This window comes from Hemitrygon akajei, chromosome 7 (assembly GCF_048418815.1).
Source record: "Hemitrygon akajei chromosome 7, sHemAka1.3, whole genome shotgun sequence".
In the NCBI taxonomy this organism is placed as follows: domain Eukaryota; kingdom Metazoa; phylum Chordata; class Chondrichthyes; order Myliobatiformes; family Dasyatidae; genus Hemitrygon; species Hemitrygon akajei.
The window spans coordinates 120,763,766-120,907,944 of NC_133130.1; the positions used below are offsets into that span (position 1 = coordinate 120,763,766).

General features: G+C 42.9%; 1 protein-coding gene across 2 annotated transcripts; it reads right to left on the bottom strand.

Moving 5' to 3' along the window:
- Positions 1-278: 278 nt before the first annotated feature.
- On the bottom strand, positions 279-95,210 carry LOC140730875 (ubiquitin-conjugating enzyme E2 L3). 2 transcript variants are annotated; one of them, XM_073051853.1, is made up of 4 exons: positions 95,083-95,210; positions 42,154-42,249; positions 12,451-12,637; positions 279-2,320 (listed from the first exon to the last, which is right to left on the bottom strand). In XM_073051853.1, exons 1-4 carry the CDS (start codon positions 95,107-95,109, stop codon positions 2,166-2,168), a joined length of 465 nt encoding a protein of 154 aa, XP_072907954.1. In that variant the 5' UTR covers positions 95,110-95,210; the 3' UTR covers positions 279-2,165. The 2 variants fall into 2 exon arrangements, with proteins under 2 accessions (XP_072907954.1, XP_072907956.1); XM_073051855.1 differs by lacking the exon at positions 42,154-42,249 and having other exon boundaries at positions 95,083-95,141.
- Positions 95,211-144,179: the final 48,969 nt, after the last annotated feature.

Below are 144,179 nucleotides of genomic sequence, written 5' to 3' on the forward strand. Positions count from 1 at the left end.
TAAATCATACCTCCCCTCATTCTCAAACGCTCTCAGGGAATAATGTCCTAAGCTATTCAACTTTTCCGTATAACTCAGGTCCTCAAGTTCCAGCATCATACTTGTAAATTTTCTCTGTACTCTTTCAATCTAAGTGATATCTTCCCTGCAGATAGGTGACCAGAACTGCACGCAGTACCCCAAATTACGCCTCACACAACTTCATCCCAATGAGTGACAGAAGGAAGTGGGATGTAGAGAGAAAGTGTGTGCTCAGATTTCCAGTAATACACTGCATGAAGAGTAATAAACCGCATGAAGTTTTATTTGAATCCCAAAGTGCCCGGAAGTTTGTCAGATCCAGTTTCATTCACAATTTTCTATACAAACCCAATTGAGACAATTAAGCTTTATCCAGACTAATTTTAATATTGACTGCTTAAAAAAAAATGATTCGGGGTACTTAAGTTGAGAGGGCGGTTGCTACCATTGTACAGACAGTACCTGCAGGTTAACAGTGTACACGAGTCAAAACAGGATACAATTTCAGAGCTTCAGTGGTTAAAATATAAGCCTAAATGACATACTTTGACTAACCTCCACTTACTTACATTTCAGCAGTGTAAATACTTTTTCCAAATATCTTTACCCTTAAGTTCCAATTTCAATTTATTTTCTATTCTTTCCCAGATTAAAACATGGAAATATGTTTGAGGAAAAAACAAAATGGATAATGAGCAACAGATCACCTGCTGTGGGCAACACTGTCTTGCCCAGTGCGAGTTTCCACCCAGTAATCAGGCTGTCTAAGACAGGACAGAAATAGGCATTTTCACCTCAAGTTACAAGATGATTGAAATTTTAAATGTGACAAAGCCCTGAAATTAAACACCCCAGACCTTTACCCGTAGAGCAACGCTGTGATGTCAAATACTTTTACCTCTCTACTGTATCAGTTGGATGCAAACACGTTTTCTGGAGCCAAAGATCAGCATGGAAGGAGCATGGAGGTTTGGCTCAAATTTCCCCAAAACTGAGCCAAGCTGGATGCAAGGTTTTTTTAAAAAAAAAGACCAATCATCTCTACAAATGCTAAGTTGAGGTAACACCATTCCTAAACTAGTGAAGCAGATTGTGCAGGATCTATTCCACAGGTGCACAGAGAGTTTCTGAATCTTGTTAAATGAGCAAAAATCAACCAAGAGGCGGAATCAAATGCCTGAATCACAGCACACAAAGATCTAAACAGTGGCCAGAAGGAGAATACGGGGGACTCTGTCTGCCCATGGAATCACTTCATGCAAATTCCTACTGCTAATTTTGAATTCTCAGTTGATTAATACAGACCACCAAACTGCAAACAGCTTGATGCTGGTTTAAAACATTACCAATTTGAGTCGCCTCACTGTACATGCAACTTGTCAGCATCTGCATGGATGCGGAAGCTCAAGGCAATGTGGACAGTGGCCAATGTTTAGGGTCATGGCCTGACAACCTACGCCAGGGACAAATCCTCTGCAAGTCAGTTAATTCAGAGGTAACCAAGGAATGGGTGTAAAAAAACACTTAAAAAAAAATTAATCCCAAAAATTCCTATTTTGTCAACTTGACTGTATAGTAACAGAGCTAAATTACATTGGAACAGACTGATTTACTCTCGCTGGCCATGTTAGCATTTCCCCTTCCCAGCTTCTAAATACATTGTAGGCCAGGTCCACTTGCAGAACATTCAAAGCTAAAAAGAAAAGTAAACACTTGCCCACCTCCTTCAGGACTTTGTCATTCTTCACTGAGAGATTGGTTTGGATAGCGTAATTTTTATTGAAAGAAAAAAGCAGAGGCAATAAAGGGAAACATGGATTTGAAGGAAAACAAAAAAGCTCAAGAATAGAACACCATCTGTTAAAAGAACTTGTGGAATTGAGAGAGAAAAGTTGTTTACTAAGCAGTGATTTTGTGTTTTTAAACTAGAAAGCAGAACTAGACTGTTTTATTTAAAGTTTTAATCCCATCTGAACAGTCATTATCTAAACCACTTCTGATTATATGAAAACTGTAGAAAGTTAGTAACAGCCACAAGTTAACACCAAAGGTGACACTTGCACGTGTTCAGAGTCCTGCTGGATGGTGTTGTTGAAATGTACTGCCCAGAATCTGATGGTCAGAAAGGCAGTTTGACAGAAGTCTTAGTCCACTGGTCGTTTTTCTGCATATTTCTTAGTAAACTCTTCAGCGTTCTTAAAGAATTTTTTACGGTCCTTAGAGTATTCTTCAGCTAGGTCAGCTCTTAGAGGATGCTCAGGCTGTGGGTCATTGACAAGTGCAATGAGTGACTGGATAACTGAAAGCAGAACAAAATAAAGAGCGTTAAAATGCAGATTTGAAAAGCACTCAAATCACAGAGAGAAAAAAAACCCAAAAGATGACAATTTTCCTGAAACGATCTTCAAAACTTCTAACATTCTTGAAATAAGAACATATTGATATAAATGGTGAGCAGGTCAGCCAATACGCAGAGAGGGAAAGATATAATGTTTCTGGTTGATAATATTTCATAATGCTGCAGGATCTCAGCAGCTCAGCATCTATGGAAATGAATAAACAGTCGATGCTTGAGACAGAGATCCTTCTTCAGCACTGGAAAGGAAGAGAGTTTCTGTGCTGTGTGTGATATATATTGTGTGGGTACACTGTGCACTGGAGGAATGTTGTTTTGTTTGGTTGTGTATATGCACAGTCAGATGACACTGAATTTGACTTGAACAAGTTTCTTGATTCCCCATCTGTAGGAAACAGACTGTGTTTATTCACCTCACGACAATTTCACACATCTCCATATTATTCCCTTATTCTATGAAGTACCAATTGCTCAACCTCTTCCCGTAACTTGGTGCCTCCAGGGCCATCATCATCCTCGTATTTCTCCTCTCAACTCCTTCCAATTTAAAGGCATCTTTAATGGCAGCTGACTAATTAGATGATCTAAAACAATATTAGGCTATATACACACTTTGGAATGTCAACTTAAGGTCCGATTTCCAGTTTGTTTATTGATTGAGATACAGTGTGGAATAGGTCCTCTAGCCCTTCGAGCCACGCTGCCCCCGATTAAACTGAGCCTAATCACTGGGGAACTTACAATGACCCTTTAACCTACCAACCTGTAGGTCTTTGGACTGTGTAAGGAAACCAGAGCACCCAGAAAAAACCAATGTGGTCACAGGGAGAACATACAAACTCCTTATGGGCAGTGATGGGAAATGAACCCAGTTCTCAGATAAGTCTGCACAGCAGAATGGGTGGTCATTAAAATTAGAGTACATTACTACTCGTGGAACGTTTACGTTTATAAAGATAGATATGGATTTTGTTTTAGTTGAAGAGTCAGTTGAGGGGAATTTTCAATTATTTTTTGTTTTGAAAGAAGAGTAAAAGATCTCAGGTAGTGAGTGGGAAATTGGTAAATGGCTACACTCGGGATTTTGTAATACAAAAAGAATTATTCAGCAATTCATTGGAACCCTTTTAGCATATGTGGGTAATGAATCACAGGTGCTCCAGTTCAAAAAGAAGATGGATCACAAACACGAGAAGTTCGCAGATGCTGGAAATCCAGAGAAACACACACAGAATGCTGGAGGAACTCAACATCTCTGGAAATTAATGAACTATCGACATTTCAGTATGAAACCTTCATCTGAGATGGAAGGGGGCAGACAGCAGAATAAAAAGGTGTGGGATGATGGGGGGGGGGTGGAGAAGGAAAGAGGCTAGCTGGAAGATGATAGGTAAAGTCAGGTGGGTGGGAAAGATAAAGGGCTGGAGAGGAAGAAATCCGATAAGAGCAGAGAGTTGACCATAGGAGAAAGGGACCAGGAGGGGACCCTGGGGGAGGTGAGATGAAGTAAGAGGCCAGAGTGGGGAACAAAAGAAGAACAGGGGAGGGAGAATTTTTCTTTTCAACTGGAAGGAGAAATTGATATTCGTGCCATAAGGCTGGAGGCTACCCAACCACTTATCAGTTGCATCTTTTGAAATAATTGTTCTTCTGTGAAGTAAAAAAGTATAAAACAGCACACAAACACCAGTCTCCTCCCACACCCAGAACTCCAGGATCTGTAGAACTTTGCATGTTTATGATGACATTTCAAAGCTGGTTTTTATAATTATTTCAAAATAATAATCAAAATTATTTCAAAATAATCAAATTTTACTGGGTTTTTAATTTTACTCTGTGCACATCTTCAAAACCAACAAAAGCTTCCTTCACCAAAAGAACATAAACGTTCACGGATTATGTATGAAACAGGAAATAGGAGGAACCTCTTGATTCTGCTCTTCTGTTCAAGATCTTCAAGAATCACTAGATTCTTGGTTCTGGAGGACTGGAAAATTGCAAATGCCACTACCACTCTTCAAGAAGCCAGGGAGGCAGAAGGTAGAAAATTATAGGCCAATTAGCCTGACCTCAATGGTTGGGAAGATATTGGAGTTGATTATTAAGGATGATGTTTCAGGCTACTTGGGGGCATATGAGAAAATAGGCCAAAGTCAGCATGGTTTCCTTAACGGGAAATTATACCTGACAAATCTGTTATAATACTGTGAAAAAAAATAACAAGCAGAATAGACAAAAGGAAAATAGGTGGATGATTTTCAGAAGTCTTTGACAAACCGCTGCATATAAGATAGCTTAACAAAATAAGAGCCCAAGGTATTAAAGGAAAGATTCTGGCTGCTTGGCAGGAGGCAAAGCTTCTTCTGGTTGGTTGTGGTGACTAGTGGTGTTCCACAGGAGTCTGTGCTGTAATTGGTTCTTTTTACATTATATACCCATTATTTTGATGACAGAATTGATGGCTTTGTGGCCAAGTTAGCGTATGATATGAAGATAGCGGATTGAATTGAAGAAGCAGGGAGGCTGCAGGACTTGGACAGATTAGGAGAATGGGCAAAGAAGTGGCAGACAGAATAAAGTGTAAGGAAGTGTATGGTGATACACTTTGAGACAAGGAATAAAGATGTGGACTATTTTTTAAATGGGTAGAAAATTCAAAACTCAGAGGTGTAGAAGGGTGGGTTAGTAAGCTTTTTGATTACACAAAGGTTGGGGGTGTTGTGGATAGTCTGGAGTATAGTCAGACATTACAGAGGGACATTGATAGATGCAGAACTGGGCTGAGAAGTGGCAGATGGACTTCAACCCAGTTAAGTGTGAAGTAGTTCATTTTGGTAGGTCTAACTTGAAGACAGAATATAAAATAAATGGTAATCAGTGAGGAAGATCTGAGAGATCTTGGGGTCCATGTTGATTGGACCATCAAAGTTGTTGTGCAGGTTGAGTGTTGATGAGAAGGCATATGGTGTTTTGGCATTCATCAACAGTGGGGCTGAGTTCAAGAGCCGTGAGGGCATGCTACAGCTATATAAAACCTTGGTCAGACCCTACTTGGAGTACTGTGTTCAGTTCTGGTCACCTCACTACAGGAACGATGTCGATACTATAGAGAGAGTACAGAGGAGACTTACAAGGATGTTGCCTCAATTGGAGGGCATACCATATGAGAATAGGTTGAATGTACTTGGTCTTTTCTCCTTGGAGTAGTGGTGACCTGATAGAGGTGTATAAAATGACGAGGGACATTGATCGGGATAGCCAGATGCTTTCCCCCAGGGCTCAAATGGCTAACACGAGGGGGCATAGTTTTATTGTGCTTGGAAATAGGTACCGAGGGGATACCAGGGGTAGGTTTTTCACACAGAGAGTGGTGGGTACATGGAATGCACTGCGGACGATGGAGGTGGAAACCGATACAATAGAGTCTTTTTAGAGCCTCTTAGATAAGTACATGGAGCTTAGAAAAATTGAGGGTTCTGGGCTGGGGAAATTCAAGGCAGTTTCCAGAGTAGGTTACATGGTTGGCACAACATTGTGGGCTGAAGGGCCTGTAATGTGCTGTAGATTTCTACGTTCTATGTTCTATACCATTTTATCCTTAAATCCATAAAACAACTCTCAACCCTTATAATTACCTTCATCTGCATTTAGATCAGCGTTGTAAATTTCTTATAAATTTCTCGTAAATTTGAAATTCTAGCATGCTATGATCACTCTGAACTAGAGGAACTTTTAGTACAGCACAGGAACAGGTCCTTCAGCCTTCATAAGGTAGGCTTATTCAGAAAGTCAAAAGGCATGGGATCCAGGGAAGTTTGGCCAGGTGGATTCAGAATTGGCTTGCCTGCAGAAGGCAGAGGGTCGTGGTGGAGGAGGTACATTCGGATTGGAAGGTTGTGACTAGTGGTGTCCACAAGGATCGGTTCTGGGTCCTCTACTTTTCGTGATTTTTATTAACGACCTGGATGTGGGGGTAGAAGGGTGGGTTGGCAAGTTTGCAGACGACACAAAGGTTGGTGGTGTTGTGGATAGTGTTGAGGATTGGCAAAGATTGCAGAGAGACATTGATAGGATGCAGAAGTGGGCTGAGAAGTGGCAGATGGAGTTCAACCCGGAGAAGTTTGAGGTGGTACACTTTGGAAGGACAAACTCCAAGGCAGAGTACAAAGTAAGTGGCAGGATACTTGGGAGTGTGGAGAAGCAGAGGGATCTGGGGGTACATGTCCACAGATCCCTGCAAGTTGCCTCACAGGTAGATAGTGTAGTTAAGAAAGCTCATGGAGTGTTAGCTTTCATAAGTCGAGGGATAGAGTTTAAGAGTCGCGGGGTAATGATGCAGCTCTATAAAACTCTGGTTAGGCCACACTTGGAGTACTGTGTCCAGTTCTGGTCGCTTCACTATAGGAAGGATGTGGAAGCATTGGAAAGGATACAGAGAAGATTTACCAGGATGCTGCTTGGTTTAGAGAGTATGCATTATGATCAGAGATTAAGGGAGCTAGGACTATACTCTCTGGAGAGGAGGAGGATGAGAGGAGACATGATAAAGGTGTACAAGATATTAAGAGGAATAGACAGAGTGGACAGCCAGTGCCTCTTCCCCAGGGCACCACTGCTCAGTACAAGAGGACATGGCTTTAAAGTAAGAGGAGGAAAGTTCAAAGGGGATATTAGAGGAAGGTTTTTTTACTCAGAGGGTGGTTGGTGCGTGGAGTGCACTGTCTGAGTCAGTGATGGAGGCAGATACACTAGTGAAATTTAAGAGACTACTAAACAGGTATATAGAGGAATTTAAGGTGGAGGGTTATATGGGAGGCAGGGTTTAAGGGTCAGCACAACATTGTGGGCTGAATGGCCTGTACTGTGCTGTATTGTTCTTTGTTTTTTGTTCATTGTGGTGAACTAGCCAAAAAGCACATCAAAAACACCCGAACACTAATTCTGCCTACCTACACTATGTCCATATCCCTGCATTTTCCTCACATCCACGTGCCTATCCAAACATCTCTTAAATGTCTCTAATGTGTTTCCCTCTACCACCATACTGGCAGCATCTTCCGGGCATCCATCACTTTCTGAGTAAAAAACTTATCCCTCACACCCCACTGAAACCGACCCCCTCTCACTTTCAATGCATGCCTTCTGGGTTTAGACATTTCCACCCTGGGAAACAGATATTCTCTGTCTATTTATGCTTCTCATAATTTTGAAAACCTCTATCAGATCTTCCTTCCCTCAGCCTCTGGCACTCCAGAAAAAACAACTGAAGTTTATCCAGCCTTTCATGATAGCACTTACCCTCTAAACCAGGCAGCATCCTGGTAAACCTCTGTTACACCCTCTCCAAAGCCTCAACATCCTTCCTACAGTGGAGCAACCCAGAACTGTATGCAATACTCCAGATGTGGCCTTACCAGAGTTTTAAAAAACTGCAACATAAACTTTACTAGATCATTAAATAATCCTGTCACATTAGATAACAGTCCACTCCCTGGTTGATTCTTCATTGAAACAATCTCAATACATGATAAACTCGTCCTCAAGGTGACTGTTGCTAATTTAACTTGACTAGTCGTTACATAGAGGGTAATTGATAGGAGATTTGTAAGCCAACAGAAGGCTGAGAGTTGGGATATGTAGGCATTTTTCTGGTTGGCAATAAATAGTAAGCATGTGCTGTAGGGGGATGGTGCTGGGCCTGCAATCATTCAAGGTGTACATTAATGACATTGAAGGAGGAATCAAGTACAGTGTATCTAAATTTGTTCAGACTGGTTAATTGAATGGGCAATAGTCTACCAGAGAGGTTGGTAATGTTGGTAAATAGCTGATCAGATTATTATTTAAATGGTGAAGGATTGTATTTAAGAGTAACAACACACACAAAATGCTGGTGGAACACAGCAGGCCAGGCAGCATCTATAAGGAAAAGCATTGTCGACGTTTCGGGCCCAGACCCTTCGTCAGGACTAACTGAAAGGAAAGATACTAAGAGATTTGAAAGTAGTGGGGGGAGGGGGAAATGCGAAATGATAGAAGGCCGGAGGAGGTGGGATGAAGCTAAGAGCTGGAAAGGTGATTGACGAAAGTGATACAGAGCTGGAGAAGGGAAAGAGAGAGAGAAAAAACAAACAACTAAATATGTCAGGGATGAGGTAAGAAGGGGAGGAGGGGCATTAATGTAAGTTAGAGAAGTCAATGTTCATGCCATCAGGTTGGAGGCTACCCAGCCGATATATAAGGTGTTGTTCCTCCAACCTGAGTGTGGCTTCATCTTGACAGTAGAGGAGGCCATGGATAGACATATCAGAATGGGAATGGGACTTGGAATTAAAATGTGTGGCCACTGGGAGATCCTGCTTTCTCTGGCAGACTGAGCGTAGGTGTTCAGATATACTTAGTTTTTGTTTTTTTCTCTCTCTCTGCCCATCACTCTGCCTGTTCTCCATCTCCCTCTGGTGCTCCCCTCCCCCACTTTCTTTCTCCTAAGGCCTCCCGTCCCATGATCCTTTCCCTTCTCCAGCTCTGTATCACTTTCGTCAATCACCTTTCCAGCTCTTAGCTTCATCCCACCCCCTCCGGTCTTCTATCATTTCGCATTTCCCCGTCCCCCCACTACTTTCAAATCTTTTAGTATCTTTCCTTTCAGTTAGTCCTGACGAAGGGTCTTGGCCCGAAACGTCAACAGTGCTTCTTCTTATAGATGCTGCCTGGCCTGCTGTGTTCCACCAGCATTTTGTGTGTGTTGTTTGAATTTCCAGCATCTGCAGATTTCCTCGTGTTTGTATTTAAGAGTAGAGAGGCTATGCTGCATCTTAAGTAAGGAGACCACAACTACTGTACATGTTCATGGATTCACTACTCACTGGGAGAAGCCAGTGTATCTTTTCTCAAGTAAGGAGATGTGATCTGTGTGCATTACCAGTACCTGGAGAACCTGAGTACCTGAGAACAGCAGAGGAGAGTAGATCACCAAGCTGATTCTGGAGGAGGGGTTAAACTATGAGGAGAAAATGAGTCTCTGGGACTATACACACTGGAATTCAGAAGAAGAAGATAGAAACATAAAATTATGAAAGATGCACAAGAGAGAGATGGGAAAGTTGTGTTCATTGGTAGGTGACACTCAAGATTCAGCGGTGTAGATTTCAGAAGCAGATGAAGAGGAACTTTTTTTTTTCCCAGAGAGTAGTAATCTGTGGAATTATCTGCCCAGAGAAACAAGAGACAGCTCCATTAAATATATTTAAGATATGGTTAGATAGACTTTTGCTTAGAAGGGGAATAAAGAGTTAAGTGGAAAAGGTATGCTGGTGGAGCTGAGTCCAGATCAACCACAATCTTAATAAATGATGGCCTACTCCTGCTCCTATTTCTTCTGTTCTGACGATTAAAATCACCCATGACCATTGCAGCATCCCTCCTTATTTTATACACTACCCTCTGTGTAGCTACTGCAGGGGAAATACCAACTACTTCCATCAAGTGATTTCTTATCCTAACTACCTACAGAAAAGATATAAATAAGTTTGAAAGAGTACCAGAGAAAATTTACAAGGATGTTGCCAGGTCTGGAGGATCTGAGTTATATGGAAAGATTGAACAGGTTAGGACTTCATTCCTTGGAATGTAGAGGACTGAGAGATTTGATAAGGTACACAAAATTATAAAGGTATAGATAGGGTAAATGTAAGCAGGCTTTTTCCACTGAGGTTGGCTGAGACTACAACCAGAAGACATGAGTTAAGTTGAAAAGTTTAAGGGGGACACTCAGTCCTCACTCAGAGAGTGTTAGTGTGGAATGAGCTGCCAATGCAAGTGGTGCATGCAATCTCGATTTCAATGTTTAAGCGAAGTTTGTATAGGCACATGGATGGCTGGGGGTATGGAGGGTTATGGTCCCAGTACAGGTCAATTACAGTAAGCAGTTTAAATGGTTCAGCACAGACTAGACAGGCCAAAGGTCCCATTTCTGTGCTGTACTTTTCTACGACTCAAGAATCAGACTTATTATCACTGACATCATCTTTATATGACATCATAGTTATGTAGCGTGTCATATGACATGGGCAATCATGGTCTTTCCATGACCATGATTGTTCTTGGCAAAATTTTCTACAGAAGTGGTTTGCCATTGCCTTCTTCTGGGCAGTGTCTTTAAAGATGGGTGACCCAAGCCATTATCAATACTCTTCAGAGCATTGAACACTGGCGTCAGTAATCGCATATCCAGGACCTGTGATATGTACCAGCTGCTCATATAACCATCCACCACCTGCTCCCATGGCTTCAAGTGATCCTGATTGGGGGAAGCTAAGAAGGCGCTATACCTTGCCCAAGAGAGTCGCATCTCCATCCTGCCACTCAACCACAGATGTGCTGCGAAATTTTTGGAGTGACAATTTTACAAATGTTATGGGACCCAGGAATTTGTAGGCTGACCTACCTAAGTTGAGAATGAACTCTGCCACTTGTAAAAAAAAATCTACTGATTATAAGATCTTAAAAGTCTGACATTTAAACTATTCTGATGAAGCATTCTGATCTGAAACATTGACTATTCATTTCCCTTCATAGATGCTGCCTGACCTCATGAGTTCCTCCAGCATTTTGTGTTACAAACAGGTCAAAGGGTAGAGGTCAGACTAGGAGTAGTCCATTGGCCCTCCAGGCTCAGGGGTTCAGCTCAGGACTAATGGCCCTAATTGGTAAAACAAAACTGTTATGGTCTCCACCCAAGACTTGTGTGACTGACAACAGAGAGGAGCTGAGAGGAAGCTACTGGCATGATGAAGGAAGCCCTGAACACCGTCAGAGATGGAGGACCTTTATTGTTGTCCTGAACACCAGCAGCACAATGGGCAGTAGGCTAGATGCTGCTTAAATTGAAGTGAATTCTTTTTGAATAAAGCCAATTAAAAGCCAGAAGAAATACTAGTATTAAAGCACAATATCAACTTACTTTCTCCTTGGTGTATTCACTACAATAACCTTCAAAAATCATTGTTACCTTGGACCTTGCTCAAACATTGCCAGCAGGGTGCAAGGTAATCATTGTTTCAAAGTAGGGCTCCTGGTTGAGGTAGAGTCACTATCCTCATCTAGCCTCTGAATGCTGCTGGAATGTGGAGGGCATCAACATCCAGATCAGGTAAGGGCAAGCATGGGGCAAACTTTGAGCAGGGTCCTGAGCAGAATAGTCAATGCCAAAATAAGAAGACTTGCCACAAGATTGAAGGGGTGATCATCCAATATAACTCTAAGCAACAACAACTAAACAAAGATCTGATGGTGGACTCCTTGTGGAGTACAACAGCAATGTGAAAATGGCCAATTCAATCCTCCTGGTCCTGTCAGTGAATGCTGGACTTCCACTGATCAAAATGCACACACAAGATCAATTGTTTCAATGACAAGATAAAACACATTCTGTATGTAAAGCTACACACTTACAAAATGCTGGAGGTACTCAGCAGGTCAGGCAACATCTATGGAAAAGAGTAAACGCTTGACATTTCGGGCCAAGACCCTTCATCAGGACTGGAAAGAATGAGGAAGCAGAATAAGAAGGTGGGGAGAAGGGAGGAAGAAGTACAAGGTGGCAGGTGACAGGAGAAACCAGGAAAGGGGATGGGTAGAAATAAAGAGCTGGGAAGTTGATTGATCATAGAACATAGAAAAACTACAGCACAATACAGGCCCTTCAGCCCACAATGCTGTGCCGAACATGTACTTACATTAGAAGTTACCTAGGGTTACTCATCGCCCTCTATTTTTCTAAGCTCCATGTACCTATCCAGGAATCTCTTAAAATACCCTATCATATCCATCTCCACCACCATTGCCACTGGTGGAAAAGGCAGAATCTGATAGGAGAGGATAGGAGATCATGGAAGAAAGAGGAAGAGGAGCAGCAGCAGCGCAGGGAGATCATGGACAGGTAAGGAGATAATGTGCAAAGCTCCCTGATTTAAACACATTGTCATATTTCCATTTCTCCATTTAGAATCAGGAAAGTTCTTGCAAACACTGTTATTTGTAACAGTAACGGAGCCCCATTAACCTTCTCTCACCTTGGTCAGTTCTGGTTGCTGGCTTCCAGTTTTCTGCACTAATGACTGGGAGACAAACTTGTCCTTTTTCATCGATGTTGGGATGATAGATCTTTGTCTTGAATGTAATTTTAGGTGGTTTGAAAGGGTATTCTGATGGAAAGCTTATTTCAATCCTGAAAGCCCCTTTGTCATATGGAGGGTTATCCTAGGAGAGAAGAGGAGCATTTTAATATGGTTGAAAAACTGCTTAGAGAATAAACATCTTAACCAAATAAGCAGAACTGAATTAAATTCCATATTCGGGCTTTCCTCTATAGAAACATCACTAACAACCCAAACCTTTTAAGATACCATGATACTTGAGGTTTAAAACCAGCCAAATTGCATACGAGAGCAACACACACAAAACACTGCAGGAAATCAGGTCAGGCAGCATCTATGGAAATGAAAAAGTAGTCGACATTTTGGGCCGACACCCTTCATCAGGACTGGAAAGGAAGGGAGAAAGAAGCCGGAATAAGTAGGTGTGTCACACCTGGCATGGCTAATACCTTATTTTAAGGTGACTGGAGGAATGTATGGGGGGATGTTATCGGCAGATTTTTTTAAAAACACAGAGTATTAGGTGCATGGACTGTGCTACCAAAGATGGTGCTACAGGTAGATACATTGGGGATATTTAAGAGTCTCTTTGATAGGCACATGGATGACAGAAAAACAGAGGGCTGTGAAGGAAGGAAAGATTAAATTGATCTTGGAGTAGGTTAGATGTTTGGCATGACACTGTGAGGTGAAGAGTCTGTACTGTTCCTTATTACAGCTTTCAGTGGTAACGTATACTAATATTTTCCAAGATATAGGAGCAGAATCAGGCCATTTGGTCCATCGAGTCATTTCATCAAGGCTGATTCATTTCCCAATCAGCCCCAATCTCCTGCTTTCTCACCGTATCCCTTCGTAAGCTGACTAATCAAGAATCTATCAACCTCAGTCTTGAATATACCCAATGACTTGGCTCCCACAGCTGCCTGTGGCAATGATTTCCACAAATTCACCACTCTCTAGCTAAACAAATTCCTTCTCATCTCCATTCTAATAGGACATCTCTCTACTCTGAGGCTCTGTCTTCTGGTCCTGGAGTCCCCCACCGTAGGAAACATCCTCTCTAGTTTCACTCTGTTGAGGCATTTCAACAGGTTTCATAGAATGTAGAAACTTACAGCACATTACAGGCCCTTTGGCCCCCAACATTGTGCCAACCACGTAACCTACTCCAAAAACTGCCTAGAATTTCCCTAGTGCATAGCACTCTATTTTTCTAAGTTCCATGCACCTAAGACGCTCTTAAAAGACCCTACTGTATTCACTTCCACCACCGTCACCAGCAGTGCATTTCACACACCCACCACTTACCCCTGATATCCCCTTGGTACCTATTGCTAAGCACCTCATGTTAGCCATTTCAGCCCTAGGAAGCAGCCTCTGCCTATCAACATGATCAATGCCTCTCATCAGGTTTCAATGAAATCCCCTCCATTCCATTCTTCTGAATTCCAGTGAGTACAGGCTCAGAGCTATCAAAACGCTCCTCACATGATAATCCTTTCGATCTTGGAATCATTTTCATGAAGCTCTTTAAATTCTCTCCAATATCAGCACATCTTTTCTTAAATACGGGGCTAATAACTGCACACAATACTCCAAGTGAGACCTCAGCAATGCCTTATAAAGCCTCAACATTACATCCTTGCTTTTATATTCTAGTCCTCTTAAAATGAATGCTAACATTGGTTTTGCCATCCTCACCACTGACTCAATCTGCAAATGAACCTTCAGGGAATCGTGAACAAGGATTCCCAAGTCCTTTTCATTGTAATACAAATAAGAATTGCTTGCAAATCCCCAGTAAGTATCTATCAAGACCAAAAAGAGTGAAGGTTTAGAAACATTGAAAGCCTACAGCACAATATTAGGCCCTTCGGCTCTCAAAGCTTACCTTACCTTAGAAATTACCTAGGGTTAGCCATAGCCCTCTATTTTTCTGAGCTCCATGTACCTGTCCAGGAGTCTCTTAAAAGACTTTATTGTATCCGCCTCCACCACCGTTGCCAGCAGCCCATTCGATGCACTCACTACTCTCTGCATAAAAATTTACCTGACATCTCCTCTGTACCTACTTTCAAGCACCTTAAAACTGTGCCCTCTTCTTGTGTTTAGCCACTTCAACCCTGGGGAAAAACCTTTATCCACACGACCAATGCCTCTCATCATCTTATACACCTCTATCAGGTCACCTCTCATCCTCCGTCGCTCCAAGGAGAAAAGGCCAGGTTCACTCAACCTGCTCTCATAATGCATGCTCCCCAATCCAGGCAACATTCTTGTAAATCTCCTCTGCACCCTTTCTATAGTTTCCACATCCTTCATGTAGTGAGGCGACCAGAACTGAACACAGTACTCCAAGTCGGGTCTGACCAGGGTCCTACATAGCTCCAAGTGGGGTCTGACCAGGGTCCTATATAGCTGCAACATTATTTCTCGGCTCCTAAACTCAATCCCACGACTGATAAAGGCCAATACAGTGTATGCCTTCTTAACCACACAGTCAACCTACGCAGTGTAGAGTGTCCTATAGACCCTCTGATCCTCCACACTGCCAAGAGTCTTACCATTATTACTACCTTATGCCATCATATTTGACCTACCAAAATGAACTTCACACTTTAGGAAATGTTTTAGATTGAAGATCTCTGTTTGACTCTGTCCAGATGTTGCCTGACTTGCTGAGTATCTGGGGTATTTTCTGCTTCTGTACCAAGTTTCCAGCATGTGTAATTTTTTTGAGCTTTTTGGGTAATATTTTTGCTGCATCCCCCCAACAGGATCCAGAAAAGAGTAGATCCTCTTCTCCACAAAAATGAGGGCTTCTGATGCAAAAGTATTTTTAACCTTTCTTGTTGCAGAACATGCTACATAGAGGTGGGGAGATTCTTAAGTGCTTTAATTTTTCATGCCATATTGTGCAGATTCAAGTAGCATTCTGGACCCTCTTCATTATGAAGGGTTAAGGCAGTCCTGGGTACTTCATGATCTTAAATATTACTGAGACAAAAAGCTGGTAGCAAAAGCAAATCCTTTTACAAGTAAAGCACTCTAGAAGTTCTGACTTCAGCCTCCAACAGCAGGTAAATGCTGTTTTACCTCAGAATAAAATTACAAACACAGTACACAAAAGCAACAAGGTTGACTGGTTCACTAGGCTTTGATAGTTTTCTCTGTTCTAAAGTAGGGTTCCCAACCTTTTGGGAATCTATGTTCTAAAAGTATTAACTGGTGCAACCTTTCAGTAAACATTTGTGAATGGACGATGAATCTATAATAGAAACATCTTTATCAGGTCACCTCTTAACCTCCAAAGCTCCAAGGAAAAAAGGCCAAGTTCACTCAACCTATTCTCATAAGACACGCTCCCCAATCCAGGCAACATCCTTGTAAATCTTCTCTGCGCCTTTTCTATAGTTTCCACACCCTTCATGTAGTGAGGCGACCAGAACTGAGCACCGTACTCCAAGTGGGGTATGACCATGGTCCTATATAGCTGCAACATTACCTCTCGGCTGTTACAGTGCACTGTATGCCTTCTGTGGTTAACCTATAATATACCTCTATTTTATTGCTCTCTTTTTGCATTACAGTTATTTTTTATATATTTCAAATAATTTTGTTTTTAAGTATATATTTCACTGTACTGCTGCCACCAAACAACATATTTTGCAACATACACCAGCGATATTGAATCTGATTCTGAACATCTGAGGTAACTCTCTTAATCAAAGCTGATGGTCAGGACCCAGGAGTTCAAAGTGACTTAATAAATTCCAACCTGGTTTACTGCTTTATCAAAGAGAAACACAATTAGAAAATATTGCTAAGAGATGTAGATACTGCTGTCTTTGATTTGAAGTCTTCATTGAAATAACATTGAAGATCAAAAATCCTCACAATTACAAAAGAAAATGTGAATCAAGGATTTCAAAGGCCAAAGCTAGTAAGGCTTTCACAGTGTTGCTAGGTTGGTGATAGTTATCTTGCTTATGGAAGATTCTTCGTGGGCCAAATGAAAAGCTTAAGATGGATATTGCAGGCAAACAATTAGTACCTGTAAAATCCATCTTAAAATTTTTCACATCCAGATTTACCAACTGCCTATTGGTAAGCCTTGCTCACGTCATTTTATTACAATCTCCATTAGTGAGTAACAACCCATTAAAATGCGTCATAATATTGGTGAGGTGTATGCCAACAGAAGATTTTCTTGTTCTCAAGGGAAATGTGCAATGGTCTAGAAGAGCAACTACTGAATTAATTAAGGCAATCTAATAAGTGTTTATTAAACTTACGACAGAACATCTCCAAACAGGTGAAGCCATATCACTAGCTCATCTCAGATTTTGCTAACGGCGTAATCCCAAAAAAACCTGGTACTGCATACAATTCTGGTCACCCCATTATGTTGAGGTTTTGGAGAGGGCGCAGAACAGGTTTATCAGGATACTGCCTGAATTAGAAAGCATGCAACATGAAGAAAGTCTGGAAAAAACTTAGGTTGTTTCCTCTGGAGTGGCGTTCGCTAAGGGGAGATCTGACAGAGTATGAGAGACACAGATAGAGAGTACTTTTTTCCTAAGGTTAAAATGTTTAAAACCATGCATTTAAGGTGAAAGGGGCAATTTTAAAGAAGATGTGAAGGCCAATTATTTTTTTTGCAGAGAGTAGTGGGTGCCCGGAACGTGCTGTCTAGGGTGGTGGTAGAGGCAGAAACATTAGGGATTTTTAAAGAGATGTTTAGATAGACACATGAATGTGAGAAAAATGAAAGGACGTGGACATTTTGTACGCAGAAGAGTACAAAATGCTAGCCTTTAAATTACTAGTTTAATTGGTTCAGCACAACATTGTGGACCAAAGGGCCTGTTCCCCTTGTGCAAAGGATCAGTGTCAGTTGTACCACAGATGGCAGCACTCTTACCAAGGGTTTGGGTTGCTTCTGCACTGGCTTTAGCTCAAAAATTTTATCCGACATGGAGTATCACAGTAACATTATACACTTGGAGATGCCTTTGCTAATAACATGATCAGAGCCACATCTGGTCTCTCAGATGGATATACAATAGACAAGGCACCATCTCAGACAGCAAAGGAAAGATGCCCAGTGTCATGGTCAGTACTAATCCTACAATCAATATTATTTAGTGAGAGGACCTGACTGGATTGAGTTAACAACATCACTGATTGCTGGGTGAGAAAGCACTGCATTTCCTTTCATTATAACCACAGCGCAAAAACATCCATATTGGTTGTTTGTGTTCCAGAGGATGAATGACTCATATTGCTTTCACCTCTCACAATAACTTGCAAAGTTTCAGAAAGTATTAAGCACGACAATTCTACAAGTTTTGACAATGACTTTTCTATTACAAATTCAAACTTCACCAATTTGTCATTTTGAAAACAGGTGTAAGTAGGCGATTGTAGAGTCACAGAGTTAGACAGCACAGAAACAGGCCCTTCTTTCCAACTGGCCCATGCCTATCATGATTCCCATCTAAGCTAACTCTTTCTGCCTTCTTTTGGCCCAAATCCCTCTAAACCTGGAGTCCGCAGACCCCCTACTTAATTGTATTAGGTCCATGGCATTAAAAAGGTCGGGAACCCTTGCTCTAAGTCTTTCCTATCCATGTAATCTGTCCAAATCCTTTTTAAATATTAAAGTACTTGCCTCAATCACTTTCTCGGGCAGCTCCTTCCATATACTGACCAAACTCTGGGTGAAAAAGATGCCCCTCAAGTTCCTATTAAATTTCTCCCCTTTCATCCTAAACCTCTGTCCTCTAGTCTAGGAGTTGGACTCTGTGCTCCGGCTCCAAACAAAGGTGAAATTTCTTGTCCTGTTCACCTTTTTTTATGAGCAAAGATTATTAAGACAGTGCTGAATATTAAGAACGCTAAGATCTGCAAGGGGAATATTGGAAGCACTGTGCAGTTACAGACTAACATGGTTCTCACTCTGCAGTCTACTACAACGAGTTGGGGAAGTGGCTGTCGGAAGCAGTGCACTCAGAGAAGCTTGGTAAAGCTAGACTTAAAGCAGATCCCTGTTGATTCTACTCGCTTACGTCCAATTGTTGGAAAATAAACTGAATTACCTGTATCTGAACCGGCAGCAGATGCCGGTTGAACACTCATCCGGACAGAAAGGTGGCTTCAAGACACTATTCCAGGACCTAGCCAGAAGCGTCACCTCAGCACTGCAGGACAGTTTCAAAACCACGGACTGGAGTGTATTCAGGGAGGTGGGTACCTATGATTGTCACATCAACATTGATGAATATGTGGGATTGGTGACTGGTTACATAGGAAAAGGCATTGAGGGTTTACCATGATTAAACACCACACTGCCAGGGCAACCAGAAACCATGGCTGACTGTGAAGGTTTGTGACTCTAAGGTCCGCACGGGTAGCACTCTCCCATCCCATTAGGAAGGCAAAGCATGAGTAAACACAGAAAATCCACACAGGCACCACAACACACAGCACATGTGGTAAGGTATACAAACCATAATAGATTACAAGTCCACCCTGAGTGTCACTGACAGCCACAGCTTCTTCCTGCCAGACCGAATGCTTTCTAATCATAACTCAGTAAATTGAATGATGTGACTTAGAGGAAAACTCCCTCTCCCCCAAGGAACAGGCACCCTCTTACCACAGCTGAGATGAGGAGGATCCTAGCCACCTGCATGGTCAGACTGCATACATCATATCTGGTCAGGCGCTGAAGGATTGTGTAGCCCAGCTATCAAAGGTCTTAATGGACATCTTTAATATCTCTCTGAAACAGTCCGCTGTCCCTGCAAGGTTCAAGGCAGCCACCATCATTCCAGTGCCTGAAGGAGTAATGGTAACTGCCCTAAATGATTACAGCTCAGCAGCACTGACTTCAACAATCATGCAGTGCTTTGAGCAGCTGGTAGTGGATCACATAAAGTCCCATCTCAAGCTCCATCATATGCTGAGATCTAGTGCCCCCAAGGCATGGTGTGCTCAGTCCGCTGACGATACTACAGTAACCATGATGAGTCGTCATACAGAGAGGGAGTACAGAGGCTTGTCAAATGGTGTGGGAATCTCAATATGGACAAGACAAAAAGAGATGATTATAGACTTTAGGAAGGCACACATCAACAACTCCCCATTGCATATCAATGGCTCTGCCATGGAGACAGTGAAGAGCACCAGAAGTTCCTAGATGTGCATATAACAGATGATCCAATCTGGAGCACATTCTGCTGCTTCTGTGTGGTGGTGGAGTAAGTGAATGATTGTGGATGGGGTGTCTATCAAGCAGCAGGCTGCTGTGCCCTACTATGTTGAATTGTTGAAGCAGCACTCATCCAGGGAAGTGGAAAGTATTGCACTGGACTCATTGTCTGAGCTCTGTAGATGGTGAACAGGCTTTGGGGTGTTAGGAGGTGAGTTATTCCTTAGCCCTGCAATGGTGACCGCCAGAATATTGGCAGCAGAGAACTCAGAGATGGTAATGCCACTGAACATCAGCAGTTAGCAGCATCAATGCCCGGTGTTTATGTGGAGTGAATGTAACCTGCCACTTATCAGCCCAGGCGAAGATATCGTCCAGGGCTTGCTACATTTGGATGTGGCCTGCTTCATTATTTACACTACACGCTGCATCCACAAAGGAAACAACATTATGGAGGACCCCACGCACCCCTCATACAATCTCTTCTCCCTCCTGCCATCTGGGAAAAGGCACCGAAACATTCAGGCTCTCACGAGCAGACCATGTAACAGTTTCTTCCTCCAAGCTATCAGACTCCTCAATACCCAGAGCCTGGACTGACACCTTACTGCCCCTTTGTCTTGTTTATTATTTATTGTAATGCCTGCACTGTTTTGTGCACTTTATGCAGTCCTGGGTGGGTCTGTAGTCTAGTGCAGCTTTTTTCTGTGTTGTTTTCTATGTAGTTCAGTCCAGTTTTTGTACTGTGTCATGTTACACCATGGTCCTGAGAAAACGTTGTCTCATTTTTACTATGTACTGTACCAGCAGTTATGGTTAAAATGACAATAAAAGTGACGACGACTTGATTATCTGATGCGACATTGAATGGTACTAAACATTGTTAACATCCTGCTTCATATCGTATGACTGAAGGAAGATCACTAGTAAAGTTGACGCTGTTTGGGTCTAGGATACTACCCTGAAGGACTCCAGTAGAGATAACTGGTACCTGACTGACTGACTTCCAACCACAACAATCATCCTTTGTGTTAGGTGGGGGGGTGGGTCTTGCACCTCTGGTGAAGGGATTTGTCATGTCCAATCTGGAGCAGCTCACTCATCTTTGATCCCCACTGGACACTCAGCTCTCACCTATGACTTCAAATAACTGTTTGCATGTGACAGAGACTACACCCCAGTACACCACTTCGACAAGCACGATAAATTAAGTGAGGGTAGCCAGCAGCCTCACATCCCAGTGAGATGGGGACATGCCTGTTCTAGCAACTGAAGTCAGCTCTGGTGGACTGGACAGATGAGATCCAACAGCCAGAAAGGCAGCTCTGGAACACTTTGCAGAGAACAAAGGACATGACGAGGCACAGAAGTAGTCATGGTCATCCACTGCAACCAAGGAAGATCCCGACTGCTCGTATCAATGGACCTGGATTTCCAAGGTTGAGAGAGTGGAAACGTCCCAATGCAATGGCTTTTCCACTTTAAGAACTCCCGCACAGGATTCCTGTCATGGTGGGATACAACAGACAACCACCACACTTGAAATCATAACATGAATGCAAGTGGTAACAGTAATATGTATTTTTAGTGCTTTATCAAAAATTCACTGGTTCTACCATTTAAAACTGTGAAGATGGTGCCAGCGGACAACATGACCAAGGGGAAGATCCCCCAGATGGTTCATGAAACTTTATGTCTCCTTTTCCTTTCAAATGTGGGTCAGCTACTGATGGAGCCTGTGATCTACATTTTGGTGGTGTGTTTTAAGCGATCGATACAGCCTTGAGGCCAAGAAGCCTGGAGCCTCCATTTCTCGCCAATCTTGTCAATTAAAGCACTAAGATTGAAGTCACTGAGGCAAGTGTGGAAGATGAGCAGGTGTTCAGTGCCGTCTACCAGCCTCTCACTAGGTGCTGTCGGAGGAAGGTGTCAGAGTGTGACGATCTCTCACTCACTGCTCCTGAAGGAAGGTCCCTATGTTGAATTGTCTCTCTCTCCCCCTCAACCCCCATTGATACTGTGGGATCTTGGGCAAGGTTAAATTGACGCAGTTTGTGGAGTGGACTCTGCAGTTCACTTTGTGACGAGTTTCTGGTCTGTCTTTTTTTTGTTGTTATTTTTGGGTGATTTTGAATCGGCGGAGCCTGCAGATAATAGCTGAATAATTAAGATGGTTTCAATTCAGTGTAGCCCTATAACTAGAATCTGTGGCATTCAAGTCTGGCGATCCAGGTCTGTACCAGAAAGAAAGGTTGAGAATGTCCTTGAATACTCCCACTAGTTGGTTGGCAAAAGTTTTCAGAGTCTTATCAGGTACTCCCATCAGGACTTTCTGCCTTGTGAGGGTTCACCCTCTTTAAAGACAAGCTAACGTCAGCCTCCAAGATAGAGATCATAGGGTCACCAGGTACAGCAGGAATCTTCACATCTGCAGTTATATTCTCACTTTCAAAGCGGGCGTAGTTCATCTGGTATTGAAGCATCATGCTTTTGGGTTTCGCTTTGTTGAAAGTAATGTCTTGCAAACCCTGCCAAAGTTGTCATGCATCCGATGTCGCCTCCAATCTCATTTGAAATTGTCTCGTCTTTGAAATAGCCCTCCACAAGTCATAGAGTTTGGACGCTTGCGTGCCTCAATGAGACCTGGAGAGCTATGCTGGCAGGAGTCAGGGTCTTGTGCTTTGATTCTTGCTAAGGTCACCCATGCCAAACAGGTCAATGGGTAGAGGCCAGACTAAAGAATGGTCCACCAATCCTCCTGGTTAAGAAGGTTCAGTTTAGGGCCAACAACCCTGACTGGTCAAAAAAAAATTGCTACAGAAAAACAATGAAGATCTTTCTATATCTGGGTGCGACAGAATTTCTGAATCTCCACCTCCACCTGGATCTTGCATGACTGACTGCAGTGAAATCCTGAACACTATCAAGAGGACCCTGAACCACACCTACAACACAATTCTAATCTGATGAAAAACAGATATGGGAGCACAGAGCAACATCTGGAAATCTCCAGGAAGGACTTCTTTGTTGCTGCTGCTGTTGCGAGGTTTGGGTCTCTGCTGAGAAGAACAGGTCCCCAGTCCTTGGGGTCTCGTTGCTGATGGCCGTTGGCGGGGGCGTTGTAGTGCACTCGGCAGAGGATGATGCTTGGAGAGGCTGTACCAGAGGGGAATGTCGAAGGCTTGGAGGTTCGACGGACTCGGAGTCCGCTGCAGTTGGGGTGTTTTCACCGTGCGCTGCGTCTGCAAGGCTGGGTTCGATGCTGTGGAAGTCCATAGCGGGGGTACTTCCTTCTGCCGCCTGCATGGGATGACGAGTCTATCGAGACCCCGCGGACTTATGGAAACTGTGTGGCGGTTTCTTTCAAACTTATAGTCTTTTAACATCTTTGGACTATTTTTACTGTGCCCATGGTCTGTTTTTTAAATCTATTATGGTATTGTCTGCACTGTTGTGACTATATGTTAATTATAACAATATGTAACTATGTGGTTTTGTGTAGGTCTTGTAGCTTTAGTTTTTGGTTTGTTGGGTGGTAGAGTTGGTCTCTTGACTTGGTGTGTCTAGGTAGTCTTGTTTTGTCTGGTGGGTTTGGGGCTCCTTTCCGGGGAATGCGCTAAGATGGTAGCGCGATATTAATACGCTGCAGCCTCTCCGGACTCTGGATTTGGGGATTACCAAACTTTATGTGGATTTTCTGGTGTAGTCTGTTTTGCCGTGTGCTTTTGTGGTATCATTCTGGAGAACGTTGTCTCATTTTTTAACTGCATTGCATTTGTGGTTTCTAAATGACGATAAACTGAAACTGAACTGAATAGAGAAGATGACCAAGGACAGAGAGAGATGGAGGCCCTTCACTGCTGCCCTACATACCAGCAGAGTAATAGGCAGTAAGCAAGCAAGCACTCTACCACAGTGTATGCAATTTCCTCTCTCAAGCAATATTGCTTCAAGATAGAAAAAAAACAAAGCCCATTAATTTCTTTTAATGCTCTTTCAGCTCTTTTAACGACTGAAATTAACCCTACCTTGAGTCAATATTTTTCCTACCACTGACATTAAGTGAATTGGTCTGCAGATTGCCCAAGCAGTAAGGCTCATTAACACCTCAACCCACTAACCCACCCCTCCACACCCCCAACCACCACAACTTTATCATTTTCTGTCTGTCATGTTATGTACAGACACTCCTGTTCCTCGTGTCACTTTATGGACATACAATCAGTCTATGTATACAAGCTATCTTATGTATTTATATTTACTGTTTTTTACTATTCTGTTCTTTATGCTATTGTTTTTTTTTGTGCTGCATTGGATCTGGAGTAACAATTATTTCATTCTGCTTTACACTTGTGTACTGGAAATTGCATTAAACCATCTTGATTCTTGAGAATGTTGGATTTGTTGGTTTCCTTCTCATTCCCACTTTTCTGGATCCAACACTGATGCTTCTAATGAGGTCATATACTGGGTTACTGAAGAAATCCCAGGGCGATTGGCTCAGCCAGGGGGCTTAATTTTAAAGATGATTGGAGGAAAGTATAAGGGGGTGTCAAAAGTAAGTTGGTTTTTTTTACACACAGGGAGTGGTGGGTGCATGGAACACGCTGCCAGGTGATAGAGGGAGATACATCAGGGGCATTTAAGAAACTTTTAGTTATGCATCTGGATGACAGAAAAATGAAGGGCTATGTTGGAGGGAAGGGTTAGATTGACCTTAGAGTAGGTTAAAAAGCTGGTCCAACATTATGGGCCAAAAGGAACTGTAGTGTACTGTCATGTTCTATGTAAATACCGTGCCTGAGCCTGACTAGAGGGCTCAGGCACAGTATTTTTAGAACAGAAATGAGGAGAAATTTCTTTAGCTGGAGGGTGGTAAATCTGTGGAATTCACTGCCACGGACAGCTGTGGAAGCCAAATCATTAGGTATATTTAAAGCAGAGGTTGATAGCATCTAGGTTAGTCAAGCAGAGAAGACGGAAGAATGGCGTTGAGAGAAATAATAAATCAGCCATGATGGAATGGCAGAGACTCAATGGGCCAAATGGCCTGATTTTATTCCAATTTCTTAAGCACACTCATGCTACAGGTTTATCTTCTGGAATTTCAAGGCTCTGCTTGTGTGGCTTCTTTTAAACAACATTACACAACATTTCTACTTCATATACATCTATCTGAACCTGTCAACCAGCATCAGCTAGGCTTCCAGAGATAGCTGAAGCCCTCTTGTCCCAGTTAAAGTTGTGGATTTGATCCTATTCCACAGAATTGAACACACAAAATTGATCAGATGTTAAAACTGGGCTCAACCCCTCATTAAACATACATGATTACATAACACTAATTTCAAGACAACCAAGGAATCATCTCTGGCAAATAAGTATCTACCACTTCATCCAATATTTCAAAAACAAAAGAAAGTAGAGTTCTTCTCATTATGGACCTACTATGTCTTGGGCACAGATTAGCTACCATGTTTCCCACATTATAATTAAGTGTAAATACTTCCTTATTTGTAAAGAGCAAACACAAGGAAATTGCAGATGCTGGAAATTCAAACAACACACTCAAAATGCTGGTGGAACACAGCAGGCCAGGCAGCATCTATAAAGAGAAGCACTGTCGACGTTTTGGGCCGAGACCCTTCGTCAGGACTAGCTGAAAGGAAAGGTACTAAAAGATTTGAAAGTAGTGGGGGGAGGGGGAAATACGAAATGATAGCAGAAGACCGGAGTGGGTGGGATGAAGCTAAGAGCTGGAAAGGTGATTGGCAAAAGTGATACAGAGCTGGAGATGGGAGGCAAGGGAGAAAGAAAGGGTGGGGAGCACCAGAGGGAGATGGAGAACAGGCAGAGTGATGGGCAGAGAGAGAGAAAAAAAACAAACAACTAAATATGTCAGGGATGGGGTAAGAAGGGGAGGAGGGGCATTAACGGAAGTTAGAGAAGTCAATGCTCATGCCATCAGGTTGGAGGCTACCCAGATGGAATATCAGGTGTTGTTCCTCCAACCTGAGAGTGGCTTCATCTTGACAGTAGAGGAGGCCATGGATAGACATATCGGAATGGGACATGGAATTAAAATGTGTGGCCACCGGGAGATCCTGCTTTCTCTGGCGGACCGAGCGCAGGTGTTCAGCGAAATGGTCTCCCAGTCTGCGTCGGGTCTCACCAATATATAAAAGACCACACCGGGAGCACTGGACACAGTATACCACACCAGCCGACTCACAGGTGAAGTGTCGCCTCACCTGGAAGGACTGTCTGGGGCCCTGAATGGTGGTGAGGGAGGAAGTGTAAGGGCAGGTGTAGCACTTGTTCCGCTTACAAGGATAAGTGGCAGGAGGGAGATCGGTGGGAAGGGATGGGGGGGATGAGTGGACAAGGGAGTCGCGTAGGGAGCGATCCCTGCGGAAAGCAGAAAGGGGGGGGGGAGGGAAAGATGTGCTGGGTAGTGGGATCCCATTGGAGGTGGCGAAAGTTATGGAGAATTATACATTGGACCTGGAGGCTAGTGGGGTGGTAGGTGAGGACAAGGGGAACCCTATCCCAAGTGGGGTGGCGGGCGGATGGGGTGAGGGCAGATGTGCGGGAAATGGGAGAGATGCATTTGAGAGCAGAGTTGATGGTGGAAGAAGGGAAGCCCCTTTGTTTAAAAAAGGAAGACATCTCCTTCATCCTGGAATGAAAAGCCCCATCCTGAGAGCAGATGCGGCGGAGTCAGAGGAATTGTGAGAAGGGGATAGCATTTTTGCAAGAGACAGGGTGGGAAGAGGAATAATCCAGGTAGCTGTGAGAGTCTGTAGGCTTATAGTAGATATCAGTAGATAAGCCGTCTCCAGAGATGGAGATAGGAAGATCAAGAAAGGGGAGGGAGGTGTCAGAAATGGACCAGGTAAATTTGAGGGCAGGGGGAGGCAAAGTTAATGAAGTCAATGAGCTCAGCATGCATGCAGGAGGCAGCGCTAACGCAGTTGTCGATGTAGCGAAGGAAAAGAGGGGGACAGATACCCGTATAGACTTGGAACCATGCGGGTGCCCATGGCTACACCCTTGGTTTGGAGGAAGTGGGAGGAGCCAAAGGAGAAATTATTGAGAGTAAGAACTAATTCCGCTAGACGGAGGAGAGTGGTGGTAGAGGGGAATTGGTTAGGTCTGGAATGCAAATAGAAGAGAAGAGCTTTGAGACCATCCTGGTGGAGGATGGAGGTATATAGGGACTGGACGTCCATGGTGAAAATAAGGCGGTGGGGGCCAGGGAACTTAAAATCACAGAAAAAATTCAAAGTGTGAGAAGTGTCACAAACATAGGTGGGAAGAGATTGAACAAGGTGGGATAAAACAGTATCCAGTATACTGTATGCAGAAATGAGTTCGGTAGGGCAGGAGCAAGCTGAGACAATAGGTCTACCTGGACAGGCAGGTTTGTGGATCTTGGGTAGGAGGTAGAAACGGAAAGTGCAGGGTGTGGGAACTATGAGGTTGGTGGCAGTGGATGGGAGATCCCCAGAGCTGATAAGATTGATGATGGTATAGGAGACAATGGCCTGGTGCTCCTTAGTGGGGTCATGATCAAGGGTAAATAAGAGGAGGTATCAGAGAGTTGTCGCTGTGCCTCAGCCAGGTAGAGGTCAGTATGCCAGACAACAACTCCCCCCTTATCAGCGGGTTTTATAGTGAGGTTGAGATTGCTGCAGAGGGAGCGGAGAGCAGAGCGTTCAGAAGGAGTGAGGTTGGAATTGGAACAGGGTGTGGTGAAGTCGAGACGGTTGATGTCCCGTCGGCAATTAGCAATAAAGAGATCCAGAGCAGGCAGAAGACCAGAGCGGGGTGTCCATGAAGAGGAGGAGGGTTGAAGACAGGAAAAGGGGTCATCGGTGGGGGTAGGAGAGTAGGAGAGTCCTTGCCAAAGAAATAAGCTCGGAGACGGAGCCGACGGAAGAAGAGTTCAGCCTCATGGCGCACGTGGAACTCGCTGAGGTGTGGGCGAAGGGGGACAAAGTTGAGGCCCTTACTGAGGACAGAGCGCTCTGCATCACAGAATTGAAGGTCGGAGGAAATGGTAAAGACTTGGCACGGATGAGAGATGGGTTCAGAGGGGGGAGGGAGGCTGGTAGTGTCAGTGGAGAGAGAAGGGTTGGGGTGAGAGGAAGATGGAGCCTCTGAGGGCCCAGGCGCTGATGATGGGGATGGCAGAGTGGTGGTGGGGGAAGGGGAGACGGGAGTCACAATCGCAGCATGTGAAGACCCGGCCTGGAGTTCAAGGCTGGAGTTGCAGTCGGTGGTTGCGCAATCGCTTTGAAGCCGACTATGGTCGTTGGAACACGCGTTAATGGTGCTGGAATCCGGGTTTTCAATATGCTCTGAGTTGCTGGGGCAGCCGAGATCGACGGCCAGGCCCAGGGCCGCGATATGAATGAAGTCCATGCTCTGGAGTCGGCAGTTGGAAGATCTTGCGATCCTTGCAGGACGAGATAAAGTCAAAGAAACGGCGATTGTACGCATAGATCTGATGGAGGATGAAATAATGGACAGGTCCATTGCAAACAGAGAAAAAGGTGCCCCGGAGGCGTGGAAGGGATTGTGATAGGGATGCCAGGTACCTTCTCATGGTGGAGAGTGTCGCCCTCAGAGCTCAACAGGAGAAACAACGGGAGGCAGAGTCAATTAAATGTGAGTACCTGGGATCCTCAGAAGGTCCAAATTGAGAAGCTCAAAAACGGATCCTGAAACCAACTGGAGTCAGTTGGCGGCGGAGACACGTTTCAAGGAAGGATATATATGGCTGTAATAGTGGGTCCTTATTTGTAAAGTGCACATACATGTGATCTTCCAGTCAAGATGGCAGCTGTACACAATGCCTAGGTCATCTGTTTTTCATCTTGTGATTCAAATGTGATTCTGGAACTGTTGGAGCCTACGATTTACAGTTCAGAGATTGATTGAGTGACCCAGCGCTTTGCTATCTCTGAGAAGATCCCGGGAGGCTGTGAGTGTGAGCCTTGAGGCAGAGAAACTACGAGACAGGAAGCAAGCTGATGCTCGACTCCATTTCATCGATTAAAGTGACAAGGAAGATTGAAAACTGAGGCGAGTGCTGGCTACCTGCTTTCTGACTGCTGATGGGATCACTCTGCTGTTGGAGAAGGAGCCTGTGTGGTCTACCGTTGTGCCCAGAGGGAAGACTCTGCCTCTGAGCTCTCTTGATGATGTTGAGGATGTTAGCAAGGTTCTGGACTATGGCCTTTATGGTTTTTATATTCCACGTTTTCACCCATTCCTTCTCGTTGTTTTGTGTATGTGTGGAGGTGGATTTGGCCATTGATGTTCTTGTTGCACTTTTGTTAGTCTTTTTGTGCAGAAAGGTCTGGGGGGGGGGGCGACGTTCATGTTGCATTTTTATTAGTTTTTTGTGTGGGGACAGGGGGATTTTGGGACCAATGTTCTTGTTACGTTTTGTGTGGGGGGAAGGGGGGTGATGATCGTGTTACCATTCTTTTTTCTGTGTGAGAGGGGTTGAGCTTGCTATTTCTCTTTGAACTGACTTCCAAGGTTTCTCTGTTTTGTGGCACTCTGGAGAAGAATCTTAAGAGTTGTATACTGCATATGTGCTCTGCTAAAAAAATGAACCTATGAACCTTTTGCTTTGAGATGTCCTGAAAAGGGTCTTCAAAAGGACTGCAGCAAATCTCCAGTAATTCACTAACCAACTATTCAGAAATCCCGATGGCTCAGGAATGACATTTCCCACTGCCCAAGCCCCAGTCCTTCACGCTTAGTAGATTTTCACTAAAAAATTTATTATCCCATGTAACATTGTAATATTAAGAAGTTAGCATCTCGTAGGCCACTTGTGACCCTGGCTATTTTTTGTAAGGGTCATAGAAGCTAAGAGCTAGAGAAAAAGAGTACAGACGCACAAATGCTTTCTCATAAGATAAGCTGAGCGGGTGACATCATCCTTGGTATGTGATCTGCGCTTAACTTCGGTTTTGCTTAGAGTAACTTGTATCACTGCTTGATTAATTGCTGTGAGAAACCTATTTTGCCTTGTATTCCTTATGGCACCTGCAAGATAAGCATAAAAAAGAGTGGCTATTTTCAAGGGCAGGAGGCTTTGGATGGTAAGCCTGTGCCTGTCAGTATCCAGACATAGTAGCAATTAAAACTGTTATACAAACAATTTATGACTGATAAAGTTAACAATACTCGTCTGTACAGAAACTAAGGGGGTGAACCCACATGTATCCGTGTACGTGACTGCATTATATAAAAAGAACTGTATTCGCTTCAGGCGAGAGAGACCCTTGAAGCAGCCTCTGAGAGAGAGTGCTTAAGGAGGGTTCGCTCGAGTAACTTGCTAATAAAGAGTTAAAGTTACTTTCACCATGTCTTTGCATTGGGTAGATCGAAAGAAGTTTACAACAATTTGGCGAGCCAGCCAGCTCAAGACGAGGTATCTCCGTAAAGACGGCGTCAGTGGTTGACTCTGTGGTAACGACCTGAGGTGGATGGGCCCACGAGGTAAGATTTACCTCGATCCCTCATTAGTTGACCACTTTGGTGACCCTTTCGTCTGATGGGTGACCCTTTGACGAGCTCCTACTTAGTTAGTACACAGTTAGTACTATGGTAACTAAGAGGGTGAGGTTCGAGTCCTCAAGATCAAGGTATAAGGTGAGGTTCAAGTCCTTAAACTTAAGGTATCTGGGGTTAGAGTCCTCAAAACTTTGCAGTATAATGCAATTTTAGAGTGAAGAAAAGGAGCACCATGCAAAAGTTTGGGCACCCCAAGAGATCTGAGCTCTCAGATAACTTTTATCAAGGTCGCAGATCTTAATTAGTATGTTAGGGCTATGGCTTGTTCACAGTTACTGTTATGAAAGGCCAGGTAATGCAAATTTCAAAGCTCTATAAATACCTTGACTCCACAAACCTTGTCCCAACAATCAGTAGCCATGGGCTCCTCGAAGCAGCTGCCTAGCACTCTGAAAATTAAAATAAATGATGCCCACAGAGCAGAAGGCTATAAGAAGATAGCAAAGTGCTTTCAGGTAGCCATTTCCTCAGTTTGTAATGTAATTAAGAAATGGCTGTTAACAGGAATGGTGGAGGTCAAGTTGAGGTCTGGAAGACCAAAAAAACTTAGAGAGAATTGCTCGTACGATTGCTAGAAAGGCAAAGCCCCCGTTGGACTGCAAAAGACCTTCAGGAAGATTCAGCAGATTCTGAAGTGGTGGTGCACTGTTCTACTGTGCAGCGACACCCTGCACAAACATGACCTTCATGGAAGAGTCATCAGAAGAAAACATTTCCTGCGTCCTCACCACAAAATTCAGTGTCAGAAGTTTGCAAAGGAACATCTAAACAAGCCTGATACATTTTGGAAACAAGTCCTGTGGGCTGATGAAGTTAAAATAGAATTTTTTGGCCACAATGAGCAAAGGTATGTTTGGAGGAAAAAAGGGTGCAGAATTTCATGAAAAGAACTGTTAAACACAGGGGTGGATCAATCATGCTTTGGGCTTGTGTTGCAGCGAGTGGCACAGGGAACATTTCACTGGTAGAGGGAAGAATAAATTCAATTAAATAGCAGCAAATTCTGGAAGCAAACATCACACTGTCTGTAAAAAAGCTGAAGGTGAAAAGAGGATGGTGTAGCGATGTGCTACACACAGCGCTGAAATAACGACACGCAGTCGGTAAGTCGTTTGGAGACTAGTTTATTCCAACTTCGCGGCGCTGGCATTTAATCCCTAGCACCCGCCCTCTCCGGGCGGAAATGACGTCAGAGGTGTATTACCAAAGTCTCCCCCCATGCGCTGGCTATTTGTGAGCCGGTTCGCCTGCGCAGAAAGTGGGTCGCCACAATGGCTTCTACAACAGAATAATAATCCTAAACACACCTCAAAATCAACAATGGACTACCTCAAGAGGTGCAAGCTGAAGGTTTTGCCACAGCCCTCACAGTCCCCCAACCTAAACATGCAAGACGGCCCAAGAATCCCACAGAACTACAAGCCTTTTACAAGGAAGAATGGGTGAAAATCCCCCAAACAAGAATAAAAAGACTCTTAGCTGGCTACAGAAAGTGTTTACAAAGGGGGTGTTATTAAGTACCGACCATGCAAGGTGCCCAAACTTTTGCTTCAGACCCTTTTCCTTTTTTGTTATTTTCAAACTGTAAAAGATGGATATAAAAAAGCAATCTTGCTTAAAATATTAAAGAAGTGTGTCATCTTTAACTTTATGCCTTTTGGAAATCAGGTCATCTTGTACTTGCTTAGCTATTCACAGTAACAGAAATTTTGACCGGGGTTCCCAAACTTTTGCACGCCTCTGTATGTGAACCTCTAGGATTATCAGTTCACTTAAACGGGAAATTAGAGTCAGGTGTTTCAATCAAAGGGATGATAATCAGGTGTGGGTGTGGGAGGCCCTGCCCTATTTAAAGAACATAAACTTTGGTCTTCACTATCAAGTTTGATCTTCACCACACAGGTTTTCGGATGTTAACCATGACTCGTCCAAAGAAGATTTCCGAGGACCACAGAAAAAAAAGTTGTTGATGGAAACCATCCATCCTTTTCCAGGCAGGAAAAGAATACAAAACCATTTCTAAAGAGCTTGGGCTCCACCAGTGCACAGTCAAGAAAATGGTGTACAAATGGAGGAAACAACACTATTGTTACTCTCCCAAGGAGTGGTCGACCAAGTGCAAGGCATGTAATATTCCAGGAGGTCACAAAGAACCCCAGGGTAACATCCAAGGAGCTACAGGCATCTCTTGCATTGGCTAATGTCAGTGTTCATGAGTTTACCATCAGGCAAACACTGAACAACAATGATGTGTACGGCAGGATTGCAAGGAGAAAGCTACTACTCTCCAAGAAGAACATTGCTGCCTGTATACTGTTTGCTAAAGACCACATGGATAAGCCAAGAGGCTATTGGAAGAATGTTCTGTGGATGGATGAATCCAAAATAGAACTTCTTGGCTTATATGAGAAACGTTTTGTTTGGCAACAAGAAAACACTGTATTCTAGCATAAGTACCTTGTCCCATCTGTGAAACACGGCAGTGGCAGTGGCAGTGTCATGGTTTGGACCTGCTTTGCTGCCTTGGGACCAGGATGGCTTGCTATCATTGATCAAACTGTGAATTCTGAATTGTACCAGCAAATTCTACAGGAAAATGTCAGGGTACCCATCCGTGAAATGAAGCTCAAGAGAAAGTGGGTCATGCAGCAAGACACATGTCAATTTACTGAAGAACGGTTAAAGCAGAAGGAATTTCACGTTTGGGAATGGCTGAGTCAAAGTACTGATCTTACTCCTATAGAAATGTTGTGGAAGGACCTGAAGCAAGCAGATCATGAAAAGAAGCCCACCAACATCCCAGAGTTGAAGCAGTTTTGTAAGGAGGAACGGCCTAAAATTTCTCGATGCCAATATGTGGGACTGATTAACAGTTTAACAGAAATGTTTGGTTGAAGTTATTACTGTACAAAGGGGTCACACCAAGTCACTGAAAAGAAAGGTTCACATATTTTTCCAACAAACACATAGTACTGGATCATTTTTTCCTCAATAAATAAATGAAAGGTTTTTTTGTGTGCTTATTTAATTGGGTTCTCTATCTAGTTTTAGGACATGTGAAGATATGATCACATTCTAGGTCACATTTATGCAGAAATAGAGAAAATTCTAAAGAATTCACAAACTTTCCAGCACCACTATATCTTAAGATTTAGAGTTATGAATATGCTAAGAGTTTATGGGTGTGGTGGGATTATTGCTTATGCTTGGTGTTGGGGGGAGATGGATTGTAGTGTGTCTGACAGTGTGGGCATGTAGATGTGTGTGAAGTTAAGGTTAGGGATGGGGTAAGGTTGGGATGAAGGTGAAAGGCTGGAGGAGACTGGGTTATCAACATTAGGGTTAGAGGTAGAATTGGAGTATGGAGGGGGGTATGGAGGTGAGGGTCTGGAGGGGAGAAGGGGGCTGGCAGGGAAAGGGGTCAAGGATAAGTACATGGAACTATGATGACTCTTGGTCGAGAGAGGGACAAGACTGGATGCTTTATGTTCCAGGCTCCCAATGCATTAGAAGAGATGGAGAAGGGGGTAAAATGGGTTGGGGGGGCTGTTGCAGCAGAACTTGTTAGGTGCATCCTGGAGTTTCTTTAATCAATTGCAGAAGTGCAACAAGAGGAGGGGCCATATTGCACCTGATGATGGACAATGTAGCTGACCAGCTGCCTGACCTATCAGAAGCAGAACAGATAGAGAACAGGAATGACAGCTCCACAGTTTTATTGATTAATTGAGAAACAGTGCAGAACAGGACCTTCCGGCCCTTCCAGCCAGCAACTCCCTCCCCCCCACCCCCAATTTAACCGTAGCCTAATCACAGGACAATTTTACAATGACCAATTAACCTACCAACCAGAGAGTCTTTGGGCTGTGGGGGGAAATCGGGGTACCCAGAGGAAACCCACACGGTTACAGGCATGGGATTGAACCCGGGCTGCTCATACTGTAAGCCACTATGCTACCGTACCCAACAGCCAGTTAGCCTACCAATCTACAGATATTATTGTGGGTGGAAGCTGGAAACACCCAAAGGAAACCCATGTAATAAAAGAGAGAACACACAAAATGCAAGATACTACTTGAGGTCAGGATTAAAGTTGGCTCTCTGGCACTGTGAAGGAGTGGCTGAACTAACTGCACAATTGCTCTGACCTATAATTTCAAGGTTATGTGGAAATATATTTGCAACCCTGAAGTCTTTAAGTAAAACATAATGTGACAAAATGGAACCTGTGAGATCCCAGAATGCTTTGCTAGTTTGGATGGATGGAGGCTTTAAGGTGTCTGCATGTTTTTTGAGCGGGGAAAGGGTGTTTAGGCAGGACTATTTTGACAACAGAAAAACAGAACACAGCTGTCATGGAGAAGAAGCCTCTAAAAAGCAAGCGGCAAGATTTTTTGTTTCGGAAGTACTTGCAGATAATGGAGGGACATTACTATGGAATGAAACAACCTAACTACTGCTCTCTTTATGTAACATGCTGTAAGGTTTATTGTTAATGTTAGTGGTTTCTCTGTAGCAGCAATGTTTGCATTATGACTAGAGATAATGGGGTTTGGAATGCTGTTGTTCTTTCTTGTGAGTTGGAAGTGAGATTTTCGCAGTTTTTTGCCGGGGAGAGAAGACGCGACTGGAAACATTTGGTAGACCACCAGACAGGATGGACTTGAAGCGAGAGTCTGAAGGGCAGCGACGATCGGAGGAGGTCGATGGTGGATGATCGACTTTTCAGTGAGCTCCAACATTGCGCAACAGACTGCTTAATAAGATTGGGCCCTTTTTTTACTTTTTTTCCTTTCTTTACTAACCATATAGTCAAAGTAAGAATTATAAAGCTTAATCGTTTAATATCACATATTCTGTACTGTTTGTGATTTCGGGGTACTGATTTGTAACAGGGGACACATCGCACAGCATCCACCTAAACGAGATTTCTTTAGTTTGGCTGGGCAGGGGGCTATCACCCCCTATATTAAGCTGCTAGCTGAAGCAAGAATTACAATTGTGGGGGCTATGTTCAGGATTGATTCCATTGGATGCTGAGTGATTACCCTGAGCAATGAACCAGTGGGACAGATATTTGTACTCCGGAAGAATTGTTAATTCCACTGTTAAGTACTGTTGAAGTTGCAGTTGTGGGCGGAGGTTTGATAAAATGGCTGGCACAGCTCTCATTTTAATGCAGACCAGCGCTGAGGTAGCTGTACCCGGGTTTTGTGGGGGGGGGGGGGGGGTGGGGGGAAAGGATAGTCGGATTTGGAATGTTTAATTAGTCCACGTTTCCCGGTGAAGAGTGAGAATTCTGAGGTAGTATCTGCCCTTCTCTGGCAAATAAATGGAAAAATCAGATTCAAAGTCCCGGCTATGGCAGACTCTGCCTATTCTCTGGAATAATGCCCACCCCTAAAGGGGAGGAGGAGTATGAGACTTGGGCGGAGCGGACGCTCAGTTGTTAGATGAGTGGCAGTGCTCTGATGATGAAAAGCGACAGAGATTGGTTTAAATTTTTTATGGGTGGGCTGCTGACGTTGTGAGAACTATCAGGTTGAAATCCCCCGTAGCGACGGCTGTCAATTTATCTGCAAGCACTGGACAATGTTTTTGGCCCAACAGGAAGCCCAATGGAACTCATCGTGGGGTTTCAGATCATGCATCAGGGGAAGGGGGAGAAGCTTACTGCTTTTATTTCTCGGCTAGAGAGGCAGCTAAATTGCTTGCAGCGCAGAGGGGTCATTCAGGCAGCTGAGATGGATCAGATAAGAATGAACCCGATAGCCAGGGACGCCCAGTCCCATGACCTGATTGCTTGGGGTCTCCGACAGTCTCATAAGATCCTCCATCTTTAGTTGAGCTGATCAGAGAGGTACAGGAAGAAGAGAATGCGGTGGAGGCACGGTAGGACTCTGTCAACAGGATACGGTCATCGGTGAAGTGACCACAGAGAATGGAGATATGTCAGCTGTTATCCTCGGGTGTGACCCCTCCATATGATGGAGCTAATGGGGGGGTGGATTCCCCAAGGGGACGAACAATGCGGAGGGCTGCTGGCAGCAGGTGTCAAGCCCGAAGGAGAGTGAGCCCCCTAGTACCTCAGCAGAGAGAGTTGTTGGGAAAATTTAGAGCAGACCCAGTGAGGGAACAGCCTGGTGTCTCTGGGGGAACACATTCTCAGCAAAGTACCAAGGAACCCCTGAAAGCAAAAGGTCCAACTCCTGAAGGCTTAGTGGGTCCAAGCTCCAGTGTGTCGCTACAAATAGAGAGTATTTATGCTAAAGCCATACTCAACACCAGGCCGCGTTGTTGTACAGTTTGTTTTACAACTAGTATCTGAAGCATTTACCATTGACACCATTCAGGGCACTGGAGATCTGGGGGCTTAGTGCTAATGATTATCCATACGACGGTTATTTGTCAGTGAAGTTGGAGTTCTTGGAGGCCGATGTGGGAGTGTCTGAGGTTCCTGATACATTGGTGCTGGTTTGTCCGGACCCTGTTAAGAAGGACGGCATTTCAATTCTGGTGGGGACCAACACCCCTCTCGTGAAGAGGCTGATAGGGGTCTGCAAGGAGAAGGCTGGTGAGAGCTTTCTGGGAACATTGTCCGTGCACCTGGGGTTTTGAGCTGCTTTTGAGGAAGTGTGTGGCAGCATTGGGCCCGACACCGAATTTAAATGAGGGACTGTGTGGTTCACACAGTCGAAGCCAATGGTGGTATGGCCCAGGGAAGTGGCAACAGTGATGGGGACCCCCAAATTTCCTGGAGGGCCTGAGGGCAAAACCCCCTTAGTGCATGCTCTGGAAGACCACAAGGGAGAGTCGGGATTTCCGGCTGGGGTACTGGTGAGGCCTGAATTGCAGAAGCCGTTGGTTGTACAGGAACGCAGGATGGCAGAGAATGTCAGGAACACTACCAAGAGGGAGGTCACCTTCAAGCCGGGCATGCCCCTGGCACATTTGTTCCGGTGACGGTAATGTCCAGTGCCCCTGGGAGACACGCCGGGTGAGAAACTATTAGAAAAGGGGGGAAAGTTGACTGCTGAGTCATTCAACTTTGGAGATTCTCCAGTTCCTGGGGGTTGGAAGAGGAGGCTGGTAGAGAAGATGTTGAAGCTGGAAGGTGTCTTTTCCACTGACGAGTTTGATGTGGGTTGTTCCAAGAGCATGCATCACACTCTCCAGGTGACTGAGGATACCCCGTTCAGAGAAATGTTGCAACGACTGGCCCCTGCAGAGGTGGAGGATGTTTGGCAGCATTTGTGTAAGTTGAAGGAAGATGGGATCATCACCGAGTCCCGAAGCCCCTATGCGTCCCCAATAGTCATGGTCCGAACGAAGAACGGGAAGGTATGGATGTGGGTGGACTATAGGACTCTGAACAGGCGAATCATCCCTGACCAGTATACTGTCCCGAGGATTGAAGACGTGCTGGTCTGCCTGACTGGTGCGAAGTGGTTCAGTGTGCTGGACTTGAGTGGATATTACCAGATCCCCATGAGTGAGGCCAACAAAGAGAAAACAGAATGTATATGTCCCCTGGGATTTTTCCAGTTCGAAAGGATGCCCCACGACATCTTGGGAGCTCCTGCAACCTTCCAGTGGGTCATGGCGAAGACGGTGGGGGATATGAATTTGCTTGAGGTATTAGTATAAACTGGATGACCTCATTGTATTTGGATCCACCTTGGAAGAATATGCAGCAAGACTGCCGAAGGTGCTGGGCTGCCTGAAAGCTGAAGGGTTAAAAATTTCCCTGGACAAGTACCAGTTCTGCCAAACATCTGTTAGCTATGTTGGGCACATAGTCGTACGGGATGGAGTAGCTATATATCCAGCTAAGATAGAGGTGGTAATCACTTGACCAAGACCTTAGACTGTGGGCACTCTGCACTCATTCCTCAGTTTCTGTGGTTACTATCGCGGGAGTATCTTAGCCCATCGGAGCCCTTTGGACTGAGGTGGAATGCAAAATGTGAGGAGCCCTTTCAGTTGCTGAAGGAGCTGCTGACCCAGGTGCTGGTGCTGGCTTTTGCGGACTCCCGATTACCGTATGTACTGCACACGGATGCCAGCCAAGGGGGTTTAGGGGGCGTCCTATATCAGGATCAGGGCTCTGGGCTGAGGCCCATTGCGTGTGTCAGCCAGAATCTGTCGCCCTCTGAGAAAAACTATCCCACACACAAGTTGGAATTTCTGGTGTTGAAATGGACACTGGTGGATAAGCTGAGTGGCTACCTCTACGGGGCCAAGTTTGAGGTGAGGACAGACAACAACACCCTAACTTATATCCCGGCCTCAGCAAAACTGGATGCCACAGTGGCTGACGGCGTTGTCTGCCTATGATTTCAGCCTGAAGTACCGGCCAGGAAGCAGGAACGTTGATCTTGATGCTTTGTCCCAACCGGTGCATGAGTGACTGGTCAGAGACGAGGAGTGAGAGAGCATTCCTGCTCTGGGGGTGAAGGCCCTGTCTCAGATTGCCATCACCATAAATGTAGAGGAAAAGGAGGGGCAGGAGTGAGTGGTGGATCAATTGGGGGCTTCTGATGACGCCATCCCCCCAAGTTTATTGTAACCTGACTGTTCTGAAGACAAATCAACTGCCAGAATTGAGTTCTGGGGAAGTGGCTGCTGCTCAGCGAGATGATCCCGGCATTGGTACCATTTGGGCAGTGGTTGAAAAGGGAGACATGGCTCAGGCACAGAGGACGAAACACACATTGGTGCCTCCATTACTACGAGAGTGGCCTCGGTTGGAGTTGAAGAACCAGATCTTATACTGGGTCACGTCAACCCCCAGACTAACCCCAGAGTTGCCAGCTGGTCCTTCCCGAGAAGTATCAGAGGATGGCGTTGAAATCACTTCATGATGATTCTGGACATTTGGGGGTGGAGGAGACCTATGGATTGCTCAGAGACCAGTTTTACTGGCCATGAATGAGTCGGAGGTCAAAGAATACTGTAAGTCATGCATTTGATGCATACGATGCATACGGCAAAAGACACTGCCTACCCTTGACCCACCTGCAGAGACCTGGTGCGTATGGATTTCCTGTCAATAGAACCTGATGCCAGCAACACGGCGAATGTCTTAGTCATCATGGACCGCTACACCATATATGCTCAAGCTTTTCCTACCAAGGACCAGAGGGCGTCTCTGGTGGCAAAGGTATTATGGCAGAAGTATTTCATTTATTATGGCCCTCCCAGGCAAATACTTGGTGATCAGGGATGGACTTTCCAGAGTAGACTCATTTGAAAGTTACTGGGCACGCTTGGAGTCAAGAAGTCGAGAACCATGCCCCATCACCCACAGGGTGATCCCCAGCCAGAGCACTTTAACCAGACCTTGCTAGACATGCTCGGGACCCTAGAGATCAGCAAGAGCAGGTGGAGTCAACATATTGGGCATCTGGCTCACAGTTATAATTGTACGCGAAATAAAGCTACTGGGTGCTTGCCATATTATCTGATGTTTGGGCACGAGGCAAGGTTGCCCATTGACCTTTGTTTTGGGACTGATGAGGGTGATTTACCACCAAAGACTTATCTGGAGTATGTGTCTGACATGAGAAGAGAGTTGAATAGCTGGGGTCGCGGCTGCCAAATAGAATCAAGGGATTAAGAGAAGGTATGATCTAAAGCTGAGGTTCTCCCAGCTCCTGCCGGGAGACAGAGTCCTCATAAGGAATTTGGGGCTACCCGGAGAGTATAAGTTGGCTGACCGCTGGGTGGCTATGCCCTATGTAGTGGAGTCAGATGCCAAACCTACTAATTTTCCAGGTGAAACCAGAGGATGGGAATGGGCCTGTCAAGATTCTCCATCAGAACCACCTTCTGCCCCGGGACAAGAGGTGCAGGTAGACCCACAGTCTGACTTGGAGCCTACACCTAGTAAGAGGGCTGTTCGGAAACGTGGGGGGACTACCAGGCCCCCAACAGGCGAGGTTAGGCCAGTCCCCACCCCTGAGAGGGATACTGATTTGGAGGATGAGAACCTGGATGTGTGGTATATGCTGCCTTTCGCTAACTCCCCAGTGATTGAGGAAGAGACTCCCTGCCCTTCTCCCACTGAGACAGGTGAAGTGGGGGAAGGGGGCAGCCTGGGTTTCAGCAGGACTGTGTAGGGGAGGAAGCAGGGTTTGATCACAAACCAGAGGGATCTGAGTTGCAGTTGGGCATGAATTATAGATCGGGAGAGGCCTCGTCAGGTATCCCCAGTAATGTCGGAACCTGAAGAGTTATATGATGGGGTGCTGAGGTCTCAGAGAATTAGGAGACCACTGGATAGGTTGGCCTACATGGCACCAAGGAAACAGAGTGTGACCCCCTACTGTGTTGGTGAGCTATGCCACTGCCTTTTACACCTGGATTGGACTTAGTGTTTTGCAGGAAGGGTTGGTGAATTATCTCAACATCATAAGGACATGACTAAATATGGTGGGGGGGGAAAGTGTAGCACGCTATGGGGTTTCACCGGTGTAACACGCCGTAAGCGAGAGTTACATGTAGAACATATAAAATTTGTTTGTTTGAGCTAAAAGATTGAAGCTTTTCTCCAATGTGTGGAGGTAGTTTCCCTTGCAAGTAAAATAATACAATGTGTCCATAATTTGATCCACTCTGAATTTGTTGTAATTTGTTGTTGTACATTAGAAGACCCAGCTGAACGGTACATGACAATTACTATGACTGAACTAGCTTTTGAGTTTAACTCCCATGGTTGCCATGGTGAGAACTGAACCTGCACTATGAAATCAATGGCGCAAAAGATAAGCTGCTAACCCAGTAACTTAATACTACTGTAACCTTCCTTAACTCATAATCAACATCATATTCCAAACTTACCTTGGCAGCCTTTTTAATTACATATAATGATATCCTCATTCAAATGTAATAATTCTCATTAATAGTGAACTATTAAAAAAAGTAGCCTGTTATATTTACTAGAAACAGAAGCCAGAAGATTACCGAAACTGATCAACAGTTTGATCACAAGCAGGTCTCAAACTGCATTTTAAAGTAATAAGAGTGAGGTAGAGGGGTATCAGAGGAAAAAAAAACGCACAGTGAAATATACGGCTGCCAATATTCAGAGTAATTTTCTTTGGGGATATTGGAGAAATCCAAATATTGTGGTGAGTTACAGGGGCAAATGATATTATTTAAATGAGAAGCCAGTGGGGATTTGAAACATGGAAATATTAGAACTGAAAATGTAATGATAATTAAACTGGAATTCTACAAATTAAAAGCTGGACAAAATTTTTAATGATAAATACAATTTACAATGACCAATTAACATACTAACTGGTATGTCTTTGGACTGTGGGAGGAGACCCAGGCACTCATAGGAAGAACATACAAACCTTACTAGAGGATGCCAAATTGAACTCTGAACATCACGAGCTGTAATAGCATCACACCAACTGCTACACTAACATGGAACAATCAAACACTGGGAGATAATGAAACATAGATGAGTTTCAACTGCACATTAGCTGAGGCAAGAAACGAACACAACTATGTTAAAAAGATGGAAAGGGGCAATTCTCTGTGATGAATGGATACCAGGCCAGGTGCTTCTACTGGGACAGAAATGACATCAGATATGTGCATTGTTCACATTGATTTCAGACAATTACCAATAATCCAGTTAAGGGACTGAGTTCACCAATAATCTTTAAAAAAAAATGAAATAAATAGTTAATTTCTGTAAGATGAGCTTTAAACTGTGAATTAACAGTGAATTGATAATTAAAGCATGATCAACTACAAAACTGTATTATGTACTGTGGTCTACTTACAGGAACAATAAGCCCTTGCCAAGACAAAATGTTCGTATCATCCACTAGGATATTACGGAAATTCTTCATTCCAGACTCACGAATATCTTTAAGCTCCTAAAAAGATTTAAAAAAAAACATTGGTAGACTACCGATAACTACTCTGTGACAGAATATTGAACACTGGACCTATTCCAATTACTGCCTATCACTAAGTTCATGTCAAGTCATTTCACTATATACACGTATATCATCAAATGAGACAACATTTCTCCAAGCCAGTGTGTAAAACACATATGATACACAGTAACTTAAGAGTAAGGATAAATCTACTGATGAATTACAGATACACAGAGTTCATAAATTAAATATTGTAAGGGACAGGACAGATTAATCAGCGACATTTTGAAAGAGATATGGCAGGGAGTTCAGAATCCTTATGGCCCAAGGGAAGAAACCCTGACCGTTCTGGTCTTTATGCATAGGATTCCCCTGCCTAATGGTAGAAAGTCAAAGAGGATGCTGAATGGATTGGTGGGATTCTTGATAACACCAAGGTCCTTGCCTACTTCGTGCTCCTAATAAATGACCCCAGTGGATGGTAGGGAGACTCCGATGATCCTCTCAGCCATTTTCACAGTCCTTTATAGGGATTTCCTATCAAATGCTTGGTTGCTCCCAAACCAAATGGAGATGTAACCTGTCAGGATACTCTCAATAATTCTTCTATAAAATGCATTTAAGATGGGGGAGGGAGGGCAGGTGAGAAGACTGATTTGCTTTGGTCTCCATAGGAATGGTGGTGCTGCTGTGCGTTCTTGTTCAGGGAGGTGGATGCAGTACAGAGAGGAACAAGCTGACCCTCTAAACCATCCCTCTCAAGGTGAATAGAGGCCTCAGGCAGTGTACCCTGGGAGTCTGTCCCATAACAACCTGAAAACCTTGTGATGATTCAGTATCCAAGCCCTTGCAGCATAAACCTGCTTAAAAAGTAAACATTTAAATATTAAAAGTTTAAAAATATATCACTCATATACATTTACACTCTATTCAGGGGGTTAAGCTATTTATCTGGCCATCACTAGCATAAGCTTGAGGAGTCAAGGTGAAGTACATACTACAGTTAGTCAGGACATCACTGATCTACCACTGGCATCAATGAGCACTGGTGAAGTAGGTGGTCAGATGAGCCGGCATAAAGACAGGCTGACCAGAATAGAGAAGAAAAACAATAGTTCTTTACAGGCCCATGAACAATGAGAAAAATTCCACTCAAAAATTTGTTAATTCTTCTCCCTTGAAAAAGCAGCTAAATGGCTCAAAGTATGTATTAAATATTTGTTAAGAAGCACCATTTAAAAAGATGTAATTGAAATCCTCTGCAGCAGAAAGCTCAATGCATCATGCGCTCAGTGGTCAAAGCAAATCAATAAATTTGACCTTGCAATGTTACCTTCAAAGTTCATCCATATAATTGCATGAATCTCCTAATCACTTGTTTTAAAATGGTGTGGTTATTAACACACAGAAATGTGGCAGCCAGCAACAAGGAACGCCCATAAAACAGAATCCCAGCTATAGTGATTAAGTACTTAATTCAATTTCAGATTATCTTATGACATCTAGATTGGTTTGACTGTTTTCACATCCTATACTGCACTCAATCACCAGTACAGTGGCTTATCAATGCAGAAACTGGAACTTCCAGTTTAAAATGGCACTGTTGAAGGCATGCAACAATGTACGTGGTTCGGAAGCAAAGAAGTTCAATTAAAAACATTACTAATAACACTTTTTTGAAGTAAATTGTGGTAAACTATCACACAAACAATGAAGAGACAAGTGAACATGCAACATAGAATATTACAGCACAGTACAGGCCCTTCAGCCATAATGTTGTGCTGACCCTTAAACCCTGCTTCCCATACATACCCCTCCTTTAAATTCCTACATATACCTGTCTTAGTAGTCTCTTAAATTTCACTAGTGTATCTGCCTCCACCACTGACCATGCACCAACCACTCTCTGAGTAAAAAACCTTCCTCTAATATCCCACTTGAACTTCCCACCCCTTACCTTAAAGCCATATCCTCTTGTATTGAGCAGTGGTGCCCTGGGGAAGAGGCACTGGCTGTCCACTCTATCTATTCCTCTTAATATCTTGTATACCTCTATCATGTCTCCTCTCATCCTCCTTCTCTCCAAAGAGTAAAGCCCTAGCTCCCTTTATCGCTGATCATAATGCATACTCTCTAAATCAGGAAGCATCCTGGTAAATCTCCTCTGTACCCTTTCCAATGCTTCCACATCCTTCCAAGAGTGAGGCGACCAGAACTGGACACAGTACTCCAAGTGTGGCCTAACCAGAGTTATATAGAGCTGCATCATTACCTTGTGCCTATTAAACTCTATCCCAACTTTTGAAAGCTAACACCCCATAAGCTTTCTTAACTACCCTATCTACCTGTGAGGCAACTTTCAGGGATCTGTGGACAAGTAACCCCAGATCCCTCTGCTCCTCCACACTACCAATTATCCTGCCATTTACTTTGTACTCTGCCTTGGAGTTTGTCCTTCCAAAGTGTGCCAACTCACACTTTTCCGGGTTGGACTCCATCTGCCACTTCTCAGCCCACTCCTGCATCCTATCAACGTCTCTCTGCAATCTTCGACAATCCTCTACACTATCCACAACACCACCAACCTTTGTGTCATCTGCAAACTTGCCAACCCACCCTTCTATCTCCGCATTAGGTCGTTAATAAAGATCACGAAAATTAGGGGTCCCAGAACCCATCCTTGTGGGCCACCACTAGTCAAAACCCGCCAATCCGAATGTACTCCCTCCACCATGAACCTCTGCTTTCTGCAGGCAAGCCAATTCTGAATCTACCTGGCCAAATATCCCTGGATCCCATGCCTTCTGACTTTCTGAATACGCCTACCATGTGGAACTTTATCAAATGCCTTACTGAAATCCATGTAGATCACATCTGCTGCACTACCCTCATCTATATGCCTGGTCACCTCCTTAAAGAACTCTAACAGGCTTGTTAGACATGATCTGCCCTTCACAAAGTCATGCTGACTGTCCCTGATCAGACCATGATTCCCTAAATGCCCATAGATCCTATCTCTAAGAATCTTTTCCAACAGCGTTCCCACCACAGACGCAAGGCTCACTGGTCTATAATTACCTGGACTACCCCTACTACCTTTTTTGAACAAGGGAACAACATTCGCCTCCCTCCAATCCACCGGTACTATTCCATCAGGTCCCGGGGACTTATCCATCCTAATGTATTTTAACAACTCCAACACCTCCTCTCCCTAAATATCAACATGCTCCAGAACTTCAAGTTCATATTGTCCTCACCGTCATCAAGTTTCCTACTATTGGTGAATACTGAAGAGAAGTATTCATTGAGGACCTCGCACACTTCCACAGCCTCCAGGCCTATCTTCCCACCTTTATCTCTAATCGGTCCTACCTTCACTCCTGTCGTTTTGTTCTTCACAATTGAAGAATGCCTTGGGGTTTTCCTTTACCCTACTTGCCAAGGCCTTCTCATGCCCCCTTCTTGCTCTTCTCAGCCGCTTCTTAAGCTCCTTTCTTGCTACCCTATATTCCTCAATAGACCCATCTGATCCTTGCTTCCTAAACCTCATGTATCCTGCCTTCTTCCACCTGACTAGATTTTCCAACTCACTTGTCACCCATGGTTCTTTCACCCTACCACTCTTTATCCTCCTCACCTGGACAAATTTATCCCTAACATCCTGCAAGAGATTCCTAAACATTGACCACATGTCCATAGTACATTTCCCTGAAAAAAAATCATCCCAATTCACACCCACAAGTTCTAACCTTATAGCCTCATAATCTGCCTTTCCCCAATCAAAAATTTTCCTGTCCTCTCTGATTCTATCCTTTTCCATGATAATGTTAAAGACGGACAGACATACTTTATTGTCTGTATAGAACATGACTATTTCCATTGCTTCCAAGGAAAATTATAAATTGAACATACAAAGAAGTTTTTTATCCCCCAGAGCATTATTGAAGTAGATGTCATTAAGTGCTCAAAAAGGGAAAGTTGAAAATATTGAAAGGGGAAGGGTGGCGAGCAAATCTTATTGATTTGATTTGATGGAACAAAACACCAATATAAACTTTAAATCAAATATACCTTTTCCAGGCCAGGTGTTATGATTAATCATAATAACGGGAATCTAAATCAATTCTTTTCATAATTGTGTGGCAGACCTAGAACTTTTCACTGGCTTAATGGGGCTCCTTTATTGAATTTCATTGCCAAAATGAGTTGGATGAAGACGCTGAAGTTCAGGTGCTAGATTTGCTGTTGACACAGCTAGACTGAAATGTGAATTATCCAGAGGACATCAGGAACCTAAAAAGGGACGTTAAGGAAGTGGGTTTAAAAAAAAGGTAAAATCCAATGAGTACAGGAAGCAGAATAAAATGACATGTTATCTAAATGAAGAAGAGATTGAAGATCTCTAAGCTGGATAGAATGAGTCACAAAAGCCTAGTATGTAGATACAGCCAGCAATTAAATAAACTGATAATTTATTACAAGGGGAATTAAAACAAAAGCTGTGCTATACTCACATTATATAACACATTGGTAATGTGTCATATCTGGAATACTATACGCATTGCTGATTTCCATATTTACTGAAGGCTATAAATGCACTAGTGGTAGTACATATGTTTATTAGAATAATAATGGAATGCAGTTTTCCTTAAAAGAAATGCTTTGTTCAAGTTCAAGCCCTCGGCCATTAGGCTCTATAATCCTCCTTTTAGACTGTGGTAACTTATTGTTTTATTTTCTACTTTTCTTCTAATATTTATATCTGTGCACTTGTAATGTTACTGTGACACTGTAATTTACTTTGGGATCATATCTATCTAATTGCCAGTCAACCGTACACATTCGGGTTTAAGATGACACTGCTGAATCTCAGTGTCTTCTGGCCAGTGGCCAATGAAACAAGGAAAACAACAAAATACTTTGTTAATCACTCTTATTTTTTGGTAAATGATCATCGCAAACAGTAGCCTGCAACTTCTTTTTGGACTTGGAGGCAACTAGATGCGGCAGAACCGAGGCGAGGCGAGATGAGTCAAGGGAGTGAGCCTGCCGCTGAGAGTGAGGAAGCGAAGTTCAATCGATTTAAGCTCTGGTTCAAATCAGAAAGGTCAGGTACAGGCCGAATCGAGGCAGTGGGGTCCAGGCTCTAGAGCGAATCGAAGTGACAGAACCCGACGATTTAGGTGCTGAGCCAGATTGAAAAGATCAGGGTACTGGGACCCAAGGCGAGGGACAGACCAGTTCAGCCTGCTGCTCAGCTCTGTGCTTAGCTAAGTGTCTATGGACAAATTCTGTCTGTGGACTTCTTTACAGAATGCTTCGTTTTTTCCCTCTCTCTCTGCACATTGGATTTCTGACAGTCCTCAATCTTTATAATGAGTTCTTTCAGGTTTCTTTGTTTCATAGCTGTCTGTTGGAGACAAATATCGAGGTTGCATAATATATAAACGCTTTGATAATAAACGTACTTTGAACATGTATACAGCTAAACAAAACAGCATTCCTCCAGGGCCAAGGTGCAAAACACACAGCACTTGTAGCTACGATAGCAGATATGCTCATAAAAAGAATTACACAAGTTCCCTTATGGCATGGCCCAAAGATTGATGGTACAAGATTGATGCCTTGGAGCCATGTTTCTGCAGGAACAAGTATGTAGCAGCTCCTCATCTTGCGTTGGGTCAGCCTCAGACAGACACAATCCAGCTTGACTTCCACAGACTGAACAGAGAGCAGCACTAACAGGAGAACCGGTCTGCAGTGGACAGCCCCCAGCTCAGCACAGATTCCAACGCACCTGCCTCCCCTGGGTGGCGGTAACAGGCAATACAGGTGGCCCCCATTTTCCAAACGTTCACTTTACGACACCTTGCTTTTACGATAGACCTACATTAGTTACCTGTTTTCGCTACCTGAAGAGTGTTTTCGCTTTTACAAAAAGAGGCCTGGAACTGCATTCTAGCCGCCATAGCTTAAACAATGAAGACATTTTTGTGAAATGTCCTTTAAATTACCTTTAAAGGTAGTCATGGGTCTTGATCAGATTTTGTGGTGATGGCAACTTCATAGCTTAAAGGTTACTGGAGAGAGTGCTTCCACCGAGAGTGCTTGTGTGAGATTTTCACTACGCTTGACAGTGCTGCAATGATTGCAGAAGAAGTATTTCTACTTTACATCGGCTGTGTAGGTTTTATGTGTTATTTGATATGATTTGGTAGGTTATTTTTTGGGTCTGGGAACGCTCACAAATTTTTCCTATATAAATTAGTGGTAATTGCTTCTTCGCTTTATGCCATTCCAGGTTACGAACCATTTCATAGGAACCCTCTACCTTCGGATAACGAGGGAAACCTGTACTGCGGCAAGAGGGCCTGGCCCACGCAACAACCGAACCATGAAGCTCCCCCATCATAGGTCTCACCAATAAACTGGATATGGCATTTTTTTATTATCAATGTCAATCAGGGTCTTGTGATCACAAGAAAAATGATTAGGACACACGGCTGTACCACTTATTAGACCTTCATTTTCAATGAAGAAACATGTCATCATCTTACCGGATAGACTACATTTATATTTGTTGGTTTTTATAAGAGTGAGGGGTAGCTTGAATGACATATCAATGATGAGGGGACTTGAGAAGGTTGGGTGTGCAGAGGATGGCTCTTTTTTTGGGAAGAATCCAGAACTATGGGTCACTACTTGAAAAGCGGGTCACATTCAAGATAGATGAGGCAACTTTTTCCATTGAGTACTGTAAATTCCGGAGCCAACCCCACATTTTCAAAGTTAAGAAGTGACTTTTTCATGTTACCTTTGTATAAGCTGACCCGTTTTGTAGAGGTTTTTGACTTAACCAGGAAAGATCACAAGATTGCCGGTACTCAGCTTTGCCGGATCCAGAACCTGGAAATTTTGTAAACCAGTACCTGCTAAGAAAACAGGTCTACACATTGTAGAGCGTTATAAGCAAATTCTTAATAAATAAATCAGGGAGGGAAATTTTGGATTTCGTAATCTTGTTAAAACATAACACGGGGTGGCTGGATCAGTACATGTACTCAGTATTGAATTTGCGACCGCCATGTACAAAAGATTAAAACAAATGCGATATGATGCTGGCTTCAAGCTGAAGGTTGTTGATTTTGCTAAAGGAACGAATAATTCTGCAGCTGCTAAGAAGTTTAGTGTAAATGAGAAACAAGTGAGAGAGTGGAGAAAGGCAGAGGACACGCTGAGGGAAATGCCAAAGACAAAATGTGCAAACCACGGGAAAACATGCCAGTGGCCAGAAGTGGAAGAATAAGTTTTAGAGTGGGTGAATCACCAGCGATCGTCCGGATACATTGTTACCAGAGAAATGATTCGAGTTCAAGCTTTGAAATGGGACGAAAAACACCGTGAAGTCAGCAAAAATTTCAAAGCTACGCGAAGTTGGTGCACCCGATTTATGAGTAGACGTGATCTTGTGTTGAGGCAAAAAACAAAGATTGCTCAGAAAATTCCCGCGGAGTGTTTACGTTCAAGAACGCTGCTCAATGGACGAAGCGGGTTGCTCAAAGTGGGTTAAAGAGGAGTGGCGTCAACGTCCTGAAGGTTTCAGGAAGGAAAAGTCGCTACTTGTCTGGGACATGCTCAAAGTGCACTTGTCAGGTGAGACAAAAGCAGCACTGAAAGCTGAAAATACAGACACTGCAGTCATCCCCGGTGGTTTGATGTCCGTGCTCCAGCCACTAGATGAGAGTTTAAAGAAACCATTCAAAGAATTCATGCGTCAACAGTGGAACGAATTTGACTCAAAAACAGCCAATAAATACGACCTGCCTTCCGTGTAGTCGTTTTTCCAAAGCTGGCACCCTCTTTATTATAAGAATTTATAAGGATTCAGTTGAGGGCTAACAACTCTGACTAACAAAAGAAAATTGTCACCAAACAGCAATTAAGGATCCTGTTTTATCTTTACGTGAAGGCATGGACAGAGATGGAGGATCTTCATCACTGCTCTAAACGCCAAGAGAATAATGGGCAGTAAGTTAAGAAAATGGCACTTCACATTCTCCTTTAGCTGCACTGACACAATCAAATTATCATATTTATTTTTATTATCTAGAGATACAGCAATCTCTATCAGCACAGGAGCACCACAGGGATATGTGCTTAGCCCCCTGCTCTAGTCGCTTTACACCTATGACTGTGTGGCTAAGTACAGCTCCAACACCATATACAAGTTTGCTGATGACACACTGTATCAAAGGGGGTGATGAATCAGCATACAGCAGGGAGATTGAAATTTGGCTGAGTGGTGTCTCTCACTCAATATCAATAAGACCAAGGGTCTGATTGTAGACTCCAGGAAGAGGGAAACTAGAGTCCATGAGGCAGTACTCATTGGAGGATCAGAGGTGGAGAGGTCAGTAACTTTAAATTCTTGGGTGTCACAATCTCAGATGACCTGTCCTGGACCCATCATATAAATATAATTGCAAAGAAAGCACGACGGTGCCTCTATTTCCTCAGGAGTCTGCAGAGATTTGGTATGTCATCAAAAACCAAGGCAAACTTCTATACATGCATGGAGGAAAGTGTATTCACAGGCTGCATTATGGCCTGGTATGGGAACAACCAATGTCTTTAAGTAGAAAAACCAACAAAAGGTAGCGGATTCGGCCCAATACATTACAGGTAAACCCTTCCCAACCATTGAACACATCTACATAAAATGCTGTTGCAGGAAAGCAGCATACATCATCAGGGAGCACCACCACCCCACCACTATCACCCAGGACACGCTCCCTTCTCACTGCTAGTCAGGAACCACACCACCAGGTTCAGGAACAGTCATTACCCCTTAACTATCAGGCTCTTGCACAGAGGGAGATAACTTCACTTGCCCCGTCATTGAAAGGTTCCCACTAAGCTATAGACTCACTTTCAAGGACTCTTCATCTCAAGTTCTGGATATTTACTGCTTATACATTTTTTTATTTGTACAGTTTGTTATCTTCTGCACATTGGTTGAACACCCTAGTTGATTCAGTTTCATTGATTATGTTATGGTTATTATGATTTATTGAGTATGCCCACAAGAAAATGAATCTCAGGGTTGTATATGCTGACATGTATGTACTTTGATAATAAAATTAACTTTAATAAGCAGTATCAAATGTTTCTTCAGTTTGTATTTTTGGAAAAAAGCTTTAAACTTTGGTAGTTGATTATTCACCATTCTTGGAAAGGTGGATAACAACTTACATGGGAGCAGTACATTACATGCTTTATCTGGTTTAATATTTGGAAGGATTCCACTTTCCTACGAGTCAAGGATCTGTCTTTCTGGTCTGCATGACACAGTGGTACCTTTATCCACTGAGGCACTTGTGACCTTCTAGAGTTCTCTGCTCAATTTTTCTGATGGAACACCAGTGACTGCCAAGCAACATGGTTCAAATCAGGTGCCACTATAGGTGTGAGAACATCCTAAGTCTGAGTGTGGAGACCAATGAAGTGATTGTGGCCTTTAGGAAGGTGCAGATGAACCATCCCTCTCTGAGCATACAGTGCCATGTAAAAGTATTCAACCTCCAATCCTTTGTTCACATAAATGAGTATCACAATCAGGGATTTTGATCAATTTAACTGAGAAGTTTCATTTATGAATCACATGCTCATTTTTTCACAGTAGAACCCAAAAAACAGGAAAATTTGTGAAGCATGAAAAACTAAAAATACAAAAACTGAAATGTCAGCAATTCAGAAGTATTCATCCCCCTTTGCTTAGTACTGAGTTGAACCACCTTGCAAATATATTACGGACAGTAGTCTTTTTTGGATGAATCTCTATTAGCTTTGCACAATGTGATGGAACAAAATTTGCCCATTCCTCCTTGCAAAATTGCTCAAACTGAGCCAGGTTATTTAGGGAGCGGCAGCAGAGAGAAATCTTGAGCTCTTGCCAATGATGCTTGATCAGGTTAAAGTCAGGACTCTGACTGAGCCACTCAAGGGCATCAATTTTCACCATTTGAAGCTACTCCATGGTTACTCTGGCAGTGTTCTTTGGGTCATTGTCCTGCTAAAAGACAAAATTCCTCCTCAGTTTAAGTTTTCTGGCAGAGGCAAACAAGTTTTTATCCAGGATCTCTGCATTCATCGCCCCATCAATCCTGACCAAATTTCTAGACCATACTACTGAAAAGCATCCCCATAGCATGATGCTACATCCACCTTACTTTACAGTAGGGATGGTGTTAGCTTATTAATGTGCAGTATTGGATTTATGCAACACGTACTACTTGTTGAGGCCAAAATGTTCCAGTTTAGTTTCACACAACCACAAGATTTTATTCCACACATTTGCAGCAAATGCTTTGCAAAGTATTTACCAGCAATGATAGGTTTTGTTTTTAGCCATTGCTTCTTCCTTGCTACTCTTCCATAAAAATATCCTTTATGTACAAGGTCTTAGAAATTGTGGAGCTATGAACTTGATTTCAAGTTGTAGTCAGTGACTTGTGCAGCTCACACAGTGACTGTTGGCATCACAGAACACTTTCTTACAACTGCCAGACTTCTGCAGCAACTAAGTTTAAAGGAGCAGTCTGATGTAGGCAGTGTGCTGTTGGTTTCATGATTTTTCCACTTCACGATGGACTGCACTGAGCTCCTTTGAGATGGTCTTGTACCATTCCCCAGGTTTATACTTCTCTATTACCATTTCCCTGCTCGTCTTGAATGCTCTTTTGTCTTCATTGTGGTTTGGTCCATTGAAAATCTACCACACTGTTGTACCTTGCAGAGAGAGGGGTATTTATTAATATGGAATTCACTGAAAATAGGTGATCCTCCAATTTTTAACATCAACAAATTGGGTGAGTTGGTATGGTAGTAGTAGGTTGCAGCTGAAAAAAGTTAGCATATTAGTTACAAAAGCAATGAATATTTTTCAGCCTCAATTGTTTTTTTAGTAAATTATTGACAGGTTTTGGAATTTTTCTTTTGATTTAACATGATGTGTAGTGTTTGGTAGATTAGCTCAAATTATCTTACTTCTGTACACCCATGACTGTGTCGCCCACAGCTCAAATCTGCTAATTAAATTTGCAGATGATACTACATTGATTGGCCTTATCTCAAATAATGAGGCAGCCTACAGTGAAGAAGTCATCACCCTGTCAAAGTGGTGTAAAGAAAACAACCTCTCCCTCAATGTCGCAAAAACAAAGGAGCTGGTTGTGGATTATGGACAGAATGGAGACAGAATTGACATTAACGGATCTCGGGTTGAGAAGGCGAAAAGCTTCAAATTCCTCAGTATACACATCACCGAGGATCTCACTTGGTCTGTACATACCGGCTGTGTGGTAAGAAACACAACAGCACCTCTTTCACCTCAGAAAACTGAAGTTTGGAATGAGTCTCCAAATCATAAGGATTTTCTACAGGGGCACAATTGAGAGCATCCTGACTGGCTGTATCACTGCCTAGTATGAGAACTGTACTTGTCTCAATCGCAGGGCTCTGCAAAGAGTGGTGCGGACAGCCCAGTGCATCTATGGAGCTGAACTTCCCACTATTCAGGACGCTTACAGCAACAGGTACATAAAAGGACCTGAAGGATCATTGCAAGTCACCCCAACCACAAACTGTTCCATCTACTACCATCTGGAAAATGGTATTGCAGCATAAAAGCCATGACCAACAGGCCTCCGGGACAGCTTCTTCCACCAGGCATCAGATTGATTAATTCACGATGACACAATTGTATTTCTAAGCTATATTGACTGTTCTTTGTGCTTCTTACTGCACGTACTATTTATTACAAATTAGTATCATTTGCACATTGCACATTCAGACGGAGACGTAACGTAAAGATTTTTACAAAGCAAACACGAGTAAATCTGCAGATGCTGGAAATCCAAGCAACACACACAAAATGCTGGTGGAACGCAGCAGGCCAGGCAGCATCTATAGGAAGCACTGTCGACGTTTTGGGCCGAGACCCTTCGTCAGGACTAACTGAAAGGAAAGATATTAAGAGATTTGAAAGTAGGAGGGGGAGGGGGAAATGCGAAATGATGGGATGGGATGCGAAATGCGAAATGACCGAAGGGATGGGGTGAAGCTGAGAGCTGGAAACATGATTGGCAAAAGGGATACAGAGCTGGAGAAGGGAAAGGATCATGGGATGGGAGGCCTAGGGAGAAAGAAAGGGGGAGGGGAGCACCAGAGAGAGATGGAGAACAGGCAGAGTGATGGACAGAAAGAGAAAAAAAGGGAGGGGGGAAACTAAATATATCAGGGATGAGGTAAGAAGGGGAGGGGGGCATTAACAGAAGTTAGAGAAGTCAATGTTCATGCCATCAGGTTGGAGGCTCTGTACGTCTATACGTCGTTCCAAAACGACAGATATAACTCTGGGCAAATTTTCTTAGTTCTGGAAAATGTTCATATAGGGTAATGTTCGCCAGAAATTAATCATGTCAGAAGCATTTGGGACTGAGGGAATCTCATCAAACTTCATGTTCAATAATGAATTTGTTTTCAAGTTCCATTTGCATCTTCATGATTTTTTGTTCACTAAGTAAAAATGGGTTTAAAAATGCAAGTATGCAGTCTTCTTCTTTAGCAAAATCACAAACTTTCAAATGACTCTTGCAATAACCTGGTCCTGACGAAGGGTCTTGGCCCGAAACATCGACAGTGCTTCTCCCTATAGATGCTGCCTGGCCTGCTGCATTCCACCAGCATTTTGTGTGTGTTGCTTGCAATAACCTGATTTTTTCAATATATTTTGTAAAATTGCCATTATCTTCAGCACATTCACTCTGCTCTTTTAAGTGCGGTAACTGGCTCAAGTCCTCATTTTCTAACTGAGAGGTGAACAGTTTTAACTTCATCTTGAATGCATTGATATCATTTACTAAGCTAGGAAACAATTTGTTCTTGCCCTGGAGTTTCAAATTTAGATCATTGAGATGGCTGGTAACATCAACTAAAAATGCTAAATCAAATAGCCAATTGTTATCACATTAAAAAGGCTCTTTCCTCAGGCAGCTAGTTTTTCTCTTCTAGAAAATTATGAACAGTATTTTTCAGTTTCCAAAATCTACTCAGAACCTGTCCTCTAGAAAGCCAGCACACCTCACAATGAAGGACGAGATTGCCAGATCCCAAATCTAACATTTCACAATATTCTCTGAATTCTCGTCTGTTTAATCCTCTTGCTCTAATTTTATTCATACATTTCACAACCAGTAACATAACATGCTGCAAATTTAAAGTTTTTCCACACAGTGACTCTTGGTGTGTAATGCAGTGACATTTTAGTAAGAGGACGACCTAACATGTTTTCAAGCAAAGTTGTAGTCCCAGTGGCTTTACCTATCATTGACGGCACTCCATCAGTACAAACACTGATGAGTTTACTAGAATCTAGTTGTAGATTTTCTAGGCATTATTTTACTTTGTCAAATATGTCTGATCCTCTCGTTTTACCATGAAGCGACTCAAGACCGATAAGTTCTTCAAAGACGTTAAAATTATCATCAATTCCTCACATTGTCAGCAGATTCGTCCAAAGCTAAAGAAAAGAAAGTACACGCATAGACAAGGTCTTTCAGTTGCTCAGATACATCATGACAGAGTTCTTCGGTGTGTCTCGTAATGTTTGCTTTGACAGAGCAATTTCGTCTACTTTCCTTTCGATATTTTTATCACCAAGACATCTTGCAAATATATGGAGACAAGGCATAACAATTTCTTCTCCATCAGAGAAAGACTTCAGTTTTTTGGCCAACGCTAAAGCAATTTCGTAGGACGGTTCTGTCATCACCAAACTTCCACAACTTCTTTTAACAAATATGTTTTGTCTTCTTTTGATTTCCTCCTCTCTTAATCACATATTCTTTCTGTAACTCAGACCCAAGCACGAGCTTCAGTTTTCCTTCTATTTCAGTCTGATGTTGTGTTTTAGTGTCTATTAAGATCATATCTTCTATTATGTGAGAAAGTGTTTTCACAAACAATGCACAACAGCTTTCTTGACGGACCCGCTATAAATTAAGAACTCATTTTCCCACTGTTCATTGAATTCATGCTTACTATCACTTTCTGCTTTCCTTTTGCTCATTTTCTTTTGCACTGTGATGGGTAACTGAATGTAAAAACAAGGCTTAATTTTCAAAAAAAGTACAAAACAGCAGATGTTCACAAAGGATGAACAAAGCACAACTCCATAGTGCACGTGTGTCAATTGTAAACTGACCGGCAAAAACCAGTGTCTGGTGCAGACGCCTCAGGATCAAACGTGTATTGAACAGTTTTAAAAATTGAAAACAGAGTAATGTGAAAGAAGATAACATTCGCCAAAAGATGTGCATGAAATAATAAAATCACTAAAAAATAATTGCTAAGTTTTAGATTTATTCTCAGTTAAACCATTTCTAGCTCTAAGCTACTTGAATTCCTGTTATAGATTTTTTTTCTACAAATTGGTTTTTGGTTAATACTTTTTGTATGAGTAGGCTTACTTTTTTATTATTATCACTGAGGTGCAATGCGCTACCTTTGGCGCATGCGCCATAGGTTGGTCATCTCTGGCATTAAGACAAGAATGTTCAGGATGGGAAACAATTTTTTCCCTCAGGCCATTAGGCTTCTGAACTCTCTGTTGCATCACATTGTCACTGGAAGCGTCACTGGTTAATATGTACTGTACCCTATAATATTTAATTTATGCACTTTGCTTATCTATGAGTAATTCATTTGTAGATTTAATTCTTACTTTGCTAAGGCTGCGTCCACATTAGACTGGATAATTTTGAAAACGCCAGTTTCGCATAAAAACAATAGGCGTCCACAGCAGGCGTTTTTGAAAATACCTGCCTCCACATTAAAATGGGTATTTGGGCGAATCTCTTCCTACTGAGCATACGCAGGACACATCTACAGAAAACAAACAAAGGAGAAATGGTACACTATTTCCATTACTGTGGCAGCATTGTGCTACTTCCATTGGTCAAAAACTACAGACCTACAACAACAGTGAAAGAAAGTTTTCAACAATGTCTTCGAGGAATACAAAGAAAACCTCCACTGAAAAAAGCAGGTCGAACTTCTTCGTTTGGCCATCAGCCATTGTTGTTGTGGTGTTGGAGGTTGCCTTCAAGAAAACAATGAAATGCTGCGCTGCCCCACCATCTGTTCCAGCACGTCATGACAGCGTTTTTAAAAAGCTTCGATCCTACACTGCCCAACCGGCATTTTCAGATTTACACAGTCTGGAGAGCATTTTAGAAAAGCTCCATTTTCGGGGGAGGAAAACGCCATTTCAGTGTGGACGGAGGGTCAAAACAAAGAGAAAAAGCTTTGGTTACGGATTTATCTGGTCTAGTGTGGACATAGCTACTGTGTTTTACACCCTGGTCCAGAGAAACAGCTCATTTGACAGTGTACATTGCAATGAACTATAGATGAATGACAATAAACTTGACTTGCTTATTCACACTACTCCACATTTTATCCTTCAGAAAGTTAGACTTTGTACAGGGTGACTAGTTTACATAGCAGCCCTTCTATGCAAACTACAAAAACTTTGAGCCTTATTAAAGGGGCAAATAAACTTCTACATAAATGGATCTTATATTGGAATACAATAAAGGAAGGCACATGCTCAAATTTTGAAAAATAAGAACAGAACCCCAATATCCAACTTACACTGCAAAACAAGGGTTATGGCAACAGGTAAGTTCCTGAGTGCTCATTATTTCCACATTTTGTCATCCAAATGGTTCAAATAGCTGAATTTAATATCAGAGAATGTATACAGTGTACTATTCGAAAGACACCCATAAAACAAGAAACCCTGAAGAATGAATGATATCAACATCAGAACCCCAAAGCCGCCCCCTCTCACAGGCAGCAGAAGCAGAAGTTGAAACAAAAAAGCTAGAATAAGCAAAAGAGCTTTTAATTAATGTTTTATATTTTTTTGCTCAGCCAGTAAGGTTTACATCTGCAACCACTCATTTTTTTTTGTACAAATGTTCCATTCTAATAAATGAACTGACTCAAAGAGAGATTTTGTTACAAAAACAGCATCCTTCCACATCTGAATGCAGCGGTACTCCTGAGTCTCCACCCATTAGGTACAGAAGGTACCTAATAAATGGGCCTCTTGAGTGTATTTCTGTATGCTTGTGGTCTTCTGCTACTGGAGTCCATCCATTTCAAGGTTCGACATGTGTGGTCAGAGATGCCCTTCTGCACACCATTGTTGTATGATGTGCTTATTTAAGAGACTGTCACCTTGTTGTCAGCTTGAACCAATCGGGACATTCTTCACTGATATCTCTCATAACAGTGCTTTCACTCACACAACTGCTGCTTACTGGATTTTTTTTTTGAGTTTCACGCCACTCTCTGTAAACTCCAGAGTCGGGGTTCCCAACCTGGGGTCCACGGACCCCTTGCTTAACGGTAGTGGTCCATGACATAAAAAGAATTTGGGAACCCCAGCTCTAGACTGTTGTACATGAAAATCCCTGGAGATCTGCAGTTTCTGAAATACTCAAAACCATCCTCCCTGGCACCAACAACCAATCCACAGTCAAAGTCACTAAGACCAAATTTCTTCCCCATTCTGATGTTTTGTCTGAGCAACACTTGAAACTCTTGACTTGCTTTTATGCATCTAGTTATTGTACATGATTGACTAATTAGATATTTGCACGCAAAAACTTCTTAATGCTGTCAATATAGCGCCAAAATACCCCTACCCCAAAAAAAAGTTTTATGGTCATTTCTTGTACTTTCAGACATACTGAACAACATACCAAAAGTTAATAGACAATAGACAGTAGGTGCAGGAGTAGGCCATTCGACCCTTCTAGCCAGCACCGCCATTCACTGTGATCATGGCTGATCATACACAATCAGTACCCCGTTCCTGCCTTCTCCCCATATCCCTTGACCCCGCTATCTATAAGAGCTCTATCTAACTCTCTTGAATGCATCCAGAGATTTGGCCTCCACTGCCTTCTCGGGCAGAGCATTCCACATATCCACCACTCTCTGGGTGAAAAAGTTTTTCTGCATCTCTGTTCTAAATGGCCTACCCCTTATTCTTAAACTGTGGCCTCTAGTTCTGGACTCACCCATCAGCGGGAACATGCTTCCTGCCTCCAGCGTGTCCAATCCCTTAATAATCTTATATGTTTCAATCAGATCCCCTCTCATCCTTCTAAATTCCAGTGTATACAAGCCCAGTCGCTCCAATCTTTCAACATATAACAGTCCCGCCATTCCGGGAATTAACCGTGTGAACCTATGCTGCACTCCCTCAATAGCAAGAATAGCAAATTGGACTGAAACGGGGCACGGGAATGTAAAAAAAATCTGACGTTTAAAAAACTGGCGGCCAATGAAAAGAATCGGAACCATACCTGTTCTATTTTGCTATATTTCACTGTTTCTAACAATTATAGTGCCATAATTGTGGTATAAAATGGAGGATCATGGAGGATGACCATGGTTTTCAAGACCAAGTGGAGGAACTTGAGAGACTGTACACGCTAATGGAGACTGGAGCAAGTGACTCAGTCATTGTTGAAATCAGATTGCATTTGCAAGATTGACAAAACTGTAACTCTCAAAAAGGATGGAGGTCCCTGCCAGTTCAAAACCAGTACACTGTGGATCAACTACCAGCACATGGTAGGGTTTGCCTAGGGCACTTGTTGCGGTCAATCAAATGGGGTCATGGGCGATGCATCTCAGCTTGCTTGCTGATATTTGCGGCTGCTAGCCATCCGAATGATCTGAAGTCAGCTCGTCTCTATCTCCAGAAGATGCATGCATTGGAGGATGACAACTCTGAGGTTCATCAGAAGTTCCAGCCTGGGCTCCATGTAATCAGACACAGAAGCTAATACAGGGCTAGCCTTGGCTCTGATCTTGTGATAGAACAGAAACTAATGTGCTCACTAAAAAGCCAAGGGGGGTCAACACGAGGAAGTGGGATGTCAGAGCACCAGAAAGCAGTTTGGACTATGTCTTCCGCTGTGTTATCTCTTACAACCTTGTCATGCAAGAACTGATCGCGAATAGTTACACAACAGGTGAATAACATAAGGAGTTGTCCATCTCCAGAGTGAGTAGAGATGAGGCTGATCTTGAAAAAGCTGCAGCAAAACTGGACTGTTTCATGCCATTTTCGGATGATAAATCATTGCGCAACATCATCACAAGGGTTTGTGCAAATGAGAATGTCAATGTACATGAGCTGTTCGCAATAGGAAATGACATAGGAAGATGGACAGACACTCTGTTTTCTCGTATTCGCACAAAGGGAGTTTGAAGGTCAAGACACTAGCATCTAGCAGGGCAGTCAAAGTTGCTGAAGACTGTACCATAGATCCCGTGTTGTTATTCCAGAGGTTCCTAGTTGTGTCACAGATGGGTGATCTCCGGCTAGACAAAGTGATAAACTATGAACTCTGTCCATATCCGATGTCTTTGTTTGAAGCAAAGAATATCTTGCGCCAGCCGGATAAGCCACAACCGGCAGAAACAAATCGGACAATGCTGTCACACAGACGGTCCCATTGACAGATCACTATGTTCTAGATGGGGGATCACTTCTGCACCGCTTAAAATGGATGGAGGGGTGCACCTACAGTTCAATTGCACCTCATTCACTGTCAAACACTATGCCAGAGCCACTGTAGTGTTTCATGATTATGGGGTTGGGCCAAGCATAAAGGACTGTACTCATCACCGAAGTAGAAATTTGAATGCGAACAAGGTGAACATTACAGGGGCGACAAAATTTGTTGGAAAAAAAGAGGACTTCTTGTCGAATGAGGCAAACAAGCAGGTAATTATCCAGTGTAAAGTTAAATTCATGCCGGACCAATAGTCACACAGTTAAGCAACTTATCAGTTTATACTAGACTCAGTTTATTTCGTCAAGATCAGCCGGCCAGAGATGCAGTGCCACACAACAGAGGGACAGAGTTACTCTCTCTCTGGGGGCTCATATTGAACCTCTAGCATGCAGACACATTACAATTTAAAGCATTAGGTTACCTGACAAAGAGCACTTAGCTCAACTGGTACTCCCACCAAGTCCGTTGGAGCAAAACTTAATTACTTAGATAAGAGAGTCCACTAAATCAAGTTTTTAAATTATAAATGGATGTACTGTCCAGCCTTTATCTTTGCTAGGCCCTGACTTAATTACAGACGGATATTCATTCCTGTCCTTATCGGTGAGTCCTTCTCCTACTCAAACGAGGGCACTTAGCTCAATTCCTGTGAAACCATAAATCAGGATGTGTGCGACCGATAAGCAGAACCCAACCCCCAGAACATAACATTCTCAGGGAACATCTGTCAAGTCGTTAATCTAAAACCAGCTGCAGGCAGATTACTCCGAGTAGAACAAGCAGAAGTTTGCACACTACCCAGAACACAGCACACATAAGTTTGCACTCAATTAAAACCCATTACTTCAAGAGTCTAAGAATCATTTCTTACTTCCCCAATACCCTTAAAACTTCATCATTCCCTCCTTTTTATCATTACATGATAACCTTTCACAACCGATTGTCACTTCTACAACATGATATAAATCATGGCCAAAGCCACCATGGGATACAGACAATAAAAATAATTAATACAACCAGACTTCTGAAATGCAAAAACACCCCCCAGAAATCCCTGAATATATTAAGGGGCCAGGGCCATCCCCCTGCCTTATTCATCCCAAAACTGTGTAGCTTACTGCCAACATCTTGAATTTTCTGGATCTCTTAGGTTAGAGAGGAGTACACAGCATCAGTGACTAGCTACATCAGCAAGTGGACTGATGATGTTACTCTGTCCAAGACCATCACTATACATGCCAACCAGAAGCCATGGATGACCACAGAGGTGTGTGCGCTGCTGAGGTTCCGCGTCTCCGCCTTCAGAGCAGGCGACAAGGCAGCTTTAACAACAACAAGGGCCAAACTGTCCCAAGCCTCAGAGGGGCAAAGCGTGCACATGCCCAGCTATTGCACAGTTACTTCCAGGACCGCGGCGACACACGGCGCATGTGGAAGGGCATCCAGGACATCACCAATTACAAGACAACATCACCTGACTGTGCAGGTGATGCCTCCCTCCCAAATGCGCTGAATAACTTCTACGCACAGTTTGAGGTGGAAAATGACGTGGTGACGAGTAAGTCCACCCTTCCTGCGAATGGCCAGGTGCTGTATCTCTCTGTGGCCGACGTGAGAAGAACCCTGTGCAGGGTCAACCCACGGAAGGCTGCTGGACCAGACAACATCCCTGGTAGAGTGCTCAGAGGATGTGCAGACCAGCTATCAGATGTTCTCACTGACATCTTCAACATCTCCCTGAGCAACGCCACCATTCCAACGTGCTTCAAGGCTGCCACCATCGTCCCTGTGCCAAAGAAGTCTTCAGTGTCCTACCTAAATGACTACCACCCATTGCACTTACATCCATCATTATGAAGTGTTTCAAGAGGCTCACCATGAGGCATATCAGGATCCTGCTGCCCCCCTCACTGGACCCCCTGCAGTTTGTGTACCGTCCCAACCGCTCAACAGATGATGCCATTGTCACCACCCTCCACCTGGACAAAAAAGACACATACGTTCGGATGCTGTTCATAGACTTTAGTTCAGCATTCAACACAATCATCCCTCAGAAACTGATTGGAAAGCTGAGCCTATTGGGCCTGAACACCTCCCTCTGCAACTGGATCCTAGACTTCCTGACTGGGAGATCTCAGTCAGTCCAGATCGGGAGCAGCATCTCCAACACCATCACACTGAGCACGGGGGCCCCCCAGGGCTGCGTGCTCAGTCCACTGCTGTTCACTCTGCTGACCCACGACTGTGCTGCAACACACAGCTCGAACCATATCATCAAGTTCGCCGATGACACCACAGTGGTGGGTCTCATCAGCAAGAACGACGAGTCAGCTTACAGAGAGGAGCTGCAGCGGCTAACGGACTGGTGCAGAGCCAACAACCTGTCTCTTAATGTGAACAAAACAAAAGAGATGGTTTTTGACTTCAGGAGGGCATGGAGCGACCACTCCCTGCTGAAAATCGACGGCTCCTCGGTAGAGATCATAAAGAACACCAAATTTCTTGGTGTTCACCTGGTCCCTCAACACCAGCTCCATAGCAAAGAAAGCCCAGCAGTGTCTCTACTTTTTGCGTAGGCTGAGGAAAGTCCATCTCCCACCCTCCATCCTCATCATATTCTACAGGGGTTGTATTGAGAGCGGCCTGAGCAATTGCATCACTGCCTGGTTCAGAAATTGCACCATCTCGGATCGCAAGACACTGCAGCGGATAGAGAGGTCAGCTGAGAAGATCATCCGGGTCCCTCTTCCTGCCATCACGGACATTTACACTACACGCTGCAACCGCAAAGGAAACAGCATTATGAAGGACCCCATGCACCCCTCATACAATCTCTTCTCCCTCCTGCCGTCTGGGAAAAGGCTCCGAAGCATTCGGGCTCTCACGACCAGACTATACAACAGTTTCTTCCCCCAAGCTATCAGACTCCTCAATACCCGAAGCCTGGACTGACACCTTGCCCTACTGTCCTGTTTATTATTTATTGTAATGTCTGCACTGTTTTTGTGCACTTTATGCAGTCCAGTGTAGGTCTGTAGTATAGCTTTCTCTGTGTTTTTTAAAATTATGTAGTTCAGTCTAGTTTTTTGTACTGTGTCATGTAAACCATGGTCCTGAAAAACGTTGTCTCATTTTTACTATGCACTGTACCAGCAGTTATGGTCGAAATGACAATAAAAGTTGACTTGACTTAACTTATGTGTTTAGATAGATCAGTAATATTTGAGGATTCTTCAGGGATATAGGTGCACATTCTTTTCCTATAATAGCACAGGTCCCTCCTTCTTCTGCCAGGATATAATCAAGGTTCTGTAAGACTGTCTGCCGGATTGCAATTTTGGTGGATATTTCAGTCACCTGCGTTTGAGTCTCAGTTAGTGCCCCGGCCGTATTGCTGGTTAACTCCTCTAGGGCTGCTGCTAAATTAATTATCTCCCTGGAATTTCCAACTGCACCATAAGAAGGGAAGGTGATCATCCAAAACTGCTCAGTTTCAGTTATTCCTCTTCGTTTCCTATTCAATTAGGGATGTTCCTGAGGATGATCCATGACCCTCACATGGGGCACCAGATATGCTAGATAACAACACCCACTCCATCCTTTATCGTCCTGCTTGTTGGAACAACTAAGGGAAATCACTCCACCAGTTACATTAAAATTTTCCCTGGGCAGCCAGGGATAAGCCCTATTCCCACAAATCCAGTAAGTACCATTGAGGGGACGGGGAAGAGAGGTATCAGTGGCAGTCATATTTTTTGTGAAGGAGGAATTCCCTACTTGGTATGGAGTGCTAGAATTGTTATTACAGTAGCAGGTGGTATTTACCAGTCCAGACGGTGGAGTTACACTAATTCCTGGCCATAGTTTGGACGTATTCCAGGGAGGAGGTCAATAGCACCATCCTTCAAAGCCACAAGGCCATTCTAGCCCATTTTTAGTATAATTGACACTACTACCATTCCTGTCCCCACTAAACAACACCACTGATGTAACCTCGCTTGAATTGAGATGGATCACAGACATAGGGATCATAGCTTTACCATGTTGGGGAATTTCGGCACATACCCAGCATACTCCCCGCTCTACTTGCATAGGTGTGGCAGAGGGACAGAAAAGTGTTAACCTGGGGCCTCCTGAAACAGGGACACTTTTCCTTAAGGTTATTACAGTCAGTATTAACCAATACATTTCTTCCTTTCAGTCCTTATCCATTCTGCCAGTAACGCGTTTACAATCTGTTCAATGTATCCACCGCAGCTGCCCTTCCACCTTCACCGCCGTTGGTGTTTCCGTAGCACTTGGTATGGCCCTTTCCACCTAGGTCCCAGTTTCTTGCAATCCCAATTCTTAATCAAGACAAAGTCTCCTGGCTCGATGGTGAGGTAGTCACATTTCGACTGGTTTTCGCCTTCCCGATAGGCCTGTCGCACCTGTGAATGCAAGCTTTGGAGAGTTTTGGTTAGCTTACACAAGTATTTTCCCATCTCCTCCCCCAAGGTTTGCATATCCAATTGGGCAGGTAAGTTTCTGGGGAGGAGCGGCACACAAGGTCGGGGTCTCCATGAGGTTCTCATGGGTTTCCCGTAAATGATTTCCGCTGGTGATAGCCCCGTCTTACTTGATGGTGTGATCCTCATATGAAATCGGGCTAAGGGCAGGACCTTTAACCGGGTCATTCCTGTTTCTTGCATGAGTTTGGCCAACTTATCTTTCAGGGTACCACTTACTCGCTCCACTATGCCAGCTGCTTTTGGATGATGGGTGCAATGGAACTGTTGTTTTATGGCAAGTTCCTCGCAAACCTCCTCATTTATTTTGGCTAAAAATGTGGTCCATTGTCCGAGCTTATCACTTCTGGAAGTCCTTATTTCCTTCAGCAATATTTTTACAACAGTCATAGCTGTGTTATTAGTTGTAGGAATAGCTTCAATCCATCTGCTAAATACATCTATCACTAAGCAATACTCTTAACAAAGTCTATAAAATCAAGTTGCAAACAAGAAAAAGGCCCACCAGGCAAAGGGGGTGGTTCCAGAAACACAAGGCATCCCCTTTCCAGCATTCATTTTCTTACAAATTAAGCATGCTTTAGCTCACTTTTCAGCTGCTTGCTGGAAATCAGGTCATTGCAATCAAGATTGTAATAATATATTCCCTCCTTGCCTAGGTGTGTACAATTATGTACATAATCCATTAAGGTGGGTAAAAACACAGAAGGAACACAAACTTGTCCCACAGGGGTCACCCTGTTCTGAGGTTCAAGGTGACAACCCATTTGGGACCGTAAGTTCCCCCTGAAACATACGTATCTCCCCATGTCTGGCATACCCGTCCTTAGGTTTTGTCTAATAGGAGCTTGCTGGGCTCCCGAGGGGACTAAAAGTGTGGGGTCTAAGGCTGTTTAGCTGCTGTATCAACCTGAGCATTACCCTTTGAAGCCTCATCAGATTCTCCGGTGAGCAGCACATTTAATAATCACCACACTGGCAGGGAGCTGTAAGGTATGAAGTAAGTTATATACGAAAACAGCATTACTGATGGGTTGGCCTGTCGAGGTCAGAAATCCCCCACATTCCCACAAGGCACAGTAATCATGAGCCACCCCAAAGGCATAGCCGGAGTCCGCATAAATGTTGGCAGACTTCCCCTTGGCTAGTATACAAGCTCTGGTCAGGGCAAAGAGCTCTGCCTTCTGTGCAGATACTGGGGTTTCAAAGGACTCTTGTTCGACCACCTCGGAGTTAGTGACGACTGAGTATCCCGAGCAGTGCTGTCCTGTAGGCACGATAGAAGAACTACCATCAACATATAACATTTGGCAAAGGTTGGTCTCCTAGGTCTTTGCGGGCGGTTGTTTAAAAAAAATGATTTCTAAGCAGACAGTCATGCAGCAGCCAGGTAAGATGCTGCTGTGGTTTTGTTAAAAACATAGCTGGGTTCAGTGTTGTACAGTGAGAGAAGGTAAGTTGTGGGTTATTCAACAAGGCCATCTCATACCTGTTCTGGCGGGCCTGAGTCAGGTGTTGAGTCTGTTGGGAGGTTAGCAATTCGACCACAGAGTGGGGGATCAGAACCATAACTTGCTGGTGTGGAGTAACATTAAGAGGCTGCCGTTATTAACATGTAACTAGCCGGTAGCACCTGGGAGCAGGGAGGCAGGCCAGCAACAACTTGATTCAATTTCATGGAATAATATGCCACTGGCCTTTAATGGTTGCCATGCATCTGTGTGAGGACGGCAGTGACAGAGTCTTCTCTAATTGTAACATACAACTGGAAAGGTTGATCGTACAACGGTTGGCTGAGGGCTGGAGCCCGGAGGAGGCTGTCCTTTAGTTCCATAAATGCTGTTAATTGCTCGGTCATTAGAGTAAAATTAGAATGCTGGGCATTCGAGGAGGCCAGGGGTTTAACAAGCGGGTGTAAATAGCAACATTGGATATCCATTGCCGACAGAAGTTTAAAAGACCAAGGAAGGCACGCATCTGTTTGGGGGTAGTTGGTGGAGGAGTGTTGGCAATGGACCGTATCTGATCTTCTGTCAGTTTTCGTTCCTTGGCTGAGAGTACAATAGCTAGAAACTTAACTTCCTCCTGAGAACATTTCACCTTGTGAGGTGGGACCACGTATCCCAAAGAATACAAGTTCAGTAATACCGTGGTGTTGGTTTCACAATCTTGCACATTGCTACCAGCTAGGAGTACATCATCCTAGACTACTGTAGAGCCCTTCGGCAGCTCTAGGTTACGTAATTGTTTCTGTAGAGTCTGGGTAAACAGGGTAGAGGATGAAACCCTGGTGTAATTGTGTCCAGGTGTATTGTTGGCCTTGATAGGTAAAGGCGAATAAATACTGCAAATCTGAATGTAGTGGCACAGCCAAAAATGCACGTTGTAAATCTATTATAGCAAATACACATGCATCTGCAGGTATGAAACTTAGAATAGTAGCCGGGTTCGGAACTAATGCATAGAGCGGAGCGATGATTTCATTTATCTTCCTTAAATCTTGAACCAGCCGCCAGTCTCTTTGCCCTGGTTTGGGGACAGGGAATGTAGGGGTATTACAGGGAGAGCTACAGGGAACCAAAATTCCTTGCGCCTCAAAGGAGTCAATTAGCACTCGCACCCCTTCTTCTACTTCTGGTTTCCAGGATACTGAGGTATAGAGGGCAAAGCTTGGTTTTCCTTTAACTTAATTCGAATTGGGGTACAGATTGTACATCCAACCTCAAAATGGCCACAAATAGCCCATAGATGGAGAGCAACCTCCCTTGTCTGGTCCATACTGAAAATATGGTGGACCAGGCAGCCAACTTTTGTTTTGGTTGCTTCGAGTATTTTAATCGTCCTTCAGGAAAGACTTGCCAGGTCCCCTTAGTGTCGGCAGCCAGCTGAGTTAGTGTAGAAGCAAGAAATCACAGGCTCTTCCGCTTATACCAAGGATTAATGGCCAGGATAATGTGTGGAACCAGAGTCTGGTGCCAGAAGTAGTCTGGAATGGTCAGGTAAGCTGAACCTTCCTTACCTTTCACCTCTCCTATCAATACCAGGTATTCCAATCCTTATCGTAGCATACAGTCACATGGGGGTCTGGTGTCGGAGACAGCGGGGTAAATGTCATTTGGTTGATGCTCAAACCTCACCATTGAGGGACTGCAAACTGGGGGTACTGATGGCGGCCAAGCAGTCCCAAGTAATTCCTTCAACAGTGCAGATTATTTCCACTCCCAATGGACAAAGCAGATCTCTCCCAGCCAGGTTGCATCCTAGACTAGTGGTCACAGTAAAGGAGACGTTACAGCAATGTCCACAATATTCAATTGGTAACGGCTGAGTTCGTGGGTAGGGGCACTCAAGTCCTTCCAGTCCTGACAGGATAATGGTAGTATCTGATAGCTAGAATCCCTTATCGTTCACTATTTCCAGATCGAGGGTGGACGTGGTTGCCCCCCCCCCCCCGTATCAATCATAAACGGAATCGGGATTCCAGCCACTTGTAGGGTGACATGAGACTCTCCACTCGGGGACATGCTTACCACTGGGAGGTTTCTTCCTGTGAGTCAGTTGCTGAAGGGGTTGTTTGTTCAGAATGGAGCTCGTGAGGGCCCCTGAAGTGGTGGTGGTGGTGGTGGTCCAGATCCAGATTTCTGTGGGCAGGTGGCCCTCCAATGCCCATAGCGGCCGCAATTAAAGCAGGGGCCTCACGGGGATCCTTCAGGTTCCCGGCGATATCCTCCTAGGTGCCGAGGCAATTCCATCGAGCGCGATCCTTGCGGCGGTCCCTTTGGGCGTCCTTAAACCATATTGTGGCTGGGTGGTTGCCACCAGTCAGGAGGCTGATCCCATAGCTCCACATCATCAGGGTTGGGATATGGCCAACCTGGGAACCGCCGGTCAGGATCTTCAGGCCCTTCCCTCCCCAAGAGTGGTTCTCTATTTCCATTCGCTGGTCCCCTCCGGGAGGGACGCTGTACATACTCAATTTTTAACTGAGGACAGGGTTGGGACTGAGGCTCACCATGTTTATCCCACCAGTATACTACTGCCCGTCTCATCTGAGTCTAGAATTATCAGACCAATTCACGTTATTCGTTCTGATCATATCAGCAATGTCGGAGGGTATGTACTGCAGGATCATAGCATTAAAGAGTGGAGAATCCTGACCACCACTGAAAGAAGAGTCTCCTGCAAACGTCCCGTAACAGGCCACAAACCTTTCCCAGTAATCAGAGCCAGACTCCCCTGGTTTAGGCTTGCATTCCAAAACCTTGGTAATATTCACTGGTTGCTGAAAAGCTCACTCCAAAAATTGTATTATTTACTCCATCTGATCCTGGGACTGGAGTACAGCAGCGGACAGGGCAGTAAAATCCCCATCCCTTCTTACCACTTTTGTTTCTCTTCTAGTGAAAATATCATGCAGCATAATCCGAACAAGTCCTGTGGTGTAGCATTATACATTTGGGTGGTGCTCCGAATGTATTGGGCAAACATTGTGGGTTTTTCCTTCCTACTTGGGGCTTGGTTCATAATCGTTATAATCTCTTGAGGTTTCCAAGGGGCGTAAACACTAATGTCGGGTTCTGGTTGCCTTGGCTGGCCTAAGGGTTCGGCATTTGCCGGATAAGATATTGGTGTAGGGGTGACATTGTCAGACCTTCAAGCAAATTCCAAAGTCCGTAATCCTCCCCGTCCCCTAACTCTTGGGCAGATTCCTCTGTAATTTAACTTGCTTGGCCACCGTCCCTAAGGGAAAGTAAGAAGGAGGTGGAGCAGAAGGTGGAGACAGGATAAATGGAGGTGGAAGATGGGGATAGCAACCCCATTCCTCGTCCCTATCACTATCATCAAATGTGCCAAACATAGGTTCAGAATTCTCTTTCCTGTTTGACATTGACGATCCATATCCTGTCAGCCTTTGCCTGCTTACGCTGCTTTTCCTTCTCTCTATTCTGTCACCCATCTACCCACTCACACTCTGCTTTCAGTGTCTCCCAATTCTTGGGAGTCCCTTCTGTCACATATTCCTTTATCACAGGCATTATTCCTCCAGCTGGCCAGCAAGGTACTATTCCATTTAGTATCAGCTTTATCTTTCCATTATTTGATCAATAATTTCCACTTTTTACCACAATTCTTTTTCCAGATCAAATTCACAGCTTGTTCACAAGATGTTATATCTCAGGTTCCCCCAGGTGGCCACACAACATTCCAATTTTAGTCAGCGCTGCACTTAATATCCGGAGGTCCTTTTCCTTATCTGGTATTTGTTCACACATAGACTGCAAGGGAGTTCCCTTGCCCTCTGTATCCAAAGTCTGTCCCATCCTGTGTTGATTATTCAATTATACAGTTTAATCGACCAGGCCGAAGACTTATTGTCCAATTATACAAATAGACCAGGCCTTTTCCTTACCCGTTGTCCAATTAGTCAAATTGACCCAGCACCAACAGACCTTCAGTATTAACATAAATATACGCTTACCTCACTATCCTGGTCCTGGTAGTTCGTTGGATCCCGTTAAGGTACCAGTTCCTCTGGGCGAGGGGCAGGAGTTTCGGACAAGTAGAAGTGACAGTCAGAGGTAAAACACCTCAGGGCGCCTCTCACCCGCAACTCTCTGTCACTTCCTCAGCCCACAGGGACTTTCCCTATGTTGGGATCCGAGGCACAGCACCAAATGTAAAGTTAAATTCACACCGAACCAATAATCACATAGTTAAGCAACTTATCAGTTTATAGTAGACTCAGCTTATTTCGTCAAGATCAGCTGGCCAGAGATGCGAAGCTACACAGAGGGACAGAGTTACTCTCCCTCTGGGGGCTCATGTCAAACCTCTGTCTAACATGCAGATACGTTACAATTTATAGAACTAGTTTGCATGACAAAGAACACTTAACTTAACTGGTACTCCCACCAAGTCTGTTGGAGCAAAACTTAATTACTTAGATAAGAGAGTCCACTATATCAAGGTTTTAATTACAGATGGATGTATTGTCCAGTCCTTATCTTTGCTAGGTCCTGACTTAACTACAGACGGATATTCATTCCTATCCTTATCGGCGAGTCCTCCTCCCCCTACTCAAATGAGGGTACTTTGTTCAATTCCTGTGAAACCATAAATCAGGATGTGTGCGACCGATAAGCAGAACCAACCCCCAGAACATAACATTCTCAGGGAACATCTGTCAAGTCGTTAATCTAAAACCAGCTGCAGGCAGATTACTCCGAGTAGAACAAGCAGAAGTTTGCACACTACCCAGAACAGAACACACATAAGTTTGCACTCAATTAAAACCCGTTATTTACAAGAGTGCAAGAATCATTTCTTACTTCCCCAATACCCTTATAACTTCATCACCAGCTCATCATGGAATGTTTGCAACAGAGAGGCTGCAAAGTGATTCAAGCTGAAGGAGATGCTGACACTGAGATCACAAAAGCAGCCATCATGTCTGCTTTCAAATCTACCACCCTCGTTGGAGAAGACACAGATCTCCTCGTACTCTTGCTCTACCACGTAGCAATAACAAACTGCACTGAACTCTATTTCCGCAAAGACAAGGCAAAACCAAATGCCTATAATATCAAGCAAATACTCGGAGAAGCAGCTTGTAATAACCTACTGTTTCTCCACGCCTTTACTGGATGCGACTCAACATCCAGAGTATTTGGGATCGGAAAGAAGTCGGGGTTCCAAAGAATCATCAAGAAAGAAAAGGGAATCAGAGACTGTTCGAAAGTCTTCTGTTCACCAAAGCAAGTCAGGATGTTGTGGAAACCAATGGCTGTGGGGCAATGGTGGCGTTGTTCAATGGAAATCATAACAACTCCCTGGCAACCATCAGATACAATATGCTCTGCAAGGAAGTTGCGAAAGCTAAGACATTCTTCACACCTGAAAGACTGCCACCAACCACCTCAGCCTGTAAATATTAACTTTTGTGTGGATGCAGTTGTCCCTGTTAGAACTGTTTGCTGCTATCCCAATAATAAGCCCTGGATCACTAGTCACATCAAAGGCCTCCTAAACCAGAAGAAGAGGGCCTTTAAAGATGGTGATCGGTTGGAGCTTAAAAGAGTTCAGAAGGAACTCAGAGTACAGATAAGGGGGGCAAAGGAGCAGTATAGGAGGAAGCTAGAACAAAAGCTGCAGAAAAAAAGCATGAAGGAGGTGTGGGATGGGATGAAGATCATCACCGGATGCGGTGCAAAGCGGGGGGCGAACATAAGTGGAGATGTGGAGAAAGCGAACCAGCTGAACAACTTCTTCAACAGGTTCGACAGCTCAATCTCATCCTCACCGCAGAAATCCACACCAGGCTTACTTCCCTCACAGGAAAATAGCCACTCACAGGAGACCTTGCCCACACCCAGGATTACGGCTGCACAGGTGGAAGGTCAACTGAGGAAGATCTGTACCAGCAAGGCGGCTGGACCGGATGGAATTTCCCCACGATTACTGAGGGCCTGTGCGACTGAGCTGGGAGAACCACTACAGCGCATCTTCAACATGAGCCTGGAGCAGAGAAGAGTACCCAGACAGTGGAAAACATCCTGTATTGTCCCGGTACCGAAGAAACCACAACCAAAGGAGTTGAATGACTTCAGACCTGTTGCTTTGACGTCGCACGTGATGAAGACCATGGAGCGGCTGATAATACAGAATCTGAGGCCACAAACCAGGCACGCCCAGGATCCTCTTCAGTTTGCGTATAAGGAGAAGGTGGGAGTGGAGGATGCTATCACGTATTTGCTGCACAAATCACTCTCTCACCTAGATGGGGTCAGTTGTGCTGTGAGGATTACATTCCTTGACTTCTCTAGTGCCTTTAACACCATCCAGCCCAAGATCTTAAGGCACAAACTAACGGAGATGGGAGTAGACTCTCACATGGTGGATTGGATAGTGGACTACTTGACAGATAGACCTCAGTATGTGCGGTTGGGAGACTGTAGGTCTGACACGGTGGTCAGCAGCACAGGAGCGCCGCAGGGAACCGTACTCTCTCCGGTCCTGTTCACCCTGTACACATCAGACTTCCAATATAACTCGGAGTCCTGCCATGTGCAGAAGTTTGCTGATGACACGGCCATAGTGGGGTGTGTCAGGAATGGACAGGAGGAGGAGCATAGGAAACTGATACAGGACTTTGTGATATGGTGCAACTCAAACTACCTGCGTCTCAATATCACCAAGACCAAGGAGATGGTGGTGGACTTTAGGAGATCTAGGCCTCATATGGAGCCAGTGATCATTAATGGAGAATGTGTGGAGCAGGTTAAGACCTACAAGTATCTGGGAGTACAGTTAAGACGAGAAGCTAGACTGGACTGCCAACACAGATGCCTTGTGCAGGAAGGCACAGAGTCGACTGTACTTCCTTAGAAGGTTGGCGTCATTCAATGTCTGTAGTGAGATGCTGAAGATGTTCTATAGGTCAGTTGTGGAGAGCGCCCTCTTCTTTGTGGTGGCGTGTTGGGGAGGAAGCATTAAGAAGAGGGACGCCTCATGTCTTAATAAGCTGGTAAGGAAGGCGGGCTCTGTCGTGGGCAAAGTACTGGAGAGTTTAACATCGGTAGCTGAGCGAAGGGCGCTGAGTAGGCTACGGTCAATTATGGATAACTCTGAACATCCTCTACATAGCACCATCCAGAGACAGAGAAGCAGTTTCAGCGACAGGTTACTATCGATGCAATGCTCCTCAGACAGGATGAAGAGGTCAATACTCCCCAATGCCATTAGGCTTTACAATTCTACCGCCAGGACTTAAGAACTTTTTAAAAGCTATTATTAATGCTTTTTGAGATAGTGATTTAGATGCATATCATATTTTTTACTGAGTTAAGTATTGTATGTAATTAGTTTTGCTACAACAAGTGTATGGGACATTGGAAAAAAGTTGAATTTCCCCATGGGGATGAATAAAGTATCTATCTATCTATCTATCTAAATTTCAGTCCCTGCAGACTTACTACCAGGTTATGTAGTGGATGGGCTGTAGTGATGAAATAGAGCCATCTGAGTGGGGATGGAGAGTAGAAGGGGAAAAACTCGTTCCAGTGATGACAGACAAAAGGCCTGCTCCAGAGGTACTTATTCAGATGATTCACTGCAACTGTTCGGGAGGGTGCAATACGCTAAAGTGAACCTGCAGAAAGCATGGGCTGGAATGCACCTCGTGGGTATTGCCAAGATGGCAACTGTGACAATATGACAAATGAACCAGTGATAATAGAAGATGATGAACAAGACTGCACCTGATAAGCCATAAGGTAGCATATTTTGTGTCATGACGTCAGTACAAATGCAACTTTCATTCCAGGAACTACTGTTAGTTGAAAAATATTTGTGAAAAGAGCATTCATTAAAACATCAGGTTTAAAAAAATTGCAATTTGATGGTTATCAGATTTTTGATGTTTCTCTGCCGGTGGACATCTTGTTTATTGATGTCATTTTTGGAGACTTTCCCGTGTGTCAAAATCGTCCAACTTTCAAAATGTTGTTCTCCACATCAAAATTTTTTTGCAATTTTTTTTGGAGTTAGGTGGTATATTAACCTGATAATCTACAGATGTGCTGTACAGTGCATTCTGACTGGTTGGCTGCATTACCGTCGAGGGTGGCAGCTACTGCACAAGATCATAGCAAACTGTAACAAGTTGTACAATTAGACAGCTCCATCACAGCCTCTGTAGTATCCAAGACATCTTCAAGGAACGGGCCTCAAAAGCGGCTTCCATCATCAAGGACCACCATCCCCCGGGACATGCCCTGTTCTCATTGCTACCATCAAGCAGGAGGTACAGAAGCCTGTAAACACAAACTCAGTAATTCAAGAACAGGTTCTTCCCCTCTGCCATCCAATTTCTGAATGAGCAATGAACACTACCTCACTACTCTTATTTAAATTTGTTTTTTTTGCACTACTTGTTTTAACTATTTATAATACATATATCCCTACTGTAATTGATTTACTTTTCTATATTATGTATTGCATTGCACTGCAGTCGCAAAGATAACAGATTTCACAACATGCCAGTAATATTAAACCTGATTCTGATACTAATAAGATAGACAAATAGATACTTTATTGATCCTAAAGGAAATTACAGTGTCACAGTAGCATTACAAGTGCACAGATGTACAAATATTAGAAGAAAAGTAAGAAAGAATAAAAAATAAGTTACCCCAAACAGTATCACAGGAGAGGTTCTTCATTTCCCTGGCTATACGTTGACTCATTACAGAGCCTAATGGCCAAGGGTGAGAATGACCTCACAGTGCTCTTTGGAGCAGAGCTGTTGTCTTAGTCAGGAGTACCTAATAAGCAGGTACACCTAATTAACTGGTCACTAAGTGTATATTCCAAAATTATTTTTCTCATTGATGACAATCTCACTGGCAATTTGTACTACCTCATGATCACTTCACTTTGACCACTTGAATTTCCATGTGATAGCCATTCTTTTGAGTTGGCAATTATCCCATTCACTAAATTCTAAATTAAAAGTAGTATGATTTATGGCATCATTAGCATATATTTTATGCAGGCAGCAGTGCCAGCCATTGCCAGATGACATTGCATGAAGGTTGTACAAGGTTAAATGAAACTGCATAATTGCAATGGCTACTGCTTAGTTTGTGGAAATGTGTGTTTTCAGCTTCTAGCAGCTGTACACGTCTGCAAAAAATGCAGTTAACAGACATGGCTCTGTAGGCTTCTATTTAACAATGTCCAGTGATTAGAGGGCTGTAATAAGAGTACTTGTGATAGAATTAGATAAAGTTAACTATTCCAAACTTATTTAAGTCAGACATTATCAAGGTAAATGTGTTGAATCACAATCTGGATCAGAATCAGGTTTAATATCAATGGTATATGAAAAAGGATACAGTGCTTTCCCGGCATATATGACAAAGAAACTCTTCTCAGGCTTCCAGCCAAGAAATACTGGATTAATACCATCCACCAACCCATAAGGAAGCTCAAATCACAACTTATGTGAGTCAAAGATGATCTGGGACTCAGGTCAGCTGGCATTTACAGGATTCCCTGTACAGCATATATTGACCTGACCCGTATCAAGGAGCACAGGAGGTGTATCTGTTTGGTTTACCTGGAGAAATCGGCGTTAGAACACTGCATTTGCAATGGCCATCTGATTGACTTCAACTGCACAAGACTACTGTACTGCTCCAATGGGTTTGGGACCAACTGTCCCAAACAGTAGAGGGTTAAATACACATTCTTGAGGTGTGCTGGTGCTGGCTGTCATGAGATGTTATTTCCAATCTATACCGACTGTCTCCCGGTGAGGAAGTCAAGGGTCCAGTTGCAGATGGGGGAACAGAGGCCCAGGTTTGGAGCCTGTTGATTAGTAGGGAGGGTACGATGGTGTTGAACGTTAAGGTGTTATCAATAAACAGCAGCCCAGGGTAGATAATGCTAGTGTCCAAATGGTCCAAGGCTGAGTGGAGAACCAGTAAGGTTGCATCTGCTGTAGAAGTGTTGTGACAGTAGGCAAATTGCAGCAGGTTCAAGTCCTTGCTTAGGCAAGAGTTAATTGTACCCATGACCAACCTCTCAAAGCACTTCTCCACCGTGGATGTGAGTAACACTAGATGATAGTCATTAAGACAGCTCACTCTGCTCTTCTTGGCCACCGGTACGATGTTGCCCTTTTGAAGCAAGTGAGAAACTTCAATTGCAGCAGTGAGATTGATGGTTGGCATTGGCTTTCAGTGCCCCACCAGGTACATCAATGGCACCTGTGAAAGTTCACTCTTGCAAAATGTTTTATTATCATTTAATAATAATACTATTACGATTTAATTTAATTTTTATGAATACAGGCTTTTGTGATTATAACTGTATTTTAATACAATGTATCTAGTACTATTTTTTTCTTTTGACATACATCTTCTTGTACTCTGTATTCCTCTATGCAGAAATTAATAAAAATATTGACAGAGAAAGAGAAAAATATTCTGGCATCAGCCTCCAGGACAGAGATTACAGGGTCACCAAATGCTGCAGGGATTTGCACAAGTGTAGTTTTAGTCTCTCCATCAAAGCGTGCATAAAAGACGCTTTTATGATCTGATCTGGGAATGAAGTATCACATCTATTCATGTTAGGTTTCACCTTGTAGGAAGTAATGACCTACAAACAACCATGTCAGACCACGTCAAATACACTCAAAAACTTCTATAGTTGTACCATGGAGAGCATTCTGACAGGCTGCATCACTGGCATGGAAGGACTACTGCACAGGACCAAAAGAAGCTGCAGAAGGTTGTAAATCTAGTCAGCTCCATCTTGGGTACTAGCCTACCAAGTACTCAGGACATCTTCAGGGAGCGATGTCTCAGAAAGGCAGTGACCATTATTAAGGACCTCCAGCATACCCTTTTTTCACTGTTATCATCAGGTAGGAGGTACAGAAGCCTAAAGACACACATTCAGCGATTCAGAAACAGCTTCTTCCCCTCTGCCATCCAATTCATAAATGGACATTGAATCTTCGGACACTACCTCACTTTTTAAAAAAATATACAGTAATTCAGTTTTAGCATGATTTTTTAAAAATCTATGCAATATACATATAATGTAATTGATTTACTTGTTTATTATTATTGCTGTTTTTCTTTTATTTTTTCTCTGCTAGATTATGTATTATTTTGAACTGCTGCTGCTAACAAACTTTATGTCACACATCCATGATAATAAACCTGATTCTGATGTGCATTTGAATCCACCTCTAACCCCAATAGAAGTTGATGTTTTGCTATTAAAATAGCCTCCCATAGGTCGTACCTGGACAGTCTTGAATGCCACCAATCTAGCCCTCAGCAGACTATGAATCTCTTGGTTCATCCATTGCTATAGAATGTGGGAGCTGATAAAAGCTATTGGGATCCATGATGACTTTACCTGCAGTAAGGATTTGCCATTTAAGGCAATTCAGTTGAGAGTTGGTGAGCAGGGAGTGAACTTGGCAAGCAGTCACCTGGTACTGTAAAATTAGTCTGTAGAAGATGATAGGGGAGAGCAGGTATGAGTAGGTTGCATCCAACAAGTACAGGTGTTTTTACAGCCTGTGTGAATGATAACACAAATGTGGCATGTATGAGCATACTGATGGCACAATAATTGTGCAAGGGATCATTAAAATAAGAAAATAAAATAGTAGTACAAAGGGGACAGCATAGATGGTGTGAAGTGATGCTTTCTACAGTTACTGTAGGCTAGACCATCTCCCCACTGCTAGGCTAAAGGTATCTCTTCAGGAGAGGAGTAGTACTTGGGCCAGGTGGGAAGGTTCCAGCAATAATAGTCTGTGGTCCGTGTGGGAACCAACAAAATATTTGATTGGAGCAAACCCTGCTCAGTCAGCTCCCATCATGGGCTCCAGACTCACCAGCATCCAGGACACCCTCAAGAGTGATTAACTCAAAAAGGCAAAATCCATCATTAAGGACAGCCTCTTCGCATTGCCACCTCTAGGAAGGAGGTACAGGAGCCTGAAAACACACTCAATGATTCAGGATCAACTTCTTCTCCTCTGCCATCCAATTTCTGAATGGACATTGAACCACAAACACTACCTCACTACATTTCTTTTGCACTAGTTATTTAAACTATATACTTCAAAGGTTCAATGTAGTACAGGTCCACAATCCCTTATCTGAAATTCTGAAATCCAAAAAGCTCCGAAAACGGAAGTTTTTTCGCCAACAGCTGACATCACTCAGGTGTGACGTGGCAGCACTAGCAGAGGCCGCCAGACATCAGTTGTAGCTCAGCGCTCGTACTGGTTACACGTGCATTTGCTGTTCGCTGATATTTTGTGTTCACTGTTGACTTTGTGTTTAATTTCACTGTGAAAATGTCAAAAAGAGCTGCAGATACCCCTTTGGGTCACAGTGAGAAAAAGAGAAGGAAGCATCTATCATTATCAATAACGCAGAAAGTGGAGTTATTGCAGAAGCGTGATCGTGGTGTGCCTGTGTGGGGTCTTACTGAAGAATATGGTGTCAGAACTACCACTGTATGGAATTTAAAGAAACAGACAAGTTACTGAAGTTTTATAGCGACAGTGATGTTCTACATTTATTCCAATAAGTCATTTACCATGTGTTTGATTCGGTTCGTTTGAAGCTGTATATTTTTATGCTTTATTGTATGTTTTTGTTGGAAATTAAAAAAAATTCTTGTCATTAATCCCTAAACAATAGTGCATGACAACTATTTACAGAGCATTTACATTGCATTAGGTATTATAAGTAATCTAGAGATAATTTAAAGTATACGGGAGGATGTGCATAGGTCTGGTGCTCCGCAGGGTCCTAAAGTCCAACTGCAATGAGACGGGTTAAATAAGGGACTTGAGCATGCGTGTTTTTTGGTATCTGCGTGGGGGGGGGGGGGGGGGGTCTCAGACCAAAAAGGAGGGATTCTGAAAATCTAAAAAATACTGAATTCCGAAATGCAACTGGCCTAAGGATTTCGGATAAGGGATTGTGGACCTGTACTTACTGTAATTCAGTTTTTTTAAAAATTATATATTGCAGTGTACTGCTGCTGCAAAGACAACAAATTTCATGACATATACCAGTGATATTAAAAGTGATTCTAAATCAAATTAAAAGAGGTAACATCAAATATATATATTTATTAGAGGTGGCAGTGCTGTGAGCCAAATGCCAGTTCACAGTGAAGGCTGTGCAAGATGAATTGAAGCTGCACAATCAAAATGCTGGGTGGAGATACATCTCTACCAAAGGAGGAGTGAGGAGGTCCTTCCCTTTGCATGCCTGCAAGTCAACCTTGGGCAAAGTGTAGCACCTGCTTAGTCCCCAAATCAGGGCCATGTAAAGCCACAGGTGCAGGTGGGGGATGGTCGTATGAGCAGCCGGTGTATATCACAAGTCCTGGTTATGTGACCACTGACACCAGGCAGACAATCTCTGAAGAGTATTGATAATGGCTGGGGTCATCCGTCTTGTAAAGACACTGCCTTAGAATGCAGCAATGGTAAACAAGTTCTGTAGAAAAAAAATTTGTAGTACATCGAATTTTTAGGGTAGGGAAAAATTGCACAGTTAAAAGGTCTTTATCTCAATACAAGCATGACAAGGGAGTAATCAATAAGCAGGAAATAGAAGAGTAACAACAAAGGAAAATGAATCTCAGAGTTGCAGACAGTGTATTCTGATAATAAATTTACTTTGAAAATAGAGTTGCAGTTGTAAAGTAACAAAGCTTGGGAACTAACTGCTCTAGATTAATAACTTTTAGAAGGAATAGCAAAGTGGGAAAAGAGATGGAGTCACTCTGATTTCCAAGTACGAGTGACAGGTTGACATTCCTCTTGAATGGTGTGTCAGGAACTGGGGGTTATGGTCTCAAAGTACAGACAGAAGCAATTTCGTAACCCAGAGGATCATGAATCTTCGTCATTCTCCATTCAAAAGCACTATGGGCACTTAAGACACTGAGCTTATACAAGGCAGCAATCAATAGATTTTTATATAATAAGTGAATTCAGGGATTATGCATTTGGTGCAGAAGAATAAGTTGTAAAAGTTCAGCTGTCATTTATTGAATGGTGTCTACTGGCCTCCTCTTGCTTCTAATTGCATTTTCATCTAACCTTGGCAGAGTTTCGCAGGCATGTTTCTTCCCTCAGGTCATTAGGCTTCTGAACTACTTGCCGCATCACATTTGAAGCGTCACCAGATAATTTGTACTGCACCCTATAATATTTAATTTTTGCACTTTATCTGTGCATAATTCATTTGTAGATTTCTTACTTCCCGAAGCTATTGTGTGTTATGAGTACCACTGTGCTTTACGCCCTGGTGTGGAGAAACATTGTTGCGATTGGCAGTATACACGTACAGGTAGTCCCTGAGTTACGAACGTCCGACTTACGGACAACTCATACTTACAAACCAAGGAAGAAGAACGCCGCCCGCCATGTTAAGTCGGATCGCAATGCCGTCTGCCATTTTAAGTCGTTGCCATTGACACTGTGTTGAGTGTGTAACTTTGTATTTAGCTTACATTTTTCTTAGCAAGATTCACCCTGACCCCGCCCCCCCCCTTGTCAGCTGGTGGCGCAGTGAGATCAGCGCCAGGCTGGAGAACGGAGGCTCCTGTGTTCAATCCAGTGACAGACTGCTCCATGCTGGGTTGATGTCGATCCAGTGACTCCCGTATCATCCGTACCGGGTTAAAAAAAAACACTGCCACCTCCAGTTTAAATTCCCACGTGGAATATTCTGGAGGATCAAATACCCAAACCCAGCACAGCACTCACTTGTCCCATTTAACCTGTCTCAGTGCGGTGGACTTTAGGAACCGGGGATTTTAGTGCGGTGGTCCTGAGGACCCAGCGGACCTCGGGAGCTGGCGGAGGTCAGGATCCGCCGCCCGCAGTGTTTCTGTTCCATTGACAGGAAGTGATCGCGATTGAAAATAAAATGGAAATAATAAAGCGATCGGAAAGAGGTGAAACACCATCAGTCATTAGAAAAGCATTAGGCTACGTCGTTCAATGATCGGAACAACTTTAAAGGATAAAGTGAGAATAATGGAGCATATGAAAGGCCCTGCCCCGATGAAAGCTAGTTATTACTAAGCAATGCAGTGGTTTAATTATTGGAATACATACGTTTCTTAAGTGTTTTATATGCATAGAAAGGTAAAATATATACTATATACTAAGACAAACTTCTGACTGATGCTAAATAATACCGGATGTACTTGTTCTGACTTACATACAAATCCAACTTAAAGACGGACTCAGGAACGGAATTCATTCGTAACCCGGGGACTGCCTGTATACAGTTAAAGGACAGTAAACTTTACTTGACTGTCTGCCTTTATGTACTTTACGTTCTGAACCAGTCCCTATTCTTAGTCCGTCTGTGCTGAAGTGACTAATTTTGACTGAGATGCCGCAATCAACTTCAACGAACTCATTAGAAATAATTAACCTCAACTGCTGCGACTGAAAGAGAGCACACACAGCCTCCAACTAGCTCAAATGATATCATCCCTCCTCTTCCCACCAATATCCTTCACAAGTAATGTAGCAATAATCCTCCTACATAAATTTATAAATGAGACCCGACACTGGAATCAAGAACGTTCAATGGTGTTGTAACAATGACATAAAACAGTAATTGCTGGAAATATTCAGCAGGTAGGACAGCATCTGGGGACAGGATTGCCCAAGGGTCTTCAGATTAAATGTTCACTCAGTTGTCTTTCCACAGGCCCAACCTGCTTCATGCTTCATGAACCTGCTTCTTTTTATTGAACTATTTTCATTCTCAGATCAATAATGATAATGAAGGGGGGGGAAGAAGAAAACTTTAGTACATAAATTAATACTTTATATTCAGCAGGTCAATTAAAATTAGTTCAATGTGTCATTTCATTCCCAGTTTCTAACACAATTTACCTGACCAAATTCAAATTAAATTCACACATTTGTCAAAAATCTGCTATGTATCACCAGATTACATTCCTCATAATTTTCTTCTCCCCCCCACTTCTGAATAGGTATTATATTAACCACATTCATCCAGGTATGGGTATTTTGATAAAAGTTTACAATTTATCAAGAGGTAGCATCCATTTAACATAGAACAGTACAGAACATAATGTTGTGCCAAACCAGCTAAAAAGCAAATCAAGAAACCCCAAAAACAAATCGCTCCTCCCTACACAATGTCAATATCCCTCCACCTTCCTCAGAAAGGACAAGGCAAGGGAACATCAAAGAGGGATCATAAGTAGAAAGAGTGAGCAATTTCAGGTTCCTGAGTGTCAATATCTCAGAGAATCTATCCTGGACCCAACATATTGATGCAGATACAAAAAACGCACAACAGCAACTATAACATTTCATTAGGAGTTTGAGGAGATGTGTTATGTCACCAGAAATACTCGTAAATTTCTACAGGTGTACCATGGAGAGCATTCTAACTGGCTGCATCACCATCTGATATTGGGTTGTGAGGTGGGTGGGGGGCTACCGCACAGGAACAAAATATGCTGCAGAGAGTTGTAAACCCAGTCAGCTCCATCATCTTCGAGGAGCAAGGCCTCAGAAAGGCAGTGTCCATCATTAAGGACCCTCACCACCCAGGACATGCCCACTTCTCATCAGGAAGGAGGTACAGAAGCCTTAAAGCAACACTCAACAATTTAGAAACAGCCGTTTCCTCTCTGCCATCCAATTTCTAAATGGACATTGAACCATGAGCTTTTAGTTTCATTTTTGCGCAATTTATTTATATAACATATACCTCTAAAACAGAAAATCATAATATATATGCATAAAATAGGAAATCAAAATACATATAAAACAGAAAATCATACAGTGGCATGCAAAAGTTTGTGCACCCCAAGAGATTTGAGCTCTCAGATAACTTTTACCCAAGTTCTTAGACCTTAATAAGCTTGTCAGGGCTATGGCTTGTACACAGTCATCGTTAGGAAAGGCCAAGTGCTGCAAATTTCAAAGCTTTATAAATACTCTGACTCCTCAAACCTTGTCCCAACAATCAGCAGCTGCCTAGCACTCTGAAAATCAAAATAAATTATGCCCACAATGGGACTCTCCAGGAGGAGTTCATGACATGAGGTTCACTCTGGCTTCGTTCCATTCCTTTTAATTTTTTTTTTACCTGTAATCACCCTTATTCATTTTGTTTATACCTACACTGAAGGGTTTATACCCAGATATATTTCTGAGCTTTGATTTTAATTTGCTGAAAATGCAGACCAGAGCTCAAGAATTTAAAAACGGGAAAGACTCCAACGGCAACGGACAAAAAGATGGTGACCCTAAATTATCTAAGCAAGCTCCATTAACTTTTGAAACAATGTCGAAGCTCTGAGATGAAAAACTCAGCCGAAGACACACCGCATTTGAAAGAGTTTTAAAAGCAGTTGAAGATAATCTTAAATCATTTAAACGTGAATTTGAATTACAACAAGCAAGAATTTCAGAACTCGAAAAATTTGCTTGGCAGAGAGACCATAGGATCTCGAACAAAATCTATCTTCAACATCTCAACTGTTGGAACGCTATAAATCCAAGATTATCGACCTCGAAAATTGATGCCCAAGCACAGAATCTACGAATAATCGGATCCTATCAAATTACTTTTCTCAATTTCTATATGATGTCTTTGGTTCAGAAGTTCTGGACTCCCCTCCGTTGATCGATTGCACTCACCGTACTTTGCAGGCTAAACCTCCTAGAGAATGTAAACCAAGACATGTGATAATTCGGTTCCATTATGTTCACATCAAGGAGCGTTTAATACGAGCTGCGCAGCGGATAGGTATAATCGAATTTCGCTTCGTCGAAGATTTTAGTCCTGAAGTTCTAAAGGAACGGATGGCTTTTAAACCTCTGATGTCCGAATTTTATTGTAAGGATTTTAAACCAGCTTTGCTGTTTCCAGCACTTCTGAGAATCGTCCTGCCTGATAATTCCTGGTGCTTATTTAAATCTCTAAGCGAAGCTCAAAGATTTCTGGATGATCAACGTTCATTAGCTTCGGACTAATTAATGTACTGTTTTTTGTTTCATCTCGTGTCTACTTGCTTTTTTAAGCTAATAACTAGCTTACAGATCTGGAGTTTTATAACAAGGGTTTTCGTTTTCGGTTTGTATTGTAGGTATTTTTCGTAATTCTACGCAAGTTTTCTTTTTCCTTTTAATGATTCTGCTCTTTTTATTTTTAACCTTTTGTTTTTTAAAGTAATTAAGTAGAAAATCTGATTTTTGATTCCTCTTTTTTGTAACTTTAATGGGGAAATATTTGGATTCTTTTGTTCTTTTTCATTACAAGATGTCGTCTCGTCTTCTTCCTCTATGACACTTTTTTTCAGTGCGCTATTTTCAATCGTTTGTGTTTGAAAATAACTAACAATGAATCGGCACTGGTTCTTCTTTGTTTGAAAAAATACTCTTCTACTAATCACTGTAGTTTTTTTATCCATTTATGTGAATCTCTTTTTTTTACGTTTTGTTTTGACTGTGGGTGTTTTTTTTTAAAAAACATATCTTTCGAGCCGCCTTCAGGAGAGATAGGGTTAGATTTAGTGTTAGATTAGTCTTTGGCCATTCTTTGGCCTATTTTTTCTGAGCTTTTGTAGGTGGGGGAGGGGTATTTCTATTTTTAGTTTAGATTTTTTCAACAGAGCTGATTTAAAACTATTAAAATGTCTGAAATGTCGTGACTTCCAGTTCCTCTTCAAATCTTTTTTCCTCTTCTGGGTTCATAAGTTTGTACTCTGGTTAATCCTTTACGTATATCACAACTATTCTAGAATTGATTATTATTTTTATTGATTCTCATTTAATTCTACTTGTTGCTGATTGTAACTATGATTCCATTGCCATTTCCGACCATGCACTCTTGAAACTTTCTGTCAAGATATTGGCTACATCTTCTAATAGTAGACAATGGCGATTCAATTCCGTGCTACTTCAGGACTCGGGCTTTGTTAATTTTATTAAGGAATAGATTGATTTTTCCTTTTCAACAAATTCTACGGAAGAAATTTCCAGCGAGGTACTATGGGACACTTTTAAAGCATATATCTGTGGACAAATTATTTCATATTCTGCTGGATTGAAAAAACTAATAATGAAATACTTAAGCTAGCTGATAGATTAAAGAAATTGATAAGAAATATTCTACTGCTCCTAGTAAGGAGCTTTATAAAAAGAAGGTTGAACTTCAAATGGAGCATAATATATTATTAACATCCTTGAATGAAAATCAATTAATTAAAACTAGGAGTCAATTTTATATACTTGTTGATAAATCTGGCAAACTATTGGCTCATCAATTGAAAATTGCTTCTGTTAAACGCCAGATTATTAAGATTCGTAAACGAGACAGTACTGATGGTTAATCGTGAGATAAATAAAGCTTCTCAAGAATTTTATACTTCTTTATATCAATCAGAATTTCCCGATGACTCTACTGTAATGCATGTATTCCAAAAATACCACCCAATGAATGTTTAACATTAGATGCACCTATCACGGAAGAAGAAATAAAGGATGCTATTTCTTCGATGGTAAAGCACCTGGTTCGGGTGGCTATACAGTAGAATTTTTTAAAATCCTTTTCTACTATACTTCCTCCTTGGTTATGCAGAACCTTTAAGGATGCATTATTTGTAGGTAAATTACCACAATCTTTTTACGGAGCCTCTATTTCCCTAAATCTCAAAAAAGATAAGGATCCTACTGAATGTGCATCATATAGGCCCATATTCTTGCTGAATGTGGATTCCAAGATTTTTTCTAAAATACTGGCGACCAGATCCGGTAATTAAATATACACTACGAATATGGTTTCAGTTTCATAAATTTTTTGCTTTGAATAAATTTATCCTGTCAAGCCCCTATTATATCTAATTTTTTTTCCAACCCTCTGTTATGGATCAAGCCTTTTTGATATGGAAAATGAAGGGCATAATATGCTTTCGTGACTTATTTTTGGATAACTGTTTCATGTCTTTTGAACAGTTGTCTAATAAATATAATTTGCCCAGATCTATTTTTTTAGATACTGACAAATTAGAAACTTTCTGGATACTACATTATCTACTTTTCCGACTTCATATCCAACTGATATCACAGAAAAAGTTTTAGGTTTAAACCCTTATCAGAAGGATTTAATAACTACTATCTATGATATGATTATGAAAATACAGCCAGGTATATCTGATAAAATTAAAAATGAATGGGAAAGGGAACTTCAACTTGTATTACTGATAGAGAATTGGGAGAAAATTTTTCAATTAGTTATCTTTTCCTCTATATGTGCTAAATATGCGTTAATTTAAGGTGGTGCACAGATGGTGCAGAATACGTCATTCTGAGGTAGCTTCTTTGACCCACATGTTCTGGTCTTGTCCGCTTTTGAAAACATACTGGAAAGATATCTTTGATGCTATTTCAACAGTTTTGTGTATTGATTTACAACTTCATCCTATTACCGCAATTTTTGGCTTACCATAGTTATTTATCCTCCTCAGCTCGTCAGATGATTGCTTTTGCTACATTAATGGCTAGATCATCTATTCTGTTAAATTGGAAAAAGATTAACCCTCCTACTATTCTTCAATGGTTTTCCCAAACTATATCATGTTTAAGTTTAGAAAAAATCAGAACAATCACTTAGAAACTTGGAGAACATTTATTCAACACTTTCATATGACGTAACTTGACCTTTCCGAATTCCTTTAATCAACCTTAAATATATGGATAGAGGAGCGGAACTAGCAACATTAATGATTCTATCCGATGTAATATAATAGCCTGGCTTTGTTTAGTTTAGTTTTGTTTAGTATACTTTTTTTTTTCTTTTTTCAATTTGGGTTATTTTTCTTTTGATATTTTTTCACTTTTTTAAAAAAATCATGTTTAATTACATTAAGAGTTTGGGAGGCTTAGCATACTTAAGTTATTTCTAGTTTATATTCGCAAATGCAATTATCAATGATGTAATCCCAATCTCTTTGCACTATTACTGTTGTTATGTATATGAATTTGAAAATTAATAAAAAGATTGAAAAAGGAATTATGCCCACAAAGCAAAAGGCAGTAAGAAGATAGCAAAGTATGTTCAGGTAGCCATTTCCTCAGTTTGTAATGTAATTAAGAAACGGCAGTTAACAGGAATGGTGGAAGTCAAGTTGAGGTCTGGAAGATCAAGAAAACTTTCCGAGAGAACAGCTCGTAGGAAAGGCAAATCAAAACCCCCATTTGACTGCAAAAGAACTTCAGGAAGATTTAGCAGACTCTGGAGTGGTGGTGCACTGTTCTACTGTGCAGCGACACCTGCACAAATGTGACCTTCATAGAAGAGTCATCAGAAGAAAACCTTTCCTGTGTCCTCACCACAAAGTTCAGCATCATAAGTTTGCAAAGGAACAGCTAAACAAGCCTGATGCATTTTGGAAACAAGTCCTGTGGACTGATGAAGTTAAAATAGAACTTTTTGGCCACAATGAGCAAAAGTATGTTTGGAGAAAAAAAGAGTGCAGAATTTCCTGAAAAGAATACCCCTCCGACTGTACAGCATGGGGGTGGATCGATCATGCTTTGGGCTTGTGTTGCAGCCAGTGGCACGGGGAACATTTCACTGGTAGACGGAAGAATAAATTCAATTAAATAGCAGCAAATTCTGGAAGCAAATGTCACACCGTCTGTAAAAAAATGCTGAAGATGAAAGGATAATGATTCTAAACACACCTCAAAATCCACAATGGACTACCTCAAGAGGCGCAAGCTGAAGGATTTGCCTAGGTTCTCACAGTCCCTGATAGACCTCAAAAGAGCAGTGCATGCAAGACTGCCCAAGAATCTCACAGAACTAGAAGCCTTTAACAAAGAAGAATGGGCGAAAATCCACCAAACAAGAATTGAAAGACTCTTAGCTGGCTATAGAAAGCATTTACAAGCTGTGATACTTGCCAAAGGGGGTGTTCAAACTTTTATTTCAGGCCCTTTTCCTTTTTTATTATTTTGAAACTGTAAAAGATGGAAATAAAAAAGTAATCTTGCTTAAAATATTAAAGATATATGTCATCTTTAACTTTAAGCCTTTTGGAAATCAGGTTATCTTTTACTCACTTAGCTATTCACAGTAACAGAAATTTTGAGCAGGGGTGCCCAAACTTTTGTGCGCGCACGCGTGTGTGTGTGTATGCGTGTACACACACACAAATATATATATATAAATTTTATGCTTTTTGCCCTATCGTGTATTGCATTGTACTGCTGCTGCAAAGTCAACAAATTTCACGACATATGCCAGTGATATTAAACCTGATTCTGACTCATGTGCCTGTCTAAGCATCTCTGAAAAGACTAATATTTATTTGTAGTCTGTGCTATGTCACTCCAGCCAAAGTGAGCTGCGTTTGAAACCATGACTCACCTACAGATAGCTCCTTAAATCTATCAGCATGAAAATGTTTGTCAGGGTGAGAAACAAAACAAATTGAACTGAAAACTTATGAACAAACGCTTCGATGCTTTTAATCTGTTATCATAAAACGACTGAATGCCCCTGGACAATTCATGAGAGATGTAGTCAAATGGAGAATGAGACAAATAACCCAAGGTGAATGTGACTGCGGTCATGGTCATCTGGCACAAGTGATAGATCCCATCTCCTCTGGATGTCCTCTTTGTTCTTCTGACAGAGAGTTAAAGGACCTCCACAGCTGAAGTTAGGGACAACTACTCTGATCAATTATTTGTAAGGCATTCTATCAACCAAATGGAAGTATTCACTTTCTTACAGTACTATGCAAAAGTCTTAGGCACATATAGATAGCTATGGTGCCTAAGACTTTTGCACTGTACTGTAGTAATTTTATGTATTGCACTGTACTGCAGCCACACAAAAAAAACAAATTTCATGACATATGAAAGTGATGATAAACCTGATTCTGATATAGGACTCTATTGTGGACTGAGAGCGGGAAGGGGTAGGGAGAGGGGAATCATATTTGGGGAGAGGGGAGGGAGCAGGAAGCACCAGAGAGACATTCTATAAAGATCAATTAGCAAATTGTTTCGAATCAAATGATCTTGCTTGGTGCCTCAGGGCTGGGTATGTTTGCACATGTGCCACACCCCCGGGGTGCCCCTGGAACTCCTCCTCTGCCACCTGCCCCACACCCCTCCTGCAGCATTTCACCCTCACCATTCATTTTGTGCATCCCCATTTAGACTTATTCCCTACATATCTTGGTGCTGTCAGTGATGAGCATGGTGAAAAGTTTCACCAGGATTTTGCTGGCATGTAGAAGCTGTATCAGGCCTTGTAGAATCCATCACTGCTGGCTGATTATTGTTGGACACTTAAGCGAGAAGTGTCAGCCACTGAGTACAAACAAAAATCAGCAGCAGAACATTTTTAGCTTGTCAGGGATGCAAAGCTTCAGCACTGTTATGCAATTAAATGCATTATATTCAATAATAGTCTGAAATTATATTTGTGCTCAGCTTCAAGTAATATATCCTAAATTTTAAAAAAAATTCTGAGGAAGCAACACTTTCGAAAAAAAATTGTCATCTAGCATTATGCAGGACTAGTTCAGGCTTGGGGAGCTGGGCAGTCCTACTTCTCCAACTTTCTTACAGTTTCCTAATGAATTAGAAACACTGCTGACATAAGGCAGAATGATCCAAGGAAGATCTCTGGTATTCATTGATTTTCTCTTGGAATCTTGCTGAGTCACCATCTTCAGCATGGAATAAAATATTAAATTAATTCAGTTTATTTAACACTAGTCAGAATTTTGCTCAGAAACTATTACCTGAACTATTTCTTACACTTTAACCTCCCATGAGGAATTGGTCACTAGACAAATTGTCATCTTAGTTATAAAACTTTGGCTGACTAGTGGTGTAGTGGCATTAGCACTGGACTTCGAGGTGAGTGGTCCCAGATTTGAATCTGGCCACCTCCTTGTACACTTTCCATCTGTGCTGGGTTAAGCATCGATAGCAATTCGGCCTCGTAAAAAACAGACAAATGCTAAAGTAATGGCAAGATTGCTGCCCAATGCACAAGGCATGTGAAGGACTAACAATTATCAAATTAAGAGAATTGATCGGAATTTTTTAATTTGCTTGAATACAAACCTTTTCAGGACATACAAAACACTTGGAACACCTCAATAGAGACAACAGATCTTACAAAAAACAGCAAGAAGGCATGGTCTCTCATACGCAAACTTGGAGGTGATCCCGAGAAAGCTGCCCAACATCCCAGTGTCTGCTAACCAAGTTGCACACCAGTTGCTCCTAAATGGAAAAAACCAACAAGCAACCAAGAGCACAACTATATAGGAAGTACAGCGATGACCCTGGCTTCACTGGACCATTCACCATGGAAGAGCTGGAAATTGGTATATCTAGTCTGAAACACAGGAAAGCAATTGGTCTTGACAACATAGCATTGGAGCAGATAAAGCATTTTGGACAGCAAGCAAAAAACTGGCTCCTACAATTGTTCAACCACTGTCTGGCAACACACAAACTACCTAATATTTGGCAGAAGTCACATGTAATAGCACTATTAAAGTCCAGAAAAGATCCCTCAGATCCTAAGAGTTTTCAGCCAATCTCACTGCTTTGCCACATCAATAAGCTGTTTGAATGCCTGATACTCAATAGGATAGCACCAACTGCAGATGAGAAGATCATTCCAGAGCAAGCAGGTTTCCACCTTGGCAAATCAACAACAAGCCAACTGCTCAACCTCACACAATATATCAAAGATGGTTTTGAGCAAGGGATGGTATCAGGTGCTGTTTCTGTAGACTTGCCAGCAGCTTACAATACAGTGACCATAGATCTTCCTCCTCTGCAAGATCCTAGAGATGACAAAAGATATTCACTTAACAGAGCTTTTAGAAAGCATGCTTCAGAATCACCGGTTCTATGTTGAACTGGGTGGGAAGCGCAGCAGGAGAAGTATTCAGAAGAATGGTCTTCCTTGGGGAAGTGTGCTTGCACCGCTGCTGGACAACATCTACACGAAGACCAATCTATAGATGATGTCACATGCTGTTTTATATATGCTGATGACTTATGCATTACTGCCCAAAGCACTAATTTTAACACTGTGGAGGAAACGCTTTCTGAGGCCTTGGAGGGACTAACATCCTACTATGAAGAAAACCACCTCCACGCAAACCCATCAAAGACGCAAGTTTGTGCATTCCACCTCAGGAACTGTGATGCCAAACGATAGCTTAAAGTAACCTGGTGTGGAGCAACACTGACGCATTGCGAGCACCCTATCTACTTAGGAGTCACCCTTGACAGATGCCTTACCTTCAAGAACCACATCAATAAAACAAATGCAAAACTGAGCACATGAAACAACATCCTGAATAAATTCATTAACACAAAATGGGGAGCAAGCTCGAAAACATTGCAAGCCACTGCACTTGCTCTTTGCTATTCCTCTGCCGAATATACCTGCCCTGCATGGGAAAGATCTACTCATACTAAGATGGATGCCGTTCTGAATGCAAGCTGCCCACTTATCACAAGTTGTTTAAAACCAACAAACACCAACAGCCTATATACATCCTGGTGGATATCACTCCCTGATATAAGAACGGTAGCCAGCAAGAAAGAACGACTCCGTCAAACATCAGATGAGAGGCACCCTCTACATGGCCATACACCCACACCCAGCCGCCTAAAGTCAAGGAAGAGCTTCATGAAGTGTTGTTCCATTACAATCAACTCCATCTGAAGTCCATATCGCCTTGTGGAAAGACCAGCTCGCCAGTCTCAAACAACCCCTAACAATGGAAATTCCACCGGATGAAAGCCTTCCCCAGGAGCTAATTGCAACTGGGCAACCTGAAAGTGCCTTAACAGACTGAGGACTGGTGTAGGTCGTTCAAAGGTGTCACAAAGCAAGTAAGGATATACAACCAGCCCAACAACTTGTGAATGTGGAACTGAGCCACAAACTATGCAACATCTCCTGCAATGCCCATCGTTAGAGGAACCCTGTGCTGTTGCAGATCTTGCCAAATTCAACAACACGGCTCAAAAATGTGTCCAGTTCTGGCTGGGCCATGTATAGACTATCCGTGGACACGATAAGAAGGACATACAAAGACATCAGGTCCAAAAGACTAAATTGATATAGAATGAAATTAGAGGTATACAAGGGTGGTGGATGGAGATACATCTCTACCAAAGGAGGTGTATGGCACTCTTTCCTTCCACGAGCCTGCAGGTCACCCTTGGGCAAGGCGTAGCATCCGATTAACACTACCCTCCACCCAGATCAGGGTCATGTAAAGCCAGGAGAGTAGGTGGTGCATGGTGATATGCATATCACAAGTCACGGTTATGCAACCAACTGACGCCAGGCAGACAATCTCTGAACAGTATTAATAATGGCTGGGATCACCCGTCTTGTAAAGACTCTGCCCAGGAGGAGGCAATGGCAAACCACTTCTGTCAAAAAATTAGTCAAGAACAACCATGATCGCCCATGTCAGACACAGCACACAATAATATTGGCAAACAAGACTGAAACAAAACAGAATGACTCCTCTGAAAAAAATTCAATGGAAATGTCTTTACTAGAGTTTGGTCCAAATCAATCCATCAAACTAACCTGACAACCAATTCGAAAGCCTACTCACAGAATTTAGACACAGAGGCAAGCTCAGGTGTTTTTTTTGCCAGAAATGTCAACATCTCCAGAGCATATTTTTCCCAAACAGCTTTAATACAGTATTTATCTTAAGTTTTACATGTGCACACACACACACAAAATGCTGGCAGAACTCAGCAGGTCAGGCAGCATCTATGGAGAGGAATAAACTTCCCTATTAACCAGGGATTCCCAACGTGGGGTCCAAGGACCCCTTGCCTTATGCCATAGAGCAATGCTATATAAAAAAAGTTGGAAACCCCTGCTATAAAGGATCAAATACTTGCTTTTCTTTCTCTGCAAGTGACAGATTAGATGCTCCTGGGTAGAAAAGCAGATTATAAATTTTCAATCAAATTAACCCAAACAGTGTGCACCTAGAATCTGTAGTATTCTGGACAAATTAATTCAGATTCAGGTTAACCAATCTAACCTAAGAAACCACGTGCTGGATGTTCTCAGCAAGCCAGGCAGCATCAATGGAAATGAATATAGTCGACGTTTCGGGCCGAGATCTTTCCTCAGGACTGGGGACGGTGGGGGGGGGGGGGGGGGGGGGAGAGGAGTAAAGATCCATGTGTAGTGAGATGCGGAAGACTGCATTTCACGTCACTATTGCGAAATCAGTACCAAATGAGGTACAGAAGCAAAACAAAAAAAAACAAAGGATAAGGAGATGAGAAGACCAGAAACTGAAAAACACTTGAAATTATAAAACACTATAGGAACTCCCTGCTTTGGCTTTGGGGGGGGGGGGGGAATATCCACCGCTAATAATGGTATTATATAATAGTCTAATTATAGCAGGCGCGTGTTAGCTTCACTGCAATTTCCCCTGAAAGCAACTCGAATTTTAATAAGATGATGCTGGCGATAAGGACGAGGGAGATGTTGCGGTAGTTGTGACTTCCAACGCCCCCCCCCCCCCCGGGGGAAACGAAACTGCTGAGTCAAGGACAGAGGGCACGTTTTCCCCTCCCCTCTCCGGAGAACCAGTAACCCTTCTGGCCGACTCTGCTTTCGGTTTTAAGCGCGGCGGGACGGGGGCGAGGGAGGAAGAGGAAGAAGGAGCTACAGGGCCCTTAGATCGGCTAACACACACACGCACACACACACACGATGTGCAAAAGGCCCGAGGCCTCCCTTGGGCCGGACAGCAGGCGGCGCCACGAAATGGACAGGAAGGCCGCCCCGATTTTGACGACGAAAATACCGTTACCGCTACCGCTGCTGCCTCCTCCCTCCAGCCCAGGGCCTGTCTGCCCGCTTCGCACCGACATCCCCACCTACTTCCCCCTTCCACCCCAGCTAATAAGCCGTCTAGATTTCTCGCCTCTCTTCTCCCACCCGAGGGATTTATTTCCCGCAAACCCCCGCCATCACACCGACACTTACCTTCGACAGCCGCTTGCTGGCCGACATCTTGACGATCCTTCACTTCCCACAATGAACCGGCGCTTGCTCACCCGCTTCCGCCGTCCAATCAGAGGGCGGCTCCGGGGGCGGGCGCTCGGAAGGCGCAATCAGACCCCAGGCGCGTCATCGTGTGCCTGGGCAGGAACGTGCTGACGCACGCGAGTAGGATCCTGGGCAACATGTACGGGGCATGTGTGCGCTGATTCTCCGTGTTCGCAGGGCATTCTATCACCTTATCTCAACATAGATATCCATCAATGGCACTTCCTGGATAACGGACCACCTGACTGCAGACCACAACTTGTGTGGCTTCTGAGCTGTGTTTCAGACATGCCTATAAGCAGCACTGGGGTGCCACAGGGACTGTATTGGCTCCCTTCCTGTTTACCCTGACACAGCACTGAGTCATGTCATCTGCAGGGTGTATAAAGGGAGGACAGGAGGATGAATACAGGGCCCTGGTGGAGGACTTTGTCAAATGGTGCCAGCGGAATCACACGCAGCTCAACATCAGTAAGACAAAAGAGATGGTGATGGCCTTTAGGAAGACAGCCTGCACTGCTCCGTTACTATTTTTTTAATGCATTTTCTACAACACTACAAAAAAAAACCCCAAGAACGAAATAGGAAATTAATACAGTGCAAGATAAACATACAATGGTAATATAATACAAAATATAATAATTGAAGAAGCACCCAAATGGAAGTCGTGTAAAGTTAGTATCCACCCCCACCCCCGCAAGAAAAAAAACTCCAAACCAACCAGAGCAAAATGTAGGAAATATAAATCAGAACATTCAAACCCCCCAAACCGTAAATATAATTAAAAACAGAAGATAATAATGCCTACTACCAAAAAAAAGCTGAAAGCAAGGGACTGAAAAAGAAACTTAGTCAAAAGGAAAGTTATGAAAATACTCAATAAAAGGTCCCCAGACCTTCTGAAACTTTATGTCCGAATTAAGAATTGAGTAATGAATTTTTTCAAGATCTAAACAGGACATAATATCGTTAATCCATTGAGCGTGCTTGGGTGGGGCAACATCTCTCCATCTAAGAAGAATTAGACGTCTAGCCAGGAGAGAAGCAAAAGATAATATTCGACGTTTAGTCAAACTCAAACATATATCTGTCTCAGCCAAGAAACCAAAAAGAGCAATTAAAGGGTTAGGTTCTAAGTGGCGATTCAGAATACAGGATAAAGTTAAGAAAACATCCCTCCAAAATTTCTCTAGACTAGGACAGGTCCAGTACATATGAATGAGAGAAGCCTCGCCACTTTTACATTTATCACAAAGAGGACTAATATTAGGATAAAATCAAGATAATTTAGATTTGGACATATAAGCCCTATGAACAATCTTAAACTGTAAAAGACTGTGGCGAGCACAAAGAGAAGTTGAGTTAACCGACTTGAGAATCGAGTCCCAAACCTCATCAGATAAAGGGATATTTAAGTCATGCTCCCAAGCCATTCTAATTTTATCCAAAGGGTAAGGATACTAATTTATCACGAATAAAAGATATTAAACCTTTACACAATGGATTAATAGAAAGAAACAAGTCCATAGTATTTTTCTCGGGCATCTCAGGGAAGTTGGGTAATAAATGATTAATGAAGTGTCTAATTAGAAGATATCTAAAGAAATGGGCATTAGGTAGATTAAACTTAGCAGAAAACTGTTGAAAAGATACGAAGCAACTATCAATGAAAAGATCTTCAAAATACCTAATGCCCTTTCTATACCAATCATAAAATGTTGAATCATGCATAGAAGGTAGAAAAAGTTACTATTGATGGTGAGGATCTACAAGTTCCTGGATGACAGACTTGAGTGGAGCACCAACACAGGCTGTACACAAGAAGGGCCAGAGTCGCCTCTACTTCCTGAGGAGACTGAGGTCCTTTGGAGTATACACATCTCTCCTTCATATGTTCTACCAGTCTGTTGTCACCAGTACAATCTTCTATGTGTGGTGTCTCTGGAGCAATGGCATAAACATGGGTAATGCCAACAGGCTCAATAAAATGATTAGAAAGGCTGGCTCTGTTATAGGAGTCAAACTAGACCCACTGGAGTCTGGTGGAACAAAGATCCCTATGGAAAATCTTGGCAATTTGCAGTAGGACAAAGGTCCCTACAGAAAATCTTGTATGCCACCTTGGCTGGAGTGTGAAGCCATTTTAGTAATAGACTAAGACAACTGCACTGCTCCAAAAAGTGCAATTTGAGGTCATTCTTACCCTTGGCTCTATAATGAGTCAACCTATAGCCAGGGAAGTAACTGTTTGAGGTAACTTGTTTTTATTTATTCTTCTTACTTCTCTTCCAATATTGTACATCTGTGAACTTGTAATGCTACTAACACTATAATTTCCTTTGGGATCATAGAAACATAGAAAATAGGTGCAGGAGTAGGCCATTTGGCCCTTCGAGCCTGCACCGCCATTCAGTATGATCATGGCTGATCATCCAACTCAGAACCCTGTACTTGCTTTCTCTCCATACCCCCTGATCCCTTTAGCTACAAGGGCTATATCTAACTTCCTCTTAAATATAGCCAATGAACCGACCTCAACTGTTTCCTGTGGCAGAGAATTCCACAGATTCACCACTCTCTGTGTGAAGGAGTTTTTCCTCATCTCGGTCCTAAAAGGCTTCCCCTTTATCCTTAAACTGTGACCCCTCATTCTGGACTTCCCCAACATCGGAAACAATCTTCCTGCATCTAGCCTGTCCAATCCCTTTAGAATTTTATACGTTTCAATAAGATCCCCCCTCAATCTTCTAAATTCCAGTGAGTATAAGCCTAGTCGATTCAGTCTTTCTTCATATGAAAGTCCTGCCATCCCAGGAATCAATCTGGTGAACCTTCTTTGTACTCCCTCTATGGCAAGAATGTCTTTCCTCAGATTAGGAGACCAAAACTGTACACAATACTCTAGGTGCGGTCTCACTAAGGCCTTGTACAACTGCAGTAGAACCTCCCTGCTCCTGTACTCAAATCCTTTTGCTATGAATGCCAACATACCATTTGCCTTTTTCACCGCCTGCTGTACCTGCATGCCCACTTTCAACGACCGGTGTACAATGACACCCAGGTCTCGTTGCACCTCCCCTTTTCCTAATCGGCCACCATTCAGATAAGAATCTGTTTTCCTGTTCTTGCAACCGAAGTGGATAACCTCACATTTATCCACATTAAATTGCATCTGCCATGAATTTGCCCACTCACCTAACCTATCCAAATCACCCTGTATCCTCTTAGCATCCTCCTCACAGCTAACAGCGCCGCCCAGCTTTGTGTCATCCGCAAACTTAGAGATTCTGCATTTACTTCCATTGTCTAAATCATTAATATATATTGTAAACAACTGGGGTCTCAGCACTGAGCCTTGTGGTACCCCACTAGTCACTGCCTGCCATTCTGAAAAGGTCCCGTTTACTCCCACTCTTTGTTTCCTGTCTGCCAACCAATTCTCTATCCACATCAATACCATACCCTCAATACTGTGTGCTTTAAGTTTGCACACTAATCTCCTGTGTGGGACCTTGTCAAAAGCCTTTTGAAAATCTAAATATACCACATCCACTGGCTCTCCCCTATCCACTCTACTAGTTACATCTTTAAAAAATTCTATGAAATTTGTCAGACATGATTTTCCTTTCACAAATCCATGCTGACTTTGTCCGATGATTTCACCTCTTTCCAAATGTGCTGTTATCACATCTTTGATAACTGACTCTAGCATTTTCCCCACCACCGATGTCAGACTAACTGGTCTATAATTCCCCAGTTTTTCTCTCCCTCCTTTTTCAAAAAGTGGGGTTACATTAGCCACCCTCTAATCCTCAGGAACTAATCAAGAATCTAAGGAGTTTTGAAAGATTATCACTAATGCATCCACTATTTCTTGGGCTACTTCCTTAAGCACTCTGAGATGCAGACCATCTGGCCCTGGGGATTTATCTGCCTTTAATCCCTTCTATTTACCTAACACCACTTCCCTACTAACATGTATTTCCCTCAGTTCCACCATCTCACTAGACCCTTGGTCCCCTACTATTTCCGGAAGATTATTTATGTCCTCCTTAGTGAAGACAGAACCAAAGTAGTTATTCAATTGGTCTGCCATGTCCTTGTTCCCTATGATCAATTCACCTGTTTCTGACTGTAAGGGACCTACATTTGTCTTGACCAATCTTTTTCTTTTCACATATCTATAAAATATTTTACAGTCAGTTTTTATGTTCCCTGCCAGCTTTCTCTCATAATCTTTTTTCCCTTTCCTAATTAAGCCCTTTGTCCTCCTCTGCTGGACTCTGAATTTCTTTCAGTCCTCAGGTGTGCCGCTTTTTCTGGCTAATTTATATGTTTCTTCTTTGGACTTGATACTATCCCTAATTTCCCTTGTTAGCCATGGGTGCACTACCTTCCCTGGTTTATTCTTTTGCCAAACTGGGATGAACAATTGTTGTAGTTCATCCATGCGATCTTTAAATGCTTGCCATTGCATATCCACCGTCAACCCTTTAAGTATCATTTGTCAGTCTACCTTAGCTAATTCACGTCTCATACCTTCAAAGTTACCCTTCTTTAAGTTCAGAACCTTTGTTTCTGAATTAACTATGTCACTCTCCATCTTAATGAAGAATTCCACCATATTATGGTCACTCTTACCCAAGGGGCCTCGCACGACAAGATTGCTAACTAACCCTTCCTCATTGCTCAATACCCAATCTAGAATGGCCTGCTCTCTAGTTGGTTCCTCGACATGTTGGTTCAGTAAACCATCCCGTATACATTCCAAGAAATCCTCTTCCTCAGCACCCTTACCAATTTGGTTCACCCAATCTATATGTAGATTGAAGTCACGCATCATAACTACTGTTCCTTTATTGCACGCATTTCTAATTTCCTGTTTAATGCCATCCCCAACCTCACTACTACTGTTAGGTAGCCTATACACAACTCCCACCAGCGTTTTCTGCCCCTTAGTGTTATGCAGCTCTACCTATATCGATTCCACATCCTCCAGGCTAATGTCCTTTCTTTCTATTGTGTTAATCTCCTCTCTAACCAGCAATGCTACCCCACCTCCTTTTCTTTCCTGTCTATCCCTCCTGAATATTGAATATCCCTGGATGTTGAGCTCCCATCTTTGGTCACCCTGGAGCCATGTCTCTGTGATCCCAACTATATCATATTCATTAATAACTATCTACACATTCAATTCATCCACCTTGTTACGAATGCTCCTCGCATTGACACACAAAGCCTTCAGGCTTGTTTTTACAAAACTCTTAGCCCTTATACAATTATGTTGAAAAGTGGCCCTTTTTGCTTTTTGCCCTGGATTTGCCTGCCTGCCACTTTTACCTTTCACCTTACTACTGTTTGCTTCTACCCTCATTTTACACCCCTCTGTCTCTCTGCACTTGTTCCCATCCCCCTGCCACATTAGTTTAAATCCTCCTGAACAGCAGTAGCAAACGCTCCCCCAAGGACATTGGTTCCAGTCCAGCCCTGGTGCAGACCGTCTTGTTTATACCGGTCCCACCTCCTCCAGAAGTGGTTCCAATGCCCCAGAAATTTGAATCCCTCCCCCTTGCACCATTTTTCAAGCCACGTATTCATCTGAAATATCCTCCTATTTCTACTCTGACTAGCACATGGCACTGGTAGTAATCCAGAGATGATTAAGTATCTATCTATCAATCTCTGCATATAGATCCATAGATTTACATGTTATGTGCGTGCATCCTAACTCTGCAAATTTATGTGTCGATATACATTTTATGCAATAGAGGTACTTCTCAGAGTACTTAGCATTGTCAATGATCCCTGGCCAACAATCTTGTTGACCCCCCCCCCCCCCCCATCAGGCTGGAGGTATCGCAGGATTTGAACAAGGACTGTTAGGATGGGAAACAGCTTCTCTCTTGCCCCCCACCCCCTTGCCCGGCTGTGAGATTACTGAAATCCCTGCCACCATCCAGGCACCATCACACATGAAGTGCCAGTAGGGTTATACCATTTGATTTTTAACTCATGTCTCGAATGCACCTTTTATTTCAAACTTTATAATAAATTTTAGTTTCATAGAACATACACATCTCCAAAAACAACCCTGAGATTCATTTCCTCAGCACATCTGTAAAATAGTAGCTATAAAAGATCAACCAGAGTGCAGAAGACAGCAAACTGAGCAAATGCAAATATACAAAAACGGGAACATGAAATGACAAGATAAAGAGTCCTTAGAGAGGGATGAGTGGTCATCGGAACAACTCAGTGGATGAGCAAGCGAGTGTATTTATCCCCTTTTGTTCAAGAGCAGGATCATTGATAATTTACTTTGTGTTACTTAAATGCACTATACTGGTCCGGACAACCTTTACTGGTATACATGTATAATTGATTGACAATATATTGAAACTGCACCTTACCTCTGCTGAAGGATGAATGGATGGATCTACAATCTCTGCTGAACGATGAATGGATGTACCTAAAATCTCTGCTGAAGGATAAATGGATAGATCTACAGTTTCTGAAGGAACAATAAATGGATGGATCTACAGTCTCTGCAAGAAGGATGAATGGATGGATCTACATTCTCTGCCAAAGCATGAATGGATGGATCTACCATCTCTGCGGAAAGATGAATGGATGGATTTACAATCTCTGCAGGAAGGATGAATAGGTGTATCTACAATCTCTGCTGAATGATGAATGGATGGATCTACACTCTTTGCAGGAAGGATGAATGGATGGATCTACAATCTCTGATGAAGGATGAACGGATGGATCTGTAATCTCTGCCGAAGGATGAATAGATGGATCTACAATCTGTCGTGAAGGATGAATGGATGGATCTACACTCTCTGCTGAAGTACGAATGGATATACCTACAATCTCTGCTGATGGATGACCAGATGGAGCTACAACCTCTGCAGGAAGGATGAATGTATGTAGCTACAATCTCTGCCGAAGGATGATTGCATGGATTGACAATCTCTGTCAAAGGACGAATTGGTACATCTGCAGACCATGCAGGAAGGATTAATGAATGAATCTACAATCGCTGCTGAAGAATGAATGAATGGATCTACAGCCTCTGCAGGAAGGAAGAGTGGACGGATCTACACTCTCAGCAGGAAGGATGAAAAGATGGATCTACAAACTGCTGATGGAAAAATGGATGGATCTACAATCACTGCTGAAGGATGAGTAGATGGATCTACAATCTCTGTTGTAGGATGAATCGATGGATTGGCAGTCTCTTCAAAAAGGATGAATCAGCGGATCTACAATCTCTTCCTAAGGATGAATGAATGGATGTACAATCTCCACTGAACGATGAATGGATGGACCTACAGTCTCTGCAAGAAAGATGAATGGATGGATCGATAGTCTCTGCAGGATGGATGAATGGATGCAACTACAATCTCTGCTGAAGGATGAATGGATGGATCTACAATCACTGTAGGAAGGCTGAACAGATGGATCTGCAATCACTGCAGGAATGATGAAAGGATGGATCTACAATCCCTGCCGAGAGATGAATGGATGGATCTACAATCTCTGCAGGAAGAATGAATGGATGGATCTACAATTTCTGCAAAATGATGAAGGGGTGGATCTACAATCTCCGCAGGAAGGAGAAAAGGATGGATCTACAATCTCTGCAGGAAGGATGAATGGATGGATCTACAGTTTCTGCCTAAGGATGAATGGATCATTCAACAGTCTCACCAGGAAGGATGAAGGGATGGATCTACAATCTAGGCTGAAGGATGAAGGGATGGATCTACAGTCTCTGCAGGAAGGCTGAATGGATAGATCTACAATCTCTGCTGAAGGTTGAATGGATGGATATACAATCTCTGCTGAAGGATGATTTGATGGATCTACAATCTCTGCCAAAGGATGGATTGGTGGTTCTGCAGTCTATACAGGAAGGATGAATGGATGGATCAAAAATCGCTGCTGAAGAATGAATGGAATGATCTACAGTCTTTCAGGAAGGATGAAAGGATGGATCTACAATCTAGGCTAAAGGATGAAGGGATGGATCTACAGTCTCTGCAGGAAGGATGAAGGGATGCATGTACAATCTCTGCAGGAAGGCTGAATGGATGGACCAACAATCTCAGCAAGAAATATGAATGTATGGATTGACAATCTCTGCAGGAAGAATGAATGGAAGGACCTACAATCTCTACTGGAAGGATGAATGGATGGATCTACAGTCTCTGCAGGAAGGATGAAAGGATGGATCTACAATCTAGGCTAAAGGATGAAGGGACGGATCTGCAATCACAGCTGAAGAATGGACAGGGAGATCTACAATCTCTTCAAGAAAGATGAACAGATGGATCTAAAATAATGCCGAATAACAAATGGATATACCTACAAGCTCTGCTGATGAATGAAGAGACGGACTCTGCAACCTCAACAGGAAGGATTAATGTATGTATCTAGAATCTTTGACAAAGCCTGATTGCATGGATCTACAACCGTTGCTGAAAAATAAATTGTTGGATCTACAGTCTATGCAAGAAGGACGAGTAGACGGATCTACACTCTCTGCAGGAAGGTTGAATAGACGGATCTACAATCTGCTGATGGTAAAATTGATGGATCTACACTCTCTGCCGAAGGATGAGTAGATGGATCTACAATCTCTGTTGTAGGATGAATAGATGGATCTACAACTCTACTGAACGATAAATGGATGGACCTACAGTCCGTGCACGAAAGATGAATGTATGGATCTACCAACTCTGCAGATGGATGAATGGAAGGATCTACAATCTCTGCTGAAGGATAAACTGATGGATCTACAATCATTGCAGAAAGCATGAACGGATGGATCTACAATCTCTGCCGAAGGATGAATGGATGGATCAACAGTCTCTGCAAGAAAGATGAATGTGTGGCTGTACAATCCCTGCATAAAGAATGAATGGATGCATCTTTAATCTCAGTAAAAGGATGAAGGTATGGATCTACACTCTCTGCAGGAAGGATGAAGACATGGGTCTAGAGACTATGCAGGAAGGATGAATGGCTGGATCTGCAATCTCTGCCTAAGGAAGAATGGATTGATCTACAATCTTTGCAAGACAAGTGAATGCATGGATCTACAATCTCTGACGAAGGATGAATGGATGGCTCTACAATCTCTGTCAAAGGATGAATAGATGGATCGACAATCTCTGCTGAAGCATGAAAGCATGGATCTACAATCTCTGCCGAAGGATGAATGGATGGATCTGCAGTCTATGCCGAAGAATGAATACATGGATCTACAATCTCTTGCAGAAGGTTGAATGGATGGATCTACAATCTCTGCTAAAGAATGAATGGATGGATATATAATATGTCGTGAAGGATGAATGGATGGATATACAATCACTGCCGAAGGATGAATTGAAGTATTGACAATCTCTGCTGAAAGATGAATGGATGGATCTACAATCACTGCAGAAATGATGAACAGATGCATCTACAATCTCTGCAGGAAGAATGAATCGATGGATCTACGGTCTCTGCTGAAGGATGAATGCATCGATCTACGGTCTCTGCTGTAAGGATGAAAGGATGGATCTACAATCTAGGCTAAAGGATGAAGCGATGGATCTACAATCATTGCTGAAGGATGAACGGGGATATCTACAATCTCTGCAAGAAGGATGAACAGATGGATATAAAATTTCTGCCGGAGAACAAATGGATATACCTACAAGCTTGGCTGATGAATGAAGAGATGGATCTACAACCTCTGCAGGAAGGATTAATGTATGTGTAACACTTACCCAGCAGGCTGGTATATGTCTAGGGGAAAAGGAGATCCAGCCACACACCAACCCACCTCCCGTACACGCAGGTGCTGTGAGAATCGAGTTTATGCCTCGCGCCGCTCACCGTATCAACTTCACACCAAATACCGTTATGAAATACACTTTATAGAATTTACTAACATTAACTAAAGAAGTATTAGGCAATACAATATATATATACAAGGAAAGAAAAAAACAAAAGGCGCCAACTTATCAAAGTTCAGTCAGTGTAGTGCACATCGTAGGAGCTCAATCAACGAATCATCCGACAGCCACGTCGTCACCCTTGAGACCACCCGATGGTCTTACGAGCCGTCCAGTGCCAGTCGCGGTGGTCCTACGGGCCGTCCAGCGCCCGTCCACCTTCCTCGTCCGTCTCTCCTCCCGATTCTCCTCACACCCCCAGCCCGCGCAACCCCTCCCCCAAGTTCCCAGCCTCACAAAACACAATAACATTCCCCATTGATTAACAAATGAATACAATTACCATATCAGCCATTCTAAAGTGAAACAACGGCGAGAGAAACTTTTAACAAAGAAGCATTCCTACTCGTAACAAACCAAAGAAGCCATTTTGAGTAAAATACACAGGACATTGTACATTCTCTCCCCACCAGCAAATGTCATGCCCTCATGGCATTACTAGAGTTCCCCAAAGCTTCTTGCAACACACAAAACCCAACCCAGGTGCAGAAAGCAGTGACATAACTACCCAGAGCAGTAGAAATCACACTCGGTTCTCCTGGTACCACATATGTCAACCGCTCCGGGGGGCGCCTAATCCTCTGAGATCTCCATACCCCTTCTGCCCCACTGGGCTCCCTCTTCACCTGCGAACCCACGGTCTCGGACACCCCAGGTCTTCCTGACAGACCCTCACCCCCTTCCTCACGGGGGTCCTCCCTCACCTGAGATCTCTCCAGCTCACGCTCGGGCTCCACCCTCTCTCCCACCACTGTTGGCTGCCTCTCCATCTGACCCTCAAGACCTTCCCTCCTCTCACCCAATTCAGTATGGGAAGGGCCAGGAGCCTCCTCTCCTGGTACTGGAGCACCAGCGAATGGGAACAGGGGCCACTCATCTGAGTCGTCCTCTTCCGAATCAGTAGCCATTCCCGGGTGATGGACCCGTCCCCACTCTTCAGCAGCGGTCTCTTCCCTTTCTCCGCGCTCTCGCAGAGTCCTTGTATTGGGCGTAACCTCCCACTCTGGCTCCTTATCCACCTGCCGCTTGACCCAGCGGCAGCAGGTGATTCCGATAGAGTACCTTGATAGGCCCTTTCCCATCCTCAGGTTTCACCCGGTAAACTGGCAGGTTCGGCATCTGGCTCTCTATTACATAGGGGCTGGCCGCCCATCGATCTGCCAACTTGTGCTTACCAGGGAGTCCCAAATTCCGTAAAAGGACCCGGTCGCCCGGCAATAATTGGACAAACTTCACCTTTCGATCATACCGCATCTTATTCCTCTGATTTTGTTTGGTAGCCGCCGCCTCGGCCAACTCGTACACCCGCTGTAACTCCCTCTTCATGTCGGACACATACTTTAGATGGGACTTCCCGGGTAATTCACCCACTTCACCCCCAAAACACAAGTCAATGGGCAACCTCGCTTCCCGCCCGAACATCAGATAATAGGGCGAATATCCTGTAGCATCATTGCGAGTACAATTGTAACAGTGAACCAATTGTCCAATATGATGACTCCACCTGCTTTTCTGCCCAATCTCCAGCGTCCCGAGCATATCCAACAGGGTCCTGTTGAACCTCTCTGGCTGCGGATCTCCCTGTGGGTGATAAGGGGTAGTCCTGGATTTCTCAACCCCAAGCATAGTCAGTAATTCATGGATAAAGCGGCTCTCAAAGTCCCGCCCCTGATCGCTATGGATTCGCCTGGGAAGGCCGTAATGAACAAAATACTTCTCCCATAACACCTTCGCCACTGTCGTCGTCTTCTGATCCTTAGTGGGAAATGCCTGAGCATAGCGAGTGTAATGATCGGTGATGACTAAGACATTCGCGGTGTTGCTGGTGTTAGGTTCAATCGACAGAAAATCCATACATACCAGGTCCAGAGGTCCCGCACTCTGCAAGTGCGACAGTGGAGCCGCCAACGCGGGCAGGGTCTTCCTCCAGATGCAACGACTGCAGCCCCTACAGTATTCTTCGACTTCCCCCCTCATCCGGGGCCAGTAGAACCGGTCTTTGAGTAATCCATAGGTCTTTTCCACCCCCAAGTGTCCAGAATCATCATGTAGGGCCTGGAGTACAGCCTGCCGATACTCCTCCGGCAGGACCAGTTGCCAACAGTGGGGTTGGTCCGGAGGCGCCGTTACCCGGTACAAGATTTGGTTCTTTAACTTCAACCGAGACCACTCCTTCAACAACAGAGGCACGAATGGGTGTTTCGCCTTCTCAGCCAACGCCCCATCCCCCCTCTCGACCGCTCTCCACACTGTGCCAATGCCCGGGTCATTTTGCTGAGCAGCTGCCACTTCCCCCGGACTCAGTTCCGGCAACTGTTTAGTTCGCAGTGCGGTCAGGTCACAGTAAGCTAGGGGTATGGCATCGTCAAAACCCCCCAAATGGTCCACGGCTCGTTCCAGCCTCCCTCTTCCCTCGGCCTTCACAGTGATAGCAAACTGACACATCACCTTCACTCCAGGGGCAGGGACACTCTCCCACTCCTCGTCCCTCTCCTGTTCCCCTGGCACCCGATGAGACAAAGCATCCGCATCGACATTCTTGCTTCCGGGCTGGTACCTCAGGCTGAAATCATATATCGACAAGGCCGCCAGCCACCGATGTCCTGTGGCATCCAGCTTTGCCGAAGTCAAAATATAAGTGAGAGGATTGTTATCCGTTCGCACCTCAAACTTGGCTCCGTACAGGTAATCGCCCAACTTGTCCACCACCGCCCACTTCAGCGCCAGGAACTCCAACTTGTGAGTGGGATAGTTTCTCTCCGATGGCGACAAGCTTCGGCTGACAAAGGCTACCGGCCTCAATGCTTTGCCATGCTCCTGGTACAGAACAGCCCCGAGACCCTCTCGACTGGCATCCGTGTGCAGCACATATGGCTTCTGGGGATCGGCAAAAGCCAACACCGGGGCCTGGGTCAGTGCCCTTTTCAAAGATCGGAACGCCTCTTCACATTGATCATCCCATCTCGAGCCAAAAGGTTCCGCCGGGTTCCAGTATCCTCCAGTGTCCTGCCTCTGGTCCCCCTTCCTTTTCTTTCCCACCGGGGGATAGCTGACACAACAGCTGAGTCAACGGGTGACACACTTTGGCGTATCCTTTCACAAGTCGCCGGTAATACCCACAGAACCCCAAAAATGAGCGCAGAGGACCCACTTTCTGGGGTCTCGGCCAGGTGGTCACGGCCTCTATCTTGGTTGGATCAGTAGCCACTCCCTCTCGCGAAATGATATGGCCAACGTAGCTAACCGACAACTTGCAGAACTGGCATTTGTCCAGGGAAAGCTTCAACCCTTCTCCATTAAGCCGGCCCAACACCTTCAACAGCCTCTCCTCATGTTCCTCCAAAGTCGATCCAAATACTATCAAATCGTCCAGGTACACCAGCACCTCTAACAGATTCATATCCCCCACAGTTCTCTCCATGAGCCTCTGGAAGGTGGCTGGGGCTCCCGATATGCCTTGGGGCATTCGTTTGAACTGAAAGAACCCCAGCGGGCAGATAAAAGCGGTCTTCTCTTTATTGCCCGCACTCATCGGGATCTGGTAATACCCACTTCTTAAATCCAGCACACTGAACCACTTCGCACCGCTCATGCAGGCCAGCGCATCCTCGACTCTTGGGACAGGATACTGATCAGGGACAGTTCGCCGATTCAACGTCCTGTAGTCAACACACATGCGCGCACTCCCATTTTTCTTCCGTGCCACCACAATTGGGGGCGCATAAGGACTTCGGGACTCAGCTATGATTCCGGCCTCCTTCAACATGCACAAGTGCTGCCGCACGTCCTCAACATCTGCCGGAGCCAGCCGCCGGGATCTCTCTCAGAACGGGGTGTCCTCCGTCACCCGGATGGTGTGGCGAGTGCTTTTGGAGCAGCCAACATCAAACTCGCCCCGAGAAAAAACAGCTTCCATCTTCAGCACCTTCTCCACTAGCCTGTGTTTCCACTCCGGCGACACAGGGGAATCCCCGAAGTTAAAGACTTCAGCGGTCAGCTCCCTTCAATGCTCCGATCCCTCCCCGTTAGGGGTCCTCACTGGTGCGCTAGACATTACCGTCACCGGGAACAGATGTGCCAGCGGCATTCCCCTCTTAAAGGTGATTTCTCTTGCCGTGGTGTTCCTGACACTTATAGCTATACGCCTCGCATGTACCACCCCTGGTCTCTGCACTTCGGGCCTCACCAGCGCCCCCGCCGGAAATCGTGTCTCCCCTTCAAGATCGTCCGGGGTGTCTACTAACAGGGCTTCGCCCGTCGGCACTCCTGGGAATCTGGGGGTTCCCATCACTAGTGCTACCTCCCCGGGTCGGATCACCTTGGGCCTCGCCTGCGTACACCACACCGTCCCTCGTTTACACTCCGGGTCCAGCCCTAGGGAGGCAACCCCTCCTTCGAACACTGCTCGAAACACTGGATGCACCAAGAGGGTCTCCAGAAAGTCTTCCCCGGCTTTCTCCTTACAAGCTCCCAGGAGCTGTCGCACAACGAGGGAATTAGTCCCCACTAGGAGGGCAGCACCACCAGTTTCCACTGGGTCAGGACACACCAACACCAACGTCTCAATAGCTTCGGACACTCCCACATCGCCCTCCGAGAACTCCAATCTCACCGATAGGTACCCATCGTACGGGTAGTCACTCTCGCTCACACCCCAAATCTGCAGGGCGTCAAATGGGGTTATGGGCAAATGCTTTAGATATTGGTTGTAGAAAGACCGGTACAATAAGGTCACCTGCGATCCCGTATCCAGAATGGCTTTTGTGTAAACTCCCTCTATCTGTAGACCCACACTGGCACGGGGTCCTACCAGCCCATCTGGAATAGAGGCGTGGGCACCCGGTGGTCCCCTGGCTGATCTCTGGGAACGTGTTCCTCCAGAGGCTCCAGTCTGTTCCCTCACTGAGCCTCTCCTAAGTTTCCCGACACCTCCCCCTTCTTAGTCGCAGGGGGGCTTGTCCTCCGCGGAACTCCTGGTCTCTCACAATCCCACCTAAAGTGTCCCTCCTCTCCACAGCTATAGCACACCCTCGGCCGCCCACAGTCCCGCCTGAAATGCCCCTCTTTCCCACAGTTAAAGCACACGCTGCCTGCCACCCCTCCTCTCCCAGGACGACTCCCGCTCCCAACCCACGGCACTGGTCGCCCCTGAGAGTGGGTACCTCCCCTGTCCCTCTCCTCCAGAGGGGATTCTCTACCCCTCGGTGGGTTGTCATTCCTCCACCCAGCCACCACTTCCTGTATCGTTGAGGATCGCTCCCGTAGGCCCGCGCCCCTTTTTCACCCCAACGCTCTCTCTTCCTCCTGCACCTCTCTAATCAGTGGCCCGAACGATGGAGGAGGGCCTTTCCTATAAGCCTGCCGGATAGTCCACGCCACATTGTCCTCCTCCAGAGAGCCACTGAATATCTGACTCATCCTCACGCTAGCCACGTCAGGCGCCTTCACTACCCCCCGGCGCCGCAGCCCCGAGAGCATCCCCTCCATCCTAAATATGTACTCGGAGAGCTTTTCCCCTCTCCATTGTTCCATGCGTTGGAACTCTGCTAACAGCAGCCAGGGTTCCCCTGACAACCCAAACGCTCCCTCCAAAACTTCTATACATTCCTCCACTGAGGCCCCAGACTTTTCAGCTTTCCACTCCCGAACTGTTTTGGCTGCTAAACCCCTCAAACTTCCCACCAATCGCTGCCGCTTCTCCTCCTCCGAGCCTGGCCACTCCTCTAACATCAAGGACGTATGCTCGATCCAGGTCTCATAGTCCACCTCCCCGTCCGGAGTCGGATTGGCTCCGGAGAACACCCCCAGCTTCAACCGTGGCCTCTCGGCCACTCCCACCAGGGAGTTAAGTGCGGCTGCCAGCTCTGAGGCTTCCCCCCTACCTGGGGGGCGGGGCCTAGTCACGACTCCCTCCTCCCTCCTCCCTTTGCTAGTGCCTGCCACCTCTCTGGGGTTTTCCTCTAGCTCTAGCTCCTCCTCCGATGTCTCCTCCGCCTCATCCTCGGAGAGAGTGTGGAGTCCCCACAGCCCATCCTCCCCCGGTACACTGACCGTCGCCGGCAGTTCCAATGTCCTGACGTCAGCACTCGTATGAACCAACACCCAGCTAGACTCCATCTCTTTACCACACCGTCTAGCTACCAATTCTACCTGCCCCATACCCTTCACCAAACTTAACCCCCGCACTACCACGTCTCCCGAAACTCGAAAATCCACTACGCTCACTATGCATGCTTACTGTACCGGTACACCTTCAAATCCACACCAGCGAACAATTTTATCTCTGTCCATCTCCGCTCACTACCTGCGTGATTCCACAGCCCCCTGACAATCCAATCCCGGTGAGCACCCCACAAATGTAACACTTACCCAACAGGGTGGTATATGTCTAGGGGGAAAAGGAGATCCAGCCACACACCAACCCATCTCCCGTACACGCAGGTGCTATGAGAATCGAGTTTATGCCTCGCGCCGCTCACCGTATCAACTTCACACCAAATACCATTATGAAATACACTTTATAAAATTTACTAACATTAACTAAAGAAGTATTAGGCAATACAATATATATATACAAGGAAAGAAAAAAACAAAAGGCGCCAACTTATCAAAGTTCAGTCAGTGTAGTGCACATCGTAGGAGCTCAATCAACGAATCATCCGACAGCCACGTCGTCACCCTTGAGACCACCCGATGGTCTTACGAGCCGTCCAGTGCCAGTCGCGGTGGTCCTACGGGCCGTCCAGCGCCCGTCCACCTTCCTCGTCCGTCTCTCCTCCCGATTCTCCTCACACCCCCAGCCCGCGCAACCCCTCCCCCAAGTTCCCAGCCTCACAAAACACAATAACATTCCCCATTGATTAACAAATGAATACAATTACCATATCAGCCATTCTAAAGCGAAACAACGGCGAGAGAAACTTTTAACAAAGAAGCATTCCTACTCGTAACAAACCAAAGAAGCCCTTTTTAGTAACATACACAGGACATTGTACATATGTATCTAGAATCTTTGACAAAGGCTGATTACATGGATCTACAATCGTTGCCGAAGAATAAATTGATGGATCTCCAGTCTATGCAAGAAGGACAAGTAGACGGATCTACACTCTCTGCAGGAAGGTTGAATAGACGGATCTACAATCTGCTGATGGTAAAATGGATGGATCTACACTCTCTGCCGAAGGATGAGTAGATTGATCTACAATCTCTGTTGTAGGATGAATAGATGGATCTACAACTCTACTGAACGATAAATGGATTGACCTACAGTCCGTGCATGAAAGATGAATAGGTGGATTTACAATCTCTGCAGGATAGATGAACGGAAGGATCTACAATCTCTGCTGAAGGATGAACTGATGGATCTACAATTTTGCAGAAATGATGAACGGATTGATATACAATCTCTGCTGAAGGATGAATGGATGGATCAATAATCTCTGCAAGAAAGATGAATGTATGGATCTACAATCCCTGCAGGAAGAATGAATGGATGCATCTTCAATCTCTGTAAAAGGATGAAGGGATGGATCAACAGTCTCTGCAGGAAGGATGAAAGTATGGATCTACAATCCAGGCTAAAGGATGAAGGGATGGATCTACAGTCTCTGCAAGAAGGAAGAGTAGACGGATCAACACTCTGTGCAGGAAGGTTGAATAGATGGTAAAATGGATGGATCTACAATCTCTGCCAAAGGATGAGTAGATGGATCAACAATCTCTATTGTAGGATGAATAGATGGATCTACAACTCTACTGAACGATAAATGGATGGACCTACAGTTCCTGCAAGAAAGAGGAATGTATGGATATACAATCTCTGCAGGATGGATGAACAGAAGTATCTACAATCTCTGCTGAAGTATGAACTGATGGATCTACAATCACTGCAGAAAGGATTAATGGTTGGATCAACAATCTCTGCAAGAAAGATGACTGTATGGATTTACAACCCCAGCAGGAAGGATGAATGGATGTATCTACAATCTCTGCAGGAAGGATGAATGGATGGATCTACAGTCTCTGCAAGAAGGATGAATGGATGGATCTAAAATCTCTGCCGAAGAACAAATGGATATACCTACAAGCTCTGCTGATGGACAAAAAGATGGATCTTCAACCTCTGCAGGAAGGAATAATATATGTATCTAGAATCTTTGAAAAATGCTGATTACATGGATCTATAATTGCTGCCGAAGAATAAATTGATGGATCTACAGTCTATGCAAGAAGGATGAATGGATGGATCTACACTCTCTGCAGGAATGTTGAAGAGACTGATCTACAATATGCTGAAGGTAAAGTGGATGGATCAACAATCTAAGCTGAAGGATGAATACATGGATCTACAATCTCTGCAGGAAGGATGAATAGATGGATCTACAATCTCTGCAGGAAGATGAATGGATGGATCTACAGTCTCTGCTGAAGGAGGAATGGATCAATCTACAGTCTCTGTAGGAAGAATGAAAGGATGTATCTACAATCAGGGCTAAAGGATGAAGGGATTTTTCTGCATTCTCTGCAGGAAGAATGAATGCATGGATCTACAATCTCTGCAGGAAGTATGAATGGATGTATCTACAGTCTCTGATGATGGATGAATGGTTTGATCTTCAGTCTATGCCGAAGAATGAATAGATGGATCTACAATCTTTTGCTGAAGGTTAAGTGGATTGATGTACAATCTGTGCTGAAGAATGAATGGATTGATATGCAATCTGTTGTAAAAGATGAATGAATGGATCTACAATCACTGCCGAAGGATGAACAGGGAGATCTACAATCTCTGCAAGAAGGATCAGCAGATGGATCTAAAATCTCTGCTGAAGAACAAATGGATATACCTACAAGCTCTGCTGATGGATGAAAAGATGGATCTTCAACCTCTGCAGGAAGGATTAATGTATGTATCTAGAATCTTTGACAAAGGCTGATTACATGGATCTATAATCGCTGCCGAAGAATAAATTGATGGATCTACAGTCTATGCAAGAAGGAAGAGTAGATGGATCTACACTCTCTGCAGGAATGTTGAAGAGATGGATCTACAATCTGCTGATGGTAAAGTGGATGGATCGACAATCTCTGCTGAAGGATGAATGCATGGATCTACAATCTCTGCAGGAAGGATGAACGGATGGATTGACAATCTATGCTGAAGATTGAATGGATGGATCTACAATCTCTGTCGAAGGATGAAGGGATGGATGTACAGTTTGTGCCAGAAGGATGAAGGGATGGATCTACAATCTGTGCTTAAGTATGAATGGGTGGATCCACAATCTCTGCAAGATAGATGAATGGATGAATCTACAATTTTTGCAAGAAGTATGAATGGATGGATCTGCAATCTTTGTAAGATGGTTGAATTGATGGATCTACAATCTCTGCCGAAGGATGAGTAGATGGATCTAAAATCTCTGTTGTAGGATGAATAGATGGATCTACAATCTCTATTGAACAATGAATGGATGGACCTAAATTCCCTGCAAGAAAGATAAATGTATGGATCTACAATCTCTGCAGGATGGATGAACAGAAAGATCTACAATCTCAGCTGAAGGATGAATGGATGGATCTACAATATCTGCAGGAAGGATGAATGCATGGGTCTACAATCTCAGCAGGAAGGATGAATGGGTGGATTTACAGTCTCTGACAAAAGATGAGTGCATGGATCTACAGTCTTTGCCGACGGATGAAAGGATGTATCTACAATCTGGACTAAAGGATGAAGGCATTTATCTGCAGTCTCTGCAGGAAGAATGAATGCATGGATCTACAATCTCTGCAGGAAGTATGAATGGATGTATCTACAATCTCTGACGATGGATGAATGGTTGGATCTTCAGTCTATGCCGAAGAATGAATAGATGGATCTACAATCTCTCGCTGAAGGTTAAGTGGATTGATGTACAATCTGTGCTGAAGAATGAATGGATTGATATACAATCTGTCGTGAAGGATGAATGAATGGATCGACAATCACTGCCGAAGGATGAACAGGGAGATCTACAATCTCTGCAAGAAGGATGAGCAGATGGATCTAAAATCTCTGCCAAAGAACAAATGGATATACCTACAAGCTCTGCTGATGGTGCAGGAAGGATTAATGTATGTATCTAGAATCTTTGACAAAGGCTGATTACATGGATCTATAATTGCTGCCAAAGAATAAATTGATGGATCTACAGTCTATGCAAGAAGGAAGAGTAGGTGGATCTACACTCTCTGCAGGAATGTTGAAGAGACGGATCTACAATATGCTGATGGTAAAGTGGATGGATCGACAATCTCTGCTGACGGATGAATACATGGATCTACAATCTCTGCAGGAAGGATGAATGGATGGATCTACAATCTCTGTCGATGGATGAATGGATGGTTCTATAATCTCTGTTGTAGGCAGAATAGATGGATCTACAATCTGCTGATGGAAAAATGGATGGATCTACAATCTCTGTCGAAGGATGAGTAGATGGATCTACAGTCTCTGTTGTAGGATGAATAGATGGATCTACAGTCTCTGACAAAAGATGAATGCATGGATCTACAGTCTTTGCCGAAGGATAAATAGATCGATGTACAGTCTCTGCAGGAAGGATGACAGGATAGATCTACAATCTAGGCTAAAGAATGAAGTGATTTATCTACAGTCTCTACAGGAATAATGAATGAATAGATGGACCGACAATCTCTGCTGAAGGATGAATACATGGATCTACAATCTCTGCAGGAAGGACAAACGGATGGATTGACAATCTATGCTGAAGAATGAATGGATGGATCTACAATCTCTGTCGAATGATGAAGGGATGGATGTACAGTTTGTGCCAGAAGGACAAATGGATGGATCTACAATCTGTGCTTAGGTATGAATGGGTGGATCCACAATCTCTGCAAGATAGATGAATGGATGAATCTACAATCTCTGCAAGAAGTATGAATGGATGGATCTACAATCTTTGTAAGATGGTTGAATGGATGTATCTACAATCTTTGCTGAAGCATGAATGGATGGATCTACAATCTCTGTCGAAGAATGAAGGTGTCGATCTACAGTCTCTGCAGGAATTATGAAGGGATGGATCTACAATCTCTGCAGGAAGGATGAATGGATGGATCTACAATGTTTTACTAAGGATGAATGGATGGACCTATAATCTCTGCTGAAGGATGAATGAATGGATCTACCTTCCCAGCCAAAGGCTGACGGGATGGATCTACATTCTCTAGACGAAGGATGAATGGAAGGATCTACAGTCTCTGCCGAAGGATGAATGGATTGATCTACAGTCTCTGCAGTAAGGATGAAGGGATGCAACTACAGTCCCTGCAGGAAGGTTGATTGCATGGATCAGCAATCTCTGCAGGAAGGATGAAAGGATAGATTTACAATCTCTGACAAAGGATGAATGGATGTATTTTCCATCTCTGTCGAAGGGTGAATAGATGGACCTACAATCTCTGCTGAAGGATGAATGAATTAATATACAATCTTTCATGAAGGATGGATGGATGGATCTGCAATCACTGCCGAAGGATGAGCTGGAATCTCTTCAAGATGGATGAACGGATGAATCTAAAATCTCTGCCGAAGAACAAATGGATATACCTACAAGCTCTGCTGATGGATGAAGGGATGGAGCTACAACCTCTGCAGGAAGGATTAATGTGTGTATCGACAATCTCTGATAAAGGCTGATTACATGGATCTACAATCGCTACCAAAGAATAAATTGCTTGATCTACAGTCTATGCAAGAAGGAAGTGTGGACGGATCTACAATCTCTGCTGGAAGTTTGAATAGATGGATCTACAATCAACTGATGGAAACATGGCTGGATCTACAATCTCTGCTGAAGGATGAGTAGATGGATCTACAATCTCTGTTGTAGGATGAAAGGATGGATCTACAGTCTGTGCAGGAAAGAAGAAGGGATGGATGTACTGTCACTGCAGGAAGGATGAATCCATGGAACTACAATCTCTGCAGGAAGGTTGAATGGATGGATCTTCAATCTGTGCTGAAGGATGAATGGATAGGTCTACAATCTCTTCCAAAGAATGAATTGATGGATCAAAAATCTCTGCTGAAGGATGAATGGATGCATCACCAATCTTGGCAAGATGGATGAGTGGATGGATCTATAATCTCTGCAAGAAAGATTTGTGCAGGAATGATGAATGGATGCAAGTACCACTTCTGCAGTACGGATGAAAACATGGAACTACCATCTCTGCAGGAAAAATGAATGGATGTATCCATACAGTCTACGTAGGAAGGAAATGTGGACGGATCTACACTCTCTGTTGGAAGGTTGAACAGATGGATCTACAAGCTGCTGATGGAAAAATGGATGGATCTGCAATCTCTGCCAAAGGATGAGTAGATAGATGTACAGTCTCTGTTGTAGGATGAATAGACGGATCTACAATCTCTACTGAATGATGAATGGATGGACCTACAGTCTCTGCAAGAAAGATGAATGTATGGATCTACAATCTCTGCAGGATGGATGAACAGAAGGATCTACAACCTCTGCTGAAGGATGAGTGGATGGATATGTAATCTGCCGTGAAGCATGAATGGATGGATCTACAATCACTGACGAAGGATGAATGGGAAGATCTACAATCTCTGCAAGAAGGAAGAACAGATGGACCTAAAATCTCTGCGAAGAACATATGGATATACCTATAAGCTCTGCTGATGGATGGAGAGATGGAGCTACACCCTCTGCCAGAAGAATTAACAAATGTATCTAGAATCCTTGACAAGGGTGATTACATGAATCTACAAACGCTGCCGAAGAATAAATTGATGGATCTAGAGTCTATGCAAGAAGGATATACACTCTCTGCAGGAATGTTGAAGAGACGGATCTACAATAAGCTGATGGTAAAGTGGATGGATTGACAATCTCTGCTGAAGAATTAGTCGATGAATATACAATCTCTGCTATTGGATGAATAGATGGAACTACAATATCTACTGAACAATGAATGGATGGACCTACTGTCCCTTCAAGAAAGACGAATGTCTGGGTCTACAATATCTGCAGGATGGATGAACGGATGGATCTACAATCTCTGCTGAAGGATGAATGGATGGATCAACAATCTCTGCAAGAAAGATGAATGTATTGATCTACAATCCAGAAAGGAAGAATAAATGGATGCATCTTCAATCTCTGTAAAAGGATGAAGGGATGTATCTACAGTCTCTGCAGGAAGGATGAATAGATGATCGACAATCTCTGATGAAGGATGAATAGATGGATCGACAATCTCTGCTGAAGGATGAATGGATAGATCTACATTTGTGGTCAAAGGGTGAATGTATGGATTGACAATCACTGCAGGAAGAATGAATGGATGGACCTACAATATCTGCAGGAAGGATGAATGTATGGATCTACATTCTCTGATGAAAGACGAATGGATGGATCTACAGTCTCTGCAGGAATGATGAATGCATGTTTCTTCAATCTCTGCAGGAAGGATGAAAGGAGAGATCTATAATCTCTGCATTATAAATGAATGGATGGATCTACAATCTAGGCTAAAGGATGAAGGGATGGATCTACAATCACTGACGAAGGATGAGCAGGGACATCTACAATCTCTGCAAGAAGGATGAACAGATGGAACTAAAATCTCTGCGGATGAACAAATGGATATACCTACAAGCTCTGCTGATGGATGAAGAGATGGAGCTACAACCTCTGCAGGAAGGATTAACGTATGTATCTAAAATCTTTAACAAAGGCTAATTATATAGATCTACAATCGCTCCCGAAGAATAAATTGATGGATCTACAGTCTATGCAAGAAGGAAGAGTAGACGGATCTACACTCTCTGCAGGAAGGTTGAATAGACGGATCTACAATCTGCTGATGGTAAAATGGGTGGATCTACAATCTCTGCCGAAGGATGAGTAGATGGATCTACAATCGCTGTTGTAGGATGAAAAGATGATCTACAGTCTGTGCAGGAAAGAAGAAGGGATGGATGTACTGTCTCTGCAGGAAGGATGAATCCATGGATCAAAAATCTCTGCAGAAGGATGAATGGATGCATCAACAATCTTGGCAAGATGGATGAGTAAATGGATTGACATTATCTGCAGGAAGTATGAACGGATGCAAGTACCACTTCTGCAGGAAGGATGAACACATGGAACTACCATCACTGCAGTAATGATGAATGGATGGATCTACAATCTCTGCCGAAGCATGAATAGATGGATCTGTCATCTTTGCAGGGAGGATGAATGGATGGATCTACAATCTCTGACAAAGGATGAATGGATAAATCTACAGTCTGTGCAGGAAGGATGAAGAGATGGATCTACAATCTGTGCTGATGTATGAATGGATGGATCTACAATCTCTGCATTATAAATGAATGGATGGATCTACAATCTCTGCTGAAGGATAACTAGATTGATCAACAATCTCTGCTGAAGGATGAATGGATGGATCTACAATCTCTGCAGGAAGGATGAATGGATGGATCTTCAATCTGTGCTGAAGGATAAATGGATAGGTCTACAATCTCTTCCGAAGGATGAATTAATGGATCGACAATCTCTGCTGAAGGATGAATGGATTGATCTACAATCTCTGCGAAGGGAGAATGGATGGATCTACAATCTCTGCCGAGTTATGAACGTATGTATTAACAGCCTCTGTGGGAAAGATGAATGGATGGGATACAATCTCTACTACGGGTGAAATAGATGGATCTACAGTCTCTGCCGATGTATGAATGCATATATTGACAGTCTCTGCGGGAAGTTGAATGGATGGGTCTAGAGTCTCTGCAGGAAGGATGAATAGATGGATTTACAATCTCTGCAGTAACATGAAAGACTGTATCTACAATCTCTGCTGAAGGATGAATGGATGGATCTTCAATCTGTGCTGAAGGATAAATGGATAGGTCTACAATCTCTTCCGAAGGATGAATTGATGGATCTACAATCTCTGCTGAAGGATGAATGAATGGATCTACAATATTGGAAAGATGGATGAATGGATGGATCTACTATCTCTGCAAGAATGATGAATGGATGCATCAATAATCTCTTGCAAGATGGATGACTGGATAGATCTACAATCTCTGCAAGAGGGATGAATGGATGCTTCTACTATCTCTGCAGAAGGATGAGTAAATGGATCTACATTATCTGCAGGAAGTATGAACGGATGCAAGTACCACTTCTGCAGGAAGGATGAACACATGGAACTACCATCTCTGCAGGAATGATGAATGGATGTATCTACATTCTTTGCAGAAGGATGAATGGATATATCTACAAACTCTGCTGAAGGATGAATGTATGGATCCACACTCTCTGCAGAAAGGATAAATGGCTGGATCTATAATCTATGAGGAAGGAGGAATGGATTGTTCTACAATCTCTGCCAAAGGATGAATAGATGGATCTACAATTTCTGATGAAGGTTAAATGGAAGGATCTACAATCTCTGCTGAATGATGAATGGATGGATCTACAGTATCTGCAGGAAGAATGAATTGATTGATTTACAATCTCTGCAGGAAAGATGAAAGGCTGTATCTACAAGCTCTGATAAAGGATGAATGGATGGACCTATCGTCTCTGTTGAAGAATCAATAGATGGATCTACAATCTCTGCTGAAGGATGAATAGATGGATCTAAAATCTGTGCAGTAAGGATGAATGGATGGATCTGCAATATGTGCAGGAAAATAAGAGGACGTACATACAATGGTTGCTGAAGGATCAATGTATGGATCTACAGTCTCTGCAGGAAGGATGAATACATGGATCTACAATCTCTACTGAAGCAGAAATGAATGGATCAACAATCTCTGTCGGAAGGATGAACAGACGGATCTACAATCTCGCAGGCAGGAGGAATGGATAGATCTACAATCTCTGCTGAAGGACGAATGGATGGATCTACAATCTCCTCAGGACAGATAAATGCATGGATCTCCAATCTCTGCAGGAAGAATGAATTGATGGCTCTACAAAATCTGCTGAAACATGAACGGAGGGATCTACAGTCTCTGCAGGGAAGAATGAATGTATTGATATACAATCTCTGCAGGAATGATGAATATATGGATCTAGAATCTCTACAGGAAGAATGAATGGATAGATCTGCAAACTCTACGGGAAAGAAAAATGGATGGATCTACAATCTCTGCTGGATGATGAATGGATGGACCTGCAATCTCTGCTGTAGGATGAATGAAATGATCTGCATTCTCCGCATGATGGATGAATGGATGGATCTAGAGTCTCTGCAGGAAGGATGAATGAATGGATCTACAATCTGAGCAGGAAAGATGAAAGGCTGTATCTACAATCTCTGCTGAAGGATGAATTGATGGATCTACAATCTCTGCTGAAGAATGAATGAATTGATCTCCAATCTCTGCAGGAAGGATGAAAGGACGGATCTACAATCTGAGCAGGAAGGATGAATGGATGGATCTACGATCTCTGCTGAAGGATGGATAGATGGATCTAAAATCTGTGCAGGAAGGATGAATGGATGAATCTATAATTTCTGCTGGAGGATGAATGGATGGATCTACAATATCTGCAGGAAGCATGAGAGGATGCATATACAATGGTTGCTGAAGGATCAATGTATGGATCTACAGTCTCTGCAAGAAGGATGAATGTATGGTTCTACAGTCTCTGCAGGAAGGATGAATACATGGATCTACAATCTCTACTGAAGCAGAAATGAATTGATCAACAATCTCTGTCGGAAAGATGAATGGACGGATCTACAATCTCACAGGCAGGAGGAATGGATGGAGCTACAATCTCTGCTGAAGGACGAATGGATGGATCTACAATCTCCTCAGGATGGTTAAATGCATGGATCTACAGTCTCTGCAGGAAGAATGAATGTATTGATGTACAATCTCTACAGGAATGATGAATATATGGATCTAGAAATCGACAGGAAGGAGGAACGGATGGAGCTACAATCTCCGCTGATGGATGAATGGTTGGATCTACAGTCACTGCAGGAAGGATGAATGGATGGATCTACAATCTCAGTAGGGAGGATGACCGGATGAATCTACAATATCTGCTGGAAGGATGGATCTACAGTCTCCACAGAAAGCATGAATGAATGGAACTATAGTCTCCGCAGGAAGGGTGAATGGATCATCTCCAAACTCTGCAGGAAAGAAAAATGGATGGATCTACAATCTCTGCCGACAGTTGAATGGATGGATCTACAATCTCTGCCGAATGATGAATGGATGGATCTGCAAAATCTGCAGAACGATGAACGGGTGGATGTATAATCTGAGCTGAAGGATGAATAGATGGATCTACCGTCTTGGCAGGAAGGATGAATGGATAGATATACAAACTCTGCAGAAGGATAAATGGATGGATCTACAGTCTGTGCAGGACGGATCATTGGATGGATGTACAATCTCTGCCAGTGGTTGAATGGATGGATCTACAATCTCTGCCGATGTATGAATGGATGTATCTACAATCTGTACTGAATGATGAATGGATGGATCTACAGTATCTGCAGGAAGAATGAATTGATGGATTTACAATCTCTGCAGGAAAGATGAAAGGCTGTATCTACAATCTCTGCTGAAGGATGAATGGATGGATCTAAAGTCTCTGTCGAAGCATCAATAGATGGATCTACAATCTCTGCTGAAGAATGAATGGAATGATCTACATTCTCCGCAGGATGGATGAATTGATGGATCTGGAGTCTCTGCAGGAAGGATGAATGGATGGATCTAAAATCTGTGCAGGAAGGATGAATGGATGGATCTAAAATCTGTGCAGGAATGATGAATGGATGGATCTACAATATCTGCAGGAAGAATGAAAGGATGTATATACAATGGTCGCTGAAGGATCAATGTATGAATCTACAGTCTCTGCAAGAAGGATGAATGGATGGATTTACAGTCTCTGTTGAAGCGTGAATGAAGGATCTACAATCTCTGCTGCACGATGAATCGATGGTCCTGCATTCTCTGCTGTAGGATGAATGGAATGATCTATATTCTCCGCAGGAAGGATGAATGGATGGATCTACAATTTCTGCAGGAAGAATGAAAGGATGTATATACAATGGTTGCTGAAGGATCAATGTATGGATCTACAGTCTCTGCAGGAAGGATGAATGGATGGATCTACAATCTCGCAGGCAGGAGGAATGCTTGGATCTACAATCTCGCAGGCAGGAGGAATGCATGGATCTACAGTCTCTGCAGGAAGAATGAATGTATTGATGTACAATCTCTGCAGGAAGGATGAATATATGGATCTAGAATCTCTACAGGAAGGAGGAATGGATGGAGCTACAATCTCTACTGAAGGATAAATGGATGGATTTACAGTCACTGCAGGAAGGATGAATGGATTTATCTACAATCTCTGCTGAAGGGTGAATGGATGGATCTGCAATCTCTGCCTAAGTATGAATGGATATATATACATTCTCTGATAGAAGGATGAATGGAAGGATCTACATCCTCTGCCAAATGATGAATAGATGGATCTATAACCTCTGCAAGAAGGATGAATGGATGGATCTAGAGTCTCTGCAGGAAGGATGAATGGACGGATCTACAATCTGTGCAGGAATGATGAATGGATGTATCTACAATCTCTGTTGGAAGAATGAATGGATGGATGTTCAATCTCTGCAGGATGGATGAATGGATGGATCTACAATATCTGCAGGAAGAATGAAAGGATGTATATACAATAGTTGCTGAAGGAACAAGGGATGGATCAACAGTCTCTGCAAGAAGGCTGAATGGATGGATCTACATTCTCTGCTGAAGCGTGAATTAATGTATCTACAATCTCTACTGAAGGATGAATCTATGGACCTGCAATCTCTGCTTTAGGATGAATGGATGGATCTGCAATCTCTTCTGAAGGATGAACGGATGGATCTACAATCTCTGATGAAGGATGAATGGATGGATCTACAAAATCTGCAAAAATGATGAATGGATGGATCTGCAATCTCTGCCTAAGTATGAATGGATATATATACATTCTCTGCTGGAAAGATGGATGGAAGGATCTACATTCTCTGCTGAAGGATAAATGAATGGATCTACAATCTCAGCTGAAGGTTGAATGGATGGATCTATAACTTCTGCAGGAAGGATGAACGGGTGGATCTACAATCTCTGCAGGCAGGTTGAATGGATGGACCTAAAATCTCTGCTAAATGATGAATGGATGGATCTACAGTCTCCACAGGTCAGATGAATGCATGGTTCTACAATCTCTGCAGGACGGATGAATGGATGGATCTACAAAATCTGCTGAAGGCTGAATGGATGGATCTACAATCTTTGCTGAAGGATGAATCTATGGACCTGCAATCTCTGCTGTAGGATGACTGGATGGATGTACAATCTCTGCAGGAAAAATGAATGGATGGATTTACATCTCTCCAGCAAGGAGAAATGGATGGATCAACACTCACTGCAGGAAGGATGAATGGATTTATCTAAAATCTCTGCTGAAGAGTGAATGGATGGATCTAGAATCTCTGCCAAATTATGAAAGGTTGGATCTACATTCTCTGCAGGAAGGATGAATAGATGAATTTATAAACTCTGCCAAAATATGAATGTATATATCTAAAATCTCTGCTAAATGATGAATAGATGGATCTACAGTATCTGCAGGCGGTTTGAATGGATGGATATACAAATTCTGTAGGAAGGATGAATGATCTACAACATCTGCAGGAAGGATGAAAAGATGTATCTACAATCTCTACAGAAGGAAGAATGGATGGATCTATAATCTCTGTCGAAGAATGAATAGATAGATAGATAGATAGATAGATAGATAGATAGATAGATAGATAGATAGATAGATAGATAGATAGATAGATACTTTATTCATCCCCATGGGGAAATTCAACATTTTTTCCAATGTCCCATACACTTATTGTAGCAAAACTAATTACATACAATACTTAACTCAGTAAAAATATGATATGCATCTAAAATCACCCTCTCAAAAAGCATTAATAATAGCTTTTAAAAAGTTCTTAAGTAGTTTACTTAAATACATTGAGTCCTAACCCCGGCACTTTAACATATCTTACTCCTGCCGGTTGAATTGTAAAGCCTAATGGCATTGGGGAGTATTGATCTCTTCATCCTGTCTGAGGAGCATTGCATCGATAGCAACCTGTCGCTGAAACTGCTTCTCTGTCTCTGGATGGTGCTATGTAGAGGATGTTCAGGGTTTTCCATAATTGACCGTAGCCTACTCAACGCCCTTCACTCTGCTACCGATGTTATACTCTCCAGTACTTTGCCCACGACAGAGCCCGCCTTCCTTACCAGCTTATTAAGATGTGAGGCGTCCCTCTTCTTAATGCTGCCTCCCCAACACGCCACCACAAAGAAGAGGGCGCTCTCCACAACTGACCTATAGAACATCTTCAGCATCTCACTACAAACATTGAATGACGCCAACCTTCTAAGGAAGTACAGTCGACTCTGTGCCTTCCTGCACAAGGCATCTGTGTTGGCAGTCCAGTCTAGCTTCTCGTCTTAACTGTACTCCCAGATACTTGTAGGTCTTAACCTGCTCCACACATTCTCCATTAATGATCACTGGCTCCATATGAGGCCTAGATCTCCTAAAGTCCACCACCATCTCCTTGGTCTTTTAGATGGATCTAAAATCTCTGCTGAAGGATGAATGGATGGATCTACAATATCTGCAGGAAGAATGAAAGTATGTATATATTTTCTTTGGCAGTTTAACGGGGGCAGGACTGAGCAAGCGTGTGTAAGTCGGACCGTGAGGCAGCAGGAGGATTTAAAGGGATCAGTTAGACGGAGCGGGCGGTGGAGTAGGGTGAGACAGAGTAGGAAGGCTTTGTCTCGAGAGGCTTCGGCGAGCAGATGCTGAGGACAAGCTTCACTCCAAGTGGGGTAAGGCCGGGTAAGTTCCTTTAAAAGGAGAAGATTTCAAAAGTTGAGGGAACTTATTGGGTAGGTCATGACAGCTGAGATCGGCCCCGTGGTTTGGTCATCCTGCAGCATGTGGGAAATCAGGAATACTTCCAGTGTCCCTGACGACTATGTGTGCAGGAAGTGTGTCCAGCCGCAGCTTCTGGCAGACCACATTGAGCGGCTGGAGCTGCGATTGGATTCATACTGGAGCATTCGCGATGCTGAGAAAGTCGTGAGTAGCACGTTCAGTGAGTTGGCCACACCGCAGGTAAAGGCTACACAGGCAGAAAGGGAAGGGGTGGCCACTAGACAGCGTAACAGTAGGCAGGTAGTGCAGGAGTCCCCTGAGGTCATCTCCATCCTAAACAGATATACTGTTTTGGATACTGTTGGGGGAGATGTCTCGTCAGGGGAAGGCAACAGCAGCCGAGTTCATTGCACCATGGGTGGCTCTGCGGCACAGGAGGGAAGGAAAAGGAGTGGGAGAGCTATAGTGATAGGGGATTCGATTGTAAGGGGAATAGATAGGCATTTCTGCTGCCGCAAACGAGACTCCAGGATGGTATGTTGCCTCCCTAGTGCGAGGGTCAAGGATGTTTCTGAGTGGCTGCAGGACGTTCTGGAGTGGGAGGGTGAACAGCCAGTGGTCATGGTGCACATAGGTACCAACGATATAGGTAAAAAACGGGACGCGGTCCTACAAGGTGAATTTAGGGAGTCAGGAGATAATCTAAAAAGTAGGACCACAAAGGTAATTATCTTGGGTTTACTACCAGTGCCACGTGCTAGTCAGAGTAGAAATAGAAGGATATTTCAGATGAATACGTGGCTTGAAAAATGGTGTAAGGGGGAGGAATTCAAATTTCTGGGGCATTTGAATAAGTTCTGGGGGAGGTGGGACCGGTACAAACAGGACGGTCTGCACCTGGGCTGGACTGGAACCAATGTCCTAGGGGGAGCATTTGTTACTGCTGTTCAGGAGGATTTAAACTAATGTGGCAGGGGGATGGGAACAAGTGCAGAGAGAGGGGTGTAAAATGAGGGTAGAAGCAAAAAGTAGTAAGGTAAAAAGTAAAAGTGGCAGGCAGGCAAATCCAGGGCAAAAAGCAAAAAGGGCCACTTTTCAACATAATTGTATAAGGGCTAAGAGTTTTGTAAAAACAAGCCTGAAGGCTTTGTGTGTCAATGCGAGGAGCATTCATAACAAGGTGGATGAATTGAATGTGCAGATCATTATTAATGAATATGATATAGTTGGGCTCCAGGGTGACCAAGGATGGGAGCTCAACATCCAGGGATATTCAATATTCAGGAGGGATAGACAGGAACGAAAAGGAGGTGGGGTAGCGTTGCTGATTAGAGAGGAGATTAACACAATAGAAAGGAAGGACATCAGTCTGGAGGATGTGGAATTGATATGAGTAGAGCTGCATAACACTAAGGGGCAGAAAACGCTGGTGGGAGTTGTGTACAGGCCACCTAACAGTAGTAGTGAGGTTGGGGATGGCATTAAACAGGAAATTTGTGCAATAAAGGAACAGTAGTTATGATGCGTGACTTCAATCTACATATAGATTGGGTGAACCAAATTGGTAAGGGTGCTGAGGAAGTGGATTTCTTGGAATGTATACGGGATGGTTTTCTGAACCAACATGTCGAGGAACCAACTAGAGAGCAGGCCATTCTAGATTGGGTATTGAGCAATGAGGAAGGGTTAGTTAGCAATCTTGTCATGCGAGGCCCCTTGGGTAAGAGTGACCGTGATATGGTGGAATTCTTCATTAAGATGGAGAGTGACATAGATAATTCAGAAACAAAGGTTCTGAACTTAAAGAAGGGTAACTTTGAAGGTATGAGACATGAATTAGCTAAGATAGACTGGCAAATGATACTTAAAGGGTTGATGGTGGATATACAATGGCAAGCATTTAAAGATCGCATGGATAAACTACAGCAAGTGTTCATCCCAGTTTGGCAAAAGAATAAACCAGGGAAGGTAGTGCACCCATGGCTAACAAGGGAAATTAGGGATAGTATCAATTCCAAGGAAGTAACATATAAATTAGCCAGAAAAAGCAACACACCTGAGTACAGGGAGAAATTCAGAGTCTAGCAGGGGAGGACAAAGGGCTTAATTGGGAAAGGGAAAAAAGATTATGACAGAAAGCTGGCAGGGAACATAAAAACTGACTGTAAAAGCTTTTATAGATATGTGAAAAGAAAAAGATTGGTTAAGACAAATGTAGGTCCCTTACAGTCAGAAACAGGTGAATTGATCATGGGGAACAAGGACATGGCAGACCAATTGAATAACTACTTTGGTTCTGTCTTCACTAAGGAGGACATAAATAATCTTTCAGAAATAGTAGGGGACCGAAGGTCTAGTGAGATGGAGGAACTGAGGGAAATACATGTTAGTAGGGAAGTGGTGTTAGGTAAATAGAAGGGATTAAAGGCAGATAAATCCCCAGGACCAGATGGTCTACATCCCAGAGTGCTTAAGGAAGTAGCCCAAGAAATAGTGGATGCATTAGTGATAATCTTTCAAAACTCCTTAGATTCTTGATTAGTTCCTGAGGATTGGAGGGTGGCTAATGTAACCCCACTTTTTAAAAAAGGAGGGAGAGAAAAACCGGGGAATTATAGACTGGTTAGTCTGACATCGGTGGTGGGGAAAATGCTAGAGTCGGTTATCAAAGATGTGATAACAGCACATTTGGATTGCGGTGAAATCATCGGACATAGTCAGCAAGGATTTGTGAAAGGAAAATTGTGTCTGACGAATCTTATAGAATTTTTTGAGGATGTAACTAGTAGGGTGGATAGGGGAGAACCAGTGGATGTGGTATATTTGGATTTTCAAAAAGCTTTTGACAAGGTCCCACACAGGAGTAAACTTAAAGCACACAGTTTTGGGGGTATGGTATTGATGTGGATAGAGAATTGGTTGGCAGACAGGAAGCAAAGAGTGGGAATAAATGAGACCTTTTCAGATTGGCAGGCAGTGACTAGTGGGGTACCGCAAGGCTTAGTGCTGGGACCTCAGTTGTTTACAATATATATTAATGATTTAGATGAGGGAATTAAATGCAGCATCTCCAAGTTTGCGGATTACACGAAGCTGGGCGGTGGTGTTAGCTGTGAGGAGGATGCTAAGAGGATACAGGGTGACTTGGATAGGTTAGGTGAGTGGGCAAATTTATGGCAGATGCAATTTAATGTGGATAAATGTGAGGTTATCCACTTCGGTTGCAAGAACAGGAAAACAGATTATTATCTGAATGGTGGCCGCTTAGGAAAAGGGGAGGTGCAACGAGACCTGGGTGTCATTGTACACCAGTCATTGAAGGTGGGCATGCAGGTATAGCAGGCGGTGAAAAAGGCAAATGGTATGTTGGCATTCATAGCAAAAGGATTTGAGTACAGGAGCAGGGAGGTTCTACTGCAGTTGTATAAGGCCTTGGTGAGACCACAACTGGAGTATTGTGTGCAGTTTTGGTCCCCTAATCTGAGGAAAGACATTCTTGCCATAGAGGGAGTACAAAGAAGGTTCACCAGATTGATTCCTGGGATGGCAGGACTTTCATATGAAGAAAGACTGCATCGACTAGGCTTATACTCGCTGGAATTTAGAAGATTGAGGGGGTATCTTCTTGAAACATATAAAATTCTAAAGGGATTGGACAGGCTAGATGCAGGAAAATTGTTTCCGATGTTGGGGGAGTCCAGAATGAGGGGTCACAGTTTAAGGATAAAGGGGAAGCCTTTTAGGACTGAGATGAGGAAAAACTTCTTCACACAGAGAGTGGTGAATCTGTGGAATTCTCTGCCACAGGAAACAGTTGAGGCCAGTTCATTGACTATATTTAAGAGGGAGTTAGATATGGCCCTTGTGGCTAAAGGGATCGGGGGTATGGAGAGAAAGCAAGTACAGGGTTCTGAGTTGGATGATCAGCCATGATCGTACTGAATGGTAGTGCAGGCTCGAACAGCCGAATGGCCTACTCATGCCCCTATTTTCTATCTTTCTATGTTTCTATATACGATTGTTGCTGAAGGAACAATGGATGGATCAACAGTCTCTGCAAGGAGGCTGAATGGATGGATCTACAATCTCTGCTGAAGGATGAATCTATGGACCTGCAATCTCTGTTGTAAGATGAATGGATAGATCTACAATCTCTACAGCAAGGAGGAATGGATGGAGCTACAATCTCTGCTGAAAGATGAATGGATAGATCTGCAATCTCTGCCAAATGTTGAATGAATGGATCTACAATCTCTGCCGAAGTATGAAAGGTTGGATCTAAATTCTCTGCAGGAGAGATGAAGAGATGGATCTATAATCTCTGCCGAAGTATGAATGTATATACCTACAATCACTACTAAATGATGAATGGATGGATCTACAGTCTCTGCAGGAAGGATGAATGGATGGATGTACAAAATCTGCTGAATGATGAACAGATGGATCAATAGTCTCTGCAGGAAGAATGGATGGATGGATGTACAATCTTTGCAGGAAGGATGAATGGATAGATGTCCAATCTCTGCTGAATGTTGAATGGATGGATCTGCAATCTCTGCCTAAGTATGAAAAGATGAATCTACATTCTCTGCAGGATGGATGAATAGATGGAGCTATAATCTCTGCCGAAGTATGAATGTATATGTCTACAATCTCTTCTGAATGATGAATGGATGGATCTACGGTATCTGCAGGAAGGATGAAGGGATGGATCTACAATCTCCTCAGGAAGGATAAAAGGATGTATTACAATCTCTGCTGAAGGATGAGTGGATGGATCTACAATCTCTGTAGGAAGGATGAACAGATGGATCTACAATATCTGTGGGAAGGATGGATCTACAGTCTCCGCTGGAAGGATGAGTGGATCCATCTGCAATCTCTGCAGGAAAGATAAATGGATGGATCTGCAATCTCTTCTGAAGTATGAATGGATGGATTTACAATTGTGAAGGACGAATGGATGGACCTACAATCACTGCAGAAGGATGAATGAATGGATATACAGTCTCTACAAGATAGATGAATGGATTGATCTACAATCACTGCCGAAAGATGAATGGAAGGATCTACAAAATCTGCTGAAGAATGAACGGATGGATGTACAATCTCAGCTGAAGGATGCATGGATGTATCTACAATCTCTGCAAGAGGGATGAATGGATGGATGTACAATCTCTGCCGAAGTATGAATGGATCGACCTACATTCTCTGCACTTAGGATGAATGGATGGATCGATAATCTCTGCTGAAGTATAAATGGATGTATCTACAATCTCTACTGAATAATGAATGGATGGATCTACAGTATCTGCAGGAAGGATGAAAAGATGAATCTACAATCTCTGATGAAGGATGAATGGATGGACCTATAATCTCTGTCGAAGAATGAACAGATGGATCTACAATCTCTGCAAGAAGGATGAGTGGATGGGTCTACAGTCTCTGCAGGAAGGATGAAAAGATGAATCTACAATCTCTGCCTAAGTGTGAATGGATATATATACATTCTCTGCTGGAAGGATGAATGGATGGATCTACAATCTCTGCCAAAGGATGAATGGATTAATCTACAATCAACACTGAGGAAATAATGGATGGATCTACAATCTCTGCAAGAAAGATGAATGAATAGATCTACAATCTCTGCCCAAGGATGAATGGATGGATCTACAATCTCTGCAGGAAGAATGAAAGGATGTATATACAATGGTTGCTGAAGGATCAATAGATGGATCTACAGTCTCTGCAGGAAGAATGAATGGATGGATCTACAATTTCTGCTGATGAATGAATGGAAGAATCTACAGTCTGTACAGGAAAGATGATTGGATGGATCTACAATCTCTGCTGAATGATGAATGGGTGGCTCTACAGTCTCTGCAGGAAGGTTAAATGTGTTTATCTACAATGTTTTGAAGGATAAATGGATGGATCTCAATCTCTGATGAAGAATGAATGGATATATTAACAGTGTCTGCGGGAAGGATGAGTGGATGCATCTGCAGTTTCTGCAGGAAGGATGAATAGATGGATCTACAATCTCTGTCAGAAGGATGAACGGATGGATCTACAATCTCTGCAGGAAGGATGAATGGATGGATCTACAAAATCTGCAAGAAGGATAAATGGAGACATCTACTATCTCTGCCGAAGGATGAATGGATGGATCTACAGTCTCTGCAGGACGCATGAACGGATTTATCTACAATCTCTGCTGAAGGGTGCATGGATATATCTACAAACTCTACTGAATGATGAATGAATGGATCGACAGTATCTTGATGAAGGATGAATAGATGGATCTACAAACTCTGCTGAAGAATGAATGGACGGATCTACAGTCTCTGCAGGAAGAATGAATGGACGGATCTACAATCTCTGTAAGGAGTATGAACGGATGGATCTACAACATCTGCAGGAAGAATGAATGGATGCATCTACAATGGTTGCTGAAGGATCAATGGATGGATCTACAGTCTCTGTAGGAAGGATGAATGGATTTATCTACAATCTCTGCTGAATGTTGAATGGATAGATCTGCAATCTCTGCCTAAGTATGAATGGATATGTATACATTCTCTTCCGCAAGGATGAATGGATGTATCTACAATTTCTGCTGAAGTATGAATGGATGTATCTACATTATCTGCAGGAAGGATAAATGGATGGATGTACAGTCTCTGCAGGAAGGATGAATGGATGGATGTACAGTCTCTGCAGGAAGGATGAATGGATAGATGTACAGTCTCTGCAGGAAGGAAGAGTGGATGGATGTACAGTCTCTGCAGGAAGGAAGAGTGGATGGATCTACAGTCTCTGCAGGAAGGGTGAATAGATGGATCTAACATCTGATGAAGGAAAAATCGATGGATCTACAGTCTCTGCTGGAAGGATGGGTGGATAAATCTTTTCATCATTATTATAATATTCAAAAATAATGCAAGTACATCAAAGTAACATCACTTACAATGCCTCAAGGAAAAAAAAGAAATTAACTTAAAGATCGAAAATTTCGTGAATAAAGATCCCTAATAAGCAAAAAGGTGAGAAAAAAGAAAACATTTGGAGTGCAAACTGGAGCCATGCATCATACAAAACGCTTCTTAAAATAAACATCAAACCGCCAGCAAGAAAGAAAAGTATATCAAAAAATTTACAATTGGATGGTGGAGAAGATCTAACAATTAGCTCAAATGATAATAGCGAGCAAATGAGCCTCATCTGTTCTCAAAATCAAATAAAGTTTCAAAGGTTTGACTTCTAATTTTCTCCAAACTAAGACATAGCATCACTTGAGAGAACCATTGTGACACGGTAGGAGCTGATATATCCTTCCACTTCAACAATATGGCCCTCCTTGCTATCAATGTAACAAATGCAATAACATGTTGGTCAGACACAGAAATACCATGGATATTTTGAGGAATTATTCCAAAAAGCACAGTCAATTTATTAGGTTGTAGGTTAATTCTGAGTGCTTTAGAAATTGTCGAAAAGACTGACTTCCAGAACTGTTCCAGTATAGAACATAACCAGAACATATGTGTCAATGTAGCTATCTCAGTTTTACATCTATCACAATAACTATCAACATTGGGAAACATTTTAGAAAGTCTCTCCTTCATCAAATAGTAATGATGTACAATTTTAAATTGAATCAGTGAATGACTAGCAGAGATCAGAGAAGAGTTAACCAGCTTCAGAATCCGCGTCCAATCCTCCATTATAAAAATGAAATTGAGTTCCTTTTCCCAATCCTGTTTAATCTTAATTAAAGGACGCTTATCCCATTGTAATAATAAATTATAAATACTTCCAACATAACCCTTCATCGAAGGGTTCATACTTATAATAGTATCTAACAAGTCAGCCTTTTAAATTACTTAAATATTTTTGTAAAAAATGTCTAACTTGTAGGTATTATAAAAAGTGTGAATATGAGAGAGAATATTTATCGACTAATTGTTCAAAAGACATCAATCTACCTTCTTTAAATAAATCCAAAAAAGAATCAATACCTTTATTTTTCCAAAGTAAAACAATTGGTTTAAAAAAGTAATTACGATAAATTAAACTACAAAGTTTAAATTTTTTAAGATTAAAAAAATTGTGAAACTGGAGCCAAATTTGTAAAGAGTACTTAATCAGAGGATATGGGTTTAAATTAGCAACTTTAGCTAATTGTATACATAGTGTTCTCGTACAGGTGTAAGAACTCTGAACTAAACACCGAGGTAAACCGTAGTCAATGAGGGCATGATCGCAGTAAGATTAACTATTTACTGTTCACTCTTCCACATTAACGTATGGTGAAAACTTTTGATAAAGCAATACAAAATTTATACAGTATTTGTTTCCTTCTTGGCATCGCATTTACATCATAAGTACTTATAAAAGTAAAACTACAACAACCTATATTACATTAAAGTACAACCTACAGTCAGAATCTACCTACGCCATCAACTGGCTTTAAATACACCACACAAACTATCCAGCAACGCTTTCAATAGCACAAGAAAATAAACTTTATCAACCGTCATTACTTTTAACAGAATCAGCGTTAACATTTTTATTTCAACATATCGATTATCTTATGAACTTATGTAATTTCTTCTATGATGTTTCTTAGTGCGTAGAATGAAAACTTTTCTCACACTGATCCTGCACACACAAGCCCCCTCCTTCCCATTTCTCCAAACCGGTATTTCCCACAAGACGCGGCAAAACCGGGTGTGACATCATTGCATGCCATGTTACATCACAGACAATGAATTTCCTTTCAACAACCTTAACTTTTTTTAAAATTTTTTTTTATTAGTTTTTCAAAACATTTTACAAAATTAAAAACCCCAAATCCCAATGAGGAGCATTAATACAGAGCAAGGTTAAGCATACAATAACAATATGCTACAGAGGAAGAGAATTTAACAAAAAAGCACCTAAATTAAAGACAAGTGAGCTTAGTGTCCTCCCCAAACCCCACAACACAAGAAAAAAAAACAACAATTCCAGACCAACCACCACACAATATAGAGAGTATAAGTCCGGACAGTCAAACTCCCAGACTGTGAATACGCTTAGCAACAGAGGATAATAATGCCTACTACCAGAAAAGAAAGGGAGCTGAAAGCAAGGGACCGAAAAGAAAAAAAAACCCTAGTCAAGAGGAAGGTTATGAAAGTACTCGATAAAAGGCCCCCAGATCTTATGGAACTTTAAATCCGAATTGAGAACTGAATAATGAACGAATATGAGTTTCTTGGAGGAAAGCAATGTCAGCTTTGAGTTGTTTAATATGTGAGAATACCTTCCTCCTTTTAACAGGGTGGTTCAGTCCCTTTACATTCCAGCTCACAAATTTAAGTGCACTAGCCATTATCAATTACTAATGCATAAAAGGCAGCAGGCATATAAAATATCGGAACTGGAAAATCCACCCCACCCACACAACCCAAAACTAGACGGCTACCAAAACAAGTAGCTAGCTCTACCAAAGAAATTAACCCAAATACAACTTCCAGATCTGTGTCATTGACAGCAGTTCCGTATAAATGCTATAACGAACTGTAATTAGTTTATGCACTAGGAAACATAACTACAGATTAGAACACCTTCTGCAGAGATATACAACTTAATACAGAGAAAATCGGAAGAAAACCAAAACTAATCTACCCGTGAAATATTATAGAAGGATAAAGTAAGAGAGAGGGAAAAAAAAGGTAAGAAGGAAAAAGAAAAAGAAGAGGAAGGGGAAAATTGTAAATTCAAGACGAGTATTTATCAACCGTTTACCGAGAAGGGAGAAAAAAACATTCCGAGAATGGAAAAAAAAGGGGGTGAAGAAAAGAAAAAGATAAAATAAATAAGTATTTAAAACAGAGGAAAAATAAATCAGCAGTTGAACTGTGAACCGACAAACAGGGAGGCCTTCACTAAAGACTTCAAACCTCCAAAACAAGTTAGATTTAGTTGTAGAACTCTGTAGGTAAAGTTATACAGAGGTGAAAATAGATTACACACACACCAAATCCCGGGAGAGATTGTCAACAGCCTTTAGAGTTTCAGTGAATAATGTCTGAGTGATTCAAGTGAATTCTGAGTCCAGAGAAAGTAATTTTACTACGAGGAGTACTTATCCACCATTTTAGGAAGTCCGATCAGATTCCGAAGATGACTGGATAGCCGGAAGACTTGCCACAAACGCTTTGGCTTCCCTTGCTGATTTGAACCACTTGAATTCCCCGGTATTAAACTTGATTCTTAGGTCAGCAAGATTACGAAAGGAAGGTTTGAAACCACGATCAAAAAGCACTTTCATTACGCCTTTATACTCAGCGCGCATCTTTAAAGTCTGGGGTGCAAAATCTTCCACAAAGCGAATGGTTGTATCCTGGAAAGAAAAAGAGCCTCTGCGACGTGCCTCCACAATCAGACTGTGTTTTACCTGGTATTGATGGAAACACAAGATTACTGGTCGCGGACGGGTGCCCAGAATTCTGGGGGGTACATTAACTCTGTGTGCCCGTTCGAGCTCGGGCGGGTTTGGAAGCAGATCCTTCCCGAATATCTCACAGAGAAACTCAGCGAAAAACTTCACGGTTGACCCCTTCTCAGTTGCCTCTGGTAATCCCAGAATTCTGATGTTGCAGCGTCTGCTGCGATTTTCGAGGTCCACCATTTTGGAAAGAAGTTTATTAGATTTTTCCTCTAAGCTGGAACAGAGAGTCTCCAAGTATCGAACCCGACTTTCTAAAGCTTCAGAAGTCGAATCGATGCGAGATAAGTGTTCAGCATGTTTGTCCACTTTATCGTTGATCCGATCCAGTTTGTCTTCTAACTGTTTGAAAGTGGTTTTAATTTCCTTTAAGATTTCGTCTCGGAGATTTGCAAGCGCCTCCATCATCACGCCCGACGAAGTCGTAGTTTCTTTTCTCCCGGATTTAGAACTCTTGCTAGACATTGTAGGTTAGATATATTCACAGGCAAGTAAGAGATACCAAAATAATTCCTAACTAAGCTTTATAAAATGGAGACATTTAGTGCAAAGGTAGCGACAGTAACGGAACAAAAGTTCGGAGCAGCTAAGCAATCGCCATCTTACCGGAAGTCCAACAACCTTAATTTTAACTAGAAAATAATTACAAATGAATTACTAAAGCAAAAATGTAATAAAGCTAAACAAATGCCTTAAGGCAACGCAGTATAGGTAAAGCAACTCCTAATAACGAGGTTAAATAAAACTGTTTCACAGCTCTCAGTTCCAGGTCTACCCAAATTGGCCGATTATTCCTATCAGCCCAAAATAACCAAAAGGACATGTATCACAAATTAACAGCCCAGTAATACATTCTTAGATTAGGCAAAGCAAGACTTCCATCCTTTGTCAACTTTTGTAAATGACATTTACTAATTCTTGGTCTTTTATTATTCCAAATAAAATATAGAATAATAGAATCAATCCAATCAAAAAACTTCTTAGTCAAAAAAACAGGAATATTCTGAAATAAATATAAAAAATTTGGTAAAATCATCATTTTAACTACATGAATACGACCAACAAGTGAAAATGTAAGTGGACTCCATCTACTAAATGAATACTTCATAAAGTCCACTAAGGGAACAAAATTGGCTTTATAAAGATCCTTATTTTTTAGTAATTATAACACCTAAATATCTAAAAGAATCCATAACTTTAAAGGGAATATTATCATATATAGAGACAGATTCATTTAAAGGAAGCAATTCACTTTTACTAAGATTTATTTTATATCCTGAAAAATCTCCAAATTTATCAAATAATTTTAGCAAAGCAGGAATTGATTTGTCAGGCTTAGATAGATAGATAGATAGATAGATAGATAGATAGATAGATAGATAGATAGATAGATAGATACTTTATGGGGAAATTCAACTTTTTTTTCCAATGTCCCATACACTTGTTGTAGCAAAACTAATTACATACAATACTTAACTCAGTAAAAAATATGATATGCATCTAAATCACTATCTCAAAAAGCATTAATAATAGCTTTTAAAAAGTTCTTAAGTCCTGGCGGTAGAATTGTAAAGCCTAATGGCATTGGGGAGTATTGACCTCTTCATCCTGTCTGAGGAGCATTGCATCGATAGTAACCTGTCGCTGAAACTGCTTCTCTGTCTCTGGATGGTGCTATGTAGAGGATGTTCAGAGTTATCCATAATTGACCGTAGCCTACTCAGCGCCCTTCGCTCAGCTACCGATGTTAAACCCTCCAGTACTTTGCCCACGACAGAGCCCGCCTTCATTACCAGCTTATTAAGACGTGAGGCGTCCCTCTTCTTAATGCTTCCTCCCCAACACGCCACCACAAAGAAGAGGGCGCTCTCCACAACTGACCTATAGAACATCTTCAGCATCTCACTACAGACATTGAATGACGCCAACCTTCTTAGGAAGTACAGTCGACTCTGTGCCTTCCTGCACAAGGCATCTGTATATTGTATATTGTATATTGTAGATATACAAACCAATAAATTGTCAGTGTAAAGAGAGATCTTGTGCATGGTTTCATTCACAAAAATCCCATGAATATTTTTGGCTTCACAAAGAGCAATAGCAAGGGGTTCTAATATTAAATTAAATAACAAAGGACTTAATAGACAACCTTAGCTTGGCCCCCGTGATAGCTGAAAAAAGGAGACCTACAGTTGTCAGTGACAACAGTAGCAATAGGAGCTTTATATATCATTTTAATCCAATTATTAAAATTAACAGCAAAACTAAATTTTTCTAAAACATTCAATAAATATTTCCATTTGACTCAATCAAATGCTTTTTCAGCATCCAGAGATACAACGCATTGTGGAGTTTTAGAAGAGGATGAATATATAATGTTAAAAGTCTCTGAACATTTGAAAAAGAATAGCAACCCTTTATAAAGCCTGTTTGATCTTTAAAAATAATTTTACCCAAAATGTTGTTGTTGTTGTTCGTCCTTCGGAGTCGAAGACGACCACAACTTCTGTCAGGTGGAGGGTTTGTGACTGTGGGTCTGGAGGTGACTGGTGAGGCCAATCTGGGCCCTGAAAGCTCGCCCACATGTGGGACACATGAGGGTAGGTGCTGCAGTGGAAGTGGAGGTAGCTCGAGCCTCTGAGCCTCTGCGGTGCATCTGATTTCTGCTGCATACGCTCCTTTAGTGGTCCTGCTCCACCAGGTTGGGCAGTCCAGAGCAAGCGATTCCCAGTTACTGGGATTGATGTTGAGGTCTTTGAGGGACACTTTGAGGCAGTCTTTGAAACGTTTCTTCTGCCCTCCAACTGAGCGCTTGCCCTGGCTCAGCTCTCCATACAGCAGCTGTTTTGGTAGTCGACTGTCAGACATCCTGACGACATGGCCAGCCCATCTGGCCTGGGCTTTCTGTAGGAGAGTGTAGACGCTGTGGGTGCTAACCCGCTCTAGGACCTCCGTGTCTGGGACTTTGTCCTGCCATCGTACGTGGAGAAGTCTGCGGAGGCAGATCAAATGGAAGTGGTTGATCTGTGTAGACAGTCCAGGTCTCGCTGGCATAGAGGAGGGTGGTGAGAACCACTGCTCGGTAGACCTTCAGCTTGGTGGTAAGGCTAAGTCCTCTCCGCTCCCATACATTCTCACGGAGTCTCCCAAAGGCAGCACTGGCTTTGGCAATTCTGTTGCTGATCTCTGCATCTATGTTCACCGCTCGTAATAGAGTACTGCCCAGATAAGTAAAGTTGTCGACTGCCAGTAGCTTCTGCCCCTTTACTGTGATGTGTGGTTCCTGGTAGGGTTTTCCAGGTGCGGGCTGGTACATAACTTCGGTTTTTTGGTGCTGATTGTAAGTCTGAATTTGTCACAGGCTCGTGAGAGGCAGTCCATTTCTTGCTGCATCTTCTGTTCTGTGCTGGCGTTGAGAGTGCAATCATCAGCGAATAAGAGGTCTCTGACAATGGTCTCCTTTACTTTTGTAACAGCCTGTAGACACCGGAGGTTGAATAGCCCACCACCAGTCCTGTATCTGACGTGTATACAATCCTGACAATCGCGGAAGGCATCAGTCAGCATAGCAGAGAAGACCATGCTAAAGAGTGTAGGGGCAAGAACGCATCCTTGCTTCACACCGTTCGTCACTGGGAAGGCTTCTGACTCGTCACCATCATCCAAAACTTTCACCATCATGCCATCGTGGAACTGCCGAACAATCGTGATGATCCTGCTAGGGCAGCCAAACTTCTCCATTATCTTCCATAAGCCATCTCTGCGGACTGTATCAAATGCCTTGGTCAGATCGACGAAGGTCATAAAGAGGTCATTGTGCTGCTCTTGACATTTTTCCTGGAGTTGGCGTGCAGCAAATATCATGTCGACAATTCCACGCTCTGCACGGAAGCCACACTGGCTTTCTGGAAAGAAATCTTGCTCAAGGTGTTGGAGAAGGCGATTAAGCAGGACGCGAGCCAAGATCTTCCCAGCTATGGACAGGAGGGAGATGCCTCGGTGATTGTTACAAGACTGGCGGTTGCCTTTCCTCTTGTAGATGTGGACTATGCTGGCATCTTTCAACTGTTGCAGGACCTTTCCTTCGTTCCACATAGACTGGAAGAGCTCAGTCAGCTTCTGCATCATGAATGGGCCTCCTGCTTTGTAGACTTCAGCAGGGATTGCATCTGATCCTGGTGCTTTGCTGCAAGAAAGTTGCCTGATGGCTTTTCTGACTTCTTCTTCTGTGGGGAGGTTGTCAAGGTCCAGGTTGATCTCCACCTGAGGTAGGCGAGCAATGGCCTCATCATTGATTTCGGCAGGGCAGTTGAGGATCTGGTTGAAGTGTTCAGCCCATCTCTCCAAAATCTGCTTTTTCTCTGTCAGCAGCCGAGTCTCTCTAAAATACTCTCTAACTGATTGGCCATTATCTTTGACAGAATTTTAGCATCAACATTCAATAATGAGATAGGTCTGTATGAGGCACAATCATTAGTATCTTTATCCTTTTTAAGAATTAAAGAAATAGAAGCCCCATAAAAAGTAGAGGGTAAATCACCTTTCACAAAAGAATCTTTGAACACCTCCCACATATATGGAGAAAGCAATTTTCCAAATTTTTATAAAATTCTGCAGGATAACCATAAAGTCCAGGGGCCTTACCAGACTGCATTGAAAAAGTAGCTTTATGAATTTTGGATTCAGTAATTTGGGCATCAAGAGTTTTTTGATCCTTAGCAGAAATTTTAGGAAAAGCAATCTTTCATAAAAAAGCATTCATTTCAGAAGAATCTACTGGACATTGAGATTTATAAAGTTCAGTATAAAAATCTTGAAAAATCTTATTAATTTCTTCATATTCCCAAGCCAGGGTGCTTGGCTTGAATTTCTATGAATTTCTTCATATTTCCCATCCTTTCTATGGATTTTCAAAATTTGCATTTTGTCTCCAGCCGTTTTTAATTGAGATGCAAGCAGTTTGTTTTTTTTATCTCCAAACATATAAAATTGGCTCTTTAACTTAAGCAAATAGCCTTCAATTGGATGAGTTAATAATAGGTTATATTGTGATTGAAGTTCTACCCTTTGTTTAAATAAATCAATATTTAGGGGAAGTCGCATAGATATTATCTAAATCTTTAATTTGTTTTGAAATTTTATCTAATTCTTCTTTAGTCTGTTTTTTAAGTTTAGCTGAATAAGAAATAATCTGACCACATAAAAATGCTTTAAATGTATCCCATATAATTAATTTGGACATACCCCCGACATCATTAAAAAGAAAAAATTCTTTTATCTGGTATTCAATAAAACTGACAAAATCAGAATTTTGCAATAAAGTCTGAGACATGCAAGATGGGCAGGAATGACATCATCAAAGGACAAACTCAAAGGTGCATGGTCAGATATAGCAATAGCGTCATATTCACAGCTCTTAACACTAAGCAAAAAGCAGAGATCAATTATAATATAATCAATCCTCGAATATTTTTACAGACATGCCAGAAAAAGGAATATTCTCTGTTATCATGATGCAAAAGCCTCCATAATTCAATCAACCCAAAACTGATCAAAAAGGAGTTAATAAGTGATGCGGAACAATTTGGAAGTCACTGATTAGTTGAGCTCTTGTCAAGCATAGGATTTAAACAACAGTTAAAATCCTGCCCATTATCAACATATATTCATTTAAATCAGGCAATAAAGCAAATAACTTTTTTAAAAAAGGATCATCTAAATTAAGACCATACAAATTGACCAAAACAACTTTTCTATTACAAATCACTCCTTTAACAATTAGAAATCTACCATTAGAATCTGATTCAATATCTTCTTGTATAAATATATTGGATTTAATAAAGATAGACACGCCTTTAGTTTTACTCTGAGAAGTAGAGTGGAACTGCAATTCATTCCACCATCCAAAAAACCTATTTTGATCTCCCGCCCTGATATGCATCTCCTGAGCAAAAATTATATCAGGTTGGAATCGATTAATAATTTTAAAAGTCTTTTCTCATTTAATAGCATTAATCCAACCACGTAATTTCAACTTTTCACATTAATCCTTTTAACTGCCATACTATAATTTTATTCTAATTTACTTTATACATGCGCAGAACACATACCAATACGGGATGATCAAAAATGGCAGTGATGAAGAATACAACCACATAAAACACACGCATGCTCTGGAACCACCCAACGGGAAAAAACTCCTAACTCTAAGCCCACCCACCCTCCCAAAAGCCCGAAAAAAAGGCAAGCGAACTGAGATAGAATACAAAGCCATGGACCACTCTGTCGGTCTCCTCTCTCCCTACCCCCAGCTAGCACAAAAAAATAAAATGACCTTGCAAGAAAGATGGTAAAGTCTCAGCAAAGGGTTTACAGTCCATCATCTATTAAACAAAAAAGAACCAAAATAATATAATCTCTTAGAGAGAAAAGCCAGCACCATCTTAAGTTTAACCTTAAATCTCTAAAAAAACTTTAAATTTGGTTATAAGATGCAATGATAAAACAGAGAAAAAATGGTTAATAGTATATTTAACCGAACTAAATTTACAGAAATATTAGTTAATAATATAAGTAATTAAACCCTCCCAGATATATATAAACCGTATTAGTAGGAGAAAACTACCAATTAGTTAATTAAGAAATAACAAAAAAAAACAAATATTAGATGAGAGGAACAAATCCCTTTATCCTCTTTTCTCGGTCAAATATCTGAATAGCCATTTAAAGTCAAACTTGAACCATAAATCTTCTTTCCAAAAAAAAAACAATAATATGCAGTAATGAACAAGTCTTCATATCTTCTTTTAATAATCTCTCAATGAAATAACTAAATAACCTTCATATATCTTCTTTTCAAAATGTGAATAATATACAGATGATCAAACAACTCTTCAGATAGTTCATTCGGTAGCAGCATCAGTAGCGGCAGCAGATATAGTCTGAACAAAGTCCAGTGTGACTTTTGTATCAAAGAATATGCGAGGAGGGGAATTAGGAGGAAAAACTTTAATTCTTGTCGGGTAACTCAAAGAGGGAAACAGTTTCTTATCATATGCTTGTTTCATTACCAAAGCAAATCTTGATCTTTGTTCCATTACTTCTTTTGGATAATCTTCATAAAAACGGAGCTCAGACTCCCTGAATCGGAAAACTCTGTTTTCTTGCCTGTCGCGTTATTTGATCTTTAATTTTAAAGTGATGAAAATGTACCAGAATAGATCTTGGTCTACTTGAATCCTTAAATTTCAAAGTAAATGCTCTATGTGCTCTTTCTATAGCAGGCGGCTGTGATAAAATAGTAGGAAATAGAGTATGAAAGAGCTTACCAAAGTAAACCGTTAAATCTCCATCTTCAGCTCCTTCTTGCAATCCAACAATTCGTATATTCTTTCGGTGAGACCTAATTTCCAGGTCTATAATCTTATTTTGATATCTTTCCAAACGGGTTGTAGTTTCAGTTAATTTTTGCTTCATTAACTTCAATTC

Bases quoted from the DNA above. Each gene is read 5' to 3' on its own strand.
- LOC140730875 (XM_073051853.1), bottom strand. From the start codon at position 95,109: ATGTCGGCCAGCAAGCGGCTGTCGAAG. The intron at 42,250-95,082 runs GTAAGTGTCGGT...AAATCTTTTTAG, and splicing joins CCAGCAAGCGGCTGTCGAAG to GAGCTTAAAGATATTCGTGA. The intron at 12,638-42,153 runs GTAAGTAGACCA...CTTCTCTCCTAG, and splicing joins GGCAAGGGCTTATTGTTCCT to GATAACCCTCCATATGACAA.